Source organism: Xyrauchen texanus, chromosome 25 (genome assembly GCF_025860055.1).
Source record: "Xyrauchen texanus isolate HMW12.3.18 chromosome 25, RBS_HiC_50CHRs, whole genome shotgun sequence".
Taxonomy (NCBI): Eukaryota; Metazoa; Chordata; class Actinopteri; order Cypriniformes; family Catostomidae; genus Xyrauchen; species Xyrauchen texanus.
The window spans coordinates 32178616-32322794 of NC_068300.1; the positions used below are offsets into that span (position 1 = coordinate 32178616).

General features: G+C 39.6%; 3 protein-coding genes across 5 annotated transcripts in view; all 3 read left to right on the forward strand.

The window, feature by feature from the left end:
* The first annotated feature begins 1937 nt into the window (after window positions 1–1937).
* On the forward strand, window positions 1938–120141 carry zbtb46 (zinc finger and BTB domain containing 46). Of its 2 annotated transcripts, none has more exons than XM_052090716.1 (5): window positions 1938–2172; window positions 45226–46227; window positions 79750–80019; window positions 109916–110091; window positions 116944–120141. In XM_052090716.1, the coding sequence occupies exons 2-5, from the start codon at window positions 45261–45263 to the stop codon at window positions 117367–117369; spliced, it is 1839 nt and encodes a 612-aa protein (XP_051946676.1). In that variant the 5' UTR covers window positions 1938–2172; window positions 45226–45260; the 3' UTR covers window positions 117370–120141. The 2 variants fall into 2 exon arrangements, with proteins under 2 accessions (XP_051946676.1, XP_051946677.1); XM_052090717.1 differs by having other exon boundaries at window positions 79756–80019.
* On the forward strand, window positions 97611–98594 carry LOC127618355 (histone-lysine N-methyltransferase PRDM16-like). The gene is made up of 2 exons (XM_052090729.1): window positions 97611–97725; window positions 97859–98594. Exons 1-2 carry the CDS (start codon window positions 97647–97649, stop codon window positions 98458–98460), a joined length of 681 nt encoding a protein of 226 aa, XP_051946689.1. The 5' UTR covers window positions 97611–97646; the 3' UTR covers window positions 98461–98594.
* A 15408-nt stretch (window positions 120142–135549) lies between the features above and the next one.
* The window catches only part of LOC127618351 (leiomodin-3-like), a 10567-nt gene continuing 1937 nt past the window's right edge, over window positions 135550–144179 (forward strand). Inside the window, exons 1-3 of one of the 2 annotated variants that reach the window (XM_052090715.1) lie at window positions 135550–135891; window positions 137157–137428; window positions 140079–141602. In XM_052090715.1, the coding sequence (XP_051946675.1) occupies window positions 135711–135891; window positions 137157–137428; window positions 140079–141602 (1977 nt within the window). In that variant the 5' untranslated portion in view covers window positions 135550–135710. Of the gene's footprint in view, window positions 135892–137156; window positions 137429–140075; window positions 141603–144179 lie in introns of both variants that reach the window. The other variant, XM_052090714.1, reaches the window with a different exon arrangement.

The window sequence follows — 144179 nt, forward strand, 5'->3', positions numbered from 1 at the left end:
GATTGCTGGATACAATGTTTGGGTCCAAGTTCAGTTGGTGCTATGATCCATGACAGCCAAGTCTGAGTGTTTTTGTAGAGTGGTTTGGAAAATAGTATGATCACAATTTTTTTTTTGTCACTTCCATAGGCAGAGGTTTTTTTTTTGGCATAATGTTGACAAAAAATATTGCGACTCGTCCCTCCTTTTCTTAAAATAATAATAAATAAAAAAATAAAGGTTACAGTGAGGCACTTACAATGGCTAGCTACGCAAATGTACGTTTGTGCTTGTTGCTCCAAAATGTGAACTAATATTTTTGTAATAAATACGTATTCCCATTACTTGTATTTCGTTACTCCCCAACCCTGAGCACATATAACCGGACAGAGCATAGGCAGTGTGGTGGCCTTGTGCTCACATCTGCATACATGTTTTGCACAAAGTATGTTTCAGCCTGTATGATTCACATGTTTACTTAGATTTTTTAATGCACCGAAGTTGGTAAAAATGAAAGAAATCTCAATCTCAGGAAGTAAATTAATGTTGATTGCTAAATCTTGTGCTCAGCAGACAGATAAGTGTAATGTGATAGTAATTAGATATTAGTTTAGCAATAACTACTACTTAAAAATGCATTTATTTGCTTTATTCATACGCTCAAACAATGATTTCGGCTCTGGCTCCTTGTGTTAGGCCTTCCTTGGCCTTTGTCCCTCTAGCCTGGCTTTAATGACTGCTTATTATATGAATAAATAAATACATAAGAGGGCTAATGAAGTTTGAGCCCCATACTGGATGGGGGTGGGAGGTTGTTCAAGAGGTTGCAGGATAAAAGGAGCAGTAATCAGGAAGTCTGTATTGTGTCAGGCAGATTGGCAGACCTGCGGTGGCATACACGGAAGGTCGGACAGATAGGGCAAGAGAGAAAAGCAGCTTGATTCTGACACGGATTGTGGACGCAGAGAGTGGCTAAAGAATATCAGCCTTACATGTGCATACAGGAGCCTAAGCCAGGAGCTCTGCTACAGGCCAATGGGTTTAATCCACACAATCCACACACACGCTGCCCGACACACATTCCAATCTGGCCAAAGCGCTCAAACGCACACATGCGAAACACAAAATGGCGTGACTGTTGTATCTCGGATTAAAAGGTGAGAGACATGATTCAGATAGCAAATTTCTGAACTGACAAAGTCAGGGGGCTTAGGATTGCTACATTCAAACAGCTTTTTCTCAACACCAATAAAGAGAAAGAGATTTTTTTGTAAACCAGTTATTATTTTTAAAGAAAAGAGTGGGGAAAATAATGATTATTATAGTAACAATAATAATAATTATTATACTATTAATAGTTATTATTAAATATGCATTTATATAATTATATTTAGAATTATGAACTGTATCTATGTCTATTATATAGATAGACAGACAGACAGACAGATATTTCTATATATAATTATTTATAATTACATACATGTTAAATATTTATTATTATTAATATATATATATATATATATATATATATATATATATATATATATATATATATATATATATATATATATACACACACTGTATGTACAATTATAATAATTTAATAGATAAGTATTATTGTTGTTGTAATATACAGAAAATGTAATGACTCTTATCAGTGGCATCCAAAAGAAAATTAAATACACCCATGTTGCACCTGTCATCTAGGTAGGCTAAGCATAGGCCTTTTTAATAACATTGTTAGGCTGTTGCCCTCTGTATATTCAAAAATGACCAGGACACTTCACGGCTGTATGAGTTAAGCTGGAGCTGTCCAGGGTTTTATGGCGAGTGTGAGCGTTTAGGTTGCCTCATTTCCTGTATTTGACTCTCAGTCGACAGACACAGTGAGAGAGAGAGAGAGAGAGAGAGAGAGAGAGAGAGAGAGAGAGAGAGAGAGAGAGAGAGGAGGTTGGTTCCTGATACCGAGACACGGAAAAGCAGGGGAGGGAGAATTACAGAAAAAAGACGAGCGCGGAGAGAGGGACAGCGAGCGAACGGGGAAATTACACTGACGGACACACGCGCGTCGCGCGAGACAAACTGACTACTGACATTTTTGACGTGATCACTCAGTCTCAAACCTGTCAAGACCGACAAATTGGAGCTCCGAAGCCTCGACATCACGCTAACCCAGAACTCATGGGTTAACAGGTATGCCTCTCTCACCTTTACACACTATCACTAAGAGCAGTTCCATCCCTTCATACAGGCGGCCAAAGCTGCTTCAGCGTACACGTAGTACATTTGCATTGATAGTTGACTTGTCATTTGAATCTGTGGTAGAGATATGAGCTCGCGCTCGCTGACAGGTATTCAGCGCACAAGGTAAGTTCAAGTTGTGAGTTTCCGCGAGGCCGCAAATTGTGTCTTGAGTTGTGACAGCTAGCGAGTGCCATTGTTTTATTTGTTTACATTGAAGTGGATTGTGTGACAGCAACCTGTTTGACGTCTCCAGGTGAGAACATGTTCATGACAGATGATGCGCGCGCTGGGCTCGTGAGAACAGCTGTCAGATGTGCAGCGCAGCCATTCATTCAGCATCGACTTTTATTGGAGTGTTGAGAAGACTTTCTGTTTTTCTTTACCTGTTTAATTTAACATTTTACACAGTTTATTTCTTAACATTATTATACATTATTATACCTTGAAGATTTGAATCATATTTCCATCAAGTTTTAATCCCAAATTCATGTCCTTTGGGGGTCAGTGTTTGTGGTCGTGGCTTTTTAAATGAAAAGCTCACACAGCTTTGGCAGGCAGGCGCTTAACCCCCCTTCTTTCCTCCCCTCATTTAACCTCCAAAAGGGGAATTTCTCCAGCAGGAAATTTCTGCTGCGTCAACACCCTAAACCTAGTGTACTACCAGAAAAGGGAAGGGGATTTTTTTGGACACACTTTTCTATGATTTTATTTCCCGTACATCGAAACCTGGGTTCGCGCAGCTCTTCTCTCAACTTGAAGAGAGTGAAGTGTATTACACAATATTAATCTGCACTGTGAGGGAAAGCGTCATGTCTCGTTGTGTTACAGCGCTGCTCTTCAGGTTATTGTCTTTTTTCCCCCGTCTGCCCCCTTTAAAGCTGGTCAGTTCCGTCTTCCTCCATTTTCTCCTTGCTGACGGGTTGCTTTTATTGGGAGCGACCCCACTTGTTAGACTCACCGACGGCAGAACATCAGCAGTAATTGCGATATACTCGAACGCGCGTCTTTAAAATGATACATTCGATTCCAGCGCTTCTATAGTTACGCGCTACATTGTATCATTTAAACCTGTCAAAAACACTGTACCACTTAGTATTGATTGTGAGGCTTTTTTCGCGCCGTGTCGGGTTGGATTTGCTACAGGTACACCTGATTCTGACGAATGATTGCTTAGAACATGTGTTACTGCATATGCAAAAATGTCGCGTGAGCCACTCTCGCGTGAGGATAAGTGCTCAATTTAAAGCGCTAATTAATAATTATATGACAACATAGATAATTTAAGAACCGCAATTTCACGTTTTTAATTAGTTAAGTGCGTGGTTAAAATGTATTTATGCCTTTCGTATTAAGAGGTGACTGTCTGCAGTGCAAAAATGAGTCAGTTGAGCAGAAGAACTGGTTATGTAATGAACTGTCCTCATGACCATCTACACATAATGAAGCCTATGGAGACATGACAGGTTAACATGACAACTTCCTTTCCCCATCACTTTTATTTGTCTTCTCCTCCTCTCTGAAGCTCATGACTTCCATGTTAATGAAACAATTGGTAAATTAACCTGAGTTCTGACAATGACACCATCTATACTTATGTCCATTCAGTAGCTCTACAGAAAGTCCTGGATATTGTGATGTCTTAATGTTGATAGTATAGTAGTGATGGGTTAACGGTGTGTATTAAGGGTGCTGGCAGGTGTTTGTTGTAGCATGGAGGCCATCCCACCCTTCTCACTCCTGGAGCAGAAAACACACAATTTAGGGTAACAGAGCCCTCTAATACACCATGTGCTCTTTGCTAGGTGTGTCACTTTCCGAACCAGGGAAAAGGTTCTGTAAACCACCACACACAGCCTGTGTTGTTATATACTTCATGTTCATTAATGCTTCTTTCTGTATTATTGTGTGAATTTTTTAAATATCTCACTCTTCCACTTTTGATGAAAGTATAGTTGTCTGACACACGCAAACAGTATTTGTCAACTCTTCAGCTAGAGCTGTCATTCTAGAGGGCAGTGTTGGTGTACCAGAGTTGTTTCCAGGTGTTTTTGTCTAATGGAGAATCTCTCTCTCTCTCTCTCTCTCTCTCTCTCTCTCTCTCTCTCTCTCTCTCTCTCCCTCTCTCTCTCTCTGTGTGTGTGAGTGTATGTGTTTTTGTTTATGTATAAGTGGGAGAACATTTTAGGGTGGATGGGGGTTTTGATCCACAATGCCTATTGACTTCCTCACAGGTGTGGCTCTATTGTGTCAACAGAAGGCAGGGGAGGAGAACTGGTTCTTTCTGCATGGGGTAAAGGGAAGAGAGGGGCTGAAATAAGAGTAAAGAACAGTGCTGTGTTCTTGGAATTGTTTTAACAGAGCTGGAATATCATACTTGCTCTCATCTGGTGCTTGATAAGCTGTTAATGCACTGAATTATGTATGGCGGTACCTAAATCTTAAAGCTCAAGAAAAGGTGTAGGTTTTACAGTACATTCAGTATTTTGCTACATTTGTTTTTAATTTATTTTGCACGGCTCTCTGAAATAGGCCTACTTAAAAGATTGTTCCATGTTAAATGCAAGTTAAGTTAAATCCAAAGCATTTGTAGCATGATGTTGATTACCAAATAATAATAATAATAATAATAACTTCATTTATTGAAGGCACTTTCAATGGAAGTGAATGGGGTCAGTACATACATTTTAAAATACATATGGTTTCAAAAGTATAGGCACAAGATGTAAACATTATACATGTTAACATGATTTAAGTGTGATGAAATTGCTTCCAGGGTTTACCAGCGTTTTGTTATCATGCAATGGAGTAACTTTACACATGTAAGGCTAATAAGCGACTTTATCACACTAAAATCTCTTTAACATAAAATGTTTGCATTTTGTGGCTAAACATTTGAAACAATATATACTTTGTTTATGGACTGGTCCCGTTCACTTGCATTGTAAATGCCTTATTGTAACCGCCATTTTTGCTTCTTTTTCTAAGTCAAGTCAATTCAAGTCAGTTTTATTTGTATAGTGCCTTTCACAACACACATCGTTTCCAAGCAGTTTTACAGAAGATCAGGCATTAACAGAAGATTAAACTGTAATGTCTATAATGTTGATGAGTCAGCATTGTGTAATTAGATAAAATATGATTTTTAATTGTGTATAAAAATCAGTAATTAAATAATAATTGTATTAATAACCCCAGTGAGCAAGCCGAAGGCAACTGTGGCAAGGAACACAAAACTCCATAATATGTTGGTTAATGGGAGAAAAATATCCTTAACTGTGGGGGCCAGTTCCCCTCTGGCTAACATCATGAATATAATGTCGATATTACTTATGTATAGAGCACGTCATGGTTTAAAATGATTAAACTAGGTAAGTGTTAAGGGACAGTGTTTAAACATAGTTTTTGTATGAACTGTTAGATTAATGACCAATGTCTTTGAAGTCCATACTGGATTTACTGCAGAAGTTCACATAGATGCAATTGTCCTTGTTAATTGGCTGATGAAGGCTTTTGTTGGCAATTAGTAGTCTATGTATTCTATTATAAGAGCGTAGTCCATCAATAGACCGAGGTGATGCAGGCAGATATCGGTGAGGTGCATCGCAGTTGAACCTGGCAGGTAATTTCGGTGAGGTTCGGTATGGTCCATCCTAAATCTAAGATTCAGACAATGGCATATGAAGTATCCCATGTCTTATGATTGGAGTTGGCATCAGTTCATCCTCTGAAGTCTGAGTGAGATGTTTGGCTGGCACCGGCTGCATTTAGTCATCATCACACAGAGACACGTAGCAGTTGAGTCCAACACGAAGCATGAATGTGCTGGATCCAGCTGGTTCTGGTGACCTCAGGATAAGAGTTCCGAGGTTGAGACAGGGAAACATATAAAATAATATAAGCATAGATGCCATTCAATTTATTGCAGAGTTATCAATCATGATAAATATTTCTGGTTTCTGGTTCCAGCAGACTAAACTAAAGCAGCCTAATTGTGGGTTTATAAAAGAGGGACAAGTCAAAATTATTGTTGTGGTAATTAGCATTATGCCACAAATGCTGTTGATTGCTGTATTGAACCAGAGACTGTTTAGCCCAGGATGGAGCACTTGTATTAAAATGAATGGGATAAATTGTTACGCTCAATATGGCAGATGTAGAAAAGGAGGTATTGCCTGACAGTTAACTCAAGAATGTGAATGCGCATTAACAAAAATAGCTTTTTTTTTAAGCATGATCTGATCTTAAGAAGCACAAATTATTTTGTCAGATTTTACTGCTAATTATAAATATGTTTTTGATCATAATCTTTTAACAGTTCATTTCAATAGGGCTAAACTGAAATATTCTGACAGAGCAGAAGGCTCCTAAAGGCAAAAAGTATATTTTGGTTGACCGCATTCACGATCGCTCTGCGCACAGTATAAGTGATGCAAATTTCATCATGCGGCCCAGTTTTTCTCGACACACAGACGGCGTCCTCATCCTTGTGCATCCTCGGCACATGCCCCTGCCGTAGACTGTACATGAAAATAATCACAAAGTTATAGGGGTATGCGTCGAACGCATTTGTGTCAGCGCGTCAGATAATTATACTTTGAAAGGAAACGCAGACTGACTTTCACTGCACTGATTGGAGTGTTTTTGAGGCTGCAGTCACAGACTGCATCATACTGACATCATATATCAGTTTCTGTGAGGATATTCACATCCCTACTTGGACATTTTTAACATTCAATAACGATAAACCATGGTTTACAGGAAAACTCAGACAGCTTCGTCATGCCAAAGAGGATGCTTACAGAAGTGGGGATAAAATATTGTACAACCAGGCCAGGAAAAAACTTACTAAAGAAATCAGAGTGGCTAAAAGAAGCTACTCTGAAAAATGGTTTTCAACCAACGATACTGCATCTGTGGAAATGCCTAAAAAGCATTACCGAGTATAAGACACCTCACACTCATTCTGTAGAGAGTCAACAAATGGCTGATGAACTGAATGTGTTTTACTTCAGGTTTGAAATGCCCAGTCTCACACCCCTCCCCCGCTCTGATCTGCACACACTTCACACACACCAAAACCACCTGGAAACCCCTCCTCCACCCTCCTGCTACTCAGTCTGCACTTATGATCTGTGAGGAGGATGTGTGCTGGGTCTTTCGGAAAAAAAAGACTAGGAAAGCTTCAGGCTCAGACGGTGTTTCAACTGCCTGCCTGAAAAACTGCGCTGACCAACAGGCCCCTATCTTCACACAGAACTTCAATAGATCACTGGTGCAGTGTGAAGTTCCCTGCTGCTTCAAATGATCCTCCATCATTCTGGTCCCCAAAAAAACCCAAATCACAGGACTTAATGACTATAGAACAGAGCATGTGAGCGAAGCGAAGCAGTGTGACACTCTGCTCAATAACCAGCTCCATGCGTGTGTGCGCCGCTCAACTGCTCATGGCCCAAGCGCATGCTTTGCTCAGTACATGCTCACTGGTAAAAAAGCTTAAAGTCTGTTCGAGTGCTTTATGGCAATAATGAAAACATGGACTGGTACCAGAAAAAATATCAGGTAAAAGTGAATTAATTGTTTTTTAGTTATCTCCACGGAATTATTATACTGTAGATTAGATACATTAATAGGTTTCTGATTTAATGCTCTCAGACTTTGGGTCTGTAAATTAAAAAGAACAATTTCTCAAACGAATTGTATGTTCAGTTTTAAAGGGTGTATTAAGTTATCCAGCAAAGAGCGGTGAATGTTATTCTCTTTTTCAGTGTTGTTGCTTTATTAATATTCCCTACAATGTTATATGTACGAATCATATGCAATCTAAAGGACTGTGGTTATTTATATAATAATGATTATATTAGTACTATAGATACCATGTAGATACCCTTTGTTTTTCCTTGATATTTTTTAAAGCATTATAAAATGAATCTGGACTGTATATGCATCAAATGTTCATGTCTTGTGCATGCACTCTTTATATGTACAACAAGGTTTAACCATGGATTTAACAAATAAAAAATATTTGTCCTGCATAAAGTGAGATATATATATATATATATATATATATATATATATATATATATATATAAATTAGATGAAATCATGTTTAATGATCTTAAACAATACAAATGATTTAATTCACAAATTACACTGCCTTCATTTAAGAAAAGTTATTTTTTTCAAATGTACAATCATTTATAGCTTTTTTTCTCTGCGCATGAATGCAACAAGTGATGTCGAAGATGTTATCTGTAACAACTAATCTAGAGTAATTTTTTTTACATTTCACTTATTGTTAAGGTGTGGATTTGGCTTTGGGAAACTGACCAGCAGTTATGTGCCACTTTATTCTGAAGCAAAAATCGAAAGCAACAAGCTGTCGATTAAGTGAGATAATTCCGCTTTGAAATTCTCTAAGCGAGAGCAGAAATCTTTACTAATCAAATGCTCAATTGTTCAATGGAGCAATGAAAGCAGAATGCACCATTTTGATGCAGGGATTTTTTTGTGTGTGTGTGTTCGCTGGGATTCAAGGAAAAATGTTTGCCAATATACAGTATTATTAAGCTTACATTTTCAGTTGAGTATGCTCTAACATTCGCAACCCTGCAGAACTGGGCCTGCATCTAGCTGGCAGCTGCACTGACATGATGGCAAAACAACAAGATACATTACTTAGCTATTAATTTATTATCAAATAGTAGTGTAGCCTACTAGCTCTCTTTTTGCTGCACATATTCTCTGTCAATGTGACACATACGATTCCAAAATGAATATTTGCTAATTCTCACAGTCTCTCCACATTCCACACTCCCTTTCGAATTTCTCGTTCTTAACTTTGATTTATACTTTGCATTTATTTAGGCTATAAGGTTTGCAACTTCACTAAAACAATGTTTGAGCTCCATAACCTCAGACCTATTGCTTATTTCGCAGATTCCCAAACCAGCATATCGCGAAGCGCATTCTGGGTTGAGCGAGCGGCCAGAGCGTGTGGAGCGGAATCTTCAAAAAGGCAGTTGGAATTATCACCGCTCCGCTCCGCTCTGCTCACATGCTCTGCTACAGAATGCTCCAAAGTCTGTATCATGAAATCTAAATGTCTGATATGTTGCTTCTCAAGTAAATGTATCTTGCTTTATGGATTTTTTGTCTATTTTAAATGGAAAATAAGACAAAACATTTTTGCAGTGAATTTCTTTACTGAATTAAACTTAATAAAAGTATTTTTTTTTTTTAATAAAAGTAGTTTTTCCCTTTAATTCAGTGAATGTAAATTAGAGGTATTTTTAAAAGACGATTTTGTCCTCTTTATTGTTAGTAAGCACGTTTAATACAACATTTTAAGTCTTGGCACAAGCTGAATAATTGGTTAAGAGCTAATGATTAATCGTTGCAATAGTTGGCAAATAGTCGAATGTTCTGATAACTTTATATTCATTGGTATTATGTGGTCGGTGGCGAGTGATCAGACTCTGGTCGCTGCCATCTCACTTGATGTAGTGGAGGCGTTTGATATTGTAGAATGAGATTATCTCTTTAAGATTTTGGAAATAAAAAGGTACTTTTATTGGATGGATTGGGTTACTTTGTATATACCTGGTGGCGGCATTGCAAACAAGTGGATTAGTTTCAGATTGTTTTGCTCTGGAAGGGGGTGCCCGGCAGGGTTGCCCTCTTTCCCCATTATTATTCTGTCTTGCCATGAAACCATTAGCTGCAGCTATAAGAAGGGGGAATGGTTTTTCAGGGGTGGTGGCGGGAGGTATGGTGCATAAGCTTTTGTTTTGCACAGATGATATCTTGTTATTCGGCTCTGACACAGCAGGATCTATGTCCTGCCTCCACAGCATTATTAATTCCTTTTTATGAGTTCTTGGGATACAGAGTCGATTGGTCTGGGTCCGGGTCTTTGGCTCTGATGGCATGCTGCCCAGTTGTGGCTTTTCTGCCAGGCGCCTTCCAGTGGCCAAAACAGGGCATTGGGTGTTTGGGCATTTTATTCCCTGCAGACATGTGTGATTTAGTTTGAGTTAATTTTGACCCCTTGATGTAGGGGTTTTCGAGCGGTGTGGGCAGGTGGGCTTCATTGCATTTGTCTATGATTGGGAGGGTTGGAATTGTTGAAGTGAGTTGTGTTCCAGGTTTCGGCTGCCTGCTGCGGTCTCTACCTGTGGATGTTCCCCTCCCTTGTTTCGAGCAGTTTGGTGGTGTGGTGGGTTCCTTCATTTGGAGTGGTGGATAACAAAGATTGCATTTTGGTGTGTTGCGTGGGCGGGGGAGGGCTAGGCCTGCCTGGGATTTTGCTTTGTTGTGCGTTCGGTCTCATTAGTTTGGCTCATTGGTTGCTTCCACTTGGGGGAGCCCCTCCCTGGTTTTGTGTTGAGCGGGAGGTTCTTGGTCATTTGGAGGGTTGGGTCCTGACCAGAGTTATGATCGGTGAACAAATCATCCTCGGGGGGTGGAGGTCGCCTGGGCCGCCCTCGATTCAGGAGTGGTATGGGGAGATGGGCAGGGTGGCGGCATTTGGGGAGGTGATTTTTAAAGGGCTGGGGAAGTGGGATTTGTTTGATGGGAGGCGGGGTAGATGTTTGGCTTTTTTGGAGGGTTCTCGGGGAGGGGCAGTGGAGAAGCATTTCTAGTTTAGGTGTGTATGTGCATTCTTGTTGTTTTTTAAAAGTATAATTTTTAAAAGTTTTTTTATTTTTAGTTTATTTTTATGTTCTAATTGTTGGTGACCACTGTAGTGCATGTTTGCGTCATGTGGGTGGTGGTGTTCGGGGGAGGGTTTAATGTATATCATTGATTCTGTATTTTATGTTAAGTTTGTTTATCTTATGAATGGAATCAAAAAAATTGCTAATAACAAAAAAGAATTGTTAGTTGCAGCCCTACTGCTGACATGGCCGTCATTGAGTCTGTCCTGTGTACATCTATAACTGTCTGGTTTTGTTCAGCCATCAAATCAGAGAGAAATAAACTACAACGGACAGTCAGGACTGCTGAGAGGATTATTGGTGCCCCCCTGTCCAACCTCCAAGACCTGTACATCTCCAGCGTGAGGAAAGGTGCAGGTAGAATCAATCTGGACCCCACACACCCTGCCCACTCCCTCTTTGAACTGTTGCCCTCTGGCCGGTGCTACAGAGCACTGAGCGCCAGGACACAAGAACAGTTTTTACCCTCAGGCAATTTTCTTCATGACAATTAAACTGCCTCAGGACTCCCCCATAGTGCAATAATGTAAATATATATCTCATGTACATATGTAAATTCACAACTTTAATTCAATAACTGTACATACCCCTACCTTACACATACATGACCACTTGCACATGTACATACACTATTCTGTTATATGTCCTATTATTTGTATGTCTGTTTATACTCTTATCTTGTTTTATTGTGTCTCACTGTAATGTTCTGTGTGCACTTGTTTCTCCTATCACCCAAAAAATTCCTTGTGTACGTGAGAACACTTGGCCATAAAGCTCATTCTGATTCTGATACTTAATACTTAATTCTTATTAATATCAACTCTTGAATTTCTGAAGACAAAAAAAACAAACAAAAAAATACATTACGTTACATTTTAAATTTTAAAAGAAAAACTGAAAAAAAGAAAAACTTGCTCCATAATAATTATAAAAATGTACCATATTTCCTCACTTCCATGGTTCGTAACTATGGTTTCTGTACAAAGAAATATGGCATGTTTGTAATAAAACAGTAGTAAAATACATTTAAAAACTATTTCTACCTTATTACAGGAAATCCGTGATTCATTTTTGTAAGGTTTGTGATTGTAAAGGATTGAAAAACCTTCAAATACAGTATATGACAGTGTTTTCATCTGTTTTCTTTGTCAGTGCTGTTTAGAATGTGTTAATATGATTTTAATTAGTTTAATCATTGAGACATTTGGAGTTTTGCAACAGAGAATTCTGTGGCGCATTCAAACGGGTTTCACGATCCGCACTTTTCATGAGGGCGCCTTCTTCCCTCTGTGCTCTTCAAAGGCACAAAATGCTCAGCGCTGCTGCATGGGCGAGACCAGTCTGCGAATAAACGTATTTGCTTTGCACTTGCGTAACTTTTTCCATACTGATGTGCTGATAATTGATCCAGGTAATGGCAAGCACTGCTGATAATGATCTGTGCTGCTCAGTTAAGACCGGCCCATGCGTAAATGCACCTGCTGTGCATGTGCACATGCCGTTCAATCCAATGAGCCATGCTGAAAATTGCCGCAGAAAGTTTCTTTCCTCATTAGGAACGGGAAAAATAAGGTTAGGATGACAAGGGAAGGCTCATGAATATTCACGCAGAAAGCACTAACTGATTGGTCAGTGAGATGTTCTGTTCGCCTGCCATCCTACATTTCTGAAATTAGCTCACGGACAGGTGAGCTAATTTCAGAATGAGGTCTTATTTGGCCCGCGGGCCTCGAGTTCGACACCTGTGATTTAAAGGGTGGTTAACGTCAGCAAATCCACTATATTGGAGTTTGTTATAATTGTTTGTGTTCTTATAATGCTTACGTTTACTTGTTTAGTGTGTGTGTAGACTTGTGAGTGTATCTAGAGGGAGGCTCAAACGGTTAGTTAAACAAGAAAGTGCAGTACATTGTTTATTCGGGGTGGTTGCGGTTGTCAATATGAACATTTGCACAGAAAGGGATAGAAAAGATATGGGGGAGGAGGTAGCTGATGGTGTAGAGGGATAGAAAGACAGAGGGATATAGAGAAGGGGTAGTTCAACTGGCCTATGTGTGTGCTTGTAAAATATGGGGGGTCACTGTATGGAGGTGCAAGCTGACACGACACAGTTGAGCTCTAAGAGTGTGTGTGTGTGTGTGTGTGTGTGGGTGGGTGGAAGATGGCTGCTCTCCCCAGGCTGTGGGCTGTGTTGTGTGGGTAACAGGTTAGAAAGCATGAACCAGCTACAACACTGGGGACCAGCTTCTCCCCCACACTGTAGAGGCCACACAAAGCCCAATATATATGTGTGAGTGCTCACATGTTGATCCGTCTTCATTTATTCTATTAAATAGCTTAGAAACACACTCATGAATACCATACATAAAACATCTGTATGGCATTACATGACAAGTTGATCCATGTCTTGTATTTCACTTCCTCCTTGATTCACATACGTTTTTAAAGTTAAAAGCAAACATGACTATTATATAACACAATCATTTTTAATTGTATTTTTACACCCTCACAACAAATGTTGTTAAAGTGGATTGTGGAAGTTCTTTTCGGATACATACAGGTGTGCTTCACTCAAACACAGGTGTTTGGGTGCCAGTGAGTCTGAATGTGTGTGTGCGTGCGTGTGTGTGTGTGTGTGTGGAGTGACAGCTGTGTTCATCTACAACTTAGATGTGTTCATCCCCCTAGATTAGGCACTCGTTAAACCAGAGCCGACCTTCCTGGAATCGCCCCAAAAAGACCTGTGTCCTCTGGTGCCTTTTGAAAATTTCAGTGGGGGCTCTTAGGCTGTGTTGAAAGCCCTGGTGGTGGAAGCGGACTGAAAAAAGCCCCTGGAAATGAGATATCACACCCTGGGCGAGTGCCTCGCAGGAGGATGTGGTCTTGAGGTTTTTGTCCTCTTTTTTTTTTACTTTTCTCCTTTTGTTCTTGCTCACATTCCCTCTGTCTTGCTGTCCACCTTGTTGTATGTTTGGTAAAGTCTTATAGTTCTCCCCAAAACACAAACTTATTTACAACACCCACCAGTTGCACTTTGTAGTTGCTAGTTTACTTTCTGACCACACTTGGTCTTAAATACAGGATGTTTACACACAGGGAGGCATGGTAACTTACCAGTTAAAACCATACTTGTCTTCATCCTCCTCTACCCCTTTAACATAGTGATTAATTGTTTAGAGTAAGCAGACTTTATCATGTACATCCCTGCTGTGCTTTAAGTGCAAGTATTAAAAGTTGTACTAATTGTTCATTTTATGTTTCCTCATGTTATCTTCAGATATGTTACAAGATGTTGGTTAGTTTTGCACTGGTGTGCAACAAGTGGTATGTTTCACTTTACAATTACAAAATATGATTTTATGTCTTTTAATTAAAGCCCACTAATGGCATGTGAGATGGGTCTTTTTGTCAGTTGAGTTGCAGGAGACTTAAGCAAATCTCCATTTGCTTTCCCCTTTTTCCATTAAGAGCGTAACACACGCTGTGTGTTCACTGTGAAGCGCATAGTCCTTGCAGACTATGTTTAGATTATTAAATCTAGGTGGGTACCAATCAATCCTAGATTCAGGGGCGATGGTTGTTGACTTTAGGAGAGCACAAGGTGAACACACTCCGCTGAACATCGACGGCTCCTCTGTGGAGATCGTCAAAAGCACCAAATTCCTTGGTGTTCACTTGGCGGAGAACCTCACCTGGTCCCTCAACACCAGCTCTATCACCAAGAAAGCCCAGCAGCGTCTCTACTTTCTTCGAAGGCTGAGGAAAGCACATCTCCCAACCCCCATCCTCACTACATTCTATAGAGGGACTATTGAGAGCATCCTGAGCAGCTGCATCACTGCCTGGTTTGGGACTTGCACCGCTTCGGACCGCAAAGCCCTGCAGAGGATAGTGAGGACAGCTGAGAAGATCATTGGGGTCTCTCTTCCCTCCATCAAAGACATTTACAAAAAACACTGTATCCACAGAAGCAACCAGCATTGTGGACGACCCCACACACCCCTCACACAAACTCTTTACCCTCCTCCCATCTGGCAAGAGGTACCGAAGCATTCGGGCCCTCACGGCCAGACTGTGTAACAGCTTCTTCCCCAAGCCATCAGACTCCTCAATACTCAGAGACTGGTTTGACACACACGTTTCCTGAGTTGCACTTTAATTACTGTCACTTTATAACTGTCTGCTACCTCAATAACTGCTATGTGCATAGAACATTATCTCATAGTATGTTATGTTTACATTTTTAGAAACTGTCATCTTTTTGCACTACTGAGTACTGGTCGGCGCTGCACTGTCTATTGTCCTGTTCATTGTCAGACATTTGTTGTACTGTCCTGTACTTTTTGCACATGTTTGCACGTGCACTTTATATAGGTATATATAGGTTTTTTTATATAGGTATTTTATTTCGTTGTGTTGTCTCAAGTGGTCCTATGTTGGTCCTTTGTTGTTTTTATGTAGCACCACGGTTCTGGAGGAACGTTGTCTCGTTTTGCTGTGTACTGTACTAACTGTATATGGTTGAAACGACAATAAAAACCACTTGACACTTGACACTTGATCTTTTTTCAATTGCATCACGCACAAAATCACACATACACCACTACCCTACTGAATGAGCACTTTCTCAGTCATTGAAACATGTCATTGCATTGAACTGAAACTTTCAGACATGTTATAATTCAGATTAATATGTTTTAAAAATATGTATGAATTGCATGAGTATGAATTGTAAGGTGCCCATTTTCAAGACTCATTACAGTAGTAATTCTGACTCGCTGTGCAGTAAGACACGAAAAGGACAAAGACACTGCCATCAGATGCAAAAACGAATTAAATGAGAAATACTGTAAACATGCAAATACATATCTGAGGATATGTGATGTAGCAAGAGTTGTGACAATCAGGCAGTGTGTGTAGCGATAGAGACAGTTTCATCGATCAGATGCGCCCCCAGTTTCACTCTTTCCAACATGCTTGCTCTCTGTCAATCAATCATGTGTGCTCAATTTCTTCACGCAGTTGCTCAATAATCAGTGATTTGCGTTACAACAAATCTCCAAAGATGTTATTCAAATCATAGATATTAATGATTTCTCACTGGAGCAGTTTTGGAGCTTGTAGTGGATATATCTCTCTTATTTTTGAACATATCTTCTCTGTGTGTGATGCTCTCGTGGTGTTTACTGGTTGCCAGAATAATTATAATAAATAATAATTCCTTACATTTATATAGTGCTTTTTTGGGCACTCAAAACACTTTACATAGTAAAGGGGGAATCTCCTCAACCACCACCAGTGTTCAGCATCCACCTTGATGATGCAACGGCAGACATAGTGCACCAGTACGGTACACCAGTTATTGGTGGAAAGGCGAGTACAGTGATGTAGTCAATTCATATGTATAGAGGATTATTAAGAAGCCATGATGGATAGAGGCCAATGGGCAAATTTGGCCAGGACAACGGTGTTACACCCCTACACTTTTTGCCCTGGGATTTGAGAATTGCCCTGGGATTTTTAATGACATTTAATGTGAGTCAGGACAGCGGTTTAATGTTTCATCCGAAAGACAGAGACGTTTTACAGTATAGCACCTCCATCACTATACTGGGGCATTAGGACCCCCCTCCTGGCCTCACAAACAGCAACCGTAGTTTTCGCCAGGAGGTCTCCCATCCAATTACTAGTAAGGCTCAACCCTACTTAGCTTCAGTGAGCTATCAGGCGAGAGTTGCAGGGTGATATGCTGCTGGAAAAAGTCAAAGATCTTTGATAGTGACAACAGAACTATTCATAACTGTTTTCAATTAATATACTGTAAATGTTACCATTTTACAATGAAAGTAAATTGAATGGAATTTTACAGTGTGGGGCATTAACATATAACTGCAGCATATAACTTGCACATGCATGGCAAAGGAAATTTTAAAAAGGAAATTTGGTAATCGGATCGGTATCAGCTGATCACAGTGTTAAAACATTGGTGAACGTATTGTCCTCAAATTATTGATAGGTGCACCACTAATTAAATCGCAGCATTTACTACCATTTGACTACCGTCAAATACTGAAAAACCTTTATGTCAAAAAGAAAGCTCAATTTTACTTGTGTAAAATCCTGAAATAATAAAACAATTGTTGACAAAAAAGTAGAGAGATATAAAATCAATGTAGCTCAGATAATTTGGTCATTGACAAATTTAATAAGACATTTTCTAGTTCATACCTTGACTATTCAAATCTTGGCAAATCTGAACAAAATTTGTGATATTGTTGAGATCTCTTCTGAAACTCTGTTGGAGACATTGAGTATTATCACTCCTTCTTGTGCTTTCATTGTGCTCTTATTTTTCTCTATGTCTTTCTCCTTTATGCCCCACAATAAATGAAGAAATCGGGTATACATTAGCATTCAGCATTGGACAGGGAGGTCATTACCATATCAAGTGTTCTCAGGTGAATCTGTGTATAGTCGGTTGTCCATCCTCCACAGCACTTCTGTCTGTCTCCTAAAAGCCCTGTTTATTTTTCAGATGATGGTTTAGTCTGTGTCTATACTTTTCATCCCATCCTGTCTGCCAAGAGCTAGCCATTAAAGGAGGGTGGAGACGCTCCCAGCCTAACACATTTACCCCACAATACCACAGAACACTTTTCCTTCTTGCTGTTAAGTTCGGAGAGCCGATGCAGCCCCATATCATTGCTAGGGAGAAGGTTTTCTTTCTTCAAGACCTTGTAGATCCTTGTCTTGTCCAAATTCCCAAAACCAAAAGTTGAGATGGTTTGAGTTCATGTTGGACATGTCTCACTTCCCCAAATCCCAAATCGTCACATAAACTATTCAAGAATCTGTGCAACTGGTTTTAATTCAGTATGCGATGGCAGCGTCCACTAGGTCTGCACTATTTCAGCACTTAGGAGGTAGTATTAGAAATGTAATGGACACTGGAAGCCCTCTGTTTTTCCAAATTTGTTGTATGATGTCCTGATCTGTATTAGTCCATTATCAAGGGTCTGTAATCCTGAGAGGAGTTCATTGCCAAGTGCTAAAATGCTGTTAACAAGGCATGTTTAACATTCAACACTTCCCCCTCAACATACAATTATTCTGCTACTCTCTATATTAGCATGTAGAGTTTGCCTGCATGTTTTTAATTGAACTGATCTGCCGGATGCCAAATCAACTTGTCTCTGTTAATTAGTTATATCTTAAAAGTGCTATCAGAACATTAAATATTCATCACAGTGAAGAAGTACATTTGTGGTGGATGGCTAAGTGTCCAGTATGGTTAAACCCTAAACCAATTGTGACAAGAGAAACTTGCTTTCGTATTCTGGCAGTTTGCAGTAGTGTCTGTCTTGCTGTAATTTTCCCCTGGCTTGTCAGATGTCAAAGTGCTTCAATGAAACTTGCATTAGCACACTATGACAGTACACAAAAATTGCTTTGGGTGGAACATCTGAATCCATGTGTCAGTTTGTTGGACGATGTCAGTCCATTGTGGACTGTGTCCTTCATGCTTCGATCAACAGATCCAGCTTTTCACCCCTGCCAAACCAATGTGCACTTGACTGTCAATCCTGGAAAAAGTGGTGTTGAAAATGTGTCCTTCATGGCTCCATTTTTATTTTTGTGGTACCTAAATTAAATAAGAACCCTGATCCCACTCTGGTTCCAGTTTCCACGCCCCACTCTCCAAGACAGACCACCCCTGCTGCCAGGTGATCTTACAACAGTGCCAAACTGCACAAGAAAACTCAGAAATAGTTTTAGGGAGGAATAGGTTAGGTGTGAACCTGTAGCGGCCGGTGTATTTCAAGAGGGAGAAAACACAGACTATGTTTTTTTGTGATTGCAATGTTGCTCCCAAAAGCTGCTCAAACTACTACTCAAACAATTAATTTTTTTAACAATTAAGTAACTATGCACAAAAAATTTTGCGCCACAAAATAGTCAACATATCTGATTATGAAAGCTGAAATAAATCTGTTAAGACGGATTGCAAATAAATGTGCATTTGTCTCTGAGCAGCGAACCCTGTGCTTAGCAGCGGTGCTTTTACATTTCATAGATTGTCAATCATGTACATTACCGTTACAATTATTAGCCTTTTGTTATGAAGTCCCACCAATTTAAGAGCTCAACCAATCATATAAAAAAGCCAGTCTTTGATGCAGGCTTTCAAAAGAAGTCCACTGTCCAATAGGCAATCAAATGCAGATCCAATTAAAATAGCAATTACTGTGTAAAGCTGCTTTATAGACTCCCAAATAAGTACGTCATCTGGGCAGGACCTAAAATGACATGCTAAGAATCTCGTCAAACCAACATTGATCTTTTCCACCATTGATTTGAATGGTACAGGTATTTGCCATACACTCCCATTAAAGCACTGCTTCAATAGCGCTCTATTATGGGCTGTGCAACAACTGACTTATATAGGCATATTTATGAGTGTTTTAATGTACTAATAGTCTATAGCTGCCATAACTATTAGACTGCCTGCATGCTAAAACTCACGCTAAAACTTTTCCTTCTTATTCATCCCCTTTAAAGCACCACAACTACAGTCATCAAAACACCACTTTTGTAACAAATTAACTGCCTTAAATAATACATTTCAAGATAATTACTGTCTGAATTCAAATCGCTTGTATTGAGCAATGTTGCTGTTAGTGAGGATGATGATAGCTCCATGCAATAAAATGTTTTGTAAGGTATAATGTACAGCTAGCCAGTCATTATCACAAAATAAACCCAAACAGGGTAATCAGGATCTTGACATGGAGCGGAGTGGTCTTGTATCACCCTGAAGTGGTTTATTTTAAGATACTGACCGGCTGACTGTAGATTATCCTTCTTATTGCATGCCTGCTTGTCAATAAATCATTAAATGGACATGAAATAATGATTTGAGTTCAAATGTAATTATTATGTAAAAAAAGAGACAACTGAGTCTCCAGAAACAGCTGAATTCCTCCTCCTGTTTGCATCAGAGATCTGTTGGTAATTATATTGTGAAAATGACTACCGCTCATGACTCCTTGCCAAATGAATAAATAAATGGACATGAAAAATTTATTTGTGTTTAAATAATTTTATTAGCTTACTTGTAGAGATCGCAGGGTTGTACAAGAAGTAGCAAAGAATACTCACAGTACCTGGATATCTGAGGAAATATCACTTTATCCCCTGTTGTCCAGTCAGAAATATCAGTCCTCTGGATGGTACAATTGACCAATTTGAATCAAGTATTCCAGAGTGCCATGATATAAAATTATTTAGCTTGTTTATTTGGTGAATATCTGCATATCTGTAAAGTTCTTCTAGCAAGTCAGTCCACTGGCAGCCATCTTTGGAATGCTCTTTCGAAGATAATTTCCAGTCATGAGAGTGCAGTTCCTATCTACTTGAATGGGGGAACACCTCAAAAACAGTTGGCCAAGATTACGATCAAAAAACATATTTAAAATCTGACTACACTGAATCATAAATTGTGCTGCTTTACCTGAGATTATGCTAAAAAACCCACAATTTTCCCAGCTTGTATAGCTAATGTGCATGCACATTCCAGAGTTGATTGATAGGTGATGTTTCTATCTAAAAGGTGATTGGCTATTTTACCTGTAAGGCAGGAATTCCTTTCTACACCTGTTGATCATTGGGCATTCCAATTTCTCCCATAAATTTTTATAGAGTTGGTCCGTCTCTGCTAAATAGTCTCTGATATCTGTCCCTATTGAAGGCCTGCTTTTAGCATCTAATTTATTGCTAAGAAACGCACCAGCCTTATCATACAGGGCTTTCTTAACATGGACCAGTCGACTAGCCATTCAGACAACCCACCTTTTAGTCAATTTTGAAAATGTGTATTTTATAAAAGACCAGCTTCAGCTTGAATTTTCATGCAGGTCCAGGCTGATTTATGCTAGTTGGTGCTGTTCTAGCAGAGAATGAGCTTTTTAGTGAAACTAGTTGACCAAGGGAGGCTTTCTGGTTCAGCTAGTACTCAGATTTAAAAAAAGATATGTTATCAGTGTTTATTTTTATGGTTTAGAGGCCTTTTTCTTGTTTTTTAAAAGGAACAAGAGGTAGGCACAGAAAAGAATGTCCTCTTCCTCTCCCAACCCACCCAAGGGTTTGATCAGAGAGAGTGTTGGACACTCAATACCGCCACCTCACAACGTGGGAATGTGTGACTTTCTTTAAAATTAGGTTTGTGAGGTGGGCGGTGTCGCAGAATGATTGTGATCACCAGAACAACATGCTTGCCTTGTTATTCCTAAATGCAGTATGTGACATATCATATTTCAGTTGGTCATATTGTCTGTTTAATAAAGTGCTTTTAGCATACTCATGTTAGAAGGTTAACAACCATTTGGCCAAGGTGCCGTACGATTAAATGTACAAAAGAAGGAAAAACAGACAGTATGGGACAGGAACAAAGCATCTGGTGACAGGGTTGAATCTTGGCCACACTCGTGGTTGCCATGGCAACACAAGCCTGGGTAAAAACACTGGCTATTGTTAAGCTATACTTGATTATCAAATATGAAATAAAAGTAGCTCTTAGATGTCATGAATTATTTAGTATGGTTATATCAGCAAGAAGGAAGTTGATATGTAATATGAGTTCATATAAATCATATTCAAATCTGCTATAAGACTTGTTAGACCCACACAATCACTAATCTCATGGACTCTCATTCTCTTTTTCTCTATCTCTGCTCTGTCGCTCACTCCTCTTTTTCTTGCCCCATATTTTGATTACAAATCGTAAAAGTAGAGCCACTGTTCTGTTTTCTCTGTAGCTCTCCATCTATTTCCTCCCCAGTCCTCATAGGGACAGAGACAAAAATAGTCGAGAGAAATGTCGATCAAATATTTAATTGAATATTCGAAGGTAATGATAAGTAATAACAATCTAAGTAAAAATGGTCTATTTTACACAATATGTGTGTGTGCATATTACTGTTTACTAGATTATTGTGTAATTAGCTTATCAACAAGCTAACTGCAAATGCTATTGGAATCAATTGTGATTCGGATCTCCTGTGCACTACATGTTAGTGGTGCTATCTGTGTAGCACAAGAAGATGCTGCTTATGTAGACCATTTCCAATCAGTCACGTTTGAGGGGCTGTTTCAGATAGTATGCTGTCTTAGAAAGTCACTGCCTGCAGTAGACAGCAAGTTCACTAGCTTTTGGGACAGAACTGTAGTGTGAGTAAAGTTAACAGAGACTATAAACAAACATGGAAGAGTGTTTGAATGTCATGATCAGCAATTTGAAGAGGTGGAATACATTTTATTAGTAAACGGAGAGGCCACACTATCCTCTGTCCCGCTTTCTTTCTTTCTCTTTCTTTCTTTCTTTCTTTCTTTCTCAGTTTATCTGTCAATTTCTCTGCCACCCTCTCCTATTCTCTCCCCATCAGTTTTAGTATTTGGCGAGCTGTTAGTAAGGGGTGATACAGCATGGATGGTTTTCAGAACTATGCCAGTGTTTTGTTGACAGCCCAGCAGTCACGCTATAGACACCCCCTCCTATCTGTCCACCTGCTCTCTCTCTCTCTCTCTCTCTCTCTCTCTGTTTGAGTCATTGACAGGAGACAATGTTCCTGATGATGACAATTAGCTTCCTGACAGACACCTCATGCCAGGACATGTTTGTTTGTGTGTGTGTATGTGTGTGTGTTAGTTTTAATCTGGAACTTTAAAAGCCTGTTAAATCTAACTTTTAAAGAGATCCTTAGAGAAAGGATGTTTAAAGGTCCCCTGACATGCTTCTTTTTGTAGGCTTTGATATAGGCCTTAGTGGTCCCTAGTACTGTATCTGAAATCTCTTTTACAAAATTCAGCCTTGGTACAGAATTATAGCCACTACAAGCCAACCCATAATGAGCTTTCCTTCAGACGTGCCGTTTCGGTTTCTGTAGTTTTAAATGCTAATGAGGAGGAGAAAGGCGGGGCAAGGTGTAGTGTGGGTGTGGTCTTGACCAGCTTGCGGCAACAGTACCATGCATGTTTACATTGGATATAGTGCAATGGCACTTAGTCACGCAGTCGTTCAAGCGTTTCAGTTTGAATCAGAATCAGAATGAGCTTCATTAGCCAAGTGTGTGCAGATAGCATGGGGAAAAAACTGTTTTTTTGTGCCTAACGTTAGATGTTCTAGTACGCAGAGATCTGAAACTTCTGTAATTTTGTAAACATATCACCAACAGGAGAACGGATATCCAAATAACAAAGAAGTGTACAACACTTGCGTTACAGTGTGTGTATTCACACATATACCTGATGCTATCTACCTTTACATTAACAACAGTAACTCGGCTGTTAGCTGCATAGCTAATGTTACAGCCACATTCTACGTGTAACAAGCTAGGTAAGCTAGCATAAATAGTAAAGCAACACAATTATATATAATTAGTTGACTTACTTGTCCAAGGTTTGTAGGTGAGCCAAAGAGAGTTGGTACTGATCCAGACTTCAGTTTCAGACGTTCAGCATGCCCAGCTCTGAACTGACCCATGTTGTGAAAACAGTCGTCTGTGAAATGTTTGGCGCAGACATACAAAAATTTGGTGTGTTGTGTCGGTGCATTCCCAGAGTAAATTAAATTTATCCATTGATCCTTCTGGGGATTGGATGAAGGAAGTAAAAAAAGACTTCTGTGATCATTTGTGCATTCAATTATTGAGCAACTTTTGTGCTTCGATCGGTCACACGCCATGATATCTCTCGAGGATAAACTAAAATCACGCGCGTTCGTACTTCCTAGCTCGAATTCTCTGGGCGGGCAAAGCAGAGAAGGGGGAGGTAACCTTTCCCCCGTATGACGTCATACAGGGGAGATTCAAGATCAGCCCGTCTGAGATCTCATTTTCTCACAGGCAGAGAAAGATAGCCAAAACTCGGTTTACACCGACTGAAATGTCTAGACACGAGGGGACCAAATACAGGCTAGGGGAACTAATATTAATGTAAAAAACCTCAGAAAGTGAAAATTTCATGTCAGGGGAACTTTAAGAGACCATCAGTGCCCCTAACCTCTACATTGGGTACAAGGTATGCATTTCTATGCTGGTCAAGGCTTGTTTTTTCTGTTAGTGCTGAGGTGGTGCTGGTCTAAATAGTGGACCAAAATTTAGCTGTAGAAGATGGTTGACTATTAAGCACAAAATATACTTTTAGTACCAAGTCAAACACTCTAGAGTCTAGACTTTCAAAGTATACTCAATCTGATTCTGTGCACTGTACTATTGCACTGTACTTATTTTCAGGAGTTTAGATTTCAGACTCGAGTTACACAAATGCAGGTATCTTCTGACCTCCTAAACGCATACACTCCTGAAGTGCACATCTACTGTTGTTGTTTCCACCTTCATCTTCTTTTTTTCACCAGCATTTGCATCATCTTCTTGCACAACTTAATGAAAGGAACGGCCCAAAGTTGAGTGTTGCCAGTCCACTGGCAGCCATCTTTGGAATGCTCTAGGGAAGCTATTTTTCTGTAAACAAGCAGCATACAAGTGCAGCACCTATCTACTTGAATGCGGAAGTGTGAAATGGTTGGTTAAGATTATGATTAAAGAACATATTTCAAATCATTAATAAACTTTGCCAACACTTGTATCATAAATTGTACTTCTTTACCTCAGATTATGCCACAAAACTTTTCCTGACTTGTATAGCTAATGCGCGTTCTCAAGTTGATTGATAGATGATCTCTGAATTAAAAAGCGGATTGGCTCTTTTACCTTTTCTTTTACTTCCATCAGTGTTTCTCACAGGATTTTGTGAGACAGTGGTGGGTGGTCCACGGACCCTCATCAGGGGTCCTATTGCATGCTACCCCGAAATATTAATTTTTTTACATTTTAAAGTTAAATCCATCAATCTAATGCATTTTGTGAGCAAAATTAAAAGACTAGATTAGGGGTCAGGAATCTTTTGAAAGAGCCTTAGCACAAACAAATAATTTACTATTTTCAAAAAGTTTGAAAAAAAAAGTTTTTCAATCAAATACCATTTTTATTATGCCCATCTCAAAAAGAAAACCAATATACAACAACTAATAGGTAACTTGTTGTAATATGGAATTGAGTACATGTGTTTGTACAGGTCTCTTTTTTTGGACTGGGGGATATGTAAAAAATTATTTAACGATAATTGCCTTAAAAAATATTGCGATATCCGATTATATCGTCATCCCCCCTACCAAGGGTCAGTGAATATTTTTGCTTTTATTGATTTTGCTTTAAAAATTAAATACATTTATTGAAACATGAAAAACTTAAATTCAAGTTGCACTTTAAACGAAACGAAAAAGCTGAAGTGATCAAAAGAAGTGATCAAAAAAATATTATATATAACCACCTCAAATCCAAACATCACGCAAGCATCCATCAACGACAATAGGTGAAAAATTACTAATAACCTACAAATTAAGAACTAAAGAAATGTCAAATGTAAATAATAATATAAGATAATAATAATAATCATCATAATAAATAGGCTTAGTAAATTTCCATTTGTTCCAAAACATATATATAAATAATAATAGGTAGCTTTAACATTAAAGCAACCCTCAAGCGGTTAGAACAATGTGACAAAAATACACGCAAGTCCTACCCAAATGTTTAAATGTCACGATTGTAATCATCTATTACCATCTATTTGCACTATTTTATATCCAGCTGGCCATATTTATTAATTTGTTAGCCAGCTAAGTTGCATATTTAAAGCTAGTAACATGAGAAAGCAAATGAATGTCTTCATGCATCTGAGAGAAACATATAAACAAATCAGAAATGCATCTGATTTCAGTTAAAAAAATGTATCTTCACTGTAATACGATGACTTCAGATCGAACACATTCCTGCGCTAAAAAATAAATACAATTTACCACAAAGCAGGTGTCTCAAGATGCTGTCTCAATGATGTTGTTTTTATTTAGACACATTTTCTAAAAAACAGCGCTCCGGCATGAGACACTGAATAAACAAAAACAAAGGGAACAAAGACGAACGTCCAGTGCACATTTACATAGAAAATCAAATGGATTGTTGCAAAAGTATTTGGTGTGAACAGCCCCTTAATGTTGGTGGAGGTCCTTGGCCAATGCGTCTTGCTCTCTTATAAGCGTTTCTCAGATTAAGCAATTCAGGGTTTTTTTATGTTTGTCAGTAAAGGAGTTCAACTTGGTCTCGAGATCCTCGCATTCGGTTCCAGTCTGTTGTGTTCCGTCTGTTTGAACAGCCCCTTGCCAGGCCGCTTCACCACCTAGTTCAGCCTAATACCACTGCTATCTGGGAATATTGCTACTCTACATACAAATACACTGAACAAAAATCAATATGGTATTTCACTGTTATTATGAAGCTTGAGTCTGGAGTAGTAGGAATCTTTTTGTTTCATTATGAAACTGTGGCGGGAAAACAGTCTTGGTGGAGCCTGGTGGAGAAATTCAGAACAACATCCATAGCACAACAAATGCTGGTGACAAATGCATGTGAATAAATAAACAAAATGCATGAGTTTTCATAATTATTTCTGTAGGTAGAATAGTGAAGTTATGACTAAACTACTATCTGATTACTATCTTAAAACACTGGATGCTTGAATTTATTTCTTTGCTTTAGCACTCACTGTTGCGGCTTCTGTACTCCCCATATACACGGATTCTAGCCAAACAGTTAGTGTTTTTGTAGCCTCGCATATATGTGCCTTGAGTTGACTATATTTAAGAATATCACAAAGTATTCGAAGTGTACGTGATCAATGCATCTGCATGTGTCAAGAAGTACAAGATGTAATAGCATGCTAAAAACAAAGCATACACTAGCCTTAAGGATCAGAGAGTGGTTGGAAAATGGGCAGAAAAAACTGTGTTCTGACTGTTATAGGTGTAAGAAATGTGATAATGTATATAAGTGAACTTCAATATAATATTCTTATTGTAATAAGGTTAAAAATGAAAACCTAAGTTCTGTAAAGTTTGCACTCGTGGACCTTATTTAGTGGTGATGAGCCTCCCTGTTGTGTTAATGGTTTGTCAAAGCATGGTGTGTGAGTTTGTGTGTTCATGTGAGTGTGCACACAGGAGTGTGTGCTTACAGGAACGCCGTGCCTCAGTGCAGTGTGACAACGGTGGTTTGTTGTGACACCTCTCAGGCGCTAGCTCCAGGAAGGTGTTAAGTATGAGTCGTCGATTCGTGAGTAGCAGCAGCCGAGCTATAGGGAGTCATCGCTGCACCATTTGGTGCATCTCAAATGATGACTGTGTGTGTATGTGTGTTAATGTGTGTTATGTGAGTGTACACTCCTAGAAAAAAAAGAAATGAGTGGGAGAAAGCAAGACAGCGAAAGAGGAGAAGGAAGAGGTGGAGATCGTGCTGGAATTTGACTCCCACTCGGTAGTGAGGCTTGTCATCAACCTTTCAACCTCTCAGCTCTTAAGAGAAGCCCATCCCTCAGTGATCATGACTGGAAGATCCTCCACTCATTCACGCATTTCACTCTAAACCATTGTTACTGTTGTCTCATTTCAATTATTATGACATGTGACAGTTGCACAGACGTGAACAGCTGCTTCGATAGCCAATATAAACTAGAAATGGAAAGTTTGTCAAGGCAAACCTTGCCTTGTATGAAAATTCAAAAACGTTTTTGAAAACATTTGAAAAAGCCTGATGGCTATATGGATGCATAATGGATGGATGGATGGATGGATGAATAGATTTGCAGGGTTGGGGGTCCTGATAGTCTGCTACATGAAAATCATGAAAGCCCCATTAACAAAAAATAAAGCCTACTAAAAGCCAGAAGGAACATGTTTTCTTTTTGGTAGGAAAAGTGCAGCCCTGCATTTTGAGAAATATTTTTCAGAAGTACAAATAAAATTGCAGAGAGTGTACAGATGTCCATCTTTTTAATTCAAGAGAGTAATATAGCATTTATTGCTATACATTTCTTCTAATAATTCCATTATATGCTCAAGTTTAATATTTCTCAATAATTAATCAGCAAAGGCAGTGCTGGACTGTTAATCCGACGCACTTTTGGGCCGATCAGGGGCGGACTGGCCATCGGGCTGGTGTTTCGGCTGCACAACGTTCCCAATGGACCGCGATAAGTTAAAACGAGCCACCGCATTATGCAGAACGGACCGCAAAACGGCGGTGCAATATGCAAACCCTACACCCCCCCAACCCCCCAACAAGGCCAGTTGCCATGTAAAATCCTGAGCCGAACCCTAACCCGTCCCAGTCCAGCCCAAGCACAGCTAAATACATTTCCAGATAGATTAATAATGTAAAATGGCAGTGTAAATGCAGTAGACACACCCATAGACATTGTTTATCCCCTGCAACTTCAATTTTTTATTTTTTTTATGCATTTGGCAGATGCTTTTATCCAAAGCGACTTACAGTGCACTTATTACAGGGACAGTCCCCCCGGAGCAACCTGGAGTTAAGTGCCTTGCTCAAGGACACAATGGTGGTGGCTGTGGGGATCAAACCAGTGACCTTCTGATTAACAGTTGTGTGCATTAGCCCACTACGCCACCACCACTCCTTGAAGTACTTGAAGTACTTCCAACTTGAAGTAGACTTTGCAGACGTCTGCTGTAAAATGTCCTTAAAACTAAGCTAAGTTAATAATTTTAGCCATAGTTAAATATAATTTTATAAATTTCTCACCCTAACTGTAATGAATGAGGCAGCGAAGGCAGACGAAGGTTGAGGATCCAAACGCAGTTATCTTTATTGATTAGTAGACAGGCAAAACACAAAGGAAAGCCCACAATGGGGAAACAAAACATAAACTAGAGAACTCGGGCAGGAGGATACATACCAGGCTAACAACATACAACGATAGACAAGGACTGAACAAAGAACCAGGGTATAAATACATAAACATGGGACAAAGGGGCCAATGAACAAACAGAACTCAAACAAGATAACAAGGTGATTAACAGAAGCAAAATGGCAAATTAATGAGGGCAGGTGCAAACAATGAACAGTGAACACGAAAGCTAACAAAGAGACTATGGAGTTACACAAGGAACAAAAGTGAAGAACTAAGGAATGCAAAAGTGACAAAAATGGCAAACAAAAGGGCAACAGTGAAACAAGACAAGGTATACATAACACTAACCATATACTACGAAATTTCCTTTGTAGTTGTGCGAAACATGTTTGATATCCTCTGACTAGATGGAATTATAGTGTAAATGTAAGAAATTGGAGTTTTTACCCATTATACTGTACTACATCATTTTCTGTAAAATCTGTCAACTTCAAATCAGTGTTGTTAAATCTAAAATAGGTGTTACAGTCATGTAGTGTAATCCTGCCTGAAGCACTGTGCAGAATTTGGTGGACAAACTGTAATTGCGATCTGTTAGAAAACATTAAGTCAGAACAGGCTGAAGGACTGTGCCACCCCCAAATGAAAAAAGGATGATAATATTAAAATCAAAATAAGAAATTATGTTTTGCATAAAGAAAATGTGGCCTATTTTAAAAGTTTCTGCATTGTTACATTATATTCAAAACAATAAAAAAAACCTCCACCCCCAAATCTCTTCTTAATGGTCTCAATGGGTTTTTCTCTTGATTTTGGTGTGAATTGTGACGTGCACATGTTTTTGACAGATTTTGTTAAATTTAACCCATCCATGACCTTTTTACTGGTTATGGGAGATTATGTGTGTCAACCAAAACCCCACACACAGAGGAATTAAGACCCCCTATGGACTCTCCCACTACTGTCTTCAAATTCAGTTATTCCATTTCTGAGAAACCATTCTACATTTTACATTACATTGAGTATGTACAATATTTAATGTGTACAGCTGCATTTGTGTCATTTGGAGTAGCTCCTGCTTCTCTTTTGTCAGCTTTCTTCATGTCATCATCACCATGCATGTTAGTCACCCTAGAACATTTCTGCAGGATCCACCCCTGTTTATTTTACTGCCAAATCTTAATTCCCTTTATTAATTCATTTTGTAACGCCAACTCTGGTGAATCAAAAGACACTCTGTCAGGTTATCTCCTGCTAGACCCCCCACCCCCCACCTCTCGCTCTCTCACTCACGCTCCCTCTTTCTATCCCCCCCTACTATTCTCTTTTTTCATTTTCCTGCAGTGGTAATGAGATGTTTCATTATTTGCATTTCACAGCTTTTAATAGCGAGAGAATTTAGGCTAAGCCCTGGGTTGTCGGAGCGGGAGCCTCCACTGGAGACATGGCTGGCTTCAGGGCCTATGAGGCGAAGAATAGCCCAGAAATACACTAGGACAGAGGGAAAGAGGGAGGGAAGGAGTGAGAGAGAGAAAGAAGAGGACAAAGTCCAGGTAGAGACACACTGTAAGAACTTCCTCTGATCGGTCTGGTTTTAAAAAGCCCATCTAAATAGTTTTGTGGCTTTTAGTCAATGTCTGTTAGCTTTGAGGCCATCTAAAAGCTAGAAGTTGACTAAATTAACTTGTAGCAGATATGCATATTTCAAATTTCACTTTTGAGAAAACGGAGCAAAAATACTGATGACTCCTCTTGAGCAACAATTGTTTGTCCAATCAAATGCTCTCTAGAATGGGAATCCCTCCTTATAATACCAATTGATTATAGACTGTGATTCTCTGATCATGCAGAGTACACATGGGCATTGCACAAAGTTTGAGTTCTAGCAAACTTTGAAAATGTAACCCTTTGAGGTGAAGGTGAATGGAAATGTTCACAGAACTTCTGAGCTGAGTGTACCAGGGTGTAGCTAAAGAGTAGAGAAAAGGCCTTTGTGTAGGTTGTGAGTTTGCAGGGGAGTAAGAATGTCAAATGTATCTGTTCTTAGGTATCACATTAATAAAAAAAATTGTAACAATACCAGTTTTTCCAAACTTGTCTAATAGAATCACGTTACTTACGATACCTACATTTTTGCAATTGATTTTACGTGGCTTATGCAACATATTTAATTTTCACGTTTTCAATTATTTAATTACATTTTATCATCAAAAGGGTGTCTAAACAAAGCAATTTATTAAAACTTTAAACAAAATTCAAATGAAAATAGATTGCATTATTTTTATGAAATTAAGTGCTTTTATACAGATCCTCACAGCATAATCCAAAGCACAACATTGTAGTTATTTATTTCAAATAAATGTGAGATATTACTTAAATATAATAATATAATAGAATAATAATAATTATTATTATAGTGAATATTACATACCGATACATTAGTGATATATTTCTGTCATTTTTTCCATTTAAATCTAAAATCTATCTTTTATTTGGGCAGAAAACTGAGTGAAGCCCTTTCAGACATTATATTATACTCCGGATATGATATGTCATCTAATACACACAGAGAGCACTTAAGAAAATAGTTTATTCTATGTTTTTTGCAGAAAGCGGCATTCTGAAACCTCATGTAAATGGAAATTCTGTTTTCCTTATGCCGTTAAAGGGATTAAGAGAAAGAGGTTTAACATACCTAGGTTTCTCCCGGAGAAAGCTGCTTATGTGGCCATGTTAACACATCAACGGCATTCTATCAGGTTTTTGAGGAGTTTGCATATGCGTGCAACAGACCAAATAACAAATATACTAGGATTGAGTCCAACAACAAATCTTCAAAACATTTCTGGGAGTACTGTGGGAAAAGCATATACACTATAAACTATACCCATTTATAAACAACACTGTAAAATATCAACGATGCTTCATGTTTGCGAACATGCGCTGGTACATTAAGGGAATCCCAGAGTTTTACGGAAAGGGAAACCACACTATAGTTGCGCTACCGGTCGCAATAGTAAGGCAAAGACACACACAACAAACACAACAACAACTCTGGAATATCTGGAAGTAAAGCGAAGCAACAGAGAATAAAATAGTGAAGTCTTACTCTGATACCATGTCTGTTATTTACACAAGTGTCACTGGGAAATGATGTTGCTTTGGAGAAAGCTGCTTACTGACTGAGCCGCATGTATATGGGAGAAAAGAGTATACCACTTATACAGTGCATGTAAACGGGGATGCTGCTTTCTTGCAAATGCCACTTTCTTGCAATAACCCGCTTACTGGTGTCCATGTAAATGTAGTTAGTGTTTTTTTTTTGTTTTGTTTTTTTCAGTTTAAGAGTGGCCGGCTTACACATTAACTTAGAGCGTGCAGCACATGCAGACTATAATTGAAACCACTTGCAGTTTTATAATCACAATAGGACATTCACAATTTTAATTTGATTAATTGTGCATTCAGACATTCATTTTTATCCCAAATATGTTAAATTATTTGACATTCTGTGTTTTAGAGTTCCGCGAATCAATTTATATAACTGGATTCTGTCATTCTTTCTGTGTTTTCCACATCGCTGAAATCATTGGGCCCTAACAATGCTATTTTATGACATCAAAACACTTACTATAGTGCATGACTTGTAAGGTGATACATTTTAGCATTCTCATTACATAACCAACTACATTTACAATCTTGTTCAGGCATGATCAAATTGTGTGGGAGCACAGCTGATTCATAGAACGGAAGTACAAGACCTGAAGAGCATGCAAATCGTCACATTAGCCGAAAGTGTCATGGCAGCACCACAAATTGAAGTGGTTGCTTCAGCAATTGCGTTTTTCGTGTCACATTTGCTATTATGAAACTAACAAATAGGTTTAGGTTTAATGTTTACAGTAGGTTTATTTATTTATTGATTTAAAACTTAGCATTAACCTTAAAAACCTTTATGAACCTTATCTGTTTAGGAGAATATTTAACTCGCTTTTAGTGCCATATCAGAGGATAACTGCTGCGATACAGGTAATGAATTACTTAAAGGGATAGTTCACCCAAAAATTTGAATTTTCTCATCATTTACTCACCCTCATTCCATCCCAGAAATGTATGACCTTTTTTATATTTCAGCTCTGTAGGTCCATACAATGCAAGTGAATGTGACCAAAACTCAGAAGGTCCAAAAATGAAATGGATGCATAAAAGTAATCCTTAAGACTCCGCTGGTTAAATATCCATCTTCTGAAGCAATATGATAGGTTCAGGTGAGAAACATATCAATAGACCCAACCAATTGTTGGCTGAATGTGGATGTGAAAGTCACTTCTACATTCTGGTGTGAAAATAAATTTGTGAAAGTTTACATTAAAAAAGGACTTAAATATTGATCTATTTCTCACCCAGACTTATCATATTGCTTCAGAAGATATCGATTTAACCACTGGAGTCTTATGGATTACTTTTGGGCCTTCAAAGTTCTGGTCACCATTCACTTGCATTGTGAGGTTCCTGGGTGTCCATACCTCTGAGGATCTTTCCTAGACTTACAACACCACCACTCTGATCAAAAAGGCACAACAGTACCTTTACTTAGTTAGGAAGCTTACCTGTCCCCCCACATCCTGCTGAACTTTTACCACTGCACTATTGAATGTATCCTAACAAATCGCATCACAGTGTGGTATGGCAACTGCACTGTCTCAGACCAGAAGGCCCTCCAGCGTGTGGTAAAAACTGCCCAGTACCTCACAGGTGTTCAGCTACCCTCCATCAAAGACATTCACCACAAACGCTGCCTAAGGAGGTTGAGAAGCATTATCAAAGACACCTCTCACCCCAACCATGGTCTGTTTACTCCTCTCCAATCTGGGAGATGCTAGAGGAGTCTTCACTGCTGCGCTAGCAGACGCAGGAACAGTTTCTTTCCTTCAGCTGTCAGCCTACTGAACTCTAAACTCTGGCGCTGAACACTACATCCCACTCGGACCACTTAATACTTGTAAAATGTAAAACAAATTAAATAAATAAAAAACATGCATTGTACAATAACCTGTCTCCACACTGTACATTTACAATGTTTCTTGCCTCCTGATGTTCGCTGTACATTGTACATTTACAATGTTGCCTCCTGATATTCTTTCAAATTTTTTTGCACATTACTTTCTACATTTCTTTGCACATCATTTCTTGCTCTTGATGCCGCTTGCACTGTTATGGTCACCGGCTATAAATATATATTTATTAAACCTCATTCTGTACAATGCACCTTCAGAGTTTATTCTTCTTCATTTGCACCTTGTTCTGTATTCATAGACACTTGTATTGAGCTGGTCTCTGCTTCTCTACCTCATAACTTTGCAATCCATAAAAATATTTATTGTATATACTCACACATTTCATGATATCTGGCTCAGTTTTTCTGGTATTGATACTGCAAACTAAGTTTAGATTGTGAATGGCAAAAAGATTTTTGGCATCATGACAACCTTGGATCTGGGAATGATGAGTCAGATAAGAATGAGCAAAGGACACAAGGACAAAACTTGCCATTAGTGCAGGAACACCAGAACCTCACTAATGACAATTTTCCACTGCATGTCACGGTTCGACTCGACTCGACTCTGAGCTTGCTTTTGCACTTCAGATTAGTGGATCCTCAACGTGGGTGGGATTATAGGCTGATCATCATAGATGTGCCGCCTCTACTGCTGTGACATCATCTTAAACATGACACAAACACAAAACAAATGAGCAATGGTGGATATCGAAGGAATGGTGTTCTTGATTCTCAGCATGTGGCTATTTTTCACAGCAAGATGACAAACTTTGTTTCAAAAGAGGCTGACAAAATACCGCTAAACAAACAGGAGAGTTTGGGAAATCATACACCAAAGCGCAGACAAAGACGTCACTATGTTAGCTCGACGACGCACAAGGGTAAGCTAACCAGCCATCTAGCTTATAGATTCTCTCTGACCAATCAGTGATCTGCAGGGTTTTGACGTCACATTTGGTATCGGCTCGGCTCGCTTGGAACCTCAACCGGGGTGGTACTAAAAAAAGTACCAGGTACCAGGTGCTATCCACAGTGGAAAGCCCCCAAAAAGAGTCGAGTCGAGCCATACTGTGCTGTGGAAAAGCCCCATAAGTTTTAGCAAGCAATCCCAGGGCAAAGACTCATTGAGAAAGTGTTAGATAGAACCTGGCAGGATCTGAGTTTAGCAGGGAGCACAGGGGGACAAGGCCTCGATATGAACTGGTAAACACTAGAGTCCCTCTGTCCCTGATTCACACCACTCTCAGCCCGGACTCACCTTCACTGCTCCGGCTTAATTCTCCAGAAGAGGTGAAGGAGGACTTGGGAGGGGGAAGGAGAATAAGTGATGAGCCAGGTGGAGCTGAGCGGAGGAGTTAAGACTCTTAAAGCCGCTCACATCCTCTCTTGTCACATTCTGGGTGGTGTGACAAACTCTTGTCACCTGGTCCAGCTGGAGACTGGCCTGAAGACAGACACTGACACTAGGCTGCTTAGTCTATGCAGAGACACATGGAACTCACATACACAACTGTATGATTTAGGCTTGACAAATCTGTTAGTGTCTTGCTTGTATTCACTTTATTATCCCAAGGGACTTGGGTCATTAAAATGTTGACAGCTGTATTTATAAATTTTCATGTACAATAAAGGCCTTCTTATATTTAAATGCACATGAACTACTGATCCGTTAATCATCATGTTTGCTAATATTTTATTAACGATAGTTATAAATATTATAAAGTGTAACCTAATATTCATTAATGTTGTGTATCAAAGTCAAAACACCTTTGTCCTTTGTCCTTGTTTGCATATCTATTTATATTGCTACCCTTATAGTTATAAATAGTGACACTAAATTCATCCACCTTTTATCCTCAACTCACTCATCACTGTTTTCTAATAATGCAATAATGATTTTTTGTATCACTCTTAACCATACCTTATTTATTTAAAGTTACATTATGCTTAATTTTCTTTTTCTGCTTGTTTATGTTTCATTTGGATAATCTTTTAATACCAATACTCCTTGTTTAGTCAGTTATTCATTTATTCGAATCAAGTAATTTATAATTTTTTTGTCTCTTTATCCAGTAAGACCACATTTAAACAAATGTTGTGGTGCAGTCAATTAATGATTTTGGCGCTAGCTGGAAGACTGTTTTAAGGGTAAGCTGTTAGCCCTTTCCTAATTAAATTTAGCTATTTTATGGCTTAAAATGTTGCAGCTAAGCTTTTTGAAGCTATCGTAAAACTTTCAAAAAGTGTCAAACTTGCTTTTCTTTTTAAATGTAATTGTGTTATCCACACTTGCACTATAAATGGCATTTTCTGCTATAACTGTTGCTGCTGCACCCTTTTTGTTCCACTTTGCCAGCTCTGTGAAACTGGGGATTAACCCCTCTGTTGAGTGGTTTAAAATGTGCGGCTCTCTTCGAAACACACAGGTGAATGATTTATACCCTCTGAGTGCTCGATGTCTCCCTATTCCTCACACCCTTCCTCTAAGCGTTTACTGAGCGATACATTGTCGACAAGTTTGTCCCTAGAAGTGAGCTAAAACTGCCAAAACCTCCCTTTGAGGACACTTGGGGACGTCCTCATTTGGAAAACATTATGCATAGGTACCGAAAGTTAGCTTTTAGGTTTTGGGTAACAGTAGAATAAAAAAGTTCACTGTATGTCCCCATTTTAATAGCTACGTAAATGCGTGTGTGTTCTTGGCTGGAGGAACCCAGTCACTCCAGATCTGAGTGTGTGTTTGACAGGAACTGTAAGTAGTGGTGGCATTCTTTAACACTCTATCCTTAGAGACTTAGGCTACTCTGGTCAGCACTCCCTTCGATTCTTGCAAGTCTCTTCAATCCAATCTCATTACAGGCCTAAACATTAACCCTACTACTACAGCTGCTTACACCCTCTATTTTTGTGCTAACAAAAGCTATGCTGTAGTTACGCTAACCAGGGATGATTCTATTTTCCTGCTGAAAAAAACAGCATGAATTTCCAGGTTGATTTATGCTGGTTTGTTGCTGATCTAGCTGGTGGACCAGCATAGCCATGTTGTTCACTTGCAAAAATGCTAGTAGTATTCCAGGGTCTACCACTGACTAGAAGGAAGGAAAATACTTAATGTAACAAACTTTACCTTTCCAGCAACACCTATGACTTTAACTGGGTTTGTTAACTCAATAACTGCGATTTTGCCTACGGTGAAGTATAGGGTACATAATGTAATGATGTCATGTTTGTGGTGCTGAAACATTGAGGGATAGTGTTTTTTTTTTTAAAGCTGGATATGGATAAAAAGTCCTACCCTACATTTTTCAAATCTGTTCAGTCTGAAATACATCAAATTACATAAGTAAAATATGTTATCTTTATAACTGAATGATTATGACAATGGGATTTGATGGACATTTCAAATCTCAAAGCGTTGATATAGAATCCATACCCCCCTGCATATAGCCTGCACCTGCACTCCTACTTGAACCCTACATCAGAGCTCTGCAGGGTTCATTATGTGACCCTGCTATATATTAAGTGTTGCTCTCTTCACAGTCTTCCAGCTTTTTTCTCTACTTAGCTTCAGATCTTTTTCCCATGAAGCAGAAAATCTGATTAGAGGAACTGCATTCAGTCTTATTCAGTGTTTAGCTGTGTTACATGTCTGTCAACTGTGTTGTTTATGTTTACTGTTGTTGTGTAGTTGATTGCCCAGACTGCATGTTACTCAGCCAGCCAACAAAAAGTTATTAATATTCATTGTTTGTTGCACTGTTGTTGCAAGTTGTTTGGAATATTTATATTAAAAGAACTGACTAATTTGGTTGCGCCTGGGGTGAGAGGTGAAGTTGTTTTTCCTCAAGGAAAAATAAAAATAATTAGGTTAAATACAGACATATTGTAAATGATGAAAAATCTGTGGAAGTAGCGGAAGCATTCTCTCAAAAATGGAAATTCTGTCATTTTTTACTCACACTCAACTTGTTCCAAGCTATGAGTTTCTTTCTTCAGTGGAACATGGTTTTTCAGAGAACAAAAGCATATAGTGACATAAAGTGGCTGTCAAGGTGCAATAGATACAACAAGGGAAATAAAGGTAGAAAAGATACATAAATGTTATCAGTTAGGCTCATGCACTATTTTCCATCTGGAAAAAACACCTTAAACCAGACTAAGCTGGTTTTCATGTCTTTCAGCCCAGCAAAGTTGATGTTTAGCTGGTTGGCCAGCTGCTCTCCCAATCAAAAACCTCTAAATTCAGCAAACAAGACCAGCTTGAACAGGCTGAGAGAACAGTTAAGACCAACAAACCACCTTGGGGTTGTTTAAGCAGTTTTTTTGTTTGCTTGTTCCAAATCTTCTAAAGCCTTTGTGAGAGGAAAAGTGTCCACGAAAGTGAACAACAAGAAAACATTTTTTTTATTTTTGATGAACTATCCCTTTAAATCACCTTTAAATTCTGTTGTTATTCCCTAGAATGAGTTTTTTTTTACTTTCATAGTTGGAAATGATGGCTGTATGGGCAATTGAATAAAAAAATAAGGAAGCAGTTGTAGGCTAACTTAAAACTATTAAACATAAAAAAGTCATCTTAAAGTCTTCCCAAGAAGGTGTATTTGTACAAGTGAACATAGGAGAGGCAGAAGATTGATTTGATCTTACAAGCCATCAGGTTGAGAGGAACATTCCTAAACATGACCTGAAGTGTGCCGGCCCTGCAGCAAACGCTGCTGTCACTATAGCGAACAGGAGCTGTCATGCTGTAGTTGGCCCAATGCAAGCTGACACGCTGAACGCTCTCAAAACAAATCATGGCCCCATTCAGTAAAACTCTACGTCCCTACGATTCAGCCCCCACTGGGAGAGCTTCTATTTTGCTCATAGAGGATTCTAGAGGTGAAGTGTATAGGGGATATTGTGTTATATGTGAGTACATGTCTATATAGGTGAATGTTCATGAATTATTAAGTAACATCTAGGTGAATCGGCAAAGAAATCATGGTTTGGCTCTTAGTGAGAGATGCTTACACATGGACTAACTCGATGAATTAGTCTATGGGTGAACCACATGTGACTGATCAGCCACATCATTAAAACCATTTGCCTAATATTGTTTAGATTCCCCTTGTGACACCAATACGGCACCAATCCGCATCTCAATATAGCATTCTGAGATGATATTCTTCTCACCACAATTGTACAGAGCAGTTATCTGAGTTAAAGTAGACTTTGTCAGTTTAAAATCTCTGTTGACCTCTCTCATCAACAAGGCGTTTCCATTCACAGTTACAGAAATACTCAAACCAGTCCGTCTTGCACCAACAATCATGTCACGGGCCAAATCATTGAGATCACAATTTTCCCCATTATGATGGTTGATGTGAACATTAACTGAAGCTCCTGACCTGTATGATTTTATGCACTGCACTGCTGGCACATGATTGGCTGATTATAGATAATCACATTGATGATTGTTGGTGCCAGATGAACTGGTTTGAGTATTTCTGTAACTTTTGATCTCCTGGGATTTTCACTCACAACAGTCTCTAGAATTGCATTGTCATTATTTCCGTGATTTTCACAAATTCTCATTCCTTTAATGCAAAAAATTATAAAGAATTCTCAGTACTTTAATAATAATAAAAGTGATCCTGCATGTACACCAAGTATAAGTTAAAAGAGAAGTATGTCATTTTTGTAGAGCTATTTTTTTACTGTTTTCAATGTCTTTTCATTTTGGGGTCAAAAATGATCAGGACCATTGTTTAGAGTCCAGATTATGTACCACTCAGCTCTGTTTGTGTGTGTGTGTGTGTGTGTGTGTGTGTGGTTTCTGTTTCCTCTCTCAAGAACAATGCATTATCTCTCCTAGCTCTCCTCCCCCATCTCTCTATCTTAATGATTCTAGCAGAGATGCTGAGGTGTTCACCGTTCAACCCTTTAATCATGATGTTTTTCTCTGTTCGCTTTATTAGCTGCCAAATAAAATCAGCCAGCGAGTGCGTAAAGCACTTTAACACAATCATCGCCTCTCCTCTTCTCACTTTTCTCTTTTTCGTTGTTAAATGGCTTCATTTAATTACCATTTTGTGAGTTAGTTGAATAATAAAGTGGAAAATGGAGCTGCCAAACAGATAATTCATTTTTAGCGAGGAAAGATGATGGCTCTTGCTCTGAAGGGAGTCAGCCTGAAGCCTCAAGAGCTGGCCAAAGCATGTCACCTGGTTCAGAGTGGCATTTTACTGACATTTAGTACTTAAATTACTTTTTACAGAGATAAAAGACCTCAGTAATAACAACTCATAGCTATGGTCAATTTCTTTTGTCAGGTTTTAAGTTGGTAGTTGTCCTGTCGTAAAGCAGGTTTTTGGTGGTAAGTGAAAATGTATTTAGATTTTGATGCTGGGCTCCATGAAAGTTCAATTCTTTACTTGATTTAGCATCCAGGGCTCCAGACTGTGAATAAAATGGTCACAAATGTGACCAAAAATAATTGATTGTGACAATAATTTAAAATCTAGGGCTGTGTGCGTTCATAAGCGGTTTCCTGAGATATCAAATTGTGAGTTATTGAATACATCTGTATAGTAGGGCTGCAACTAACGATTATTTTGACTAATCTAGTGATTATTATAATGACTAAAGGACTATTTGTTTGATTATTGCAACGATTAATCATTAGCTCTTAACCGATTATTTAGGTTGTGCCGATATAAAAGGTTGTATTAAATGTGTATACTAACAATAAAGAGGACAAAATCATAATTTAAAAATAAAGTAAATACAAAGTATACTTATATTCAAGATCTAGTAAAAGTATGTTGTTTTAAATGATTTCTAGATAATTCTAATGGAAAACAAGCCAAAACAAAATCAAATCAAAGACGTATTTTGTTGCAGTGTATAATGGGGTGAAGACTCTCTCACCATTCTGTTCACTTCAATCCATCTTTAACTCAAACTCCCTCTTATTAATAAAGCTGCATATTTCCAGTTTCTTCACGATAAGAATGCACAGTGACACATATATTATGATTCAATAAGTCGCGAGCCATCACGTAATCTAGCTGCAGCAAGCGCGCTTGAGGGACGAGTGTCCCCGTGACAGAGTTTGCATCATCTGGGTGCAGTTTCAATCTCTCCCCCTCTGATCGGGACATTCACACAACTCATAGAAGAGGCGCTGACCGCACAGAAAAATGCCAGTTTCAGAGTTTGTAGTTATTTACATGATCTGCTTCCGTATGATTTGAACTTAAATAAAGCTTTAACGCATTAAATATAACTTCATTTAAGATGTAATGTCGGGGTGTTTCTTTAAAGACCCTCGACATGCACGTTTTGCTTCAGCGGAGTGGCAGCTCCACTTATTCCACAACGAGAGTGCTTCTGAATTAACTTTTTTGATATTTTTTTATTCCATCATACTTTGCGATCTACATCACCTGCAGCTGTTTGGAAAGTTTAGAGAGCATCTGGACTGTGATCTGTGTAATTCTTCCTCTCCTCAGTCAGGCATGAGCTGCAGTGCTGCTCTCGTGTGTCATCTTTGGTGTTTTGAATGTTCTCATATTACACTAAATGACATCAAACGACTATTCGACAACGACGTTATCGATAACATAGACTAATCATTTCTTCCCTATCTGATGAACTCGCTGCACCGTACGCAACAACAAACCCAGCAGGAGAGAGTCTTGAAAAGGACTCTTTTGAACCGGGTCTTTTTCATGAATCACCCAAAAAGAACTGAGGGCTTGAAATCAGGAGCTCAGGTAAGCAGTTTGAATCAGATTCACTTTCTTAGTGAATCAGCCATCAGTGAGCTCACAAATGGTATATTCCATGTGTATTTCAGGCTTCTTTATAATTAATAATTAAATTGTTTACCACTTTTTTCTTCTTCTGGTAATTATTGATTGTGATTGAAGGAGCACAATAAACTGCATCTGGAATTTAATTCATTTTAAACTCTTGTAGTCTCTGTGTCTGGGCCATCCAGTAGCAGTAAAGAAAGACTAAGGCAATGTTTTAAAACAAATCATATATATATATATATATATATATATATATATATATATATATATATATATATATATTAGGGCTGTCGATTTAACGCGTTAATTCAGTGCGATTAATTTGACAAAACATAATGCGTTCAAAAACTTTACGCAATTAATCGCAACGCTCGCAATGATAAGGAAGATTCCTGAGAAATGCAAGCTTGTAGTACCACCTGTTTACTCCAGAGGGCAGTAAGTGAAACTTCAGCTGTGTGGCAATGCACAGTTTATACAGTGAACAAAACAACCATTCAGTAGCAGAACAACAGAAACATGCGTTATGTTCTTGCGTTCAAAAAGTTAAAAGTATTAAACTATATTTAACTTGACACAGTGACCATGTCTGACGCAGGTGTACATTGAATGGTCCTTAAACAAGCCCTCATAATAAATCTGGATCTGATTGACAAATTCACTTGTGAAATGGATTGCTGTGAACTGTATGCCAATGATTGACTTATGATCAGTAATATGGTAGTTAATAATTATTATTATTATTTATTGTATTCTAAAGCCACTTTTTTTTTTTGCCATTTCTAACTGAATATTGACCATAAGACATGCCAGTTTATTTTATAATGTAGCAACTCAAAAACAAACACAAAGGCAATGTTAAGATTAATTTAATGAAATAAATAGCTTTCAGCTGTGTTTGATATAATGACAAGGGATTTTCTAGTAAAAAAAATACAATTTATCATGATTACTCAAGGATAAGGTGTTGGAGTGATGACTGCTAGAAACAGGGTCTGTCTAGATTTGATAAAAATTACTTTTTTCAAATAGTGATGGTGCTGTTTTTACATCAGTAATGTCCTGATTATACTTTGTGATCAGTTGAATGCCACTTTGTTGAATTAAAGTACAGATTTCCTTCCGAAACAGCTAAAATCTGTACATTATTCCAAAATGTGTCCACTAGTGTATATATATATATATATATATATATATATATATATATATATATATACAGTATATATATGTCTTGTACACAGCTATTATACAAGGTGCAAACATTCATTGATGCTCAAGAAGACAACACACTACTATATGCATATTCTTTATGTAAATGTCTGTAATGTAGATTCTGAAGAGGAGTACTAAATAAAACAAATATTTTATCTCTTATATTTAAATGAATTATGAAAGGGGTGTGAACATTTATGAGACAAAGGGGAATGCAAACTTATCTTCTCAACTATATATGCTGTTTATTAAACCTCTGATTAAAGGGTTATCAGCAGTCTTCCTTTTCTTCGGCTTTCTATCTTGTTTCTAAATCGAGCAATTCTGTGATTTGGCGACTAAAAACAGCCATTTGGCTCCTTCATTTTTCAGTTTCAGTAATTTTTTTTGTCTGGAGCCCTGGTATCAATCTTAGGGTTTCTACAAAATGCATTAGCAGTAAGCTGCAGTGTCATCGACTGTCTACTGTCACACTACTTAAAGGTTCAGTAACTTTTGTCTTTGTGTCATCTTGGACTTACACTGACACCTAGCGGCTTGGATGAAGCATAATTTAAAATCAAAAGTTTTCAGTTTCAGATGCCATTATAGAAATCTAGTATCCACAGTCAGTCATGATTACTTTAATCATTGAGTGAAAGTGTCAAATAACAGGACGGTTACTGAGATTAAGTGAGTAGTATTCGGCTGGTCATGTGATTCTAACATGGCAGCCCCCATGTGTGGACCCTCTCCATGTAGAATAAAACAGCTTTTATAAGGTTACTGATATGACTGGAGTCTTCATTTTAATGTGAGGGCTTGTGATTTCCTACATATATTGCAAAATTACAATTCATGTCAAATTTTTGAATGATGAAAAAATTACTGAGTGCACCTTAAAACTTCTTAAAGTTGTTTGCCGCAATCGTTTGCCAGCCATAAAATCAATTACATATTCAATTTAGTTCCTGATTGACAGGCCCACACAGAATTTCAGCCACAAAACTCTGTTATTCACAAATGTATACTCTTCCTGCCCCTTGCATGTTCATTGATTAAATATTTTGGCTAATTTTACATTGTTTTGATAATGTTTTGCTATGTTTAAATCCATCCCTGCTACAAAATCCATTTTTACGCCTAAAGCTGGGTTCACATTGTACAATATTGGCCATGATTTTGCCACCTGAAACAAATTCCAGGGATTCTAAAAGATTTATCTTGTAGTAGGGCAAAATTGTCAGTCTTTAATCACTTTGTTATGTTGAAGTTATGTGTACAGATGAACGATTAATTGGCTTTGTGATAAATCTCTGACAAAGTTCTGGCAGTGTTACAAATTTTGCATCACATTTGTGTAATGTGACTACAATGGCCATATGAGATAAAACACTTGTACTAAATTCATAGCAACATTAGCCACACCTTTTCACACATACAGTACAGCACAAAAGCAACACTTTTACACACATACAGCCTTTTCCAGAATTGTTTTTTCAGCAATTTTCATGTTAGAGGTCATGTGTGAACAATTTTGTTCTGACAATTTCCCTACATGAGAAGTTATATCATTACCTAACAAGTTCAATATTGATGGTTTGTGTGAACAGAGCCATAAGATAATCGGTTTCAGTTTGTACGAGGTCAGAACGTGCTGATTTCTTACAGAGATGACAAATTTACTCCGCGCCGTAACACCGCTGAATCGGATGAAAAATTTCAACAAATTGCTAATATAGTGAAACTAGAGCACTTCTCTTCAAAAAAATATTCTGACAGCTTAAAGGAACATTAAGCAATTCTGTTACATACAATAAAATCATTAGCCTCCTTCGGGAATGTGCAGATCTCTTTGTAGCGATAAACGTACACATAACTGTTCTTTTCAGCTGCAGATAGCATCTCTGCCTTTGGATGCTAGCGACAGCATTTTATTCTCAGTAGTTCATCAATCTTATTTGAAGTCAAAGATTCCACTGGTATCATATTGTACAGTCTGGCAAGCAACAATCGTAAAAGAACCATAAAAATCTTACAGTGTGCATCCGGCAAATGATGGTTAGCTGGTCAGCTAGCATTATCAAGCTTGTTAGGCTTGTCTGTTTTCATGGTTTTAGAGGGGTTTTGGGCACTTTTAATGCAAACAGGCTGGAAGATCAGCAGGCTGACCTGCTAAACCAGCTACACACCTGATCGACCAGGTTGGGAGACCAGCTAGACCAACTTAAATCAGCTAAGACCAGCAAAACACCTTAGGCTGGCTTAAAATTGTCTTTTCAGCAGGGCCTGCACATTGAGTTAAATGAGTCTTTTTCTGTTTCTGCTGAAAAAATATGGTCTAATTCCTGCCTTTACTGCAACTGCACTAACCAGATTTGGTGTGTTTTATGTTGTCCTCTTTTTCTTCCAGACTCTGTTCAGGAGAAGCAGCCACCCATTTGTCCAATGAATAACCGGAAGGAAGACATGGAGATCACGTCGCACTACCGGCAGCTCCTTCGTGAGCTGAATGAGCAGCGGCAGCACGGCATCCTGTGCGACGTGTGTGTGATCGTGGAGGGCAAGATTTTCAAAGCACACAAGAACGTGTTGCTGGGCAGCAGCCGCTACTTCAAGACACTTTACTGCCAGGTGAAGAAAGGCACAGAGCAACAGGCCACTATCACACACTTGGACATTGTCACTGCTCAAGGCTTCAAGACCATCCTTGACTTCATGTACTCTGCACACTTGGCGCTTACGAGCAAGAATGTGATTGAGGTGATGTCAGCCGCGAGCTACCTGCAGATGACCGACATTGTCCAGGCATGTCATGGCTTCATCAAAGCAGCACTAGACATCAGTATTCGGTCTGAGATTGCAGATGATCTAGCGGATATTGAAATGGGCAACGTAGTAACTTCTGTTGGAGGCGGGGCTGGGCCTGGTGTGGGCGGAGCCTCGGAGTCATTGGTGTCTATGATCTCGGGTCGCAGCTCTTCGCCGTGGTTGGCCAGACGCACTAGCCCTGCAAACTCATCTGGAGATTCAGCCATCGCCAGCTGCCATGAAGGCAGTAGCAACTATGGCAAAGAGGACCAGGAACCCAAAAGCCATGAGAGCCAAGAGGATGCTTGTTTGCAGCCCTTGTGGCCTACTGATTACCGTTCTGTCCAGGTCAAAGAGGAGCAGGTCTCCCCCTCTAATTTGCAAGATGGAGCTGGCCAAGGTTCTCATGGAACACCTGGAGAGCAGGGTGGTAGAGGGGAGGGGAGCTGGCAACACCCTGGCTCAGGCCGCAGGAAGAACCGTAAGAACAAGGACACAGTCAGGCACATAACCCAACAAAATGAAGGGGACAGTCGGACAGCATCGCCGCTACCATCCATGCTATCCACCCCTGGCTGGAGCTACAACAACCAGGACATTCCAGGTAAGACTGCTGCAGGAGAGTTCGACTTGTTGATGTTGAAAATTTCTACTTTACTCCCTTTATTAATGGTGATTGCAAAGGCAAGCGTCACCATTACTATTACTCATATTTAGAGTTAGGGGTTTTGGAGCAGAATTCATCACACTCTGTTTATGCTGTGGACATGAATGATACCTCAAATCGTGAAGCTTGTTGAGGAGAGGTGTGCTATTCATTTTCAAAGCAATTAGACTTGGCGGACGATAAAACTGGTGCAACAATCCAATAGATTTACTGGGCCATACCCATATCTATGGACCATATTATCATGACTTTAGGTCTGCAATGCAAATTATAAGTTGTGTTGAAGTCCTCCTGGGAAGTTTGTACTTATGAGGTTGGAAGACAAAATTCGATGTGACGTGCATTCAAGTGATTTAGGTGGAAAGAATGTTCCCGTTTTTCTATTTCATATTTTTTTCTCTGTTTCACTTACTGATAAAGACCAAAATTATTTTTAGCACCAATGCAACCAAATGAAGAGCAAAGACGTGAATTAAGTGTGTAATTGATTTGTTATCTATCTATTTTATCATTCTTGTGCCGCCATACATTATGATGGCAAATGTCATTTTATTGCACTGTTATCTTTTTCTGCCAAGCTTTATTGATATTTTTCTTTAACAGTACAAAACATGGATACAAACTAAACTGTACAAAATCCACAAGTAAAACGGAATTATTACGAAAAAGAATTTGATTCCTCCATGATTCTTGAATGGACACTCCTCCAACTCGGGAAGTCGGGACTCAAAGAAAAAAAATCACTTTTCACGTTTCCCACTTGTAATTACGACCTTTGGTAGCATTTATGTGCACTCAACTCATAAAAACAAGAATTCAAACATGACGTGAATGCATCACCAGACAGGACAAGGCATACTTCACAGTAGGGCTGCACAATTAATCGAAAAAATAATCGAGATTACTCATCATAAAAAGTGACTATTATAGCATTGCATTTAGGTCTACTTCCTTAAAAAAAAAATTAAGCAGTTGAGCATTTTAACCAATCAAAGACATGTCCGATGCTTGCTTTCTGTGAATTTTTTTTAATAATGTAATAATACTTTCTGCTAAGTTGGCGAATGTGAAGTTGACCTTTAGGCTCTGTCTTGATTTACTGATAGATGGAACAGCAATAAGTAATTGTGTTCCTGATTTTAAGGATGTGTGGTCTACAAAAAGAATGTGTCATACATATACCCCACACATGTATTTCAATATAAATTCTATTAATTAAAATGAATATCAATCACAATATAAAGGGACAATTATGATTTTTGTCATAATCGTGCAGAACTACTTCACAGAAAAACTTCCATTTATGTCGTCATACTCTTTAATATACACATACCTGATACGTTTTTTTACTGAATGCCTTGAAATCACTGCTGGCTTGAAAACTGAGTAACTGGAAAACAAATTCAGCATTGAGCAGCTTATTGACCTTTCTTGAATGGATGTTGGATCTCTCATATGGGACTTAGTGCATATTTACTTCATAGTAGTGCATACTTAGCAAGCACTGCCCACCAATCCCTTGGGTGTAAATCTTCAGGAATACTTTACCAGAGTGTTTGATTGTATAATTCCTACCCAGATACATTTCAGAAATAGAACTCTGAAGAAGATTAAAATTATTGTAGTAACACTAATGGTATAGCTGCATGACAAACCACAGATTAAGGTGGGGAATTTGGGGATGAAAAAACTAATTTCCTCATTAATATAAAACACACAAGGGACACGAGGCAGCCTCATCAACCTAAAAACAAAATCCATGATGTGGAGCAGATCGCGCTAGCAAGCGGGGAAGAGGCCCTACCTGTCTCAGATATTGTTGCTTATAGGTATGTAGATCATTAAAGTGTGGCAGCCCTAATCTCTGGTGTATTTGTGCAGGCCTACTGTGAAATGGGCACACACACACTTTAAGAAATACAGGATAATTGAATTGACCTTGGTGGCGGTGTGAGGATTAAATTGTATGAGTGTGTGTGTGTGATGGGATGGGGGTGCCACAAGGTCTTCAGAAGTGTGGAGAAGGGATGAAGTGAAAGAGAGAGGGAGGGAGGGGAAGACAAGAAGATCTGCATCAGCTTAGCGTGAGTTTACCTACTTAACTCTCAAGGCATTCGCTCATCCTCTCTGTTTGTCAGTGCTGCTACCTGAGGGTTCAACTGGAATAACTGCACTTGCTAACCCAACCCCACAGATCAAATATCAAGTGCAAGACTCTACACATCTAAGTACACACCTTTTCATTCTACTACATATTCACATGCTCACAAAAGTCACACCCAATTCTTTGTGTGGAACACAAATGGTAGACATTCATATTCCACATGCATTGACCCCTAAATAGACCAAAGCTAATGTGCTAGTCAGGTTCAAGTTTGTGCGATTTTTTTAGTCAACATGAAATGCCACTCTCAACTCATTTTATTTCAGTAATGTGATGTAATTCCGAGTGAAACCGGAGATTTTAACAAGAAAAAATGAAGGGTGGGACTTACTGATTGGATCGTGAAAAGTGGGTATTACATGCCAGAACTGAGCGAAGTTGGAAGGATTCATGAAGTCTGTGGAAAAGTAAAGTAACTTCAGAGGCGGAGCAAGTTATTACATTGTGTTTAAAGATTATGAAGAAAAATATTTTATTTGCCGTAATGTGCACTAATGAATTGTACACAATAACACCAGAAACGTGCATTAAAAAAAAAGAAAGTAAATAGGGTCCTTAACTGCATGTAAGTCTCAGTCCACTTAGGAACCAAAGGTTGCAAAGCTGAATATTGCTTTGGATGTCAGTTGATAATATGGGGCATATCTGCTCAATGAAGAGGAGAATATGGCTCGTCGGAGTCAGATCAAGGTAAGAGAATGAGGGCATGTTATGAAAGCTCTAAAGCCCTGCTCACTCATAATTTTCTTACTCAATTCTTGGGTTCTAAAGGGTATGAAACAGAGAGGCCCAAACCTTATCTTGAGAGCTGGACAGCAGATATCAGCTGTGGCTACTGTATCCAACAGAGCGCTACTTATCAAACATTTTTACTTAGAATAATTCGAATTTTTACTCACTCCTGTGAGTTTGAACAATGATTTTGTTCACAAGTGACTATATAGCTATAAAATGTTTCAGTTTTTATTAAACCTACCTTTTTAAATAATGCTTCTTGAAATACATTTTCTTTGGCTGACTTAATTATATTGGCTATTTTATAAAAGATTTATGGGTGAATCTGTGTAACAGTCATATACTCACCCCAAAATGCATCAAGAAGTTAAAGCCTCTTTTTAGGACCAACAAGATATTTTGCATTTTGACATAATTTTCAAGACAATTAAGCACATTGTCCCATCCAGTTGTTATTATTGTAAAGAATATGAATTCTTGGAAAAAATTGTTAGATTCATCCACATTACGTTACGTGTTTTCTTTAGGTACGTTCTTTAGGAAAAGGTACTTTAAAATAAATGTTGTCACCAGTCATTCTCAGTTTTCACTTTTGTGTACTGAATAATGTATAACTCATATTGATCCATTTTATGACAAGCACAGAGTAAACATTAATTATTTATTTTATCACTTGTATTTTATCACTTAACTCTTTTTATTTTATATTTTACATGAACATGTTTTACATTTCATTTAAACTTTAGGAATAGAATCCAATACAAATAGAGTTCTCTGTATATAAATCACTTCATAACTAAATCCAATTTCCATGTGACCTGTATTCACCGAGAGGGCCAGTCAACAGGCAATGTTGCAACAGAGCAACAGAGCTTTCTGAAGAGTTTTCCCAGATTTGGTTAAAGGGCACAGGAAGTGTCTAGTTGCATGGGGACTGGTTTGCACGGTTAGCTGTGGGATGTCAGGATGCTGATGTCCAAGGCTATATCCGCAATGGAATACTAGTGTACTTCTTACTACGACTACTCATTTTGCTACTATTTAAAAAAATAGTACGTGAAACAGTTGGCATTATTTCACAATAAATGTTTCAAACAGTACTGTAGTATGTTACATTTGTATAACTTTTGCATTTTTAATCCAATTTTGTGTAAAAATGTCTTTTGGCTTTTTTAGTCCGAATCAAATAATGAGTCAAGAAAGAGGCTTTTTAATCGGTGGCTGATATTTCTTTTGGTTCATTCGTAACACTATAAAATTTAAGATGAAGTCAAACCTTTTGCATTGTGGTATTGAGGATTCCACTCAGTACACTGCTCATTTTGGCAAATGTAGAAGGTCATCTAGGTTTCTGTGAATACACACGTCATACATGCAGCTCTATATACTGCACTAATTGTAAGAGTAGTATGTTATTCTAAACATAGTGCACAAGTTTCTGTGTGCACAGACTAATGGTTTTCAGAAGCTTGTAATTGGTTACTGACATGTTTATAGAATTGTATCTAAATGACCATGCTTTCGGTTTTAATTTCTGTTGAGCTGAATGTCATCTCTCATCCTACACTTTGTGAAATGTTTTTTCCTCTTTTTTAATCTAGGTTTTTGTCAGGGGGAGGATGTGGTTTTTAAACAATTAGGGAGCCCAGCCCAAAATGACAGTAAAGTCAAAGTACTGTCTAAAGACTGGGCTTCCAGCTGTTTCTCTTTTCCAATAACAGCTTATACTAATTGGCTCATTGTTTATTGTTACTGTTTGCCCATGTTTATATGACCTTGACATAATAGAGATTAGACGCTAAATAAATACTGTAACATAGTAGTCAGATAATGGAATTGAGCTTTTTTGCACACAACTTAGTTTAAGTTCCACTGAGGCTCAATTCAGGCCCTTGTTGAATGAACACGGGATATGATTGGACATTCCCTTCTGGAGCAGTTTACTGACCAATGCAGCAAGCCATTACAGTTCTTGAAAGGTGCTGAGGAAGCACTATGCTCTGCAGATGTTTGCAGGTCTTTGTAAAAATAGATGGACATAAATCTTGAGTGTAGATACCCAAATTATGATACACATTTTTTGCCAAAATAATACTCTATTCAACTACACAAACGCAATTCTGTTGTATATACTTAACAAGCGTTTTTGCTTTACTGTGGGAGAAAAAATACACAGTACTCAATGGGGTAATAAAGTTACCCTCAAATGCAATTAATCCAGGTAGTTCGCTATTAATAGAAGCAAACAGATTTTAAAGGACAGTTGCTTTGTAGTTATTAGAGAAGTATGCAGAGTGCTGCTATCTAAGATTTTGTTTGTTGTCATGTAGTGCTCATTCTTTTCTGTATCCTCCTACAGTTATTTGTTGTATTAATAGCAGCTTTACATGTACTATGATTACATCACTCTCATCATGAGAAGCAAACTCTCTCACCCATTAGTGTGTGTGTGTGTGTGTGTGTGTGTGTGTGTGTGTGTGTGTGTGTGTGTGTGTGTGTGTGTGTGTGTGTGTGTGTGTGTGTAAAGTGACAGAAACTTATCTCAGGGCTCTTCAGAAAGCCAGACCTCTCCTTTGAGCAACTAACCACACTCTTCCCTAACATGCAAACCCACAACGTATCTTACACAGACCTGAGTCACAGTTCCCTGTCTCACAGGCCCTTAAAACAACACCCCTTTCTCACAGTTTCTCACAGAGTCTTAAAACAACACCCTTTCCATAACATGTGTCAGATAGAGGCTACTATTGTAGGCATTAGTGCTTGGTGAAAAAAAAAAAAGTGTATATATATGTATATATTAGTGTGTAATGGTCCTCTGTAAAACAAATACATGAAAATGACCATACGGTTCAACACCCACAGTTCGGTAAACATTTGCACCATGGTTCATATCAAGTCTAACTACGTCTGGAGCATTCAGTTTGGTAAAGAAAACAAAAGCATCAAATAGAGTTACAGTTACAGCTGGGTGATAAAACTATAGTGATATTTATCAATTTAGATGATAAACCTTTAAGTAATTTTCGATATTTAGCCCATGTTCTATATCTAGACGATCGGATTAGGTACATCTTGCTAAAACACAAGCAGTCTGGCAAAATTATACACACAACTAGCTAACTGAATCACAGTCATGAAATCAGCATGTTAGGAAGTATTAGCAGGCAAGCAGCAACATTACCCTGCTGTTATGGAAACCAGTATTGAGTCTTGGTAGCCGCTAGATAGCTATCCGGCTAATATTATATTGTTGTGTATCGAACAAGTCAGCACTGACAATGCAATACAGCTATCGACTAAACTCAACATCAGAGGGGCCTGGGTAGCTCAGCGAGTATTTACGTTGACTACCACCCCTGGAGTCGCGAGTTAAAATCCATTTATGCCGAATTCACCCTGGGATAGACCCACATGTGAGGCCGAAACTGTACCCTCTCTTCTGTTTTTAAGCAGGTACTCAGTACTAATCCGTACAGACATAAAACAGTAACAAAAGCACTAGGGGTGTTCATTGCCAACGATATATTGTCCTACTCCTTTGATGAAGATTTGGGATTTCAGGAAATTATTAAATTACTCGAGCTACATTACAACATTTCTTCTCGTATCCATTTTAACAGCAATATTGGCCTGTTCTAACCTAAATTCGCACCACTGCCCCCACTGGCAGAAGCTGGAAATGTTGTTGAACGTATGAGCATGTCTGAGCCAAGTAGGTATAGCTGTAGGCTGGAGAACTCTAAATGGGGGCAGAAACTCCAAAACAGGGTAGGGTTATACCATAAGGGGGCGGGTTACTCCAAAAGAGAGTGTCAATTCCACACATGGTTAAGGTTTGGTAAGGGGCTCCCTATATCTTTGATGGTGGTTTGGAGCTCCTGCCCCTTTTTGAAGCTCTGCCTGCAGCCATATCCTTGTTGTGTGAGCGCCAGTTTCTGGGTGAAATGTCCACAGAGGGCGCCAAAAGCAAATTGTGAAGCGAGTTGTTTTTAGTTGAGTAGAGTGAGTGAAGTAAAAAATGTAATCTTAGAGGGAAAATGCAAGCTCTGAATTGCAATCGTCATTATGTGAACCATATTACTTCCTGGTTTCCATGGGACCAGAACCTGGGTCTCTTGAGGCTGCTTGTGCAACACGCTATCAATAGCATTTGGTAGCAACATGTCAACTTCCCATGTGTTCATGCTGGAGTATTTAATATATCGCCCAGCCCTAGAATGCATTAGTGTTGACTTTTATGAGATGGGAAAATGACAGCCATGGAGTGACGTTTCAGAACTTCACCCAGCTCTTCTCTGATGCTATGCTATTGCAACTGAGTGAAAGTGGCTTTTTAGTTGGAGTGTTAATAATGTTGCAGGTTTACTCCTAAATGAAGTGGGGGTTTCTGTGGTTGGGAGGGGAGCCACGCTGTGAACTTTACACTATCATCAGGGGATTTTTGAAGCTGGTCTGGAAATGGCCACTGATACTCGCGTTTAGATTTTCTGCTCATGATCAAGGCTATCGGCTGATCAGAAAGAGACTAAAAACTAGATGAAGATCAGTGTGGTCTTCCCCTTCCTCATCCACAGTGCGATTAGAGAAAAAAATCCCACATTTAGATCTTTCTCACATTTACAGTCACTGAGTGTTTTTAAAGGTTGTGCTAAAAGTGTTATTCTCTTTTTAATTGGTGAATCTTTGTTCCTCAGATGAGGGGTGTGTTTTTTCTCTATTTGTGTACAGGTGTATTCTGTTTGTCACCATTGGATGCTTGTCTGTGATTTCAAAAAGTGTGTGTGGGAAGAAACCACACACACACACACACACACACACACACACACACACACACACACACACACACACACACACACACACACACACACACACACAGACAGAGCTATGCACACATCTGAATGTAAAACAGTTGTATTAACAGTGTGGAAAGTTTTAGCAAGTGTTGGTTTAACAGAGCTACTTTGCACTTCTCTCTGTCAAAGGCTGAAACAATGGGATTGGTGGTGGTGTAGTGGGCTAAAGCACATAACTGTTAATCAGAAGGTTGCTGGTTTGATCCCCACAGCCACCACCATTGTGTCCTTGAGTAAGGCACTTAACTTCAGGTTGCTCCAGGGGGATTGTCCCTGTAATAAGTGCACTGTAAGTCGCTTTGGATAAAAGCATCTGCCAAATGCATAAATGTAAATGTAAACATTCATAGTTTGGTGCTCATCCAGTGGCCATTCTACACCATTTTACACTCATTCACTCACTAGTTCACTTAGTCATTCATTCAATCGCTACCTTACTCACTTATATATTCACCCACCCACTCTCTACCTCACTTATTCATTCACTCACCTGCTATCTCATTTACTCATTCACTCACTTGCTAACTCACTTGCTCACTTATTTTACAGTTATGTCAGCAAAATAGAAAAGTCATTGAAGAAGCAGAGAAAGTTCTAACATTTTGATGAGAGATTACGAGAACAATAACTTTTTTTAAAGAACATCATACACTTGGAAAATGATGTGGTCAGTTTTGCTGTCATGCTGTCTTAAACTTGAATGTATGCATGTTGTTTTACATTTGCGTGTATTTGCATGTCCGCCCTTCTGTAAATAAACACACTCATAATTTAACTCTCTGAACAGCCATAATGTCCTTTAACAGTTTCGTCATCCCCCTCTTGTCTCTTCACCATATCTTTCTTAACTCATCAGCTCTGTCTCTCTGTTTTTACATCGCTCTCTCTAGGTCTCTATAGTCAAAGGTATGTGCTTAAAATAATGAGAGAGAGTCCCCTTTAACCCCCATCCTCTTACCACTCTCCCCATAGTATTTACACCTCATTAAACCTGAAATAGCTTTAATATTTAAAACATTGTGAACAGATCTCAACCCTCACACCCTGAACACCTCTGAATTTTGCCCCCTCCCTCGCAGCTTTCTACCAGTCTACTACTAATCTACTTTCACATTTCCTCTCTCTCCGTTAAAACCAAAATAGATTTCATATTTCACAAGTCGAACTTTTACAAAAAAAATATTTAACCCCCTCACGTTTTGCCTCTCATTGCCTTTCTTTCTATCATACTCTGTCCATCTTTTTTATATCTTTACACAGGATGTGCAAAATGTCCTGGTTACTTCCGTAACCTCTGTTTCCTGATGAAGGGAACGAGACGTTGTGTCGATGTAGTGACACTAGGGGTCACTTTTGGGAGCCTGAGACACCTCTGATCTTTGATAAAAGGCCATTGGGAAGTAGTGAGTGGTATTTGCATGCCACTTCCCTGGACATACGGGTGTAAAGGAAGGGGCGTTCCTTAACGTTCATACCGCTCATTCAGATTTTGTGCTGAGGAGCCGAGAATAAGGTCCCGGCCATTTCAGCGGGTAGTTCAGCGTTGTAGCAGAAGGGACACAACGTCTCATTCCCTCCATCAGGAAACGGAGGTTATGGAAGTAACAAGGACATTCCCCATGTGTCAATGTAGTGACACTAGGGGTCCCCTACAAAAATGCCACAACTAGCTGAACTGTGTTACGTGGATCGGCGGTGCGAGACAGGCAGACTATTGTGTGCCACATAGCCATCGCACCGGGCCGGCACGTAACCTCCCCTGACGCTAATATGAGTGTCTAGCAGCCCTTTGGGGATGAGTTGACTACCCAAAGGATAGGGACAGGCTCGCCCAGTCGTGCCTCTTCTCTCTTTTTTTCTTTTTCTCCCCAGAAAATGAGAGAAATCGCTAACCGACTGTATGCGTAGACCACACCCCCACCTAGTCAAAAGTATGTCATGTGTAGAAATCAGAACTCCATTGGTGCTAGAGTGGATAAATGTTTCCAAAATGTTCACTGTTTTGGATAAAATGGTTGAGTCTACTTTCAATCATGGACATTTACCATGGATTGTATGCTTGAATTTCCTGCCATCATCCGATCGGATCATGACCAGAAGATATAAAAGATAAGTAATACTGCTCACATGTTGCATGTTTTAAAATCCACACTTTCAATATTTTAATGCGTTACTGTAATGACATCGTTCAGATCGCAAAACAGTGGGCATATTTTGAAGCTAGATACTGGAGGCTTTCAAACGATATAAGGGTTGTCATGATTTAAGTCGGATATGAAGGTAATATATTCCAATAAACATAAAAAGAAATGCTAAAAAAGCAGAAAAACGTCCATATATGGGATGGTGACAGTTAATGGGTGAACTAGCTCTTCAGTATACTTACTGTCTGATTGTTCATATGACAAATAAAGAAGAAAACATTTGCAACATTTTGTAAGAAATGTATTTCAATTTTAATTTATTGTATTTAAATGTTTATACATTTGAATATGAAATGAAAAAAATAGAGTTCACATCTAAGTGTGTGTATTTTGATCAAATAATCAAATCATAAGGATGTTTCTAAAAATGCTAATAACTTTTGAAAATTGTAGTCAATTGTCATTTATAGACTCCTTGGCTGATACCAAGAACAAATGTTTATGACATTACAAGTGATTCTATTCATTGCTTTTCGAGCAGTTTGCCTAAAATCTTCACAAAAATGCTATTTTCAAAAATATTTGCCATTCCTGTGCTTGGCCCCGATAATTGCTGCTTGCAGCTATATTATTCTTTTGAGTTAGTGAAGATTTTGCACTCCTCATCCCACCAAATGACCTTCACTGCTGTCTGGTCTCTGTTTCTTTCTCTCTCTTTCTCATCACCCCCATGGCATTATGTGTTGCCCCACAATGTGTCTGAATGCTTGTTTGTTCTGAGGAAAGGCGTCATGTCGGACTGTTATACAGAGATCTTGTGTTCCGCCTCACCATTCTCTCGCCTCTCTGCTGTCTCTCTCTTTCTGTCTCTCGATCTCCCATTGTTTATAAAAACAGGCCATACAATTAGGTATTAATTGACCAGTGTATAATAGCTTTTTAGTTTACTTCAGGTAGTTATACTTGTTTAAAGATTACAGAGAAAATATACAAAGTTTAATGTCTATAAAGCAGTCTCACATGTGACAAGCTGTTGATTTAAATTTCTCTTTAAACTCTCTTCTTTTATTCTATGTTATCAGTCAATCTATAATTGATCTGTCCTTTATATTTATTTTTTGTTGTTGTTGTTGTTGTTGTTGTTATTGTTTTTCAAGTCTCTCACTAACTGTCTTTGGGGATAGATTTCACAGGGACATTTTGTATTTTTTTGGACCAGATATTATCCCAAAATCAAAAGATTAAAAACGAATTGTTACCAATTAAACACATTCTCCCCAGATTATCATTACTGTAACTTTTTTTACTTAAAAGTTTTTTGATTCTCATGACTATAATACAGTGCTACTATAGTACTTCTCTTTGAAATCAGCAAAAATTAAAAGCAGTACAACAAATACTAACAGGATGTTTCGATACTGTGCAATTTTAATAATAATATATATATATATATACACACACACACACACACACATGTTTGTTTTCCTATCCTTATGAGGACTTTCCATAGACATAATGGTTTTTATACTGTACAAACTTTATATTCTATCCCCTAAATCTAACCCTACCCCTAAACCTAACCCTCACAGAAAACTTTCTGCATTTTTACATTTTCAATAAAACATTGTTTAGTATGATTTTTAAGCGATTTGAATTATAGGGACACTAGTCTATGTCCTCATAAAGCACATTTATAGCATAATAACCTTGTGATTACCAGTTTATAACTTACAAAATTGTCCTGGTATATCACAAAAACGCGCACACTCTCTCTCTCTCTCTCTCTCTCTCTCTCTCTCTCACACACACACACACACACAGTAATGTGCAAAAATTTGTGAAAAACTTTCAAAGTGAGGATTTCTTTAAATAAAATTATGACATAAATAGTTTTCATTAATCAATTAATGTCATACAAAGTCCAGTAAACAGAAAAAGAGCTTTGAACACTTTTTCCTTCAAACAGCACCAATTCTCCTACTTACACCTGGACACAGTTTTTCTTGGTTGTTGGCAAATAGGATGTTCCAAGCGTCTTGGAGAATTCACTGTCTCAATTACTTCTGTCTCTTCATGTAATCCCAGACTGACCCGATGTTCAGTGGGAGGCTCTGTGAGGGCCATGCCATCTGTTCCAGGGCTCCCTGTTCTTCTATTCTAATCTTTTCTATTCGCAAAAGTAATGTTTGGGAGTATAAAATGTATATTTCCTATTGACACACTAAAGCTGAAGATATAAACAACCTTCATAAGACAAATGTTTTTGAGAAACATCTTATGTGCCTAAAACTTTTGCACAGTACTGTATATACAGTTTATATATGTGAGTGTGTGTGTGTGTGTGTGTGTGTGTGTGTGTGTGTGTGTGTGTGTGTGTGTGTGTGTATGTATATATATATATATATATATATATATATATATATATATATTATTAAAATTGCACAGTATCGAAACATCCTGTAAGTATTTGTTGTACTGCTTTTCATTTTTGTGTGCGTGTGTGTGCCTGTAATGACTCTTCACCTCCAATCCATGTGTGTTTCTCTGTCAGTCTCTTTCAAAGAGAACACTATGGAATTTATCATGGGCAGAAGAATTCACCTCACAGAGGAGTTTCCCTGCATCAGTGCTCCAGTCTCCAACATTATACCAGAATCCTTTATACTGTTTATAGACACTTTGGCCTCTGCAGCCAAGAGGTGTCTCAAGCCAGGAAGCACAACTGTGTCACGGCTTTGGCCAATTAAGATGACGATGATTATGATGTCATTTTCCAAAACATAAGCACCCCCTGCCCTTTCAGCAGAATGCCAGAGCTATTCAGCAGAGATGGAGTGATGACAAAAGAAGAAAGGAGCCATAAGAGGTTCCATTTGGTCTTGCAGATTAGAAAATCCCAAACTGTGTCCATACCAGCCCATCCTTTAGGGCAGTGGGAAAGGTGTCCTACTGTCAGCAATGCCTCTGTTTAGCTTTACTTTACATTTGCATAACAAATACACACTCACTGACACTTTATTAGGAACACATGTACATCTTAATGCAATTATCTGATCAGCCAATCGTGCTGCAGCAGTGCAATACATAAAATCATGCATATAGGGGTTAGGAGCTTCAGTTAATGTTCACATTATCCATCAAAATAAGGAAAACATTTGATATCAGTGACTTTGACCGTGGCATGATTAATGGTGCCAGACGGGCTGGTTTGAGTATTTCTGTAACTGCTGATCTCTTGGGATTTTCACACACAACAGATTCTGAAACACCTTGTTGATGAGAGAGGTTAACGGAGAATGCTCAGACTGGTTCAAGATGACAGATAGGCTAAGGTAACTCAGATAACCACTCTGTAAAATTGTAGTGAGCAGAATAGCATCTCAGAATGCACAACACATTGATTGGCGGATGGGCTACAACAGTAGAAGTCCACGTGGGGCACTTTATTAGGACCTTAGTGTTCTTAATAATATGCTCAGTGAGTGTATATTTAGCTGTTACAGATTTTCTTACAAAAATAATTACATGAAAATACACTGGGATGTATATTGTGGACAATTTGTGGAATTTTCTGCTGTCACCTTGTATAGAACAAGTCTTTTGAATCATCGACTAATGGTACATCTAATTGACTTGTTACAACCCCTAATATCGACAATGTAAAGAGATGTCAGTAAATAATAGAGGCAAGAGAGGGAACAGAATCAGAACATGACACAGGTCAGACTCAAACCAGTATCTACTACATGAGCACCAAGGCTCAATATGACTGGAGAACCACTAGGTCACAGCTCCATCATTAATGTTTTGGTGAAAACAGCAGTATTATAAGGAATCTGTCCAGTTCAATCCACACCCACATAAATAACCATTTCCTCAACACAAAGTGTGTTTCGACATTGTCGGAAATGTACCTGTTTGGAGGAAGAAGACAGTGCTCAACTGGCTTATGGAGAAGTAATAGACGTCTTGAGAGGAACAAAATGAGACAAGCCACTTAGTATCGTGGTGGGCTGTTTAATGGAGGATAATCCCATTAATCACGATGGACGGGAGGTGGCAGGGCACACTTTGTTCTCGTTGCTCGCCATCATACTGAAAGCTGTTCTCGAGATTCATTAGGGGTAGCCGATACTGTCTTCGTCTTGCAGGAAAGTTCTTTTGTGTTTCTTTCCTCTTTAATGGAAATTGTCTGCCTGCTCTCATGACACACTTGTGTCTTTAATGCAATCATCAGTTAAGGCAATTGACACACTAGAAAAAGCTCTGAAGGAGTGTTTGACAGATAGGAATGCTTAAGATCCATTTTGAGGGTTCGGAAATAGCCGGGTCAGTTTGAACTCGAGCAGGAATACCATGAATTGGATTTTTGAAAACAAAACAGGTCCCACTTTTCTGAAATTCTCATTGGTCAGTGGATGCCTACAACAAATTGGTGAAATGTGACTTTCGTAAACCCTTGTATTCTTTGTAGTGATACACCAAATTATTGGCCAATCATTAGTAATGGTCGATAAAAGCAATTGTGTTCATCATAATTGGACATCATAGCCGGTTGATTAAAAACAGCTGATGATCAGGGCTAATCATTTCCTGCCAAAAAGGAGCATAACAACGTGTGCTCTGTGTGAAAGATAATGTCTCTTGTGTGGAATTACTTTGAATTGGGTGGCAATGACAGCAGAGTTGCCTGAATATGACGAATTTGTTAAAGTTAAAGTGGAGACTGCTTCTTCTGCTAAAAAGGGACAAGCTTTATACAATTAAGAAACTACTGTATGCCCATTTAATATGAGCCTTACAGGAGGCCATTCAGAATTCCGTTAATGTGAGTTAATCGTGTGCATTTTGTTTCAGTGTTTTGTTTATAACTGAGAACAATTACTTATGGAAAACATGTAGAGACATAGTTAATGCATTTCATATTTACATTATCAATTATTTGAAACAAGGTAGCATAAAAAAAGCCAGAACCACCAAATTATTGGTATCGGCAGATGTTGTTCTAAAGAATCACATATCTGTATTTTGTATTGGTGCATCCCTAATTTATTGTGACACAACATCCTCATTAAAATCTCAGTCAAACATCCCACAATGCAAGAAAACCCCATTTACTTGACATCAGAAATCATCAGGTTATTCCCCTCTTTTGACATCAAAACATAAAAAGGCATGTGCAGAATGTACATGCTGGTAATACCACCAGTAAAGGTGCTTACATTCAATGCTAAATTGGGGTAATGGAGAACAAAAATCTATGTGTGCCGACAAGTTTTTGCTTAAGCTGTTCATGACCTTACCCTGATAAAGGAAGACCATTTAACAAATTTACATGACCACACACAGTGGCTTGTTAAGTATAGTCGGTGCATGTGAACACACTCAATGACCCCATTTTTGCACTTAAGGAAGTGGTTGTTTTTTTTTAACGTTTTTTGCAGAAGGAGCCTTCTGAAATGTCATGTAAATGAGAACGCAGATTTCCTTACGCCGTTTAAGGGATTGAGAAAGCGGTTTAACACACCTAGGTTTCTCCCGGAGAAAGCTGCTTATGTGGCCATGTTAACACTTTCTAACAGGTTTTGAGGAGTACGCAGGGGCGTGGAACAGACCGAATAACAAATGTCATTGGATTGAGCTCAACAACAAATCAACAAAACATTTCTGGGGAGTACAGTGGGAAAAACACATACACTATAAACGATACCCCTTTATAAACACCTCTGTAAAATATCTATGTTCTCTCATGTTCGGGTACTGTATATGCACTGGTACATCGAGGGAATCCCAAAGTTTTAAGTAAGAGGGAATCCCCACTATTGCAGCACAATTCCACTGCAGGTTGTGTAGGAATGTTAAGGAAGCAAACACAGCAACAACTCTGGAATATCTGTAAATAAAGCGAAGCAACAGAGAATAAAATAGTGAAGTCTTTCTCTTATACCATGTTTGTTATTTACTCAAGTGCTGTGGGAAAATTACGTTGCTCTGGAGAAAACTACTTACTATTCGAGCTGCATATATATGAGAGTAAAGATGTAAACGGAGACGCTGCTTGCTTGCAATAACTTGCTTTCTCACAATAACCCGCTTTCTGGTGTCCATGTAAACATAGTCAATGGTAGATATTGAGAGTAGAGCATTCTGGGACATGATTATAGGACAGACAATATATATATCTGTTTGACCAGAGCAGGCTTACTCATTTAGGTTTTTTTATGCACTCTAAAAGATTGTGTTTGATTGCGTACATGTTCAACATCATGTGATGTGTGTGTGGGTTTAAACCTCCTTTCAGTTCCGTTTCCTCTCATGCACTAGCTCCAGGCACAGTGGCGTGGAGGAAGAGGGTAAGAGGTGCGTGTGTGTGTTAGGGGGTTAGAACACCACCAAACTGTCAAACTTCCCCATTCAGGGTAGGACAACGCCCTGCTGTTTGTTTTCTTCTGCTGTATTTTACTCCGCGGCTTTCTCTTCCTCCTCTGATTTTACAGGGGGGTTCTGTTCTTTATAGACAAACCCCCTCCCTGCCTCTCTCCCACTCTTTCTCTTTCTCTCACTCTCCTGCTCTTTCCCCTCCAGTCAGACCGCTTTTAATGGAGAAAGAGTGAGGAGAAGAGAAAGAATTGAGCTGTTTGGACAAACGGACGCCCTGGGCAGGATGTGGAGGTTCACTGCCCTCTGGGTGTGTCGGATTGGCCCCGCTACACACACACTAACACAAAACCGGCGTGGGAGGGCAAAATCTCCCTTCCTTACACACACACACACACACGCACACTCATTCTTGAACCCCACACCCTTCTTCTTCTCTCCAACTCCTCTTAATCCTCCACCCTGTGTCCTCTCCTCCCCTCGCCTCCTCCCTGTGGCTGCACCCTGCTCTCCCTCTCTCCTAAATAAGGAGAGGTTTGGGGTAGAGGACGTTTGAGGTGTAAGGGGAAATTCCTCTGTCTGTGTGTATGTGTGTATTTAAAAGAGGGCAATGGCTGATGTGTGAGCTATAGCTACACCACCACAGCTGTGTCTATGTGTTTACAGAAGATGATGTTGCCACTTTGCTATACTTGCAATGATTTCCTGTGTAGAAATAGGTTTGACCTTACTGTGTAAATCAACATGATCACACGGGAACTCGACATGTTGCTACCAAATGTTTCAGTATCCTGTCATCGACCCCATTCTGTTTAATTACTGACAAGCACCATTCCCCATCTGACATCTTTACATCAATTCAAATGTGTTTACCTATTCCTGTGGTGCTACTGATCACATGTTGCGAGAGCCACTTCAGAGACACTGGTTCTGGTTCTGTGGAAACCAGGGAGTAATCACATTCATATAATAAAAAACGAGTGCTATAAAGAGGTTGTATTTAACCTCTAAAATAAACATTTTACGGCACTGACGGTTAGGTTTATGGCCCAGATTTACTCCATACTCTGGATCCGTATTGGCTCGTGCTTGGTCGACCGCGTTGCCTTAGTGAGTATACTCTTCTGACCATGAGCAAATACGAACGTGTTTGATGCATGCCCACTACAACTACTTTGTGATACTCTTTTAGTACAGTCAGTAGCAGGTGCTTGCATCAGCGGCACGCCGAGGACTGAGTGTGAGGGTCAAGAAAATCTAGGCAGCACACAGTCAAGCCGCGGGGCTGTGCTGATGGCGCAATTTGTGTCACACATACTGGGCGTGGAGCAATCCACAACGCGGACACCTGAAGTATACTTTGGCCCTCAGGGTCGGGGTTTGGGTTAGGATGTATGGTTAATAAAATATGCATGGCTGTTAACTGTATTACAGTCAAAGGATCATTTACAAACAAAAATATAAGTCCCTTTACAATTCACTTTTGTGGCACTCTGTGGACATTTCAAACTGAAAACTGAAAACTGGAGCTCACATGTGCCCATCTGTCAAACAAAGCTTCCAGCTTCAGCAACTGGGGAGCAGTGATTCGAATTTCGATAAACAGACTGATTTCAACCAAAGAACTTTTAACCTACTGTCTCCAAATTCACGTGTCCGTACTTCCCTACTATATAGTATACCAAAAACAGTATGCCAATGGAGTAGTATGTCCGAATCCTCAATATTCATAAAACAGTAAGCAAGAAATACCTGGTTGACTTACTATTTCCAGTGAGATTCTGAAGTGCAGACCAACTGGACACTTTACGATCCCATAATCCCTCAGGAACTGAGAAGACATCATGATCAAAACACTGCATTTAAAAGAACGGTGGTGAACCCTAAGTCAGTTGGCTCTTTTTACTGTAAATGATATATATATATATATCATGAAAGTTGTTACTTGCGCTTAGATTGTGCTATTACAATAAAACAAGAGTAGATTATTTTTATGTTTTTTGTTATTATGTCATCTATTTGGAACACTGAGGAAGGCTTTTGGCCAAAACATTTGTTTTTAAATCCCCTGCTGCTAAACAATACTACTTTTCAAGAGACAGTTTCAGAGTGCAGAACTTTTCTTATTTTTTTGACAGTTCCTTGGCCATTGCACCTGACCTTGTTGGGAGAGTGCAGTTACTATGAAGTATGTCCAGGGATGTTCCGCAGATGAAGTATGTCCAGAATATGTTCATGCTGCTTGCATGCACACATAAAAGAACATTATGTTTTACCGGTTAGGGGTTAGGGTATTGGAAATCCCATTAGCTCAGTATATAAACAAGGTGTGTGTGTGTGTGTGTGTGTGTGTGTGTGTGTGTGTGTGTGCGTGCGTGCGTGCGTGTGTGCTGTGTGTGCGTGTGTGTGTGTGTGTGTGTGTGTGTGTGTGTGTGTGTGTGTGTGTGTGTGTGTGTGTGTGTGTGTGTGATGGTATGCCCTTGAAGAGATGCAGTATCTTTGGGCGTGAGCTTCACACTGTCAAAAGCATTCCCTGGCTTCTGTTTCTGGCCCACCGACACACAGACACACTCTAAATCTCAGACACACAGAAAGAGAGAGCATTATTGTGGTTTTCTTTGTGAACACTCTTGCACTGAAGTTGATTTTTTGGACTGGTTCTCTAAAGAAAGAAGCCTGACAGCGGTGTGAAGTTAAAGGTTCCTTTTTCAGAGAAAATGGCAGGAAGTTGGCAGATTGTTGTCCCTTCCCCACCTTATTTTCACTCTCTGAGTATTTGTGGGGCCAGAGAGAGAGAGGGAAAGAAGTGTCACCTTCCTTCCCCTGAGGCGGCCGGTATGGAGGGTCTGGGCTCATCACCAGCTCGACTCCAAACAATCACGACCTCACGGCAGGAGCCACACACACACACACATACACACCTTTTCCACTGAAATGGTGCTGGTGCCTGAGTCAGCGCTGGGGCATGGAATCTGAAAACTGACTTCAATGCTGAATGGTGCTGAAATACCTGACAACATTACTGCATAACCTACCCACAAACAAACATGCAACTACACATTATTTGTGAATGTTACTGCTAGTTTTGAGATTTTTTTTTTTTTTATAGCTTATTCAGCATCTAAATGCCATCATGAGTTGGCTTTGATGTAACAGTAAGAGGATATTTAAAAATAATAAGAATAAAAATCATAGCAATCAATTCTCATATATGATATTTCAAAATTTTTATATAATATTTAAAACATGAGTTACACACACTGAGCACTTTATGAGGAACACTATGGTCCTAATACATTTCCTGACGTGGTCTTCTTCTGTTGTAGCTCAACCGCCGTCAATGTGTTGTGCATTCTGAGATGTTATTCTGTTCTCTACAATTGTACAGAGTGGTTATCTGAGTTACTGTAGCCTTTCTGTCAGCTTCAGTCCGGCCATTCTCTGTTGACCTCTCTCATCAACAAGGCGTTTCCGTCCGCAGAACTGACGCTCAATGAATATACAGTATTTTGTTTTTAGGACCATTCTGAGTAAATTCTAGAGACTGTTGTGTGTGAAAATCCCAGGAGATCAGCAGTTACAGAAATACCCAAACCAGCCCGTCTGGCACATCAATCATGCCACGGTAAAAATAACTGAGAACAAATTTTTTTCTCATGTTGACGGTTGATGTGAACATTAACTCTTTCCCCGCCAGCGTTTTTTAAAAAAAGTTGCCAGCCACCGCCAGGGTTTTGGACGATTTTCGCTAAACTTTAATGGCCCGCAGAATATTTTGTTCCATGAATATATGAAGATGCTATATATCAAAATAAAGATCTGGGCTTCTGCTTTTAGGCAAAAAAAAAAAAACTATTTTATTTTATCTTCATTTGTTCTTTTTTTATTGCGACTTGAGCAGAGGTAGGTTTTGTCAAAAAACAACATTTCAGACAAAAAGCTGAGAAAAAGGCATGTTTATGTCTGATATTTTGAGCTTCTCATACTCCACTTCTTCATGTTTGAGACGATCGCAGTCTGTTTCTTTGATCAAAGAGTTGCGTACTCTTTCAAAACATGCGCAGGGGTCTTCCTTACCGTATAACACCTAAAAAAAACCCTTTTGGGGGAAGCGTTTTTTCATAAAACACGGAAAATTCCGTGTTTGGCGGGGAAAGGGTTAACTGAAGCTCCTGACCCGTATCTGCATGATTTTAGGCATTGCACTGCTGCAACACTTTTGGCTGATTAGATAATCACATGATTAGATAATTGCATAAATAGGTGTACAGTTGTTCCTTATATAGTGCTCAGTGAGTGTATGTGTATATGTATGTCTGTTTTCATTTCTGTGAAAGCTGAAGAGTCACCAAGGAATTATTGTAGGGGAGATTTGTATGGTTTTGAGTTTATGACTTTAGAAAGACAATGAACAAGGAGGAAATATAGATATTATTTTGAATTTGTTGATCAGAAAAGCAGACTTTTCTGTGAAAGTAATTAATAATGCAATTATTCGTAAAGTCATGAGTAGTGTAGTATTTAGTCATTTGTATTAGAGTAATTTACCCATCCTGTGTTTTCCAGAGTTTTTGACCACTGAAATGTTTTTGGAAACATATTTACTATATCTCATTGGTGACATCAACATACACATGGCAGTAGAACCCATTGAAAGCACAGTATTTCTATGCCTCAAAGCCTCGTTTTCAGTCGTGTCAAAAATGTCTCCAAAAAGGCATGTATCTTGACTAAGTTCTATAGAAGATGGAGAAAACAGGAGAGACATTTAAGTTAAACCCGACTGATGTCTCTCTCTCTCTTTTTTGTTTGGCATTTTTAAAAGAATTTGTCTCAACCTTGAAGTCATCTAGTCTCAAGGTTTGTCCTTCTCTCTCTTCTAGCTCACATTCTCTCGCTTGCTCATTCTTATACCCCACATTCTCCTTGTTTTCTTTTTTTTTACATTTGCTGGCACAATTATGGAGAAAGAGGGACAGAAGTAGAGGAGGTGAAAAGAGAGAAGTGGAATAAGAAGGCAGAAAGTGAGGGGACGAAAAAGAGAGATAAAAGTTGGGACATCCCGGCCCCTCTCTTTCTCTCTGATAACTGGCTCCAGAGTCTGTGGGGGTTAAGGATTCCTGTCTGGTCTAACAGACAAACACACACACACAAACCACCCCCAGAACACACTCGGATCCACCCGTCCTGCATTCCTGAGACCGCATGAGGAAGCGGCCGCAACTATCCTCGCAGACAGTCAATTTCTTTCCCTCTCTTTCCACATCCATCCTCTTGTCCCTTCCCTATTCCTATCCCTCTGTTTTTCCACCAGCTCCAGCCTTTCTTCTCTTTTTTCATTTCTTTCCTTCTCTTATGAGGAATTACAGCTATCAATTACATCTCTCTCCTTCATTTGCTATTTTCCTCATCACCGTACTTCCTCTCCCTTATCCTTCTCGTCTCTCTTTTTCACCTCTGGTCCCCTGCGTTCCCTCTGTGTGTGTCCCTCTCCATTGCACCTAACTTTCTATTGTCTTCCTTTTCTTCTCTCATATATTAATAAGAGCTCTGTTCCAAAACCTAGTGAGCTGTCTACCTAGATAGAATTTAAAGGAATAGTTCACCCCAAAATGAAAATTCTGTCATTATTTACATTATTATTTGATATACATATACATTATTTGATTTTTTTCAAGATATAGAATTATCAATAAAAATAGTACATATACAATTTGTATTTTTTAACCAGTATTTTTGTGTGCTAGGTAGGTAAAAATTAACACATCGTAACACATAGTATGCTTAGCAACATTGCAACATACATGCTTCACGTAACACCTTGTCTACACCGAATATGAGCAGCGTGGCACATGAAAAGCAAATCACTCATAATCAATAATGCTGTCTACATTGGATGCATCCATCCCAGGGAGTACAGTAAATGGATGCCTTGTCCTACTTATTACGTGCTTCATGCAATTTTGTAGCTGATTGTCTGTGCACATCAACTTTTTAGAATGTTGTCTTCTAAGAATACATTGTAGACAGCCTCAAGCCATAGCAGCACGATGTGACAACGGTTGTGTCTGTGTAGACAGGGTGTAGGTAAATTATTAAGTGGTGCCTACAGTATGTAGACTATTCTAAAACATGACAATGGGGCCAGCTCTGTGGCCCCCACAATGAAGGGAAGAGGAATAGACATGCTAGCTTGCTTAAATAAGACCCTTGAGCCTCTGACGGACTGTCTGCCATGCTCTAGAGGAGGGCATCTCCTTAATCTACCATGATTCTGCTGATTTGATCATATGCAATTGATATAAATGACCCAGCTCTCCCCCGATGAGAGGGTATAAAAAGCTTTTGATTCTCCCCTGCTGAGAAAACCAGGATAAGCTGATTTGCTGGTCTCCCAGCTTAGTCATGCTGGTCTGTGTACTGGTTTTAGATGGGATTTGGGCGTGAGACCAGCAAAACCAGCTGAAGACCGTCTTGGCTAGGCTGGGAGACTAGCTAGACCAGCTTAAACCAGTCAAAGTGAGTGCACACTGTACGATTTTTACGGTCCTTTGTGATTGTTACTTGTCAGACTGTACGATATGATCCCAATGAGATCTTGGGTAAAAGCCTTGATACACTTTGCACATTGTGTCAGACTGTACAATACACATCATATCCAAGACTTTGGTCCCAATCGTCCCGATTGACAGGTTGTTGCATCATGTCATGTGGTCATAGATGCACATTTTCTGATACTGCCCGAACTTTGTCAGAGGGAGTGATTAATTGCAAAGGCAATTAATTTGGCCATTGCTGAACATGTCTCACTAAGCGGTCAAAGACTATCGATTTTTCTATACAACAAGAAAAATAATTTGCAATCCCAGAAATTTGTCTCAGACGGCAAAATCATGGCCAAAACCAGCTATTTTGTCCAGCAGGGCTTTCTTTCTGTGCCCCTCTCTGTGACATTTTCGCTTTCTCAATATCCCCCCTCCTGAAAACCTCCTTATTGTTACATTTTAGATCAATGTGTCAGTCACAGTAACCTTGTATAGAGTTATAAAAAGAATCCGGCAGATCATGCACGATTCTGACGTCTCTCATTGTTCTAATGAACTCTGGCTCTTCCATTCACTTCAGATCTGTGCTGTGTTGAAATGTAGATGTACATTAGATCTTGTTGCCATGGAGCTTCATTTACCATGTGGAGCTACAGACTGCATTACAACAGGCGCACTTGGCGCAAGGTTCTATGACATGTTTTGACAGTGGTGAAATTACCTGCTGAACTTGGAATATGGAAGATGGTTTCAGTAGGCTTGATTGTATCAGGGTTTCCCAATCTTTGTACCAGAGTACCTAGTGGTAGAGGCTTGTTAGTAGGCTCTAAATCCTGAATTGTGTGTTTCAAAACAAAGGATTGGGAGACACTGGATTGCATCATACAATAAAATGCTTGAGTGGGTTTTGATCTAGCTGATGAGAGGTTTGCGTTTTTGTGTACTTAACTGTAATCTGACATAAGCACTTTGTCTGATCATCTTATACACGTGAAGACCTGGTGTCTGCTTCCTGCTTATATCTCTTCAGGTCTTCCATTTGTTCTCAAACCTGGAGTCTTTCTACGCTCTTACAGTGGCCCTTTATATCTTTGCTCTCTCTCTCTCTCTCTCTCTCTCTCTCTCTCTCTCTCTCTCTCTCTCTTACCCTCTCCAATCACTGGCTCCTGTATTCTTCATCGCCCAAGATAGACGTTACCAAGGATGCAGTCATACAGGCGAGCTGATACACTTCATGATGAGTCAGAAATACAGTAAACGTAGGTCAGAAATGTATGCACACTTATATGGTTACAAACTTTTCACTCCATTAGCCTCCTTATTTTTATGACCTCTTTGCCGTCACTTTTGCTATTTATAGACTTTTTTGCCCTTTTCTATTGATTGGACAGATTAGAAGTGACGAAAATATACAGGAAGAAGACAGGGGATGCGATTGGGAAATGACCCAAATTGGAATCTAACTCAGGTTGCCTGCAAATAACTCCACTAAACGCTAGGTCACGTCTTCAATATTGTCACTTTTTCTGCCATCATTGAGTGCAGTTATGTACACCAATACACTGATAACTACCAAATACCTGCTTAGTCAAAAAATCGGACTACTCAAGAGTATGTCACTGTGGCAGGGTGAGCGAAGACAGACTCAGTGTCCGTGACATCACTGGCCATGACATCAGGCCTTATGGAGGAAGTATTAAAAAAGTCCATGGGGGTTATAGTGAAGTAACTGAAAGTGGGCGGGGTGTCCTCACTGTGATCATAGAAAGTACAGGTTGGGGAGAGATGATAGGGTGTTTTCCAGGGTTCCTCCCAGCATCATGCGGACCGATTGAAGGGATGGGGTGGGACGGACACAAAGGAAGGCCACAAAAACAAATGCTCTGTGTTGTGCCTAAGAATACACCTTACCCTGTTGTAAAATCATTTGTGGCATATTGCTTTATTTTAGCCACAGCCAATGTGTCTGTTTGTCGCAGATATCTTCACGTTTTGGTATTGGTCAGTTGTTTGAACATTTTTGTTTGCATGTGTATGTGTTTGGCTATACATGAGGGTGGCTAAAAAAGGGCAAGTCAGGTTGCCTGCTCTTTAAACCCTGATTTCTGGCCTGTGTTCTGGATTTAGCGCTAGTCGCACCCTCCCCAGAGTCGTGCTTTTAGCACAAAGCCCTGCGTGTTTGCTTCCCCTCTCCACCCAGCATTCCATTTTCCCCAAGATCTCCTCTCTCCCACTCTCTCCGGCCCTCCCTTTCTCTCTCCGTCTGTCTTTCTCTGTCTATTACGCCCTCTCTCTTTCTGTCTGCCACTTTGCACGCTCTCTCTCTCTCTCTCTCTCTCTTCTCTGGGCTGCTTTGCTAAGCTGCATTAACTCCCCAGATTACCTTGAGCCCTGCAATCCTCCACTCCCCCTCTCCACCTCCACCCCTGCTTGCGCTCACCCTCTTGTCCTCTCCATCGCCCACTCAACTCCCCCCTCCATCATTACCCACACTTCTCTTCTTTCTCCCTGCTTTCTAGCCTTCAGGGCTTGTTTGATTTATTCTTCCTCTATCTGTCTCTCTCGTCGTTGGAGGTTGTGGCCTGACTAGTCCCTAAAAAAACAATAGAGAGAGGGAGAGAGAAATAACAACTTCTCTTTTACTTTCCATCATGCCTCCTCTTTCTTTGCTTTTTTTCCCTCTCATCCCCCTCTCCCACACTGCTTTTAAATTGCCTCTGAATTCTTTGGCTTTTTTAGTGCCTCACTCCCTCCATTCCTTGGAAATTACTTTTTACCCTTTCAAACTCCGGCCATGCTGAGGCAGGCCTGACCTTCCCCTTCCAGCCCATAATCCTGCTACATTGAAAAAATATATTTTTCCAGCAAAATACTGTATATAAACATCCTTAAAATAATATTAACTTTCTTGAGAAACAAACATTCCAGAGAATATATCTTGAACTAAATATATTGTTAATATATTACTAAATATATGAAAACAAGCCTTTTTTTATCTTACTCAACAGATAAGGATGTGTAAGGATGTTTCAATATTTTTTCTAGAGCACAAGAAAAGCCCACAGATTAAGAAAATTATATTTTGCAGTGTAAACACATGTAGCGTACGTATGTTTGTGTCGAGTGTGTTTGGTGTCCTGGGGGGACGTTTAGCATGGCTAATGAGAGTTACTAGTTCAGTTTTTTTCTTCTTCTTGTTTTAAGAAGAAACCTCAAAAAATTCTGCTAGACTCATGCTTAAACAAGGCAGAGCAAAACGATTTGCCTATGGTGTAAGAAAAATTTACTTTCTCATATATAGTATATTTCAATTATTCTTATATGCTCTTGTCTTATTATCTTCCACAATTTTGCTTCTCAAGTAGATTTATGTTTTTTTAAGGATGTTTAAGAGCATTGATTATGAGAATGATTTGCAGTGTGGACACATGAGTGGCTTGTGTATATTTTGTATGTGTTTTGTGTCCTGAGGGGTTGTTCTGGTAATTGTATCTAATGAGTGTGTGTTACTAGTCCTGATGTAATGAACTAGTAGATAATAGTTAAACCTGACAGGTTAAACAGCTCTGTCTCTTATCTTCATACAGACACAAACTCTGCTCTGTGTGTGTGTAAACCTGATCGCTGTGTGAGATTGAGAGCATCCAGGGACACCTCGAAACTGCCTGAAACAAAAGACAGTGTTTAGTTTCAGCCAGGGAGGTCCATAATCGCTGCTGCAGCTGGAACAGTGGGTCACGGGGTCAGACCCTGTCAGCTGACCCCTCTCTCTCTGTCTTTCTCTCGTTTATTGTGTTTTAATAGACATTCGCTCTACCTCGTCCCCTCCGATAATCATTAACACTCACAGATTTGACTCTCAACCGTCACAAAAGGACACATTCAATACCCCACCACAAGGTCTTACATTAGCCAATTCACCAATATTACACAAACACAGGCATTCATATTCCTGAATAAATATTATTTTGCTGTCACAGATTGCTGAAATTATGAAGTGAGGAGGACCCAAATGCAAGAGTACAAGATTGGCTTTTATTAAAAGAAAAACTAAACTGAACAAAAAACTCTAACAGTGGAGAGAAAGGAAACAAAACCAATTGGAAAACAAACCAAAACAAAACAGGAACCAGAAATGAAAACTCTCACAATGGAGAAACAAAATAAATACAAAACCTACAGACAGATAACAAACACGACAGAAAATACTAGACTGAAGATAAACGAGATGTGACCAATCTGACTTAACAGAGACAACGAACTGACACCAGAGAGAGCATACAAGGAGAATGTATGGGAGAGAAATCAGGAGAGAAAATGAGGAGAACAGGTGTCGCAGATGATCGGCTAACAAGGTAATGAAATAACCAGGGCAACGGTGCTGAGATCACTGCGGCACCTGCAAAACAAAAGAAAGAGAGAGACATGAGGTGGGCATGACGCAAAACTGAGAGACACGTGGCAATATGGAAACAAAGCAACGCGCTCTCACAGACACAAACACACGAATGACACGAGCACATATCGCCAGAGACAACGGCAACATGCGCTCATGCCAAACGACAGACAAGATGGGACATTTGTGCAGGGTTTCGGCCACATATAAACAGTCAAGACCGAACCTATCACAACATGACAACGCAACCTGGACGCGCAGTGCAAGGCGAGTGCCACGCAAATGTGTGATTGTCACGACAGACAAAAACAAAACAATTGACACGAGTACATGCTGCAAGAATATAAGAGTAGTGCACTCATGCCATTAACCAACAAGACAAGAGATTGCTTGAGAGCGTCAAAAGGACGAGCCATGCATACTCACATAGACTAGACAAGACACAAAAAAAATGTCAGAGCTCAGCCACAAAGACAACAAAATACAATCATCAAGTGGCTGAACTCTGTCATTTGCAGCAAGAGTTTACATTCTAGCACACGATACACAGATACGTTCGAACTAGTGAACACTCATGCACAGACACACACATGGACACAATGCCAACACCATTGGTCTGCCTATTTGTGTCTATTCTTAAAAGGGTGTTTTATTTAGCATAAATGTTGAAGCCAAGAGTGCCTGGCTGCCATGGCAACCACATTAAACTGAGATCCCCTTCAGTCTTCATTCAGTCTTTCTCTTATAAGGGGAACAGGGACAATACATGGCATTATTCCCACTGTAATCGCACAACACTTCAATCAATGGCCATTAAAGCTTTTGGATTACATACGTGAACAAAGATTTCAGCAACATTCCTCGATCACTGCTATTAGAAAGTGGCTATTAGAAACAATGGCATAACGATCCCTTCTGTATCTACAAGCGGTGTGTTGAGTGGGACATAATGAGTGGTGAGACATCAGGAAATGGATTGAACCATGGATTGAATGAAATTCATGGTGTTTCAAAGATCAGCATGTATTGGAAGAATGTTGAATGTGTGGGAACTATATAGGGCCTATATGGGCACTCATTTGTGCTCCTCCTATAATATTATATGTTGTACTTTATGTGCTACAATTAAGTTTTTTATAGTTTTCTATAGGTCTCCATAAACTGTGGAGTTGCCATATTGTCCTAAAGGGACTCTTATTTATTATATAGCCCAATTCAGACTCAATTGTGCTCCTTCTAGGACAGTATATGCTGTATCACCTATTGATTCTTTTAGGTGTCCATAAAGGATTTAGTTTCCATAGTGTCCTATAGGGATTCTTACTATAGGTTCTTATTGAATCCCATTTGAACTCATATGTGCTCTAGCTTAAAAAGCATATGCTGTACTTTATGTGTGATCATTGAGTGCACATATAGATTTCTATATGAGACCACTAGGGACACCAAAGAAGTTATTGTTGGTGAGTTGTCAAAGCTAACCTATCTTGCTGTTTACATTCAATATAAACATAATATTCAAAATAACTAGATAACAGCTTGAGCTTCCCTTTTGCTTGTGCAATGGGTGGGGTATGTGACATTTGCACCGCAGCAGTGTATTAAGGGCGGGTTTTAGGGCAACACTGCAGAGTTATTGGCCCGATGGTGGAAACGCAGGCCGATTTTTGTTTTGCGGCTTGAGGTCTGAGGCTAGCCCTGGCTCGCATTGGCCCGATAGTGGAAAAGCAGCTACTGGATCCCATTGGGACTCTATGTGCTCTAGCTAGAACAGCATATGCTATACCGGATTTGTTCATTAAGCGCACTTATAGATTTCTATAGGTTTAAATACACTTTGGAGTTTCCATAGCATCAATTAGGGACTCTTAAGTTCTTATAGAGTCCAATTCAGATGCATATGTGCTCTTTCTAGAACAGTATATGCTCTATCACCTATAGGATATTTTAGGTGCCCTGAAAGAATTGAGATTCTATAGTTTCCTTTTGTGTTCCAAAGGGACTTTTACTGTAGGTTTTTATTAAATCCAATTGGGACTCATACATGCTCTAGCTAGAACAGCATATGTTGTACTGTATGAGTGATCATTGAGTGCTCTTATAGATTTTTATAGGTTTAAATAAACTGTGCAGTTTCCATAGCATCCTATAGGGACTCTGTAGGTTCTAATTGAATCCAATTTGCACTCATTCAGTACAGAATGTGTTCCTGCTAGAGTGGTTTATGCTGTACTGTATGTGTGATCATTTTGTGCTTGAAGGCTCTCTTATAGGTTTTAATAGGTATTTGTAAACTGTGGAGTTTCCAACGGAGCCTATATAATCTCTAATAAGATTCCCATTGTGACTCATATGTGTTTCTGCTGGAGTGGTAAATGCCGTACTGCATGTACAATCATTGAATGCTTAAAGACTATGTTATGTAGGTCTTCATAATCCTCTGTACCCCTATTATTGTATGTATTTATGAAGTGTTGAGTGGGATGTAATGAAAAGGTGAGATGTTTGAAAATGCATCTTAATCACTGTAAACTTGAAAAAAAAAAACATGATGTTGCAATTTTGGCCATGCATTTATAGTGTGTTGGCTGTAATGTGTTTGAGTTGGGTGAGGGATCAGGGCAGGTGTGTAGGGGGAGAGATCGGGGTCAGGGGGGCAAGATGCTCCTCTCTTCATTTGTGGGCGTCGGTTCTCGGGGCATTTGGGAGCGGCAGATCTATTTTATTGATTGACTCCTGTGGCCTCAGCCCACAGATGAAGTGTGAACTTATCTAATGAATTCCCGCATCTTCTCCCCACTCCCCCAACTTAATTAACTCTGCCTGTGTGTGTTTTTGTAAGTCAGTGAGTGTGTTTGAGTGATCTGTCCACTCTAAGCTCATTTCTTTCTCTTATTTGTTGTTTTTTCTCTTTCTGCTCATTTGTCAACAATGGTTCCTTCTTGTCCACAACCAGCATCTGCTTGTCTCTGGCCACAGTTTGCATCCTATACCTCTATGCAATCCAGCTTACACTCAAGTGTTTTTCTTAGAACACCACGCATGAAATGTCCCAGCTACCTGAAAGAAACAGTACCACAGAAATAAGTGTTTTGAAATATACAAGTCTTTGTGCCAGCTTTAGACTCTGTACATAGCAAAGAAGAAACTGATTGTGGCCTTCACTTGTTTAATTAGAAAACAAGGGGCGTATCTCTGACAATTCCTTGAGTTTAGAGTGGGACTACCTGTTTTTTTGACCAACGGAAGTCGGTAGGAAATGTTTGGGAAACTTGTTTGGAAATAGTAATTCATTTTGCAGTTCTGTTTTTGAGACTTTAGTGGTGCTGACATCACTAACAGCAGCTTTATTATTGGTTGCGTTTTGTGATGTTATGTCTAAACTATGTGCAGTCCTTTTTTGGAGACTTTTTTACTATTTTTAATAAGAGAGTAGAGAGATTGCATCTCCCGCACGGGCACCAAGGCTCAATGCCTGTAGTATGTGTGATAACCACTAAGCCACGGCATGACAATATGCAGGTGTCTTACGGTACATTGTTATCTAAATAAATTCACATTTATGTATACTTGCACACACACACACACACACACACACACACACACACACACACACACACACACACACACACACACACACACACACAGTGAACAGTGGTGAGTTAGTCTTAGCATATGATTGTTTTTAAAACTCTAGGTCAGAGAGGTCAATTGTATGATGGTTGCAGCCGTTAACACACTCTTTCTCTCCCGCACACATACACATGTGCTTACACACACCTCTCTGAATTGTGTGTAATCTGCTGGTTTAAGTGGAATGTTGCCCTGTGGCAACTGAGTTAAACCCTTCACACTTACACACATACCGTGACCAGATATTCATGAACACACATTTCTTAAAAAATCTAGTTGCTGCTACACATGGTCTTTGAATGAGAAACATTGTTTCATACAAAACACATTAATAAAACAGAGAAAATTATTATTATGTATGTACATTTATAATGCTAGAGATGGACACAATCTCCCTTTCTCTTTCACTCTCTCCCTCAACTTCCTCTCATTTCTACATCTTCCACATCCTTTTGTTCCATTTCACAATTACTTCTTTTGGCACCTCAGCATACACAGGTTTCTTTGTTTGCTCTGTAGTTGTCATTTTTGAGGCACTGTACTGAAATGTACAGCCAAATTCTTAATTTTTATTGGCATACCTGCGTGTTTGTTTTTCTAGTTTTTTAAGGTGATTTGACTTAAATTGTTTGTCAAGTCAACTTTATTTCTATAGTGTTTTTCACAATACATATTGTTCTAAAGCAGCTTTACCGAAAATCATGCCTAAATGTGAGCAAGCCAAAGGGTAGATGAAAAAAAAAAAATGAAAAAAATCCACAAGATGTTAAATAGTGGAGGGAGGAAAACCTAGAGAGGAACCAGACTCAGCTGTGCCATTTCAATTAATGTATATATGCCAAATATGATCTAGTTACATACAGTAGTACTGTATGTGTAACCCATAAAGTCAAGTCAAATTTGACTAGTTGTGACGTCAACCTCCCCATCATCCTTTATGTTAATAGTCAAAAATCTGGTAATGCGAGACTACTCCGCAAAATATCAGAAACTTCTAATCTGTCTATTTGAACAGCAGTGATATTCTAGCAATAAAACAATAACATCAGCATGCTTGTTCATGCAAATGTTATAGTAACAGGAGTAGGTTTGAATTATGGTGACTCTTCTTGAATGACCTTCTTGTGAACTCAAGAGGTTGTGCAAACTGAATAAATGAAAGGGATCTTTCTAGGGTCACTGTTTCATATGTCTCTCTCTCTCTCTCTCTCTCTCTCTCTCTCTCTCTCACACACACACACACACACACACACACACACACACACACACACACACACACACAGTCATGCTGGTACAGTACTGTATGTCTCTTTCTCTCTGGAAATGAGCCAAATCCTCCACTAAAACTCAAAGTTGATGAAGTTACTCTGCCTGTCATCGGATGGTCCTCAGATGAATGGAGAGTAATAGTGTGTGTGCGTGTGTCAAGGGATAGAGTTTATAACACTCCTTATGTTTCATCCCCTCAAATTCTCTTAATTTCTCTGTCTATTCTGTACTGAGAAAACACAATACAAGCTTCAGAGCTCAGCTGTGTGTGCGAAAGAGTGTAAATTCATATTTTCTGGAAGCTTGCTGTGTAAAGTATGGCAGGTTGTGGGCTGGTCTTGCAGTGCCGTAACCAAAGCAGTTTGCTGGCTGGGCTGTCATTCACGCAGCTTTGAGGCTTGCGCTGATCCGCCAGCTCCACTGACAGCTGTTTTCAAAGGCTCCTCTCCTTTAGGCTGTCAGTTTTGTCTAAACAAGCTTCTCTGTCTCCCTTGTTTTTTTGTGTCTTGACACTTTTTTAACATTGTTCTTACAGTCCTTACATCCTAGCAATCTTCCTTGTCTTTTGACAGGAGAAGTATGTGCGTCAGTGTGTGTATGGGTAATTTGTAACAATGTATTTGTTACTCTTTATTGCCCCTGTCTGAAATTGACAGGAATGGTGAATAGGGAGGTAAACATTCATTTGACATTTTGTTGTTATTCTTTTAGTTTTTAACTGTTTAAAGAGATTGGACTGCAAGGCTTAAATTTGTTTTCTCGTTTTGATGGTTTATTTATCATTTGGTGTTTTGCCTTAAAGAAACCATGAAATAGAAATTGGAGTTTGGGGTTTCTAGTACATGTCTGTTAGCTTTGAGGCTATCATTCTGCTAGTGTGCTCCTAAAAGTTGAGCAGAAATACGCATTCAAAATTTACAGTATTTCTCTTCCAAGAAAACGGACCAAAAATATTGATGACTCATCTTGCACTCTACAGACTTTTGTCCAATTAAATGCCCTCCGAAATGAGAATGCCCCTCCTCCTAAAAAGTGAGGAGCCCTTCGATGTGCCCCACCCACATTTTCTGTTTCATTATGAAATGTCTAATAAATAAATAAATAAATAAATGTGCTGGTCAAGTGATTTCATAGGGTCTTTAAAAATTGGGCTTTTCTGAAGTCCATGAAAAGATGAAGTAGAGCACACAAAATACACATGCTCTCACACACACACACATTAGTCTGGGCCTAAAACTCACAAGATAGTGGCCAAATTCCAATCTTGTAATGTGTGTGTCTACAGTATTCTTTAATGTGTGTTTTTAAGAATTAATTAACACTCCTCCCTTTCTCTCAGGTACAGAAGTTACAGGTTCTAACATCTCAGACAGTCGCAGTGAGCGTTTGGAGCTCCTGGTAAAGCAGGAGGAGGCCGCAGCAGGCGACGGGGGCTTTCTGCCTAGGGAACGGGACGAGGGCACAGTCCAGGAGAGAGGGAGCTCAGTGGCTAACCTGCGTGCTGCCCTCATGAGCAAGAACAGCTTGCTGTCTCTGGGAGCGGAAATGCTTGGAGAGGAGAGCTCGCTTCTGTTTGACTACCTTCCCAAGGGAGGACACACTCTCTCTCGTAAGTTACACTGTGATCTGCTCCTCTTGCTCATAGAATCCTATAGGCACTCTTAGGTTCTTAAAGAGTCCCATTAGGACTTGTATGTGATCCTGCTAGAACAGTTGGCCTATATGCTGTACTTTATGTGCTGTACTTTATGTGCTGTCATTTGCTTCAAGAATTTCCTATAGGTTCATATAGATCTCAATAAAGAATGGAGTTTCCATAGTGTCCTATAGGGACTCTTTGGTTCTTAAAGAGTTCAACTAAGACTCATATGTGCTGCTGCTATGGGAGGTATAGGCTGTACTTGGTGTGGTGCCATTCCATGCTTGAAGAATCTCCTATAGTTTTTTATAGGTCTCTGTAAACAATGGAGTTTCCATAGTATCCTATAGGGAATCTTTGGTTCTTAAAGAGTTCAACTAAAGCTCATATGTGCTGCTGCTTGGGAGGTTTATGTTGTACTTGGTGTGCTGCCATTACGTGCTTGAAGACTCTCCTATAGGTTCTTATAGGTCTCTGTAAACTATGGATTTCCATAGTATCATATAGGGACTTTGAAGTCCTTGTAGAATCCCACTGTGGCTCACATGTGCTCCTTCTAGAATTGTGTACTTTATGTCCTGTCAGTGAGTGATTAAAGACTTTCCTAAATGTTTTTATTGGTCTCCATAAAGAATGGTGTTTCCATAGTGTCCTGTAGGTACTTTTAGGTGCATATAGATTCCCACAGGGCTCATGTGCTTCCACTAAACGGTATATGCTGTACTGTAGGTGTTATCATTGAGTGCTTCAAGATTCTACTATTTGTTTCTATAGGTCTCTATTAACCTCTGTGTCCCTATGGATAGCATGTAGATGTCTTTGTGAGTGCCCATATCCTTATGTAGACTTGCTAAGACCCCTGTGTTTTCTGTAGTCTCTTTTATAAAGTACAGTTTATTGACCTTGCTTCTCAGAGAGCTGTGTTTGGATGTCCTTGGGCATTCATGTAGATGTGTGTCTGTGTGTGCTTAAAACATCTCTGGATGAATGCAAGACAGTGTTTGAATGGACACATGCTGAAGGCAATGTTGACTGTCGAAGTTGAGAATGAACTAGACTTTCTAGACTTTTTTGTGGAAGTGTGCGCGTAGTAACTTATCGCCTCCTAAAATACCTTACAACGCACCAAAATCACTAAAGCTTTGGAATCATCAAACCAATTTCTGCCTACACTCATTTACTTTGTCAAAGTATTGGATATGTGTGGATCTGTGTGTGTAATATGTTATTGTAAGACTATTTCTATTTGAATTTGTGTCTCCTCGCCCTCACTTCTCCTGGCTCTCTCTCCCTCTGTACTGGGTTGGTAATTGTCTCTTTTGTCTGTTTAAGTTCATTCTTTTGAATAGGAGACTTAGAACAACTCTGGGCCACTTTTGCTCTTAAAACCCTTAGGGCAGGCTCAAGAGTGTGTGTTTGCTGAACAACATTAAGTCTTAATAGCCACTCTTGAGGATGAAACACAGTGGCTGTCACTCATGACACAGGAACTTGTCTCTCCCAAACTTCAGCTTAAAGACAAACATAGAGAAGCATTGATCTGATCATCTCACTAATGTACATATCCTGCCTTCCACCAGAACTGCCACAATGCTCCTGTGATCTTTACTTCTGCATTAAAGTCAGCATGAAATGTCTTTTGTGACCTGTTTTACTTCAGCAATGTGACATATATACATGAAAAATCAACTATAAATTGATTTTATCCACAGGGAATTGGCCATAAAAAGGTTCATTGTTTGACAATTGTTTGAAGGGGAGAAGTTTAAAATAGTTTTTTGATGACGAGTGCAAAAAAAGAAATGAAGTTTCAGAGGCGAAGCAAGCTATTATACGTATTTTGATGAAAGTTTACAAAGACCTTATTTTTTCAAACATTTAAATTCTTTGGAATAACGTGAACTAATACATCTTTCACAATAAGACCAGGAACATATAAAATAACATATCAAAGTTAATAGGGTCAATTTAGATTGCATGTTGACTTTAAAGAAAATGTTAAACTGAAATTACATTTCTGTAAGCATTTACTCACCTCCATGTCATTTTAAAAATTTTGAAATAACTTTTTTTATGTGTCACAAAATACTGTCATTCGACTTCACAAGACCTGGTATATTTCACACAAGTTTGCACCATTTTTATGGTACTTTTATGGTGCAGTTTGGTAATTTTGGAGCTTAACAGCCCTCAAACCCAAAGTAAACTTCGGTTTTGACACAAACACTTATCGTCTGGTTACAGTCAAATGGTAGCCTATTAAAGTATACTTCAGTTGACTGTGCATGCGATTGGTGTATGCCCGCTATGACTGCTATGAGATATTTGACTATTTCTCATTAGCAGTTTAGACCCATAAATATGTCTTTATATTCCTTCAGACTGGAGTTACAGAAATGCATGTATCTCCTGACCTCATCATGTACACCCTTTTGACTTGCACATCCACTGTTGTCGTCTCCTGTTGTTCACCAGCGATTACATCTTCCAACAGATCTTCTTTGTGACAGCAATGGCTCAACTGTGAATGTTGACACCTTGTGGACCCATTAATTAGTGCAATTAATTCCAGGAGTATGTGCATCCGGCGCATTCAGAGTATGCATGGTTAGAACAATTGGGCTGATCGCGTTCAGTGCTTGAGCTCACTGCTGATGATAAAATTTGCATCATGTTTCCTGTAAACAGAAACCTAGCATTGACGTCTCATTGAAGTCTACTTTGGGCTTTAGTCCTCATTCACTTTCATTATATGGAAAAGAATGGCCACTATACAGTAGAAGATATGGCATAAGGGCTGTGAGTGATGACTAAAGGATGACTGAATTCTTATTTTTGGGGTGAACTATTCCTTTTAAATGTCCTGTTTTCTGTTTCTGCTCCTCAGATCACAATATTTAGATGTTGAAACGTTCTACATGAAGACACATGTATTGAGCACCAACACTCACAGACACTTGGTAATGTGTAACTTATCAACCAGTTACCATTCGGGGAGGAGCACCCCCCTAAAACAAACAGTGCTTGTTCAGCCGCAACGTGCCCACTCTGACGGATCTCTAGTTGCAATCATTTCCCAAACTTCAAAGTGGATTTGTTTAAGTCTTGGGGAAAGGAATTGATTTGATCGAGCTGAGCGGGTCACAACAGGTCCCCTTGCGTCCTGCAGGCTGCCATGATCAACCCAGATTTTGTGTTACTGGCTGATCCTGGGTCAGGTTTGGCAGTGTGATTTGCTTTAGGTGTGTGTCTGTCTTATCCACTGATCTATACACACTGACAGCAGGCTGACAACCTGTCCTCTCCAATGCCACTGACAGAGTCTCAGGGGACTGTGTGTTTGTGTACTGATACACACATTTGCACTTACTAGGAATCAGTGAGCTGTTACAAAGTAGGAACAATCGACACTCTAAATGCACGATACACACAATATATGATTCAAACAATGTACAATATAGTGCAAATCAATGTCATAAATGTACTTTTATTAAGAGGCGGTATTTATCCTTCAGAATTGACTTTCAGGGACATTTCTTTACCTTTGTAAGGGCTGTCATGAATCAGTTAATTGAAATCGGAACAGCGTTTCAAAACCTATGAGTAGATTTTATGAAATATATCAAATGTTTGATTAATGTTCGATAAAAAAAAAACAACAGGAATATGCCATTTAAATATCTGGGACATTTTTGTCCCCCAAAGTGCATCGGCTCAAAAGGAAAATGCCCAGGATGCCAGATTACTAATCCAGCCCTGGACTGATAGTGTATGCACACACATTTACAAAAGCTTCTGTTGTGGCAGCATTTGATCTGTTGATGTACTTTCAGATTTAGTAAAATGTATGGAAATAGTGATTAGTAATTCATCATGACCCACAACAGAAGTTATCCGAATGTTTGTTTATTTTTCGTCTGAAATGTAATTTAATTGGACCTAATCATGCACCTCCTTTGAAGGTAATACTGTCCTGCAGTTCTGCAAGATATTTGTCTACTGGCAATACAAGGGTCTAAACATCTCTCAAATATCAAGCCTGTTTTGGACATATTCAACAAGCTCCTATATACTATGTCCAGGCTATAGCATATTTCACACAACAAAAGTATCATTAAGGCAGCGTAGTATGACGATTTGTAAAGTTTCCAACAGGAGAGACACCCTATTGATATGGGAGCATCAGAGGGAGTTAACCTCTGATGGCCAACCACCTTGTGGCACGTCTGGTTGCTTTTCTTGATACTAAGTCTGGAATGAGATCTGCTTCATGCTTAAGGGAAATCCAACAGTATGAGAGAAATATTTGCAGATTTGACCTCCAGCCCTGACCTTTCCATTGTCCTGGACAACAGTTGGTGGTTATTAGGCCATAGGTAGAAAATGCCCACTCTACATCCTATTAAATCTGCACCACATTGTTTTTACCTATACTTTTAAGATGTTCCTTTGCAATCAAAAGCACAAATTATAATTGGGTTGATTACCCACAGGAAAGAAAATTCAAAATGAGATCTCTTTATTATCTCAATTGTTTATCCTAGAAAGCAATAAGATTAAATGGAGAGCAAATGGAGAAGTCTTCAGCTTCTCAGATTTTTTGTCCTGTGCAAAAGTACTCTTATACTTGTCTCCTATTAGGACTGGGCAAAAATATAGATTTGCCATTGCATTGTGATCTTCGTTTGAACTACCTAGATATCGATTCTTAAATCCCAAGATTGATCTTTTACTATATGGCAACTCTCTACAATCGTCACTCTGATATGAGATCAAATTCCATGCTGTGTGTGTGACTAAAAATGTCTGTGATTTCTGTCTGGTAAATGTTCTGATTTCACTCACCAGAGATTGAGTAGTATATTGAAGTTCAGCATCCTTTCACTGCATGTCCAAAGACTAGATCCACGCAATCCATTTGTCATTGAATAATGTCTCTTTTAATACCTTTAATCTGTTCTTTACTGTCTGTTGTTGATCCAAAAATAAAATAAATAAACATTGAACATTTAATTCAATTAAGAATAGCATGGATGCAGTAAAGAAGCCATTTGAGTCCTCTCTCATTAGTATTCGTTCATTTACAGACACTCTTTACAGAAATGGCGGTTTTCTTAATGAGACATTAGCGGTTTCTAGCATGTGTTCTACAAATCAATGTTAATACATGTAAAGAGCATAAATAATGCATTAAACAATAAAGATGTGACAAAATATAATATATGCGATACAGTATCACATTTATTGATAGAATACATGGATTTGTGCATATTTAAAAAGCTCAAATGTGACCAAAATGGTGTAAAATAAATACAATGTAAATTAAAAATGTTATATTTATAATGTACAAGAAAAATGGTTCTAAATAGTACCAAATAAGGCTTCTTTGGCTTGTAACAATTGCAGAACCCTATTTGGTGCCAAATAAAACCCTTTTTTAAAGGTTCCATAAAGAACCTTCCATTGAAAGTGCTATTTATAACCTCAGTAGTGCTATAAAGAACATTTTTGATGATCTATATTTCTGCTCCTATAAATATTATAGCTTCAATTATGGTTTTATATTAAATATAAACACAAAAACAAATACATAAATAAAAGTAAGGCATGTGTCAATTAAGCACTTTTATTACTGAGTAGAAATAAACAATTAGGAGTCAGGGTTTCAATATATGGATCACAAATTCAGTCTTTAACACTCACATGCGTAATGGAGAAGCGGAGAGAAGTATCCCCACAGAACACAGCTGGAAGACATGGTGTAGCTGCATTTTAACAGTAAACCTATGACACAAAGTAATTACATTTTTTCAATAATCATAGTGTATAAATGAATGGCAAAAATAGATATAAAAAGGAAAGAGAGATAAAAGACTACTTAAAACTCACATAACCTGATAGCTTAATGGCAGGCATATGCTGTTTTCAAAGTAGACAACTCATACTGCCGGTGGGATGGATACCTGACTGTAAAATTCCAAAATTACCTCCTTTTTTCAGAACATAATGTCAGTATTTTAAACAAAATGACATTTCACCTCTTGAGTTGGTCACACTTGCATGTTCTGGTAGAGATCTATAAAATAAAAAAAAGACAATCTTATGGCTAGAAAACCACCAGTTACAGAAAGTTTTACTTTGTAAAGGTTAAAATGTAAATCGCTTAATATAGACTTGCTCAACATTTTGCAAAAACTTACCCATGTCCTGTGCTGTCTTTATCAATTAGTGACAAAATTGTCTGTTGTCTGATAACAGTCATAGCTTCATTCATTCTGTGATTCCTATGTAGGGGTTATTATAAGCACTAAAGTCGGTCCATCAGTCTCATACCCTGCAGAAAGAAAAACAGATGTCATGAGCTCTAGGTTGAATTCCCTTCAAGGTTATTCAATATATTTGCAAAATATAACTGGATGCAGGTTTTTTTGGACTATGTGGCTAAATTTCTAAATCTAAAGGTTAAGAAGCTCTGAGTAAAATAATTTATAATTATTGAATGCCTAGAGGATAATATTGCAACAAGAAAAGTAATTTTGCGCAATTAGTCATTTTAATGCTTAAAATAGTAACAGCTGGTGGAAAGTTTTGCCATACAGCTTACTGTATATTCGTCTTGAATTTTCTTGATGTAAATGAGCTGAGAAAATGTGATCTCCCCAACACAAACAGCCATAGCGGTTACAAAAGTGTTAAAAATCATGACTTTGGCCAACCTCTTGCTCCTAAACATAACATTTACGATAAACTGTGATCTTTAAATTCACCACAGATTCACTTTTGTGAAGCAAAAGAAAAATAAATGCTCACTCCCATTTTACTGCGCCAATGGGATTGCGCCAATGGGATTCCTGATAACTTTCCTGCTAAAACTAGCCTACTAATGGTTAAATAGTTTACCTGTGGAGAGTGTTGACAGTCTGTGAAATTGGTCGGTTGAGCTGCCAGGACTCCAGTGCTATGAGTGAACCAATGACGCGCTGGCATTGAAAGTATTTATTTACAGTTACATTCAAAAACCAAAAGAGTGGGAATAAAGAACTCCTAATGCCCAATGCAAAGAGCTGGTCACCTGTATAATTGACAGCATAAGCTGGGAGAGAATTTCTTTCATACGAAAGCAAAATGGACATTGTAACTGTAATATACAGTATTCATTTGAATCAAAATCAAATCAAATTGAAATCGAGAGCTTGTGAATTGGAATTGAATAAACTTGGGAAATATGTATAAATAACCATCCATATCTCCTATAGAGATGAAAAGAGCTGTGCTATGATTTGCCAAAATAACAAAGTTTCAAAATTCTTACTTTTTAGTATGAACGCTAGTTACGTATGTAACTGTGCTTCTGTGAATTCCGCATGACCGCCAGAGGTGGTGCTATGTACTAGTGGATTATTGCAGTGCCAGCAAGATAGGAAAAAACGGACTGGGCCTAAGGACTACCCCAGAATCCTCCGGCAACCAACGTAGACAAAACTTGCTAACAGACAACGCATGCAGCTCACTTGCTCGTTTAGCGGCCACAATAGCCAACAGAAAAAAAAAACATTTTATGGACAACCATTTAAGCTCAGCATTGTGCAGAGGCTCAAATGGGGATAAGCATAGGAATGAAGGCACGAGCTGTAAATCCCATACGAGAAAAAGGGTATTCCAGGCTGGTCTTAAGCGTCTTGCACCTTTCAGAAAACTGCATACGAGCCTATGAGATCTGAGAGAAAAACCACCAACTGGGACATGATAGGCAGAAATGGCAGCTGTATATACTTTCAATGTGGAGGCTGCCTTGCCTTTATCCAAAAGATGCTGAAGGAAGCTCAAAATTGTCAGCACCTCACATCTTGCAGGATCAATTTCCCTCTCCCTGCACCATGTGGAAAAAAGGTTCCAATGCATTGCATAGAGCTGCTGTGTGGAAGTAGCCCTAGCACTAGAAACAGTCTTAATGACCAGATTGGACCCAGAGGCCAAACCTAAAGCTGCAGGTGTGCTGTGTCTGGGTGCCAGATTCAGCTGTCCATCTGGGAGAGAAGATCCCTGAGGGGAAGTTGCCATGGACTGCCTGCTAAAAGCTTAAGCAGCAGAGGGAAGCAAGGCCTGTCTGCCACCATGGTGCCACAAGGAACACTCTATGATTGTACAGAAAGACCTTGTGCAATGTATCCCACAACAGTGGAATAGGAGGAAACGCATAAAGCAGGTGGTTCAGCCATTCTTGAGACAGTGCATCCTGACCAAAGGGGCTGGATGCCTCTGTCTTTGCAAGCCACAAGCGACAATGAGTGGTTGACTCTGACTTGAAAATATTCAACTCTGCCTCAACAAACCTCTGTCAAATTCCCTGCACAACCTCCGGATGGAGCCTCTACTCACCCAGGTGAATCTGGCCCCCGGAAAGTGCATCTGCTACCTGGTTGGTTGACCCCGGAAGATGAACCACTCACAAAGACACAAGTTGGAGCAGACACATTGTAAGGATCTTGTGAGTGAGTTGTAGGGACTTACGGGACTTTGTGCCACCTTGATGGTTCACTGTTGAGGTGTTGTCGGACACATGACGCTCCTCTAGGACTGGCATGAATTACTGCAGGGCCAGGTAAACTGCACGCAGCTCCAATAGATTGATATGGTCTGTGGGCTGAGCTGGTGTCCAACGGCTGCAGATGCCCCTCTGGTTCCGTGTTGCTCCCCACCCTGTAAGGGAACCGCATTAGGTGAGAGATTACAAACAGATGATGCCGATATCTGAGGGGTCAAATGTAAACTGTTCTTCCACCTCTGGACCGATCTGAGGCGGAGTAAACCCAGTGGAATCACTGACATAGCAGCAGTCAACATGCCTATAAATTGTAGCAGCACCCCATACTACAAGGACACACCGGGGCAGAAACGAGTTAGTAGTTGTAAGATTTTGGTCACCCACATCTGTGAAAGGGTGGCAGACATTGCACAAGAATCCAGCATCATTCCTACAAATGTAATGTATTGTGTCGGAACCAGAAAACTCTTTGACTTGTTCACCAAGAGGCCCAGCTTCCACACATGTTCCAGAAGAGACTGGAGTCGTGCACAGCCTGCTGACTTGCGGGGGCACAAAGGAGTCAGTCACCCAAGTAAGGAAGGATTCAAATTCCCAGGACCACAGAGGAGACAGCATAGCATTCATGCATCTGGTGAAGACATGAGGAGCCAGAGACAGACCAAATGGAAGAACCTTGAACTGGTAGGCCTGGTTTTAAAAACTGAATTGCAAAAATGTTCTTTGACGAACAGCAATTGGAACATGAAAATATGCATCCTTGAGGTCGACACTCTCAAACTAGTCTTCCCTCATCACAGACCGAAGAACATCGGCTGTGCATAATATTCGAAAGGGGAGGGTTTTTATAAACAAATTCAGACACCCCAACTTGAGAACCGAGGGAACTTGGGAAACCACCATCCTTGAATAAAACCTGTCTCTCTGCACGATGGGGTGAACCTTTTCTATGGCTCCCTTCTCCATAAGCAAATACATTTCCTGAGAGAGAGCTATTGAACGAACCACATCCCTGACCACCATAGGAATGATTCTCGAAAACTTGGGGGGCTGGTGTCGGAATTGAAGTGTATACCCCTTGCTCGTGGTAGTCAAGACCCAGGGGTCTGATGTTATGTCTCTCCAGTATTCGAGCTGTTGCTTCGAAAAATTACAGACCGCTGGCCAAGCACCTCAGGCCTTATGGTTTCGGTTTCATTGGCAGTGGGGGGGCACTGGTGTGGTCCTCCCACCGATTATCGATAAGGTGGCCAAAAGCCCCTAGCATCCTCGACAAAATGAGACCTTTGTGAGGAAAACAAAGGAACTGAAACTGCTAGTTAGGGGGTTGACGGGAACATTGTTCTGGCATTGCATAGGATTACGCTGCAACTGTGTCAGCTGATGAGAAGCCTCTGACAACTTCACTCTCCTTTCCAGCAGTTCCAGATGTTCGGTCCAAAGAGGTGACCAGGAACAAGTGGGAGGTCCCTTAAGGTATGTTTGCTGTCCTCAGGCAGCCTTGCTTGGGCAAGCCACACTTGACAACGTGCTTACAGAAGTGCCCAGCTAATGGGTCACATGACCTATGGCCAGCAGAGCTGTCTGCAGGAATTGAGGAACAGAGGGGTCAACGTTAGCTGACCCCAATGTATTAGAAGTGGCAAGGAGTTCTCTTTTTTAAGGAGCGAATCTGTGCGCCTGCATCTTTGCACTGGGACAGCATACACTGCCTTGCAATGCCTTGTCAGGTGACACCACCAAGGCTGCAACAGGTTGTTAAATTTCAGTCATTTGACCCATGCCGATAGAACTGCCTCGACCATGGACACTAAGGTACGAGCTCTCTTTGACCATTGCTTAGGTGCACAAGATCCAGTGAGCCCATTAGAAAATTGCACCACAAAGGACTGGGTGGGTTGAACAGGTGTTTTATTAAACCCTAGTTGAGCAGATACAAATACAGATAATGGCTTCGCTGCACACCCCAAGTCGTCGGGGAGGAGAACATTCGAACATAGCTTATAGGACGGTGTAAAACCGGTGGCGATTGAGCTCTGAGTTATCTATAACTCTGCATAAAATTGAATGGCATCTACTCTAATATACATTTTTTGTTTCTATGTCTCAACCTTGGGATTCATATCACCAAGTTATCAGAGCCAGACAGATCCAACTCCATTCCTGCTTGGTGTCGGACTCCACTGCTACGTGTCGCTGAAAGATGACGACAAACTACAGCCAGTGCCAACCAGACATCACTTTTGACTTCAGAGGATGTATTGCTGCCAACTGCAACTGTAAGACATGGGATACTTCATTTTCCACTGTATGAACCTTGGACTTAGGATGGACCCCACTGAACCTCACCGAAATGACCTGCAGGTTTTCTAAATTCAGCAGCCACTGGCAAAACTTTAATTCTGGCTCTGCGACTTTATCTCATAGAAAGAAACACTGAACATAAATATGAAATAAAGAAAAAAAGAGACATAACAGAAGACAAAGCAGAAACAATGCAAAATAGCAGCAAATATACAGATTTGTTTCAGTTTTTAGTAAAACATTCATCAAGGCACAAATACAGAAGTGATATATAAGTGGTCTACTGTGTATTTGTTGGACTTACCTCATTGGGTGAGGCCTCATTAATCTCTGACTGCATCACCTTTGTCTATTGATGACTACACTCTTGAAATGGAATACATAGACTATCATTTAATTTCCAACAAAAGCCTTCATCAGCCAACTAACAAAGGACAATGCACCAATGTCAACTTCTGCAATTAATTCTGGCTGGACTTCAAAGAAATAAATAATTAATATATATTTTTTATTATTATTTAAAAAAAAACACAATGGACAAAAACACAATGGACCTTAACACTTCCTTAATTTACAAATTTAAAACCATGATTTGCACTGCACATAAATAACTAATATTGGCATTATAGTCATGCTGTTTAGCCAGAGGGGAACAGTGAGCCTGGTTTCGCCCAAGGTTATTGTTCTCCATTATCCAACATATTATGGAGTATTGTGTTCCTAGTCACAGTCACCTTCAACTGCTCACTGGGGTTCTAAAGACAATTATTATTTAATTATTTAATTTTTATACACAATTTACAATCATATTTAATCAAACTACACAATTATCACTCTTATAACATTATAGATATTACAGTTTCATCTTTTTTGTTAATGCATGATTTTCTGTAAAGATGCTTTGAAACAATGTGTGTTTTGCGAAAAGCGCTATACAAATACAAATGACTTGACTTGAGCCATATCAACCTTGTTATGCATACCTTCATATAGAACCAAGTCTACAAATTGAATAGAGCTGTAACACACTCGAGACATAAAACACTATGATGTACTGGCCGAAAGGATAATCAAATTCCCCCGGATAGGTCCAAAAGGCAATTAAAATCAGGCAGAAAAAACTCCCACAGAAACAAAGGGAACTTAAATCATTCAGAAGAGAGGAGAAAAAACATAACAAAACAAAAAAAATGATGGAAAGAATGTCTACTACTCCAATAAATGACCACTGGATTGCACCGAGGGGCAGGGAGAATCACCACAATAAACCAGATAGAGATGTCAAATGTTTGCGGGGAACCACAACTATAAACGCGGTAAACACCAGCAACAAGATAGCACAGAGAGGCACATAGTGTTACCGACAACACAAAATAGACAATAAAAATTAAACTCACAGAAACGATGAACAAATCAGTAAGCTGCACCTGACAGCCCGAACAGTACACAAAGAGAAATGACCTATCTCAGAATAGCGAGGAAGTGAAAGAGGTAGAGAGCTGAGCTACAGCGATGTACTGTATATCCTTCAGGGTTCACCACTTGACTTTTGTGATATATTATCTTGACCTATATTTTTGGCACTGCGATAATCCACTAGTGCTTAGCACTCCCTCTGGGTGTCTGGAGGAATGAAACCGAACACAAACATTTCTCAAACATATGATTTTATATCAGTTTTAGCTCAATACTCTTACTATATGTCAACAATTTTGCACTATTTGTATTTTTCCTAATAAATTGTTGGAGAAATATCTATGGCAAAACATAAATGTGAGCTCCATTAAATTTTTTTAACTTTGAAAGAGCAACCTCTGAGCAAATAAAAAAAAAAGATCTGGGTAAGTTTTGCCATTGCCAAATATAAAATATCATCCATCCATCCATCCATCGTCAACCGCTTATCCTGTGTACAGGGTCGCGGGGGGCTGGAGCCTATCCCAGCTAACATTGGGCGAAAGGCGGGGGACACCCTGGACAGGTCGCCAGTCAATATAAAATATATCATATAAAATGATATGCTTCACATTTCTGCCTTGAAACCCTCCAACAATTGGCACCATTAACTTCCATTGTAAGTGTCTCACTGTAACCTCTATTTTTGCTTTTTTTAAAGAAAAGGAGGGACAGGGGTATGGGTAGCTCAGCAAGTAAAGTAAAGTCACTGACTACCACACCTGGAGTTGCAAGTTCAAATCCAGGGCATGCTGATTGACTCCAGTCAGGCTTCCTAAGTAACCAATTGTCCTGGTTGCTAGTGTGAGTAGTCATGCACGGAATGATGGTCTCAGACGCGGAGGCAACTGAGATTCGTCCTCCACCACCCAGATTGATGCGAGTCACTACGCCACCACGAGGACTTAGAGCACATTGGGAATTGGGCATTCCAAATTGGGTAGAAAAGGGGGACGAATTGAAATTATTTTATGTCAACATTATGCCACAAATGATTTTGATTTTTTGTGAAATTTCTAGTGAACCACAGGTTAATTTTCAGTTACCATTAATTTATGTAGAACATTTTCAATCAAAGGTCAGCCATCGTTGAGTCTTGGGTCCAGAATAAAACAAATGGCTACATGTTATGCACTGTAGACTAGAGGAAAAAGAAATTGTGCTGATAGGGGGATTTTGTGTGTGTGTGTTGGATGGGTGTGGATAGTGTAGGAGAGGAGAATTCCAAGAATCTGGTCATGGTTGTGCTTTACTGTGGCGTGTGCATCTGTCCACTTAACGCTTAACCAACCACTCCGGCATCTTCCCAACAACAGTACTCCACAAAAAATATTTTATTCTGAAAAAAAAGAAAGAAAAAAGAATGAGCCTACATTCATAATCACATACACAGACACATTTACTTAGCTATGTAAATGAAGGATGACATGCTGTACCATTTATAAAACTAATTACAACCACTATTGAATAACCATAAACCTATCTCTAATAGAAAATTATTATGAATCGATTTTGAGGATGTCCCTAATGGGAGGTTTTGTCAGATTTACCTTCTTGGGGGCAAATTTGTGCCTATGTACACAGACAACAGTGTTAAAGCAGCTCAGACTCACATTCTGTATAGTCAGAATTGATATTAACATGCAAACTTTGAATATAAAACTATGGATTTATAATCTCTGGATATGACAAAGCTGTTAAATCCTGCAGTAAATTGTCATTCAAAACAAACCATTTGTCAGAAGCCAAATGAAGACCTCGCATTTGTCTCCCAGCTGGTGTAAATATGTATCAACTCTCTTAACCTTTCCAAGATCACACTCGGGGTGTTCTATTTGTGGTTAATAGATGTGTGTATCCTGTTTGATCCTTTGCACAGATTCTGGCAAGTAGCCTGATGTGGTTTTAAAATGAGGAGAACTTCAGCCATCATTTAAAAGCTTTCCTATTTCTTTATCTCTCTCAGTCACACACACACATACACACACACACACACACACACACACACACACAGCCATCACTTGTGTGTGCATGTGGGTGGATAGAGAGGAGCTCAAAAAGAGAGCGAGAGAAGCCAAGCCCTAACCCCACTCCGGCTCCATTACACTGTTTCTTCATATCTTCCCTCCTCTTCCTCTCTGGTTATAAATGAAGTGGCTTTGTGTGCCCCTTGCCCCTCTCCTCCTCTTCCTCTTCCTCCTCCTCTCTCTCTGCTGCTGTGTGGAAGATGGCCGCTGGTCTGATAGTAGGTGGGTGAGACTAGTTTCCTGTGCTCCTCAGGGCCTCGTTGCTCCAATGGCAGCGGCAGCTTCCACCATCCAGGGGCCCTGTTTGGTAGCAAACATGGGGTGTCTTCATCTTCTCCTCCATCTACTCTTCCTCCTCTTCCTCTTCTACTGCCGCCTACGCCATCTGTGCCATGGCCCCCAGGGGCCTTCGGTCTGATGCAATCTAGGGGCCCCGCTGACAAGCTCTATGTGGAACGGGCCCTGGAGGCCTCGCCCACTGAGGTAAGTCCAATAAATACACAGTAGACCACTTATATATCACTTCTGTATTTGTGCCTTGATGAATGTTTTACTAAAAACTGAAACAAATCTGTATATTTGCTGCTATTTTGCATTGCTTCTGCTTTTTCTTCTGTTATGTCTCTTTTTTTCTTTATTTCATATTTATGTTCAGTGTTTCTTTCCATGAGATAAATTCGCAGAGCCAGAATTAAAGTTTTGCCAATGGATGCTGAATTTAAAAAATGTACCATCCATAAATATACAGTATGTGTACTATATAAAACAAATGTATACATTTTGTCTTTATGACAATTGGATTATTTAGCAGTTTTCTCCTCACATGTTTGCAACCACCATAAAAGTGCACATATTAGAATAGGGTTGTTTACCCTTAAGACAGTAAAATCACAAAGTTGATTCTCCTGGACAGCAATGATATCAAATGGAGATTTTTGCTCCAATCTACTGCTCCACTGATGTTCCTTATGAGTAAAACACCCAAAAAGTCTCACATATGTCTCCTTTAGAGGTACATGAGATCACAACAATGTCTCAAACTGTGCTTAGATTTGCCAAGAGTATATGAACTCAATATTAGGGATTATGGATTATTTAGCATTTTTTTCTTTCAACATATGCAAAAAACAGCACAGGTCATTGTGTCACTCACATTATACTGTATATGTGATGAGCCAGTCGACAATGAAAATTGGACCTTTTACAAAAACAAAGACACAATCATTTTGTTTGTCGTGTTTTCATTTACATTTCTTAATCTGAGGGATATTTCACACATGTTGCCACATAGGGAAAAAACGTATCTGTAACTGTGCCATCCTTGATAAAAATATTCTATTTTGGTAAAAGTTGTCAGAAGATGCTAAAGTAGAAGATCACTTGCGTCAAAGTCTCTTTCAAGGCAAGTCAGTCCACTAGGCAGCCATCTTGGAGACACTGTTTTCTATGGGTACTTCTAAGTATCATAGAAGTACAGCTCTTATCTGCTTGAATTGGAAAAGACAGAAATATGCAAAATGGTTGGTCAAGATGACAAGCAAATAACATATTTCAAATCAGCCATAAAATCAGACAACAATTGGATCTTAAACTGTTCTTCTTTAGCTCAGATAATGTAAAAAAAAAAATGTTTTTTTAAATCTTAATAATAACGTTACTGACCAACTGAATATCTCCTGTATTTTAGTTGCCATAGCCAATTTTTCCTCTTATTTGGTGCTTGCCGAGTGTTAACTTTGGACCTTGGACCTTGCGTTCAGTGCATTTGCCATTCTAATGACTATAATGTATAGACCAGCAGCTGAGAATCTTCTGATAAGATGGGGATCCAGGTGGCCGCAGAAATCAGGGGCAGGGTGGGCAGGGAGGGGCAGGGTGGGTTTTGTTTTCTTGAGTGAGGGCAGGAAATTACATTCTCCCCGTGTGTGCTGAGGCGGCATTTGGTTTCTCTGGACCTCCCCCCCAAGAAGTTGTACCATCTCTGTGGACAAGCCATCTGTTTGCTTAAACCATAATGTGTCACTGTTACACAAGGGAGGGTGGAGAGAGAATGAGGATTGGGAGGTAACGTGTAGGGGATGGAACGCACCTACAGTATACACGTTCAAGCTACATACAGCATGAGTGAAAAAACACAATCAGATTTGTAACCTCCACCCAAACCCCTCTCCAGCCCAAACAAACACACTTCCCCTCTTCAGGGACAAATATTGAATATCCTCCTGTGCCTCAAACAAAGAGCATTCTCTTTGTCTCCACCTGTTGGATTCACTGACGAAAATCGCACAATGAATGGTATAAAATAGTAAACAAACTATGAAAACTTCATACAATATTGATTCACATACATTGACCATCTTAAATAGTTAGCTAAACTACAAACTATTAACAAAAGTAGCTAAAAAACACAAAAGCTATTTAAACAGGCAATATGTTTCTAAATATATAACAATCAGATGACATTGCTTAATTCTGCAATCCGAGCTGTATTTGTCTGTAACAAAAACAATGACAATCTCAAAAAGCATAGACTACATTTACACTAAATAATAAACTAATAAAAGTAGAAAACATCCTAATTTACGTAACAGAGTCAAAACATTGTGATACATAGCTAAATCGACAACTAATTGAACAATATTTTGCTAATAAAAGATGCAGGGAGTTTAATTGATCTGAATTTTAAAAAGAAAATGAAGCCTTTTTATGACCATTCATATTTTCATGTCAATTAAATACCCAATTGTCAGTTTCCTACTGTAATATAAAAGATCTAGATGAATGTACAAAAGTTTTTTTTTATTTTTTTTTTTATACATATTCATTTAGTCAATGTTGAGGAGAAGCCAAAGGCATTTTGGCCAAATTTAAGATTAAGATGAGTTTTTCAATGTCAAACATTACCCGAACATAATAGAAGGTTTAAGTAACTAAAATTGCCGAGAAATATGCTTAATTGACATGAAAATGTCACCATGTGTAATATCTTAATGGTACTATAATAGGCTTCATTTTCTTTATGCAGGGACTCAAATGAATAGCATTGCTGCTTTAAGTAGTTGTTCTCCAGCACTGTTTGCATGCTGTTACTCTCTGTCACTAATTTTGTTGCTTTAACTATTTTGCATCCAATCATTTCTTTGCTTTTTTCTTTTTAAGGGTCCTGTCCGTTCCCTTTCCAGTTTGTGTCTGTCTGTGCATTTTATTACATGAGCTTGCATACCTCAGAACTGTGCACCTCTATACAGATCTGTGACCAGAAGAATATGACTTTTGATTTGTATGTGTGGTTATTCTTACAGGGTGAAATACAAGAGGAAGGCAATACTCCACATAACACTGCAGGTATGTGTGGCGTCTGTGACGTTGACGCCCTTCATCCTGGCCCCCGCTACATGACTGGCTGTTATTTTTCCCATACATAAGCTGATCTCCCGGCGTCAGTTCTCACCTCCCTCTCCATCCCTCTCCCTCTCAGGGCTGGAGTATTTCCAGGTTCCCATGGAGGAAGATCAGATGGTGGAGGAGAAACATGGAGGGTCTGTGGCGAAGGTGAAGAGCGGAGGGCCGGGCTGGCAGCAGGAGCTGGCCTGCTCTCTGTGTAAGCAACTGTTTAGCAGCCTGCTTCAGCTGCGACAGCACGAGTACAGCCACACACTGTCGCTCATGACCCTCTCCCTGGACTGCCTCGACCACCACCGCCCCCTGGTGGCCACATCCCCACTCAACCCTCCACCTGCACGCTACCACTGCTCGCAGTGCCCCGCCAGCTTCACACTCAAGTCCAATGCTGACCGCCACGAGAAGACCATCCACCTGAAACGGAAGCTGATGCAGTGCGTTTACTGCCTCAAGCACTTTCGTGACCGCACCGATCTGAACCGCCACCTGTCGTCCGTGCATTCTAGTGAGCGTGTGTACACATGCCCTGCTTGTACTAGAACCTTCAGCACGCAGAAAAATCTGGCCACTCACGCCAAGATCTGTTGTCAGTCCGGACTCTCGCCTACCGGGCACCTGTGGAACCTGCACGCATTCAAGGAAGATAGCGGCAACCATAGCCACATCATTGATGATTGATTGGGTGAATCTCGCGAAAACTGTCAAGAAATGTCCAGAATAATATATCACCCACAAAATAAAAAAATATATAAGGAAATATATTTGACATATAGAAAGAATAATTTTATTTTTTGTAATATTATAAAGTTTATTTTTAGGACCAGTTTTAATAGTTTCATCACAATTAAGCACTCAATTGTCAGATAACTACTGAAATATAAAGAATCTGTTTGAATTCAATTAAACCTACTATTAACCAAATTATAAAATAATATTATAAAATATAAATGTAATATTAAGTTTACATTATTATCACATTTCATTTTCTTAAATTGTAATATGTATATACATTATTTTTAATTATTTCATATCATATTTTTTATCATTTTAATAATATTTTGTATATTTTTGTATATTTTACAATTGTAATGTGCGATTTTAGGTATATATCATGGCAGTATTTGTTAGAATGAAATATTATTTAATATATGCTGATTTGGGCTGAAAACTGTCAAGAAATGTCCAGATTATATTTTGCCCTAAAACAAAAAGAAAAAAAGAACCATTTTAGAACCATTAATAATTTCATCACAATTATGCACTCAATTGTCTGTTACCTACTGTAGTATAAAAAGAAAATTTTTACCCAAATCATAAAATATTATAAAGTATACATTTACTGTAAATGTAATATATGTGCATATTATTATTACATTTAATAATATTACATAATATGTGTAATAATGTTAATAATATTTTACATATTTTCACATATTGTACAATTGTACAGTACAGTTGTAGGTATATATTTTGCAGTATTTGTTATAATTAAATAGAATTGAATTTATGCTGATAATACAGAAAATGTATTGTGTCCTGACAGGATGATTTTCATTTCTGTATTACATTACATTATTTAGAGTGTGATTTCTTTGTATTACTGAAATGAGAATTTATTGGAAAATGTGCTTAATTGTCATGAAAATAATTTCACAATGTGAACAATCTTAATGATACTAAAATAGGCTTCACTGACCTTTAGCATCTTTTTTTGACCCAGATATTTCTTCATGAGATTCACTCGATTATCTATTAGGCAATTTGCCACCAATTTGCCGAAACCAGACATATCACCCACTCATTTCACTAATGAGGGAATGTGTTCACTGGGATCTCCCATTTACTGCCTACTTTTGGCCAGCACACTGTTTTTTTCTGAATGTCAGATTTGTAGTTTCTTGTAATATAGTATCTATTACATACTATACCAACAGGTTTTTATATTGTATGATTACCGTAAAGAGCCTCCTTTGTGTCAGCATATGGCTGCTGATAGGCACAAATGCTATGCAAAAATAAAGGCCTTTTATGTCATTTCACTATTGTAAATAGAGCTGTTGGCTTTTTATATACAGGATTATTCAAGGTCTCACTGAAGAATACAGAACACAGTGATCTCAGTGCATTGGATGCCAGTGCTTTTAATTTTGGGTGGCTTTGCACCCCTCTGTCTCTTTACCAGCTAACTAATCTTATTTATGGTTATACCCACTCAAACACAGGGTCTCAGTCAAACCCACTGAGTTGTTCAAGGAGTAGTTCATCCAAAAATGAAAATTGTCGTTTTTACCTCAAGTCGTTTCAGACTTTTATGACTCTATTTCTTCTGTGGAACATAAAGGAGGAAAGTTGAAAAACGTACCAGCCACTCTTCCATATAATGAAAGTGAATTTTGCCCAAAATGTTATGCAGCAATACCATTGACCTCAAACCTGACTAAGGGCACCATTTATGAATGATGCAGACAGCAGATGGAAAGATTTTTAGTGAATAACAATTTAATTTCCTCACACAATTACTTTCATAACGCTTTTTTCTTGTATTTTTTTGACATTTTTTGACAACCTGGGTCCCATTCACTTTCATTACATGGAAAAGAGTGACCAGTTTCTTCTTTCATGTTCTGCAAAATACATTTTGTAACAGCATGAGTGTGAGTATGTTGATAGAATTTTTATTTTAGCTGAACCATCCCTTTAGTAATGAATTTATGTTGAATGTGTGCACAATGCTGCCCCCTCCAGGAAAATATTTCTCTTGAATTTTGCTGTCGAGTGAAAGGAGATGATCAGGGATGAGGAAGATAAGGGGATGTCCTAAATCCTTCAGCCAGCGATGTCCTCTTCCTGTGTGTATGTTTATGAGCATACGAGCGTACTGAATTATGTCAGTAATTAGCTCTGCTCAGCTCTCCCCATTGCTGACCCCAAATCGCCCAGATAAAAGAGATGTGAGAGGAAAGGAGATAAGTCCTTTAAGGTTCTCACTGGCCCTTGCGTGACCTCACTCTGGCCTCCAGACCTGACAGTTTATAACAGCCAGTGGAAAAGAAAAAGGGGATTTGGTGGTGTTGGACATCAAACATAGTTGGACTGAAATCGTGGTCTTATAAGTTATCTTATTAAAGCTAGGGTGTGTTATCCAGAGAGGCTAGCAGTTAGTATGCTTACACATACAAGGAATTTGTCTTGGTGACAGGAGCTTCCAGTGCACAATACAAAAACAGCAGCAAGACATAGATAATAATAATAATACAAAAAAATTTATATTATACACATACGTACATACACAGACACACACATACATACGTAGTGCAAATCTAATACAAATCCGTTATCTGTTATGGACAGTGCAAAATACAAATCTGGTATGTACAGTGCAATATAAGGAATGTAATGGCAGAAGAGGTTGGATGTGTTGGATAAATATAAAAAAGACTGAACTGTGAATTGCACATAATTATTGCTCAATGGGGCAGTTTTAACTGTTCATGAGATGGATAGCCTGAGAGAAAAAACTGTTCTTGTGCCTGGCGGTTCTGGTGCTCAGAGCTCTGAAGTGTCGGCCAGAAGGCAACAGTTCAAAAAGGTAATGGGCTGGTTGAGTGAGGTCTAGAGTGATTTCTCCAGCCTTTTTCCTCATTGTGGAAGTGTACAGTTCTTGAACTGGGGGGAGGGCAACCAATAATCCTGTCAGCAGTCCGAACTGTCCTTTGCAGTCTTCTGATGTCTGATTTTGTAGCTGAACCAAACCATACAGTTATTGAAGTGCAGAGGACAGTCTCAATGACTGCTCAGTGCTTGTGGTAGGTTGAATTTCCTCAATTGGGGAAGGAAGAACAACCTCTGCTGGGCCTTTTCACAATGAAGTCAATGTGTGTCACCCACTTCAGGTCCTGTGAGATGGAAGTGCCCAGGAACCTGAATGACTCCACTGCTGCCACTGTGCTGTTTAGAATGGTGAGGGGGGTCAGTGTTGGGATATTCCTCCTAAAGTCCACAATCATCTCCTCCATTTTGAGCATGTTCAGCTCAAGGTTGTTTTGACTGCACCAGACAGCCAGCCAGCTGTTCAACCTCCCTTCTGTATGCAGACTCATCGTCATCTTGGATGAGGCCGATGACAGTGGTGTCATCTGCAAACTTCAGGAGCTTGATAGAGGTGTCCTTGGCAATGCAGTCATTGGTGTAGAGGTAGAAGAGTAGTGGGGAGAGCACATATCCCTTGGGGGCACATGTGCTGGAAGTGAGTTTCCCTGTATCACAAGCTGCTGCCTGTCCGCCAGAAAGCTGGTAATCCACTGACAGATAGACATGGGAACAGAGAGTTGGTGTAATTTATTCTGGAGTATAGCTTGGATGATGGTGTTGAAAGCCAAATTGAAGTCCAAAAAAGGATCCTTGCATATGTCCCTGGTTTGTCCAGATGTTGCAGGATATGATGCAATCCCATGTTGACTGCATCTGCTTCAGAGGTGTCTCCAATGCCATGCCTCCTCCGCATTTAGCACGCTCTTGAGCCAGAAATGTTTTCCTTGTAGAAGTTTCTTGTACTGGTGGTTCAGGAGGAACACAAGGTAGCTGCAGTTCGCCTTCCATTCTCGCGCTCGCTCTGCACAGCATCAACATGATGTTCAATCTCACAGTGTTTTACCTATCTTTGAATCTTTGTTGAAGACAATCTTTCAGCGAAAAAAAATATGTAATATAATGTAATGAAAAATCGTTAGAACCACGGCTAGTTTCTAATGCCTATCAACGGAGAAACTTGCTTTTTGCCATTGTAAGCTGTAGTTCCAGCATCTACTAGCATGGGATAATGGGGCCCTGTTAACCAGCTAATTCCTGACCCCTTGGTAGTACTCTTAGAACACTGAATGTTCAATCAGATTATAAGAATGCAACTAACTGATGTTTAATGTTTAAACTGAATCAGATTGGGTGGTCAGACCACAAGCATATCTATAAGAGAATTATTAGAATACGTCAAGGTTTTTTACTTGTAATAATAACAGTGTTGGGTGGTAATGTAATCTGGATTTTCAATGGATGACATAATAAGACAGTCTCAGCTTTAAGTTCTCCTGAAGTCCACTATCATCTCGACTGTTTTGAGTGTGTTCAGCTCAGGGTTGTTGTGATCGCACCAGACAGCCAGCTGTTCAACTTCCCGTCTGTATGCTGACTCGTCACCGTCACGGATGAGGCCGATGACCGTGGTGTTGTCTGCAAACTTTAGGAGCTTGACAGTGGGGTCCTTTGCAGTGCAGTCATTCATGTACAGGAAGAAGAGCAGTGGAGAGAGAACGCATCCCTGAGGAGTACCAGTGTTTAAAGTGAGGGTCCCGGATGTGAGTTTCCCAGCCTCACTATCTGTCAGAAAGCTGGTGATCCATCGACAGATTGGGGTTGGCATGGAGAGCTGGGTCAGTTTGGTTGAGTGAAGATCAGTCATGATGGTATTGAAGTCCACAAATAGGATCCTTGCATAAGTCCCAGGTCTGTCGAGGTGTTGTAAGATATAATGCAGTTCCATATTGACAGCATCATCAACAGACAGGTTTGCTCAGTAAGCAAATTGAAGGGGATCCAGCAGGGGTCCAGTAATGTCTTTCAGGTAGGCCAAAACCAGTCTCTCAAACAACTTCATGACCACAGATGTTAGAGCGACAGGTCTGTAGTCATTAAGTCCTGTGATTTTTTTTTTTGGGGGAACGGAATGATGGTGAAGCATTTGAAGCAGCAGGGAACTTCACACTGCTCCAGTTATCTATTGAAGATCTGTCCGAAGAATAAGAAGATATAGATTTAATCACTAGAGTCTTATGGATAACATTTATGCTGCATTTATGTGCTTTTTGGAGCTTAAAAATTTTGGTCACCATTCACTTGCATTGTGAGGACCTACAGGGCTGAAATATTCTTATAAAAATCTTTGTTTGCATTCTGCAGAAGAAAGACACACATCTGGGATTAGTAAATGATGAAAGAATTTTTGAGTGAACTATTCCTTTAATACATTATATTTTAATCAAATGAGTAATCCAAAAGTAATCAGATTACATTAACGAAAACATATGTAATCAGTAAGATTATTTTACCATTTTAGTTGTGTCATTTGTAATCAGTACCAGATTACATTTCAGACGTATTTAACCAAACACTGAATAATAATAACCAGGTGGCAGTGTTTTTGTGTTAATTCAAAGCTGTTATCTGTAAAAATGTACAAAACGTATGTCATTTTAAAGGTCATAAGTATATCTTTGTGAGGGCGCTTACACGCTAGAAAACTCTAGAGTGTTTGATGGTTAGGAATTAATAAGATCCAGTTTAAGGCAATGAAAAGAGCAGGGTCAGTTTAAAATATAGTGGAATGGGATTGAACCCACCTCTTTGAAATTCTCATCGGTGAATAGATAGTGATGTCAGAATTCTTTGCAAAGCACAATCTCCATTAAAGATCAATGCATTTGCTGTGTTCTTTGACACTGCCTAAACTCAAGTGTGTAGGGTTTTTGTTTTTATTATATCAAAAGTGGCAATAATGTGAATGCACGTTAACACGTCACATGTCATTCTTTACCCATTAGTCCTAAACCCAAGTCTCACCATGGGCATCTTCATTACATAATCTTTTTTTATTAATATTGTTTTATTTCAGAAAGAATGGAGAGATGTTTGTCTGTTGTCTTTGCAAAAGTCTTGTCATACTCTGCTCTCATATGCACTGTGCATAGATTATCTGATCTGCATGTCATATGCAAAGCTTTGTTACATTTTTTTTTAGCAATCAAAATACCAGCGCAGGTCTGTGCCAAGTCTGTTAGAACACAACTTTCCAAGATTCAAAAGAATTCTGAATATGTGGTATAAATGTTAGCTTTTAAACTCTGCAGCGTGGTGCTTCGTTAAATGTGAGGTGCATTGTGAAATAAACTACAGTTTGGCACGTATTGTATGCAAAGAGTGAGAATTCTGTAACTCGCACTGAAGTGGAAGATTTCAAGGTCTTTACAAATTCTCAGGAAAAGAACGACTGATACTCTTATATTGTGAGAAGTGGTCTGAATAGTAGGTGTAAAAATGCATCAGAAATCTCAGTCATAGCAGTTTTGAATTGCACTATTTTTGTTAGCAAAATGAATATCCTTTAACGACAGTTGTTGGTTTTAGACACATTCCATAGATTTCTGTACAGTTATGTATTTTGGTTCTATATTATTGTGTACATGGTTGTTTGTACATTTGTAGCCAATAAATCTTTCCATAAAGCATCCTAAAAACAGTGTGGTTTCTTTTATTTTACAAATAACTAAAGACCAATTGATTGGTTAGTTGAAGCACTTCTTTACATCAACAAGAGATCTTTTAAAAATGTAGATTATAATAGTTCTAAGGCATGTGGTCAGATTCAAAAATAAAATTGTAAAGGCATTCAATGAGACATGTTTGTGTTAAAGTCTTTCATGTGTAAGGATTGGACAAACCTGGTTTTCAGGTCTCTTACCTAATTGGTGCTCATCCACTTACTAGCTGAGCCAGTCTAGACCTCTGCCTAATGAGATTAATGTCCAGTGGCGTATTTAGGCATGGGCGACATGGGCAGCCATCCGGGGTGGCATCTTGTGGGGGGAGGTGGCAGCACAGACAGCATCTTGACAGGGGACAAGTAGCCGCCCTGAAGTCCACCAGCCATCTCATCTACAAACATTTGTTGGTGGGGTGGAGGGTGGTGCTGAAGCGGGTTTCTCCCATGGTGCCATATAGATGATGGAAAATTGAGAATGAGAACAAGAGAAGTGGAATTGAAGGAATTGTTTAGGCTGATAATTTGTGTGCTAATTGTTCGTCAAACAATAGGAAACTGCTGTGCTGTTTTGTGGTTTATTTCATCATGCTTTGTTGAATTTGAGCTGTAAAATATGTTTCGACACTCTGGTTGCTAAGGAAACTGTCTTTTGGAGAATTTTTTGGTAGCTAAGGGCAGGTGAGTTAAGGAGAGAGGATCCCTCTTGCATATTTTCAATTATATAAGAGCACTGGTTACCTACAGTGTCTGGCACTAGATGACACGGTGACAGAACAGAATTGAATGGAAAGGATATAATTGATGTGAAACCTTTTCCCCCCAAATCAACACAAAATATATATAGACATTTCTATGCTATATATATAGCATAGAAATGAAGACCACTCTTAGGACCGTTCATATTTTTTGCACTCTGACATAATTGTCAATTAAGCACAACAATGTTCATTACCATAATACTTCTGGATGTCTTACGTTTAAGTTTTTGTGTAATTCCCATTATTCTCAATCAAGATTGATTCTCATTAGATTTTTTTACTTTAATATAGTATTTTTATGTATTATATTAAAAATGACTGTAATACAATAATTGATCTATTAAAATCTGCATCAATTCAAGGCAGCACAATAATGTTAGTTAAACATTCATGACATACCACTGTTATGTATTACTTTATGCTTTAAATAATACATTTTTTTTCTCTTTGAGAATTGGGGGCTAAATGTGCTTAATTGTCATGAAAATGTCACAATGCAAACAAATGTATTTATAATTTGTAATTAACTGGTTTTCTGCAATAATTGGACATAAAATGTGATCTCATCTTCATCAAAGTCACAAGTATAGACAAACAGCAATGTGCTAACAACACAAACAATTATAGTCTTTATTGAACACATCGTATTAAACATTCACAGTGCTGTGGAAAAAGTATGTGAAACTTTGGATTTAATAACTGGTCAATCCTTCTTTGGCATAACCTCAAATAAGCTGTGGATTAGACCTGCTCAACGTTCAGAAGGAATTCTGGGCCATTCTTCCTTACAGAACTGCTTCAGCTAAGCCATATTCTTGGGATGTCTGGTGTGAACAGCTCTCTTGATGTCATTCCACAGCATCTCTATTGGGTTAAGGTTTGGCTCTGACTGGGGCGCTCCAAAAGGTGTATTTATTTATTTCAGGCATTCTGTATTGGATTTATTTCAATGTTTTATGTCATTGTTCTGTGCTGGCGCACAGCCACCTTGACATTATCCTGTAGGATATCTTAATATATTTAGAAATAAATGTTTTCCTTGATGATGGCAAGTGGTTTAGGCCCTGAAGCAGCAAAGCAGCCCCAAATCATGATGCTCCCTCTACCGTACTTCAACATTGGAATTATGTTTTCATGTTGGTATGCGGTGCCCTATTTACATCATTTGTAATGCACCATGTTCTTCCCAAACAACTCAACCTTAGTTTCATCAGTCCACAAAACAGCTTCCTAGTAGCGTTCCCAGTGGAGTGTCAAGGTGGACATTTGGCAAAATTTAAGCGTGCAGCAATGTTTTTGTTGGAAAGGAGCGGCTTCCTTCATGGTGTCCTGCCATGGACACCATGCCTGTTTAATGTTTTCCATATAGTATACTCATAAACAGAGATTTTAACTAGGGATGCACCGATCTGATACCTGGCTCTGATAACGAAGCTTTTAGACGGTGCGACAAGCCCGATCCAAATCTGATACTGTGTGTTAGTCATGTTATTGTCAAGCTCCAAAAATGACATAAAAGAACCATAAAAACACAATTAAAGTAGTTCATATGACTCGTGCATTTTATTCAAAGCCACTTGAAGACGTGCAATAGCTCTGTGAATCACAAAAGGCTGTGTTTAATAAGTAAATATATCAAATGCACGCGCAGATCCAGCGCATCAGTGAATGGTGCTGCTCTATTTACACACACTTGCGGCTATTTTTAGCCTTCACACGGTGCGCAATATTTGAGCGCTACTCACAAACAACATCTCCAGATGTAGATGCTCAAAAGTTCGGTTCACTTATAATATGCATTTAGAATGGCACCGGCACCAGTGCATTTTACCATAATTTGAATAAGAAGCGAATTAAACTACTGTGAACTTGCCTACAAACAGACACACTTACAGGAGAGTTCAGAATGTCAAAATAAAAGCATGAGGGTTTATAAGTTAAAGGTGCACGATTTAGATATTTTACTATTATATTATTATTTGTTTTCAAATTATAATATTTAAGTTGAATGTGTTCCAAAAAATAAATGTGTGAATGAAAAGTGAGCTGATATCTTACAATTAAATTGAACAAAAAAAAAAAGATACACAAGTCCAGATCCCAAGTTGAAAAAAAAAAAAAAAATGCTTCTTTTGTACTGAACACTTAGACTGGAATTAGTGTTAATTTTGCTGCTACATTATCCAGTATACTAGTTAACGAAGATTTTCTTAATAAGGTATACATTTATATTGAAACAATGTGTAGTTAGAGGTTTGTGTTTCTTTACATATTAAAGAATACACCCAATTAATTCCACACAATAATGTAAAGATATTCTAAACTGATTATGCAAAAAAATAACACTGGTATCGGATCGGGATCTGTCGATACTGAGATTTCCAATATCCGAATCAGAAGAGAAAAAGTGGTATCGGTGCATCTGTAATTTTAACCAGTTCCAATGATTCCTTCAAGTCTTTAGCGGTCACTCCAGGGTGCTTTTTTTACCTCATTGAGCATTCTACGTTGTGCCCTTTGAGCCATCTTGGCTGGACAGACACTTCTTAGGAGAGTAGCCGCAGTACTAAATCATCTCCATTTATAGACTATTTGTCTAACTGTGGACAGATGTATATTCAAGCTCTTTGAGATAACTTTGTAACCCTTTCCAGATTTATGCAAAGCTAAAATTCTTGATCGTACAGTAGGTCTGAAATCTGAAATCTCTTTTTTGTGAGGTATGGTCCACATCAGCAGATGCTTCTTGTATATAGCAAACTCAAAATGCTTAAGTGCTTTTTATAAGTCAAAGTAGCTCTAACCCACACTTCCAATCTCGTTTCATTAATTGGATTCCAGGTTTGCAAACACATGACTCTAATTAGATTTGTTGACATCTTTAGCCTAGTAGTTCACTTACTTTTTCCAAAACACTGTGAATGTTTAATGGTATGGGTTCAATAAAGACATGAAATATTATAATTGTTTGTGTGTTGTTAGCTTAAGTGCATTGTCTATAATTGTGACTTTGATGAAGATGAAATCAAATTTTATGACAAATTAAATTGGAAAACTAGCTAATTCCAAAGGGTTCATATACTTTTTCTTCCTACTATATTTATATATATATACACACACACACACACACACACACACACACACACATACACACTACAGGTCAAAAGTTTTGAAACACTTACACTTTCTTATTATAATTATGTGAATTAAGTAGTGACTAAACAAAATCCAAAATAAATCAAAACTGTTTTATATTTTAGCATCTTCAAAGTAGTCACCCTTTGCCTAGAATTTGCAGACATGTACTCTTGACATTTTCTCAAGCATCTTCTTGAGGTTTCACCCTGGGACGCTTTTTAAACAGTATTGAAGGAGTTCCCATCTATGTTGGGCACTTATTAGCTGCTTTTCTTTATTATTTTGTACAAGTCATCAATTTCAAAAACTTTTTTGAAATTACATTTTAGTTTTATAATGAAATAAATGAATATGGTGGCACAATTATATTTTTGTCTACAAAACTAATTTCAAACATTTAAGCATACGCCTTCTGATCAAAAGATTTTTAGATCATGAGAAACATTTCAGTCAATTGTTTCAAAACTTCTGACCGGTAGTGTGTGTATGTACATATATATATATATTAGAACATGACCTGGACACTTTGTGAGATTTCTTTAAACTAAAGAGGCATGTGGCTGTTTTTAGTGTAATGTAACTTTCTCCTATTTGTCATCCTTTTAGGCCTTAAAAATGCCCCCCCAAAAAATAGCTCAGACAACACTCATTAAAAAACTTTAATCAACCCATTACCTTAATGCAATAATGGTTGCTGTTAATTAAATTCATTCTATCCAATAGAGAGAGAGATTAACACTGAGTTTTGGTAAGTAGGCTTGGCGTTAATGCCATGTGTAGGGCTTGAACACTTTTCACATATTAACTCACATATTCACATATTAACTCTCTTACTTCTAGCAGCTTATGTGTGTTCAGTGTCTGATCAGCACGCTCTCTCTCTCTCTCTCTCTCTCTCTCTCTCTCTCTCTCTCTCGGTCCACAGTTAACGACTTCACAGTGATCAGGAAGAAGTTTAAGTGCCCATACTGCAGTTTTTCCGCCATGCACCAGTGCATCCTGAAAAGGCATATGCGCTCGCATACAGGCGAGAGGCCGTATCCCTGTGATATCTGCGGAAAGAAGTTCACCAGGAGGGAGCACATGAAACGCCATACGCTGGTGAGTGCAGAGCATTATCATGATAAGCCAACAGAGGGAGGCAGTGAGTCTATGAAACTGTATTGAAAAGGATCACAGATTTGTAAAACAAAGTCTGAGTTCAGCGCCACAAACAGCTTAAATAATATAGTATATACTATATATACACTATACATATATATATATATATATATATATATATATATATATATATATATATACATAGTGGTGGCCAAAATTTTGGAATAATGTACAGATTTAGCTGTTTTTGGATAAAATTGGTACTTTGATTCACCAAAGTGGAATTCAACTGATCACAAAGTATATTCAGGACAATACTGATGTAAAAAAACTGAACCATCACTATTTGAAAAAAAGGTCATTTTTTTAATTAAAATGTTTTAATTTCATATATACACCACAAAGAAAACCCCAACACATATACAACAAATAAACATTTCACATTCAAACCCACATAATAACACAACCCCCAATAATAAAACAACTAAAAAACAGAAAACAAAAAGGAAAATATAATAAACATACATAATTAAACTAAACTACACTCTCCACATCCCCTCTCTGAGAGTCCCCCCCACCAAAAAAAAAACCCAACCTTCTACTTACCCCTTCCTCGAAAGCTGCCACCCTCCCCATTTCCACACACCAGTCAGAAAAAGAGGGCGCTCCATCCGACTTCCATCCCCTTAAAATGATTTGCCTGTCAATCATGAGACTGGTCAGAACCCAATTTTTTATGTAATTATCCCCCAAATTTATGACTGTCCCATCACCCAAAATACAGTGTCTGGGACAAAGTAAAATCTGAGTGCTCAAAACGTCACACATACAACTCTGAAATTCTTGAATCTTAGCTCAAAGTGTTCCTGTTCAATACAAAAGCAGGGAGGGGTTCTCTCAGGTGGAAGCGACCAATGAGCCAAATGGCTGAGACATAGTATTAAACAAAATCATGGGTAGGACTAGCCCACCTTTGTCAATCGACCTATGTAACTTATTAAAATGTAATCTGGGACGTTTACTATTCCAAATGACGAACTTTGCTATACTACCAATATAGCTTGAAATAAGAGAGGGGGACATCTACAGGGAGAGATTGTATGTTACATTTTGGAAAACAATTAATTTTATTAAAGGGCACCTATTATGGCATTTAAAATGTTCCTAATATTGTTTTGGGAGTCCCCAAAAACAGTTTTACATGCATGCAATGACAAAAGACACTTTTGTTGTCTTATTTTATGCATTTATGTTTACCTGATTTGCTCACCGACTCCCAAATGATTCGTTCAACGACTCATTTTTCCAAACCCCTCCTTTGCGTGACGCTAATCTGCGGTGATTGGTCAGATGACCCAGTCAGTTGTGATTGGTATACTCTGTGCAGAGATTGTCGGAAACGGAACGCCCATCACCGCTTTGTAGTAAAAAAATCTAAATCAGAGAAGGAATTTGAGTTGATTTATGTTAGCGATCATAGCCCAAAGTTCGGTGGTAAACACCCAATCAGTTATTGTTTGCGTTAGCCGAACGCATAAACATATTGGTAAAGCACTGCATTACTACAAGTTATTGCTCTATTCTTTATGACAACTCCAATAACATCGACAAACATTTCACATATTTCAAAAAAATTTACATTGGAGACCTAGAAGCTGCGCTGAGCGTAACTTACACAACACACACAAATACTTATTAAGCATGTTTTCAAGTTTTCCCTGGTGTCTGCGCGGGCAATGAGTGGGCGCGGCCAATTTGATAATTTTTCGTCTTGACGTCACAACGAAAAGGAAAATGACTCATTGGAAAAACGATTCATTACATTGACTCAGAGTCGACTCCTAGTTTTGAGAGACAATAACTTTTTTTACGGTGAACTTTCATATATAAAACTTTGCAGGATGTTTTTGTTCACTTAAATCTATGTTATACACTACATGAAAGGTAATTTTCAAAATTCCATAATAGGTGCCCTTTAACATTAACCTTCTCAATCATAGATAAATGTAATGAGAACCCACCTGCCCACATTGCTCGAAAACCTTTTAATTAAGGGGTCAAAATTATCTCTAACTAAATTAGACAAATTTGCTGGTAATAAAATGCTCAAATACTTAATGCCCTGTTTGGGCCACTGGAGGCACCCTGCTGGAAAGCCGTTACTGAGCAGTACGCTGTCAGAACCAAAGCTTCAGATTTATACCAATTGACTCTGTATTCTGAGAATTTAGAAAAGGAATCAATAATTCTGTGGAGGCAAGCAATAGATCTATTGGGATCAGAGACAAATAACAAAATATAATCTACGTAAAGCAAAATCTTGTGCGCCACACCTCCCACAACCACTCCCTGGAAAATCCTCCACCTTTCTTATTGCAGCTGCTAATGTCTCCCAGGCAAGACAGAACAATTATGGTGAGAGAGGGCAACCCTGCCAGGTGCCCCTATCAAGAATAAAAAAATCTGAAATTAATCAATTTGTTTGTACCGCCGCTACAGGGTGGTATCTTAATGTATCTTAATCCATCCAATAAACGTTTTCCCGAACCTGTATATTTCCAAAATCTTAAAAAGATAATCCCAATACCCGGCATCAAGTGAGATGGCAGCGACCAGAGTCTGATCATTCGCCACTGACAACATGATATTGATGAAATGCCTAATGTTATCAGAAGAGCTACGACCCCAAATAAACCCACCTGATTTATATGTATATGAGATGTCATAACTTCACTTAATCGGTTAGCCAGAATTTTTTACATTATTTTAACTTCTTACTGGATCAGGAAAATTGGATAGTAACCCTTACACTCGCTTGGATCTTTGTCTTTTTAAGAATCAGACTAATCTGGGCTTGTGTCGTGGTTGGCAGAATCTTTCCATTCTTTAATGATTCTGTATAAAATTCTAACAAAAGTGGAGCCAGTTCTGTAGCATAAGATCTAAAAAACTCGGCAGCAAAGCCATCTGGCCCCGTAGCCTTGCCTGTAGGCAAGGTCTTAATTACCTTGCTACGCTCCTCCAAGTTTATCTCAGAATCAAGATAATATTTTTGCTCTGTCCTCCGTTTAGGGAGTTCTAATGATTCTAAAAAAAATGATATCGTCATCAGTAGACAAAGACATGGAACTAGTATTCTTTAAAAGCATTATTAATATCAATGGCTGAGGTAAATATTTCACCACCAGCAGATTTCACAGAGGGAATGGTAGAAAAGACTCTCTGCTTTATACATCTATCCAAAAGCTTCCCTGCTTTGTACCCCGACACAACTCAGGGTCTTAACCTGAATAGCCAAAACTCCACCTTCAGTGACAAAATAGTATTATATCTGTATTTAAATTGGGTCAACTCTCTGTGGCCATCAGATTCATATGACACTTTTAATTTTCCCTTACAACTCCATGAGTTCTTGAGCATTTACATTTTTGATGAATGAGGCATATTATATGATCCTTCCCTTAATAACCACCTTAAGTGCCTCCAAGCCACGCACACCGAGGATACTGAGGACCAGTTGGTCTCCATATAAACACTGATTTCTACCTTTAACATTTGTTGGAAATCAGGATTTTGCAAAAGGGATACATTAAAGCCCCAACTATATGATTTATTTTTCACTGTATGTGGAAATGTTAGAAATAATAGATTGTTTGTCGAAAATAAAATTATAAAGAGCACATTTCCCATTATTGCAACAATCAAACCCAGAACTTCCCCCAGAACCAAACAAACAGAAAAAAAAAAAGTGCGCATTAACCCTGTGCACGACAGCGCCAACCGACATCTATCCCTCTAAACTCAAAAAGTCCATGTACACCTACGAGAGTCCCCACAACAACTTTGCCATTGGATGTCTGGTGCTTCTATTCAAATTTTTTGAGACAGAATTACATAACACAAAATAAGTTTTATACCACAAAACAAACTCCAGCCGACAAGCGGAACCAGCACAGTCAAGTGTATGTTAAGCTTATTTTAGCTTATCACGGCCCATTCGGCACGTTTCGCGGCTGCTCGGTTTTCCCGATGGCCTGTCTGCCCCTGATCGGCCCCAGTGCTGGACCACCAGGAAAATGTCCGGTATGCCAGATTACCAGTCCAGCCCTGGCTGGAATGCCAAGGATCTGCAAAACTGTCATTGCTGCACGTGGAGGATTTTTTGATGAGAAATCTTTGAAGAAGTTTTTAGAACTTTTCACATTTTAATAATAATTTTTGTCTTCAATATACATTGTGATCAGTTGAATGCCAATTAAGAGCAAAATCTGTACATTATTCAAAACTTTTGGCTGTCACTATATATATATATATATATATATATATATATATATATATATATATATATATATAATACAAAATACAAAAATATGATACATTTAAATTATTGAATTGATTCATGAACATGTTACATGTTTAATTCATTACAGTTACTGAAATAACAACTCACTGACTAAACTGTAATTCACCATAATTTTCTTTCATTATTTACAATGCACTGTAGTTCAGACCAGTTATTGGGAGAGACTCCAATCGCATTTATGGAAACAATTTCAATGAGCATATTTAGATGTTTAAAATAAAAAAAAAGCCACTAAAACATATCTAATATTTAATAAAGTATCTAGTATCTTGTGGAATATTAAACATTTTAAAAATAATTTTTTATTAAAAGCTAAACAGAATACTGTATGTGCAGTTCGTAAAGATGTTTGTGTGGGAGAGATTTGGTTCTCTCCTATTAAATATAGGATTCTGTCATATTCCACAAACCCCTCTTATCTCACTTTTTTTTTGCCCTTATTGCCAGCAGTCTTTTAACACCACCTCTCCTCATTTTCTCCCACATAAAGCAGGCATTTACTGATTCTTCTCATAGTTGGCATACATACATGCTTTGGCACATGCTGTAGGTTGCTGTGTAGCTAAGAGATGTTTCCACAGACGTTAGCTCTGGTTTTAAGCATATCAAAGGGACTGTAATAGTGTGACATGATAACAGACAGCGCTGCTTCTGCTTAGCAATGAAACGTTTAACACCTAAACATTGCTTAATTCATGATCCACACTGTGATTGATTGCACTCGATATTCTACATCGCAGCACATTGCCGATGTTTAGTTATAATGTGGCGACTGCACTTGGCTGCACTGCTAATTTTCCCTTGCAAAGCCATCGCTGACTACACAGATTACTGCTTTTTCTAATGGTTTTGAAGACATCTGAGTATATATATATATACTGTAAATCACACTAAAAAATGTTATAATTCCATGGTCTTTTGGACATGGTACTGTGGTAATATCGTGTTTTTTTTTTTTACATGCATCATAGTAACTAATAACATACAAAACCATACAAACACTAACCAAACAAACTAAGCACCAAGTTAAGTTTTGGACATGTGCAATGAGATTCTTTTAAAGGGCTAGTTCACCCAAAAATGAAAATTCTCTCATCATTCACGCACACTCATGCCATCCCAGATGTGAATGACTTTCTTCTGCTGAACACAAATGAAGATTTTTAGAAGAATTTTTCAGCTCTGTCCATACAATGTAAGTGAATGATGGCCAGAGATTTGAAGCTCCAAAAATCACATAAAAGGTAGCATAAAAGTAATCCTTAAGACTCCAGTATTATAATCCATGTCTTAAGAAGAGATATAATAGGTTTTGTTGAGAAACAGATCAATATTTAAGTCCTTTTTAATATAAATCTTCACTTTCACAAACACATTCTTTTACATTTTGAAAATGAAAAAGTAAATGATGAGAGAACTGTAATTTTTGGGTGAACCATCCCTTCAATAACTTGGAGTCAATCAAAGTTACTTTATCATTCAGTACTAACTATATATTAGTGTTTCTCAACTGGTGGGTCGACTGTTCTGATTGGGTTATGATCAGAGAAATAATGCTAAATGCAATTAATAAAATGCAACTAATCACATATTGTGCAAAATTGTGCAAGATGGCAAAATAATAATAAATGGGCTTGTTAACTTTTAAAAGGGAGGAGAAATCACTACCAATAAATTTTGCAGAGATGCACCAATACCACTTTTTCGCTTCCAATCCAATTCCAATACCCAAATTCTCTGTGTCAGCCAATACAGATCCTGATCTGATACCAGTATTGTTTTTTCTTATTCAGTTTGAATATCTATACCTCACTGTGTGGAACTGATTGGGATAAAATCTGGTTAAATGCACCTCCGGTGCCATTTTTAATGCATGTTATAAGTGAACCATACTAGCATATACATCTGAGATGAAGCTTGTGTGGTGAACTCACATATTGCACGTCACTCTAAGAGCTAAATAACAGCATCGCATCATGAGCCTGCACATGCTGTGTGTGAGTAATGCAACAGCGCAGTGTTTATTCACTCTGAAGCATGCAACATATGCAGAATATATATGTATTTATTAAACACAGCACTTTGCGATTCACAAAGCTCTTGTATGGCTTTATATACCAAAAGTCTCCACATTTGGATCATTCCATACTCGATCCGTGTAACAATGTCAGTATCAGAGCTAAAACCTATCTCGGTATCAGATCGGTGCATCTTTTTGTTGTTGACATCCAAGGCCACGTGTCCCATCACACCATGAAAACCATGAACAAAACTATGCAAGGTAAAAAGAAATTCAACCCAGCATTAAATATGGGTTCGGGTTTGGTAGGTGTTGGGTCAGCGCTTGATGTTCAACGTAAAGTCTGGGTCCTGAAGCCGAACCAGTTGAGAACTAGTGATATACAATACTGAAACTTTTGCACAGTACTGTATATCAAAGTACCAGGGTACTTTCTGTCTGTTAAAACAGCATTTTCACTCTTTCTCAGGTGCACAGTAAAGACAAGAAGTATGTGTGTAAAGTATGCAGCCGTGTCTTCATGTCGGCCGCCAGCGTAGGCATCAAACACGGCTCTCGTCGCCACGGCGTCTGCGCAGAGTGTTCGGGTCGAGGCATGGCTGCCCTGCTGGACCAGCATGGCGAGGATGGCTCCCCAGAGGAAGAGCTCTTGTATCCTGGTGATCACCGTTTTCCTGACGACACCGCAGATGGCGACGGAGAAGAGGAGATGATGGTGGAGACGGAGCTGATGGGAGAAGGAGAAGGGGACGAGGAGAATGGAAAATGGAGAGCAGGCTTAGGGATGTCACAGCGAGATGACAGACAAACAGACGATGGCAAAGAGGAGAGCGACTCTGCGTTGGAAGGAGACACCAGAGCAGGAAGTGAGAAGGACTTCAGTTGGAGTTCCTAGTCCAGTGCCTGGTGTCTAGTCTAAGCTCATCCACCTGATCCTGTAAGGAGATATGCTTAAGGTTGAGCAATCAGATCTCAGTTTGTGGAAGGAGCCACAAACCGAGAGGTCCTTGAGATGCCCACAGGGCTGCCAAAGGAGACAGTGAAGAGTCTTCTTGGCTCCGACTCTATGTGCTTCTGACCTAGGCTTTGGTTTGTCGTCTTTCTTCCTACAAGGACCAAACGGGTTTCTGTTTATGTGTTTGCTATTTCTTCTGACAAGTGACATTTGAGTTGTCTTGAAGATCGTCCAAAATCAGTACAATGCATTGATGGGTCGGACAGAGAAAGTGTACGAAAGATGTGCTCTTGCCATAAGGTCAGTCGTCACAAGGGGGCGCTGGCTTATCTATTGCTAAGCAGTTTGTGTCAGAAGACTTGCACCCATTTTTTTTGGCACATTGTTGAAACTGCAACAGACTTGCACTTTAAACGTTGACTAGATTCCTAACGATTCCCTGTTTCTGTGGTTTACATTTTTATTCCAATTTACATAGATGAATATGGTGACCGCACCTACCTTTAAGGATATACAGTATGTCCTGATGACTGTTATATATGAACATTTGTGCTAGGTTTGCTAATTATAATATATGCCTTGTAATGTTTTATTGCGTTGCAATTTTAGTTTTTCTGAACATTTATATCAAGGGGAAAAAATCATGTATATAGTTACATATAAGTGAGGCGTTTGATGGTTTTGTGTTTTCAACAAAGAACGGATTGGGAAGTTGAGCAAACACTATGCAGAAATGTATCTTTCTAGTTCTCAACAATCTTCATTCTCTCTATTATTGGAGGGAAACAAGTCTTCAATAGAGGATACTAGAGGAGAGAGATCAAATTAGAAGATTTAGGGAAATATAACTTTTTTCCCACTGTAATAGTTTCTCATTAATTGCATTCCATACAGTGGACACTGTCAGGGATGGGCTCGGTTTTACACTGAGAGTTTTTAGTGTGCTGTGTTTCTTTAAACTTAAAACTGTATGCAAATGTATTTGGTAGGTTTGGTGTTGAGGGCAGTGTAAAACATAAGCTAATGTCATACAAAAGCCATCATTGAAATGATTTTGAACTCTCTCTCCTCTCGTCTCGCTCATCCTGCGTTTTACGTATTTTGCATTTCTGTGCAGCCTAGCCATTGTACTGTACCGAGTCTGCCTCTAAAAGATTAAACCCATGTGATTTGACAGGGAGATATCATGCCTTCCCGCTAAATATATGCATCAGTTTTCATAAGCAGATAACCACAGCTTTGATCTTTCTCTCTCTCTTCTTTTGGTGTTCAGTTCATTTAAAATTACAAAACATGTTTTGTTTTTGAGGTCATCGGGACTGACGTGTGCTGTAAAGTAAAAATGCTGTTGATTTATTGGGTTTAAATGGTTATTTATTTAGTTTGTTTGAGAGATTGCTTGTCTAGTCATATCCTTATAATTTTGCTTGACTCATGTACCAATAGAGAAAAAGTGTGAGTTTACTTAGCAATACTTTGAGAGACAAATTAATTCCCAGAATTTGACAAAATATGACAAAAACTTTGGGGACGTCCACAGTTGCAAAAACTTTCTTAAAATGCAAAACCTTTTTTAGGTGGTGGGTTTGGGTTAGTCTATAGTATTTACAGTTAGCTTTATTTAAAACAATATAAGCCTACATTATGTCCCCATTCAGATAGCTAAGTAAACGCGCTCGTGCACACGTGCGTGTGTGCGTGTGTGTGTGCATGTGTGTGTCAAGGACCAGGATTACGAATGTCTTTTTACTCCTTATTGTTTTAACAATCTGTGCCAGAATATTTGACAATGGGAATAAAATGCTTTATTATGCTTTTACTTACAATGATTAACAAATTTGTATCACTATGGTTACTGTTGATATTGTTGTAATTATTATTGTTATTATCATTATTATTATTGTTATTATTATTATTATTATTAAGTGCTGGATGCTAAGCTTTATTATCCATTTAATTTTTATATTTCCTTTCTATAAAAACAGTGTAAAACGTTCCAATCTTGCCTTTCTATGGACAGCAAGCCATGTGGCTTTCAGAAGTAATTATATTGTGCCAGTTCCATGCATTTCTGAGTGATATTTGAGAACTTTTTTTTTCATAATTATTATTATATATTATTTATGAAGGATAACATTTCTGAGAGCTTAACTCACTGATTGTGTTGACAGAAAGGTATATACAGCACATGCTTCTATATTACTAACGTACACTAAGTAGTTAATATTATACCAAAACAATAATAATCTGGTATACTTTGTATACATTTAGTGCTTTTGTTTCAGTTTGGTGTACAGGTGCAAAGCTTTGATCTAACAATGATTTGCTTGGTTGATTTTTTCCCCTCTACTTTAAGAAAGCGCAGATTATGGTTTTGTTATGTTATGAAGGGCCGCTTCCAAGTAGATTTTTGTAGAGAATTGCAGCTTTAATTCTGTTGCCCTTATAAACATGCTCAAGGTTTAATGAATGTGCTCTACTGTATGGCATCAATCTGGATATACATTTAGAAGGCCAGCCACTGTCATGTGGAACTATGGGAAGTGCATGCTTGGCAATGAGAATTTGTACAAACTTTAGGACCTCAACTATCTTTGGCCTGAATGCCAGGCACAATTGATATCCAAATCGCTCCAAACTATTGGACATTTAGCTTTTTTTCCTGTTTGTTTAATTTATTGTGTTCTTTACCTTTAATTGAAATAAAATCTGTTGGAATTTAAAAGAAAAATGTATTATGTCATTTAAGTCCATCACAAAACCTCAGGCTCTGTTTTAAATACAGTGATTTTTATTGGTTAAATCTTAATACAGAAATGTGCCTCGATGCACTTGATCTACATGTGTGTACAGCATTCCTGTTTTATTTTCAGTGTTTTTTTATTGCTTTGCATTCCATTGATGTTAAGCTCTCTTTGTCTGTTAACTAAACATGCTACAATATTCCAATAGGCCTCTTTTTAATATTGCAGACTTGGAATTATTATACATTTGTAGACAATGTGGCAGAAAATTCTGCACGGAAATTAGGGTACTTTCTCAAAACATGTCTTTTAGCAATATTAAAACTGATACAATGATTAAATACACACTGTAATCAATACTGGAAATATTAAGTTGTATTAATTAAGTACAGGTTGAAATGTCAGGTGTTAGTTAATTGAAATTTTTTATCTTAAAAGTCCACAAATTAAGATTTTAAGTGTTAATAACTCAAATATTTGAGTACAAATTTGAGGCTATGGGGAATACCCATATTGAACTGTGCTTGAATTAATTGTTTCTTTGGTGAAAAGAAAGTTATGGGGGCATTTAAATAGTTTTAATTAAGAATTCATAGAGGTTTTCACTCTTTTGTAGTATTATTTAAGTTTTGTTGCAAATAGTTGTTTTTGTGATGTCACTAAGTACTGTAAACCCGAATAAGTTAGTGGGAGTCAAAATTTTTAGGTAATTAGTTAAATCCAATTTTTTAAGTTAATAAATTCCAAATTTAAGTGGTTGAGTGGTGAAAAATTTAGTAAGCTACATATAACTTTAACTTTAAATTTTGAGTAAACCACCAGATATTATAAAAAAATTTTTTTTTAAACAAATCCGTTATTTCCATCACTTTATTTACCCAAGTCAAGTCTGACTAGTGAGTTGTTAATCATGGATAAAGTAGTAAGAAAGAACACTTAGTATCAGTCCTCAACTTAAGCTCAAGGTCCACTCTTCACCATAATAATAACTCCCAAAACTCCATCATAACAGAAACTCTTCTAAATGGCAACATAACAAAATATTTATTACTAACAAATTTTCCCCTTTGCATTCATGTTACAAAAACACATAAAATAACACTTAATTTTAACATTTACTTTCCCTATTGAGTCCAATGCAAAGCATGCTGGGAATAAGAAATCCCCTGCCCAATTTGAGTTCATAAAACTCAAAACAATAAAACGGTTCAGGCTACTTAAATGGTGTCAGTTTTGTGAATACAAAAGACAGAGAAAGTTTTAAATACTCATCAAGATTAACTTATTTGAACTAATTTGAATGATTACATTTTTCCCTACTCAATACAATTAATTATTATGAGCATTGGGGTTTACAGTGAGTGTGAGAACTGTACCCATTTGGACAAGCTGGACCCTGTTGACTAATTCTATTTGTGCATGTGCAGTTAAAGTGCTGGTATATATGCATTTCCTTGGAGAATTATGTTTATTAAAGACTGACCTAGAATCAGTTATGATATTTATTTTAGATGTGCTATTGTTTGATCTAAAATGTTATCAATTCAATTAAAATGATTAACAATAGTAGAAACAACTATATTTACATAACAAATCTGAGTTAAGTCTACTTGTAACTAGTTAACTTAAGCCAAATAGATAAGTTAATTCTAAATAAACACCAAGTTAATTGAACTTAATTACACACATTTTGGAGACACCATTACTCAATTCAATTGAGGGAATGAGTTTCGCAGCATGAATTTGCTCATAATGAACACAAGGATGAAAGTTGACAATTAGAGAACAGAGATCTAAAACCTCTGATTTGTATATGATTTAATAATTAATAAGTTATGAAACTCCCTAAACTGATGACTGATCAAAACATTTCTCTTGATTCTGAGATAGCCTTGGAGGAGCTCGGCAAGGTAATTAAGGCCTTGACTACAGGCAAGGCTCCGGGGCCAGATGGTTTTGTAGCTGAATTTTTTAGATCTTATGCTACAGAACTGGCTCCACATTTGCTAGAAGTTTATACAGAATCATTAAAGAATGGAAAGCTTCCTCCAACCATGACACAAGCCTGGATCAGTCTTAAAAAAGACAAAGATCCAAGCAAATGTAAGAGTTACCGTCCAATTTCCCTGATCCAGCTAGACGTAGAAATAGTCAAAAATTCTGGCTAACCGATTAAGTTATGACATCTTTTATACAGATCAGATGGGGTTTATTCAGGGCAACAACTCTCCAGATAACATTAGGGGTTTCATCAATATTATGTGGTCAGTGGCAAACACGCTGCCATCTCACTTGGCGCCGAAAAGACGTTTGATATGGTAGAATGGGATTCTCTTTTTAAGATTTTGGAAATATATGGGTTCAGAAATACTTTTATTGGATGGATTAAGTTACATTATAGACACCTGGTAGTGGCGGTACAAACAAATGGATTAATTTCCAAACTAAAAAAGATTATTTTACTCTGGATAGGGGCAGCCAGCAGGGTTGCCCTCTTTCCCCATTATTGTTCTGTCTCGCCCTGGAACCATTAGCAGCTGCTATAAGAAAGGAGGAGGATTTTCCAGGGGTGATGGTGGGAGGAGTGATATTTTATTATTCGTCTCTGACCCTTCTAGATCTACGCCTTACCTCCACAGAATTATTCATTCCTTTTCTAGTTGTCAGGTTACAGATTCAATTGGTCTAGATCCAAAACTTTGGCTATGACAGCATACTGCCTGATAACGGCTTTTCAGCCGAGTGCCTTTCAATGGCCCAAACAGGGCATTAAGTATTTGGGTATTTTATTCCCAACAAATTTGTGTGATTTAGTAAGAGTTAATTAAATAAAAAGTTTTTCGAGCGATGTGGGCAGGTGGGATTCATAAACTTTTTCGATGATTGCGGATAGCCCTCTCACACTTTCCTTACAAACAGGAAGCTACACGCAACCTAAAATCATGTCTTTGTGATGGATGGGTAAGGCCATCTGTGAAATTATAGAAAGATATCTACCATTTTTTTATTACATGGGAAAATCATCAAGCTAGATAACTTATCAAATTAGCAGGCCTGTTTCCAGGCAGGTCTGAACAGCATCTGCTCTCTGCCTCACATTACTTCAGGCGGATTTCTCACAAGCAACAAAATTGGCCAAATAATTTACTGAAATGTAGCTAAAATGCACATAGTATTGCTCTCTAAGTTTCACAGAAATTTGCTTAAAAATTGAGGCTGCCTGTCCAATGAACGCTGATGGTCATGTAATTTTTTCAGAAATAACTAGCGTTACTCGTACAAATAAATGCTTTGTAATTAAAACGTTTTGACTTTCAATTGACAATATTGACAACACATGTTTGTTGTCAACTTGTCTCACCTCAAAATATTGCCTCAGTTTTCAATTTGAAGCAGTAAATCCAACACTTGAGGTAATCTCCTGGGGCATCCTCTCTGGCTCCGCCCAGGCAAATGGATGACGCTGATGATGATACATTTATTATTCACGCCCAGTAACCCCATAACCAATTATATGTTCTTTTAGCTTATATTGTCATGAGTATCTGGCAGTTTTCGGAAATAAAATCGGTGATTGGACAGCAAAGATATTGAGACAGGAACTATGGGAATAATTGTTCCCAAATTTGTATGCTCCGGCTGGTAAGGGTTAATGTAGGAATTAATAAAAAAATGTATTACAAATATAGGTATATGAGGTTATTTTGTAAAGAGCACTCATTATCCAGGACAATTATGATATAAAAAAAAGAATTAAAAGTGAATGTACAAATAACACAAATTGGGGGCCTCTATCATAAACCACGTCGACCGGGAGGCCATGACTGCCGAAAATATGATTAATGACTGCTACCGCTGTCTCTCTCACTGAAAGTAATATGGAGAGGGGAATAAAGTGAGCCACCTTCGAGAACCGGTCCACTACAGTCAAAACGACTGTGTTGCCAATGGTGGGGGGAGACCAGTTACAAAATCCATGGCTATGTGTGACCAGGGTATCGAAGGGACCGGCAGCAGTTGGAGGAGCCCGGCTGGGGGTTCACAGGAGCTTTTGTTAGTTGCGCAAATTGGGCAAGCTGCAATGAAGCAATGTACATCCTGTGCTAGTGATAGCCACCAGAATCATTGTCTAATGAGCATCTGGGTAAGAGTCGTCACAGGATGACAAACGACGTAAGATGAGTGATCCCACTGCAGAACATGTGTCCGGACAGATAATGGAACAAATAACCAACCTGAAGGGCACGAGGCTGGAGACGTGGTGTTGCATAGCGCTGAGTGGACTTTGGCCTCCACCTCCAGAATACTATGCCCACCACATAAGTGGAGGGTAGAATGGTATCCTGTGTGACAGTGGAGGTCTCCACTTCAAAACATCGAGAGAGAGATTCGTGCTTGATGTTTTTTAGAGCCCGGGCGATACGACGGAAAATAATGCCCAACGGGCCTGCCTAGATTTGAGATGTTTGCCATTACGAATATACTCTAGGTTCTTATGATCTGTCCAGATCACAAAAAGTACCCCCAAACCCTCTAACCAGTGATGCCACAGCCAATAATTCTCAGTTGCCAACGACGTAATTCCATTTTGCTGGGGTTAAACGATGCAAAAATCCACACAGATACATCTTTCCTTCCAAGGAGGAGCGCTGGAACAGGACGGCTCAGGACGCATCCACCTCCACCACAAACTGATTTGCAGGATCAGGAGTAAAAATAAGTGCTTAGAAAACCACTTTAATTTTGAAAAAGCCTCCTCGTCTACCAAGGACCAACAAAAATCAGTGCGAGTGGAGGTGAGATCCGTCAAAGGTGAAACAAGCTGACTGTAATTCCTAATAAACCTCAGATAAAAATTAGCGAACCCTAGAAACCACTGCAAGGCCTTGCGAGACTCTGGGTTTGGCCGGATACAGCCTCTACCTTAGTCAGGTCCATGCACACTCCCTCATACGAAACAATTAACACCAGAAATGGAACCGGCTGCACATGAAAAGCACACTCCTCCAACTTGATGAAAAGGCAATTCTCTAACAGTCGCTGGAGCACCCGCCTGACGTGCTGCACATGGTCCTGGATATTCTGGGAGAAGAATATTTTTTAGATAAACAAACATGAACCGATCGACCATGTCTCGAAGCACATCATTCATGAGCCCCTGGAAGACGGTGGGGGAGTTGACCAATCCGAAAGGCATAACCAAATATTCAAAGTGTCACCTATGGGTGTTAAATGTCATCTTTCACTCATCCCCCACCCTAATTCAGACATGGTGATAAGCATTGCATAGGTTCAACTTCGTAAAGATGGATGCCCCCTGCAAGAGTTCAAAGGCTGAGGACATCAACGGCAAAGGATAACGATTCTTTATCGTGATGTCATTCAGCCCCCGATAATCTATACAGGTTCAAAGCAAACCATCCTTCTCCATGAAGAAGAACCCTGTCCTTGCCAGCATGGAGGAAGGGCGAATGATACCGGTTGCCATTGATGTACCTGTTCATGACCTCCCTCTCAGAAGCTGAGAGCGAATACAGCCATCCCTGAGGCAGTTAATTGCCAGGGAGCAATACGATAGTATAGTCATACGGGCGATGACGAGGAAGGGTTGCAGCACGAGACTTGCTAAGATCGAGGTATCTCGACGGCACTCGGATAAGTCTGCTGGTTTATCCTGCAATGAAACACAAAACTGGACAGGGGAAACAGCAGAGTTAAGACAGTGTGACAGACAATAAGGACTCCAAGCAAGAACAGTGTTGGTTGACCAATCGATGTGTGGGTTGTGCTTTACCAACCAAGAATGCCCCAACATTCTTGTTGCGTAAAAAACTGTGTTGCGCTCACTAGTAACCCCTCTCCTACCGACGAGTGATGTCTTTTAATGGACAGGCAGCAGCAAGGTGACCCGGGGCAGCAAAATACAGACACAGTACATTAATAAGATGCCTCTATTCCTCCCTACAGGAGATTTGAATCCTGGGGACTTGCAAGGGTTCATTATCAGGTCGATGCTCAGGCGAGTAGGCTGGCGAGGCAGAGCAGGCAGGATGATCTACTGCCACAGCAGGTGTAAAGCAGCGAGGATGGCGACGTAGAGCGAGGTGTTTATCGACTCAAATAGCCAAATCCACCAAATTGTATAAGCGTTTGGTAAATCCAATTAATAAATCTCATCCAAAATGTCATCAGAAAGCCCATGCAGAAAGCGAATTCTCATAGCTTGATCATTACATTCACAAGAAGTAGCAAGAGTGCGAAACTCGATTCACAACACGTCGATCTCCTTGGGAGAGTCCAGACAAAATCCTCACCACCTTCCGACCTTGAGCTGAGTGATCAAATACTTGGTGGAGCTACAAAATACATTTCTGATATGAAGCATAGCAGGGATGTTGGTTGTCCCACATAATAGTGCCCCATTCACTAGCCCTACTGGTGAGGAGTGTAGAGACACAAGCCACCATCATGGTATCCGAGGTGAATGTGGAGGGTTGCAACGTAGGAACAGGGAACACTGTGAGATGGATGCACTGCAGGATTCAGCCTCACCTGAATATGGGGTAGGATACGAATGTGGGCTTCAAAACATCCAGAATACACAGGCGTCACGGGGCTGGTGAAGACAGCTCCCACAGGGATTCAGGAGTCAGAGATGGGCAGAGCTGTTGCACATAGGAGTTGAGATCGGTGAGACATGAGACCATCGCCTCCAAATCCTAGTTAGCGGCAGCAATCTGGTCTTGCTGACGTCCCAGCAGATCTCCCAGCTAAGAAAGGGCGGAGCGGAGAGATCCTCTGCTGGGTCCATGTTGTTGCCAAATTATTCTGTAACATGTAGGTGTTGGACAGAATGACACAGGAGCAGATGTAACAGTTCCAAAAATATATATTAATAAAGTCAGTAATGCGGCACTGCACAGAGTAGAGAGTAGTGTGTTTGTCAGTGGAGTGTGTGCGTCATGGAAGCCAGGAGGAGCTTGGCAGAATCCTCAGATGAAGCTCGGCGATGGCAATACGACAAGTAATCAGTGGAATGATTGGCGCTATCCTGAGAACAATGAAAGTTCCCATGGAAATGCAGATCATGCCAGTCGAGCGTGCCTGCGAAACACATGGGAGAGAAAATGACAAAACAAACCTGCAGGCTTAAAAGAATCCTGACAGTAATGAGTTCCACTTAAGAGTTAAATCTTTTATGACAGAACACAAGACTAAAGACTGTTTAGAATTTGTTCTTCAGTATATCCATGTTATTCCACTAAACAATAGAACTCATACAGAATTGAGCAAGGGATTTTGCAAGAGTATTATTATAATTACATTTTTATTTAATTTAGATTTTAAAACTCTTATTATTGAATGAAACTCACTAAATATGCTTAAAATTCAGGTAATCTATACCTGCTAACCAGTGGTTAAATTGGCTTTTGTAGGGAGGGGGAGCCCTTATTTACCGTGAATGGTCATCATTCAAAATCCCACCGTAAAATGACTTAGGGTTTTTACACCAATGGGGCTCTTTTTCCAGTATTAATGTGTAAGGTAGGGTTGAGTAGTTATTCAAACAAAGACAAATACTTCACAATTCACTTATTTTATTATAATTTTTATCTTGAATGTTAACAGGCAGGCAACGGATTTCAACGGAACATGTTTGAAAATATTGCAAGCCAGAGACGAATATGTAGCTAAATGTATTTTTTATTTAGAAACGTTGAAGTCCCTTCGCACCTGTATGTAAATGTAACTCTTGCAGTAATTATTTATCATATTCATGCAGCCTGTGTTATTCTGTTGAGTGTTGAAAACCATCGAGGAGAAACGCATCATGACACTTTTAGCATGTAAACGGGTAAAGAAAAAAAAAGAGTAAACTCGCCCGCTTTGCAAGAAACATTAAACGTTCTATAAAGTTTTTTTATTATTATTAGTAAAACTGAATAATAAATTAACAGGGAAGTAGAGTTGGAAAAAAAATATAATCTCTGCCTTTATTGAGTTTTGTAATGCCTGATAGAAAAGTATCTATCTTTGAGAGCAATATAATACTTTAGGCAATTGCAGAATAGTCCCATTAGTCACAGATACACTTCAGAAAATTGAGTACACAACTATTTCTGGCCTTAAAAGTTACAAAAACCAAATCAATGCAGAACATTGTATCACAAAAGCATTACAATGTGGCCCCCCCATGCACTACTTAAAACCCGATGTGGCCCCTTTACCAAAATAGTTAAAAATATTAATAATTACACACATCACCTTTACAAATTTGTTTCAGGATTTTACAGTAAAAGTAACTGTTATATTTTGACAAAATATTTCAGTTTCAAATGAAATAACCTAAAGGTAAAATTTATTAGACATCAACAGTGGCAGTTTAAAGTTTCAAGATGTGTTTCAGCTAGTATTTATTTTTCATAAATACATTCATTTATTATTATTATTACTATTATTTAAGACTAGCACACTGACCTAACCATGGTAATGAGGAGCCTTTCCTTCTGTGTAATATGTGTATAAATATTAGGTAACAAATGGGATAATAATGGGCTCATGTACAGACAGGAGCAGTCTGGCGTCACTGTCGTGCACCTACAGTATATGCAAACTGTTAAAAATCAATATATTACTTTAGATGCTCACGCAGCTGATGTTATTCTTCATTTAGTAGTTCATTTAACATGTAAACTAACATGCTTTAGTTATATAACATGTTCTAGCTACATGCTATTTTTATATTCGATCGCTCTAGCCGTTAGCGGGATTCCATGGTAACGTCGCTGTCTTAGAATTGTGACAGTTCTCTTACGAGAGGTTCTCTCGTCTTGCGTAAGCTAGCTTACGCTACGGGAAAGATTAATCTTTTCTGAGATACTGAAGCCAAAAAATTATCCTTAATTTTTGTATCCATCTCTTCAACGAAGCTCTTCGCATCTCTGAACTGGAAGCCGCGTCGCCGTTCGAGGGGCATCAAGCAAGCGTGGACAGCGCTCGAAGAAGCCGGCCGTCTTCGCCACCTTCAGCCGTCCTGCGAGCTACGCCATCCGGCGGCGTATCCTTTTAAAGCAAGCTAGTTCTTATGAACTTCACAAAAAGTACTGGCGTCTTTTTAAAGATGCCTCGCTCCACTTGCGCCTCATGCCGCGCCCCTCTCAGCACCGGAGACCGCCACGTCATCTGCGCTCTCTGCCTGGGACTGGGGCATGCAGAGCTCGCCCTCACTGAAGGCGGATCGCGATCTCTGCGAGGAGCTTCCGATGTCGACCCTGTGGGCTCGACTTCGAGCGCTCAGGACCGAAGCCGCCGCGCCGCCTTCCATTCAGCCAGCGCAGTAAAAGCGCCGCTCTCAAAGGCTGCGGAACCAGTGGTAGAAGCGATTGCCTCGCGGAGCCCCTCCCTCGAGCATCGCCTTCACCCTCCCGCCCACCGGGATCGCGCAGTTGCCGCCCGGCGGCTGCTCTGCTGCCATCTCGGACGAAGAAGCAGAGGATAAGGGCTGTTCCATCATGGCTTCGGACAGCGAGGTGGTCAGGCTCACACGCCTCCTCCTCGGCCCAGGAATCCAGCAGGACCAGCGCCCGAGTCGAGGGGAACTAGCGCCTCCTCACACAGGCCGTCGACCGCCTCGGGCTCAGTGGTCACTGCCCCTGAGCAGGCTCCCAACAGACTCCACGCCGCACCTTTGCCCGCCCTCCGCGAGATGGCGGTCTAAGCTGGTGCTCCGTCTAAGGCCTGCAGAACTACTTCCGCCTGTGTTGGCGGCGCCTATACCGCCGCCCGGCCAAGCCGCATCTGCTCTGCATTCCATGGCCGTCTTACAGACAAAGGCTGTTTCAGATCTGACTAGCCGACTTGGGAGAAGCTGAACGCACTACGCGCCGCTCTCTCTGTCCGGTCTCTTCGGTTCCGCGGTGAGTGGCATTGTTGACCGTTTCTCGAAGCCCAAGCCATGAATCTCTTTCTGCCTCGTCGCGCTAGCTCCTCTGCAGGCCGCCCACATGACCAGCCTCCTGCACGAGCCTCTTCACAGCGCCCAGCTCAACAAGCCAGACTTCTCAGCGTCGACAGGGCGGCCGCCCTCGATCGCGCTCAGACAGCCGCCGCAGACCGCCGCCCCCCTGCGGGCCTCGGCCTAAGATTGTACTGAAACCTGAACAACTGAAGTCCTCCTAGCGTTGTTGAGAAAACGACGGCTCAGTCCCACCACGGCCGGACCACCGTCAAAGCTTCGCCCCCTGTCAGTCCCCTTCTCTCAGGCTACTGCAGTGGTGGATTCAGCAGCCAACAAGCCGGTGATACTACCCGTTTGCCTGCACTCAAACAATCCAGTGCTCACCCCTACACACAAGCATTACGCATCCCGTGTCCCTATCAGAGCACACTCACATAAGCGGTTACGACCCGCTCGAGTGTTAGAGTTAATAAACGCGCCCACGAGCCCGTGCGCGCCCCTCCTCTGCCCGCTCTGTCGCACGGCCAGCTGTATGTAAGTCCCGTACGCCCCCTGTCAGTCCCCTTCTCTCAGGCTACTGCAGTGGTGGATTCAGCAGCCAACAAGCCGGTGATATTACCCGCTTGCCTGCACTCAAGCGCCGTTTCCACGGCGACCCAAAATAAAGCCTTATGTGTAGAAAATGTGCCCACAATTCAGTGTTCACCCCTACACACAAGCATTACACGTCCGTGTCCCTATCAGAACACACTCACATAAAGCGGATACGACCGGCTCGAGTGTTAGGGTTAATACGCGCACCCACGAATCCGTCGCGGCGCCCATTCTCTGGCAGCTCTGTCACACGACCAGCCTTATGTGTAGAAAATGTGCCCACAATCTAGTGTTCACCTCTACACACAAGCATTACCGTTCCGTGTCCCCATCAGAGCACACTCAAAAGCGGTTCTGAACCACTTTCGAGTGTTAGAGTCAATAAATGCGCTCACGAATACGTCGTGCGCCCATTCTCTGCCCGCTCTGTCACACGGCCAGCAAACACTTCTCTGTATGTAAGTCCCGTGCCCGTGGCTATGCTTGCGCATCACTTAGCAGGCGTGACTCTTTCCCCATTCACCTCAATCGGAAGTCACTCACAGAACAGCCTGTCCATGCTGTCTGCGAGCAGTCCAGCATAAGCACAGTAAGCGGCTCACACATTCTGTTCAGCTCGCTGTGTGCGGCAATCAGAGCGATTTGGCCATTCACCCTCTAACATTACGCTTCAAAGCGTGGGAAGATATTCCAGGAATATCCGAATGGGTGTTAAGCACAATAAAACAGGGCTATTTGCTACAGTTCGATCGCCGTCCTCCTTGCTTCAGAGCGGCTCGAAACTACTTTGAACACGGAAGCAGCGTGCATGCTTCGTTCAGAAATAACAAACCTTCTGTGCAAAAGGGCCATAGAGAGTGCCGCCTCCCTGAGCGAGTCGGGGTTTTACAGCCGTTATTTTCTTGTCCCCAAGAAAGACGGCGGCCTCAGACCAATATTAGATCTCAGGGTTTTGAACAAAGCGCTTGCAAAAGACCGTTCAAAATGCTTACAACCAGCAAACTCCTCGCGCATGATGCGCCAGGGGACTGGTTTATTTCTCTCGATCTGAAAAATGCATACTTTCAGATTCAGATAAATCCCGTCACAGGCCATTCTTGAGATTACGCCGACGGCCAGGTTTATCAATACACCGTCCTTCCGTTCGGCCTGTCCTTAGCACCCCGTACTTTCACGAAGTGCATGGGCCTGGCGCTCGCACCCCTGCGGAGTCAGGGTTTGTGAATTCTGAACTATTTGGACGATTGGCTGATTTTGGCACAATCACATACGGAGCTTCTGTCTCACAGGACAGTTCTCCTCAGTCATCTGAACAGTTTGGGCCTTGCAGTCAATTGGACCAAGAGCTCACTACAGCCCAGTCAGGCAATTTCCTTCCTTGGAATAGAACTAGACTCAGTGGCAATGACGGCTCGCTTATCTACACAGCGCGCGCCGTGTGCAGCGACTAGCAGCGTCATTTCAGATGAACAGCCTCACACCTCTGAAGAAATTTCAGAGAGTGCTAGGCTACATGGCCTCAGCCGCAGCAGTACTTCAGCTGGGTTTACTGCACATGCACCCGCTTCAGCATTGGCTAAACACCGGCGTCTCGCCGGGCTTGGGCCACAGGCCGCCAGCCCATCAAGGTGACTCAGACCTGTATTTCAGCTCTGCAGCCCTGGACAGTGGCCGAATGGTATCAGCGGGGAGTGACAATGGGAGCTGTATCTCGCCGAAAAGTCATCTCTTCAGACAGCGTCCAACACGGGTTGGGGCGCGGTCTCGCGAGGGCTCTCCGGTTTTCAGCCTATGGTCAGTTCAGGAAAAGCTCCTTCACATAAATTGTCTGGAAATGATAGCGGTCGAGTGCGCGCTCGTGCGCTTTCTCCCGGTCATTCAGGGTCACCACGTCCTGGTCCGTTCGGACAACAGATCTGTGGTATCCTACCTAAACCGTCAGGGCGGTGTCAGATCCAGGAACCTCTTCCATCTGACGAAACGCATACTGAGTTGGTCCCAGTGCCACCTGCGCTCGCTGAGGGCGACGCGCGTGCCAGGCCACCTGAGCGGCGGCCCGGACAGGCTGTCCAGAGACAATATTCCCCAGGGAATGGTCCCTGCACGCTCAAACAGTCCAGGCGTTATGGCACCTATTCGGCAGAGCGGAGATAGACCTCTTTGCGTCCAAAGAGAACTCTCACTGCCCAATATTTTTCTCGAGCGAGGACAGCTGGCCCAGGACTGGCCCAGGCGCCCGCTTTACGCCTTCCCTCCCGTCTCGCTATTGCCACAGGTAATGCAGAGGATCAGGGAAGCAGCGTCACTCGGTGCTCCTCATAGCCCCGCGTTGGGAGAATCAGACATGGTTCCCGGAGCTTACGCAGCTGTCACTGACAGCGCCGTGGCCCATCCCAGTGAGAGCAGATTTCCTCTCTCAAGCTTGCGGCACAATCTGGCATCCCCACCCAGAGCGCTGGGCGCTGCGTGCGTGGGTGATCAACGACTACCCGTCACTCTGCCAGAAGGAGTAATAAACACCATCATACACGCTAGAGCCCCTTCCACGAGAAGACTCTATGCGTCAAAATGGTCTGTGTTCTCAAAATGGTGCAACGACCGAGACCTGGACCCGCGGACATGTGGGGTGTCGTCGCTGCTCGTATTTCTACAAGAGCTGCTGGATAAGGGCAGATCCCCATCCACGCTCAAAGTGTATGTGGCGGCCGTTGCGGCGTTCGCTGAACCCCTGCACGGCCAGTCATGGGGTAAAAACGAGCTGGTCATCCGCTTCCTCAGGGAGCTAGAAGGATGAACCCCCGCGCCCCCATCGGTTCCTATCTGGGATCTTTCTATAGTTCTCGAAACTATGAATGCCCCCTTTCGAACCACTTCAATCCGTGGATTTGAAATACCTTTCACTCAAAACCGTTTTCTGACTGCCCTGTCATCAGTCAAGCGTGTGGGAGAGCTTCACGCGCTGTCTGTCAGCGCTGCGTGTCTTGAGTTTGGACCAAGTGACTCCAAGGTCATTTTAAAGCCTAGACACGGCTATGTTCCCAAGGTGATCGGTACTCCTTTCAGAGCACAGGTCATTTCCCTATCGGCGCTGCCAGCACCCGATAGCGAACGCGACGCCAATCCCCTTTGCCCGGTCAGAGCACTGAGATTGTATACTGCGCGCTCCGCCGCTTTCAGATGCTCTGAGCAGCTTTTCGTTTCGTTCGGAGGGCGCACCAAAGGTCTCGCCGCCTCGAAACAGACACTATCTAGATGGATAGTGGACGCTACTTCCCCCTCCACCTTTGTCAGATTTTACAATATGGAAGTGCCCGCTCTGCAGGCAAAACTACTAGCGGTTTAATACGCTACAGCTCCCCTGGTGAGCTGCACTGATGGGACACATTCCACACAGACCGGCACCGCCGCTCTGTCGTTCCCTTCCCACTATGTGCTTATGTATTACACAATCAATGACCCGCATTCTTGCCGGCCAAATATTATTTCCCCACTCATAAGGGCTCCCCGGGTCCCCCTTAATTCCCTGGGGCTCATACAGTGGATGCTTGGCGCGCACGGCGTTGACAATGGGTTCCCGTAGCGTAAGCTAGCTTACGCAATACGAGAGAACCTCTCGTAAGAGAACGTATCGGTTACCTAACGTAACCTCTCTAGATGAGGGAACGAGTATTGCGTAGCCGGCCGTGCTCGCGCCACGAGCGACTTTTCGCTTCAGTCAATGAAAACCAGGGTTCCAGCCTACGAACTACGCTTATATGCACTCTAGTCACGCCCATTTTGGCGGGCTTTGTTGCAGTGAGCGCACGGACGCCTCTCATTGGATGTGAGTTCGCCCAAGCTCGTCTATAGGCTGCAGCAGTTGCCGCAGAGCAACCTATGAGCTCGCTAGCTAGCCCGCTCAAGGTCTGCAGCTGCCGCACTGCGTTGACAATGGATAAAAAAATTAAGGATAATTTTTTGGCTTCAATATCTCAGAAAAGATGAATCTTTCCCGTAGCGTAAGCTAGCTTACGCAATACTCGTTCCCTCATCTAGAGAGAACCGAGGTTACGTTAGGTAACCGATACGTTTTCCCTTGATGGCTGTGGGCGGGGTGCTGAACCAGCGATTAATGCATTTATGACGTCTGATAATTCCATGTAGCCTGGGTGTCTCTGTGTAGTCTTGCTAATTACTCAGTCTCATATGCCATGTATTTGCCAGGAGTCACGAGATGAAAAATAATTTAAGTGGAATAACAATATTTGGTGCTGAAGGAGACGGAGCTGAGCTCCGGCAGGGTGTGTTGTGGACCTGAGGAGGCGGAGCTGCGCTCCGGTGCGCTCCGGCCCAATTTAACCTCTGCTGCTAAGTATAAATATTTGTTCCTCTAGCGTGCGACAGCACTGATATTTATGAAGTCTTTCCTACATCATCTTGCTTTTCCTGACCACCCAATTACCCCTCCTGTTTGTGTTACATCAGTTAGTAATTATTTCTGTCTCCATAAAACTGTGGAGGATTCAGGGCCAAAGCAGATCCAGATCACACTATATTCTCACTTCTGACTCATGTAGCCTCGTAGATTTAAACACGTAGCTAGGCTATGCAACCAACCACCTGGAGCTTACATGAGCTACTTCCTCTTTTTTGTGTGGTCATCCTGTGATTCTAGTTAAATAAAATGTTTTCAAGGGAAAGTAGTTGGGGTCTAGACATAGAGGCCATTTGACTGGCATGTCCACCTGCTGCTGTTTTTTTCCACTCTCTCTCTCTGAAGGGAACCGTCATGTTGAAATGCACTGGACGGCCCAGCTGACTCAAGGCGCTGAAAAAAGATTTTGTTTGTATCTCCCCTCTTGTTCCATAAATACCTTCCACTCTGTTGAATGGAGGTTATTTTAGATGGTACATATGGCTTTAGGACTTGAGTGCTGCCCGTCTGCAGTTGAGTAACACTCTCCAGAAACCAGTGGCTTTAAAATAGTTGAGTTTTTAGAGTGGTCATGTCTGAGCACAGTGATCAGGAATCATACATGGAGGAGATCAATGAGGATGAGATTCTGGCAGGCCTGTCAGCAGAGGAGCTCAAACAGCTCCAGTGTGAGATGGATGAAATCGCTTCTGACGAAAGAGTTCCGGTGGGAATGAGACAGAGAGACACTTCTCATCAGAAGACAGTCCAAGGTATTGGGCTATCTCGCTTTTGTTGTTAACACATTTTACTGTTCATTGCCATAATTCTGTGTAAAATGCTCTGAGGTGCTGGAATAAAAGGAGTTTAGGACTTAATATAAGTCGATCTCTCTTTTTAATAGCTCCCAGTAGACTAGTGCTAAAGTAGGCTGTGTGTGTTAGCATTAGTTATTTTAAGCAATGGAAATATAAAATAGCCTATATTTGGCTTTATGGTCACATTTTACAAATAATGTCAGTGGCAGATTAAGGCATGGGCAGCATCTTGGGGGTTGGGGGGCGGCAAGGGGCACACACTATTATATAATATTATAATATTATAACTAATATTATCTGGAAAAAAATTGCCTAATTTGAATTAAGTTGACAGTTTTTTTCTACCCAATATTTGAGTAATGTTAAATGTATTAACATAAAGACAAAAATTTCAATTAAACTGAAATTCTGTAACTTCGGGGGCCTGGGTAGCTCAGTGGTTGCCAAGACCCCTGGAGTTTGCTGAGTGACTCCAGCCAGGTCTCCTAAGCAACCAAATTGGCCCGATTGCTAGGGAGGGTAGAGTCACATGGGGTAACCTCCTCGTGATCGCTATAATGTGGTTCGCTCTTGGTGGGGCGCGTGGTGAGTTGTGCATAGATTGCCGCGGTGGATGGTGTGGGCCTCCACGCACTATGTATCCATGGTAATGCGCTCAACAAGCCACGTGACAAGATGCGCGGATTGACGGTCTCAGACGCGGAGGCAGCGGAGATTTGTCCTCTGCCACCTGGATTGAGGTGAGTCACTACGCCACCACGAGGACTTAGAGCAAATTGGGAATTAGACATTCCAAATTGGGAGAAATTCTGTAAATTCTGTTTTGTTTTTTACTTTGCTTACACTTATGAACACTTTTCTTTCTCTAAACTTTTCCACAGACCCCCTAGCACCCCCTCGCAGCCCAATGTGAGTTCCTAGTCACCAGTTTGAAAACAACTATTTTGGATAACTAAAGCTCCAATTAAAATAATTGTGTTTCTAAAAAAATAACAGAAGCTAGCTCAGTTTATTTCTATTGTAAGTGTCTCATTTGTAATCCTGATTTTTTTTTTCCCCCTTTAAAAACCTGGGAGGCGAGTTGAAATAATTATTTTGGGTAATCAATATTATGCCACAAATGCTGTTTAAAGAGCTTAAGTCGTATTGAACCCGGAACATTCCTTTAAGTACATTTAAAGTACAGTTTTAGGTTAACTACCAAATTTTTTCTATTTAAGATTCCAGTGAGCCACAGTCAGAAGAGGAGATTGATGAGGATGTGATTCTGGCAGGCCTGTCCGCAGACGAGCTCAAGCAGCTCCAGAGTGAAATGGAAGAGATTGCGCCTGATGAGAGACTTCCGGTGGGAATGAGACAGAGAGACCAAACTGAGAAACCTCCCACTGGAACATTTGATCATAGATCGCTGGTGGAATATCTGTACTGGGAGAAAGAGTCTAATCGTATGCTGGACGAGGAAAGAGTTCCCACAACTCTATTACCAAGCCAGGTAAGACTTCACCAGGCTCTAGCGAATACAGCACAGCTACAGACTGTATTATATGACAACATGATCACACATGACATGTTGCTTCCATTCATGCTCCCTGATATCAACGTCATGCTGTAGAATTACTGACAAGCATTATTCTCCATCAGATATTTTTGCATTATTTCAAGAGTGATCACATTTTACTTTAGCGCTACTGGTAGTGAACAACCTCAAGACACGGGTTCTGGTCCCATGGAAACCAGGAATTAGTCACATTCATAAAAACAATTGTGAGCATGATTTGAAGGTTTCATTTTAGCTCTAAAAATACATTTTTATTCCAGTGACAGTAAGGTTTAGGGTTGGGATTTGGGTTAGGGAGTTAATATAATATGCATTCCTATTGACTGGATAAAATAATTTACAACTTAAAATACAATTAGCTGTTGGCGCCATTTTGTGGACATTTCATCCAGAAACTGGAGCTCACATGTGACCATACCTTCAACAACACTTTCAGCTTCAGCCACTGGGGGCACTGATTTGAATTTCGGTAAGCACAGACCAATTGTAGCAGAAGAACCTTCAGCCTACTGTCACCGAATTCATGTACAGTACATTCAGCATATTTTTTATAATTTATATAAAGTACTAAATTTTTCGCACTACAATGTTTATGTTATGGTGCAGAGGCAGACTGGAAACAAAAATCAGCCTTGGAGAAAATTTGTCAAGGGGGCTGGGGGGTGATGTGGTTGTGGCAATGTGTTCCGCTGTCCCATTCTGCATATTGCGGCCCCCTTCGGCATATCGCACCACCGTTTCGCTGCCCCCTTCATCATATCGTGGTCCACTTTGGCACATCATGGCCCAGTTTTCTGCCCTGTTCTCCTGATGGCCAGTCCACCTATGTTACTGTCTAAGTAAATTACTAAGTATAGAGTAATACTTCATGTACTTTCTCATGTATGTTGTTTATATACAAATATCAGTGCAGTTAACATGTTACTGTATTCTATTTACATTTTGTGATTACACAGTAATGTAATGCCTTAAATTTAAAATTTATGTAATCTGAATACAGCTACTTACATGAGTAAAATTATATTACTTTGATTACACATTTAATGCTTAAACAATAATATTAAGTAGAATGCATTTTAAAATGAATTACGTTCCTACGTACATATATTTGCGTTGTTGTGTCAGCTAATGAGCATTTGCTCTAACAAATCACCATCGACGACATGCATCAAAGCGACGGTAGATGAGTGAATGTCTTGGTACAATGGACGCAGAGAAGTGTGGTTGTTTCTTCAAATGGAAATACAGACATTATTTTTATTTAATTATATATGTAAAAAATAAATAAAATAAAAATCTTACTGTTACATGCAACCTGTGCCCAATTTTTTTATAATTTTCTACTGCTCTTAACTCGAACAGTTATTTGTCGTAGCACCTAAACAGAAAGCATTCTATGGAAAAACTAATTGAAGAAAGCGGTCAAACCTCATCTAAATAAGCCAGACTGGATTTTTGTTCAGGACTAGGAGAGAAAGTAACTCCAGATCATATGTGCTGGAGGGAATGCTACCCCTGTCAACTGTGGTGTCGCTATCATTTAGAGACATAGTTATGAAGATATCCGTGCCTCTGCCGGACATCTGAAAGGTATTTTTGATCAATGTTATGCTGACATGGCACGCACGCACGCACACACACCTACACACAAAGACACCACAGTCACTCAAACACACACAAAAGATACAATAAACATTGGTTTTATTGTTAAAATGTTAACTAAATGTCTGTTTCTTTTTTAAAAAGTGAATTACATTTGTTTCTGTTATTGTGTTTTAAATAAGTGCACATACACACACACACACACACACACACACACACAAGCAAACATACTGTACATGCAGACATACACATGCACAGGTTTGGGGAGTAATGGAATACATGTAATGGGATTACGTATTTAAAATACATAAAATACATACAAAATAATATTAACTGTAATCCACTAGAGTTACAGTTTAAATCGTTGGTAATAATTGGTAAATACATTCAAAAAGTATTTCGATAACTGAAGAGATAACTTTGCATTTTATTGTCATTTCTTCCATTTAATATTTAGTCTATTCAGTTGGAAAACATTTATTCATACAAATGATGCAATCCGAAGATTGTTTAAACAGCGGTGAAACACTTTCTTAAGATGTGTTACATTCATACGAGCAGACAGAAAAGTAATTTTGAAGTTAGTCTGGAGCAGCAAAAACAGAAATAAACCTGGTGTAAATGATCATGTGAACATTTAGCTTTATGCTAATCTAAAATGCTATTTCCAGCCATTTTACAAGCATACGTATGTTCAAGATATTTAGCCTCAAACTGAGATCTTATTTTAGGTGATGATGAATCAATAAAAGCAACTATTTATTACACTGCAACTAGAAGCCCAATCATACTACAACAACAAATGCTTTCAAACAGCAACAGTGTTGTCATGCAGCGTTTTTAAACAGGGCCTTCTATTTTTAGGCTTTGAGCAAGTTCCTGGCAAGATATTCTTTTTCAAAATGTGCAGTCTGTCTTTTAAAAGTTGTCTAACACAGGCAAATCAGATTTGACCATTCTGTCCCTTTATCATCACCAGAAGAAAATGCAAGACGAACTTGCAGTGAAAGTAGAAGATAAAGTTAAAGAGGTGGAATATGTCTTTGAGGAGATTGTGGAGGAGGTTGAAGGAGGTGAGGGAGATGTTGTTGTTGATGAAGTTATTGAAGAAGTGATCATGGAGGTCGAAGAAGAGGACAAAGGAAAATGTGAACAGCATGCGAAGACAGGGTTTGAGGTAGACAGCTCCAAAGTGACCTCAGAAGATGTCTTAAAGCAGCCTCAAGAATTTTCAGATTCAAAAGGTGAAGCAAAGGTTGACCAATCAGAATGTACTGAGACTGAATCTATAACAAATGAGGAAAAGAAAGCAGATTTCATCCAGTCTGAGCCTGCTTCCTCGCCATATGAGAACTGGGTTCCTGAAAAAGAGGAGAGGGTCATATCCAAGCTAAAGATCCCAAAACTATCCCTAGGTGGAAGCGGTCTCATTAAAAAAACAGCAAGACCCTCTGGGAATGAAACCAATTTGGAGACCACTTTGGATAAGATCCGCAACAACAACCCCTCTGTCACCGATGTCAACCTTAACAACATTGAAAACATTCCCAAAGAAATGCTACACGATTACGTCAACGCACTTAAGAAGAACAGGCACGTTAAGACCTTTAGCATTGCAAACACCGGTGCAGATGAAAATGTGGCATTCGCCCTTGCTAACATGCTCAGAGAAAACAGAAGCATCACCACATTGAACATCGAATCCAATTTCATCACAGGGAAAGGCATCGTCGCAATAATACGTTGCCTCCAGTTCAACGAGACTCTTACAGAGCTCCGCTTCCACAACCAAAGGCACATGCTCGGTCACCACGCTGAGATGGAGGTGTCACGTCTCCTCAAGGCAAACAACACTCTCCTGAAAATGGGCTACCACTTTGAGCTCCCAGGTCCTCGAATGGTGGTCACCAATCTCATCACCAGGAACTTAGACCGTCAACGGCAGCAGAGAAAGGAGGAGCAGAAGCTTCAGCAAGTGAAAGAGCAAAGAAAGGTCATGGAGATTTACCAGAAATATCTGAACTTGCCTCCAGGTATGCTGGAAATGTTAGGAGGTTATATTCCAATGGCCCTGCTGCAAGGTTCTCAGGAGGTGGATCTGGAGCTTTCTGAATGTTCTCCAGAAACTTCACCACAGCCAAGTCCTCCTCAACAGCTCCGCAAGACACAGCATCCTACACCACAACAGCGTCCTCCCAGCTCAGACACAGGAAACCTTTTGAAGGAAGTGCAACTGAGAAAGACTCCAAAACGAAGGGACCCATTCCTTGAATTGAACTTCAGGGATGAGAATAAAGAAGGAAGGGCTAATGTTCAGCTGAGGAATGTTCCTAGACAAAGAAGCACACAAAGTGAAGGACCTGTAGATGAGAGAGCCAAACTTAAAGACATGATAAAGACTCTAAAGCCAGTTCCTCAGAGGCGACAGCCACCTAAAGTTGAGCTAACACCTCGGGATAATTTGCTCAGTGAGATTCGACAGAGCAATGTGGCCTATCTCAAAGCGGTATGTAGAGTTGAGCTATCTCAAATTATCAATGAATTAGTCAAACAGTTGTGTGAGTCAGGAAGGGTGTGCAATACAAATTTTTATAAACAGCCAAATGCTTGCTGAACATAAGGCTCTAGCACTATAGGCTTTCTGAAAAATTACATACATATGAGAGAGTAACACTGTTTTTTTTAACTGCATAATTTAACATGGAAAAACATGGTAGAACTTTGGACTAAAATGTCTAACGAGTTTGTTAAAGCATTGACATGTCAGAGCTTGCATATTAACGCAAATGTTGCATTTTGATTTTGCATGCTTTTGTAACGGTAGCCAGCTGGTAGGTAGCTCTGCAGTGTGTAAACCTCACTCCCCTGGCCTCAAGAGGTGCACTAGCGACTGACGCTATATGCTGTAGCCTTTAGCCTCCTCGTTAGCACGCCCACCTCCCATGCCTTAGATCCTGGTTCAAATCCCACTCGGAGGGGGTCGAGCAGGACCAGTTACACTTTGATGTGTACTCCTGACACAAATTAAGAAATTGCTTTATGTCGTAAAACAGTGGTCTAATATCGAAGCTGGTGACATGTTTATTCTGTTGGTTCATGTCTTTTATTTTCTAGTTTAGTTCCTGTTCTGGTCATGTGGTCCCTAGTCATGTGATTCCTGTTTCCCTCCATGTTAATTTGTCTTGTTTTCATTGGTTTATTGTCTTGTTACTCATTATCAGTTCTAATTTGTCATTGGCTTAAAGGTGGGGTATGTGATTTGCAAAACGGCCGGCAGATTTTGAAAATACACAACTCTAAGGTCCTACCTTCTCTCCTCCAACGCTGGCCCTGACTCCACCCATTCGAAAAACATGGACGCGCAATCATGCACGAGCGAAAACTCAGATGCGCAGTGTTCTAGCAGTGTTCTAGACTCACTAGTCAAACAGTGCATTCACCTGTCAGACAATTTTTCAGAGCAAATTGTTGACACAGCAGGAGGAGGGGTCGCATACCACTCTTGAAAGGTGTAGAGCTGATTTTCTCATAACTGTAAAAAAAAAAAGAACATCGCCAGCCCTGGCGTCTGTACAGCGGTCTTCTATTCAAAACAGGATTCATAGCAATGTGGAACAACCCCACTAGCACTATAAAAGCTCTATTCTCCATACATAAATACAATCGCTTCCTGTTACTGGGTCACGAGCTTTGAGTATGCGCACGAACGGGACACGCGCCAGGGTGGTGGGGGAGGGGGCATGGTACGACCGTTTGATTGACACATTTTCTGTCCAATGATTCTAGATGGTCTTGAAAATGATTGGCTGGAGTTTTTCGAGTCCTGCCCGTTCCACAGATGATTAAATTGCTTAATTTTCATTTCAGTGCTTCTAATTTACAGCCAGTAAGTGGGTTAGGAATAGGATTTGAAGTTATTTTGAAAAAATGGTCAAAAAAGAAAATCACATACCCCACCTTTAAGTTTATTAGTCTTGTTATCTTGTTTATAGTTCTGTCTGTTCATTGGTTGTCTTGTTACCCATGTCTGTGTATTTAAGCCCTTGTGTTTGCCATTGTCTCTTGTTAAGTATTGTGAATGTAACGTTGTTGTTTTGGTCTAGTCTAGTCTAGTCTAGTCTAGTCTAAGTCAAGTCAAGTCATATTTTGTTTTTATCAAGTCTAGTTTAAGTTCACGTTCTTAGTTAGGGTTTTTTGATATTCATGTTTGGAAATAAACTGCACTTGGGATCATCACTTCACCATCATCTCTTCCACTGCCTGTTTCCAGCGTTGTTACACCTGGAGTATAAGCTTTTTAAAGTAAAGATTAAATAAGAATTTTAAATATGATAAAAGTAGCGTACATACCTTCTTCTTGCTCTCTTGTTTCACGTTCTTGAAGCTTTTTTTCTCCTTTATCTTTTTTCTCCTTTATTCTGCTCCCAACAGATGGGTATCTTCACTTCAACACCATAGAAATGGTGACTAAGTTTACAATGACTTTACATTTCTCATTTCCTTGTGTAAATGTTAATTATATTACTAGAATTATAAATAATATACCACTACTAGGCTATTTATAATGGCTTTGGCAGTTTGGGGGCCCCCTGGTGGATTGGTGGACCAATGCAACTTGAATATTTTGTGCACAGGGAGGACCGGCACTGTACTGTAGTTGGTAATAGAGTGCAACACTGCCTGCTCACATAATTGTATCCATAGGGATTTCATATAAGTCTTCATAAAAGAGTTCTAAGCCATAAACCATACCAACCAGCTCCAAGGTGAATCATAACATTACAAACTTTGATTAAAAGGATTTGAAAATAGGACATAAAGACTGTGAACTTATAATCTTTCAAGAGGGAATGAACAACAATACTATAAAGCACTGCGATGACATACTGTAATCATAATAAAAACAATAGAAAAATATAAACTTTTCATTTAAATTTGTTAAACAATATATTTTAAATGTATTGCCAAGCATTCAGTAGTTAGTAGTTTGAGAGTAGTATAAGAGGGAGACCGACTTGTTTGCATTATTCACAGTGTGTGTGGGAGTGGGCGGTTGCTGCAGTGGTCTTTTGGCACACTTTGT

Coding starts and splice junctions, on each gene's coding strand:
- zbtb46 (XM_052090716.1), top strand. CDS start 45,261: ATGAATAACCGGAAGGAAGACATGGAGATCACGTCGCACTACCGGCAG. Junction 46,228..79,749: donor CAACAACCAGGACATTCCAG/GTAAGACTGCTG, acceptor CCTTTCTCTCAG/GTACAGAAGTTACAGGTTCT. Junction 110,092..116,943: donor ACATGAAACGCCATACGCTG/GTGAGTGCAGAG, acceptor ACTCTTTCTCAG/GTGCACAGTAAAGACAAGAA.
- LOC127618355 (XM_052090729.1), top strand. CDS start 97,647: ATGACTTTTGATTTGTATGTGTGGTTATTCTTACAGGGTGAAATACAA. Junction 97,726..97,858: donor TACTCCACATAACACTGCAG/GTATGTGTGGCG, acceptor TCTCCCTCTCAG/GGCTGGAGTATTTCCAGGTT.